This window comes from Salmo salar, chromosome ssa13 (genome assembly GCF_905237065.1).
Source record: "Salmo salar chromosome ssa13, Ssal_v3.1, whole genome shotgun sequence".
Taxonomy (NCBI): domain Eukaryota; kingdom Metazoa; phylum Chordata; class Actinopteri; order Salmoniformes; family Salmonidae; genus Salmo; species Salmo salar.
Genome location: NC_059454.1, coordinates 36356215 through 36472338, shown reverse-complemented (window position 1 = coordinate 36472338; position 116124 = coordinate 36356215). Strand labels below are relative to the sequence as shown.

Genomic DNA, 116124 nt, shown 5'->3' with positions numbered 1-116124 from the left:
ACCATATATACTGCTCAAAAAAATAAAGGGAACACTTAAACAACACATCCTAGATCTGAATGAAAGAAATAATCTTATGAAATACTTTTTTCTTTACATAGTTGAATGTGCTGACAACAAAATCACACAAAAATAATCAATGGAAATCCAATTTATCAACCCATGGAGGTCTGGATTTGGAGTCACACTCAAAATTAAAGTGGAAAACCACACTACAGGCTGATCCAACTTTGATGTAATGTCCTTAAAACAAGTAAAAAATGAGGCTCAGTAGTGTGTGTGGCCTCCACGTGCCTGTATGACCTCCCTACAACGCCTGGGCATGCTCCTGATGAGGTGGCGGATGGTCTCCTGAGGGATCTCCTTCCAGACCTGGACTAAAGCATCCGCCAACTCCTGGACAGTCTGTTGGTGGATGGAGCGAGACATGATGTCCCAGATGTGCTCAATTGGATTCAGGTCTGGGGAACGGGCGGGCCAGTCCATAGCATCAATGCCTTCCTCTTGCAGGAACTGCTGACACACTCCAGCCACATGAGGTCTAGCATTGTCTTGCATTAGGAGGAACCCAGGGCCAACCGCACCAGCATATGGTCTCACAAGGGGTCTGAGGATCTCATCTCGGTACCTAATGGCAGTCAGGCTACCTCTGGCGAGCACATGGAGGGCTGTGCGGCCCCCCAAAGAAATGCCACCCCACACCATGACTGACCCACCGCCAAAGCGGTCATGCTGGAGGATGTTGCAGGCAGCAGAACGTTCTCCACGGCGTCTCCAGACTCTGTCACGTCTGTCACGTGCTCAGTGTGAACCTGCTTTCATCTGTGAAGAGCATAGGGCGCCAGTGGCGAATTTGCCAATCTTGGTGTTCTCTGGCAAATGCCAAACGTCCTGCACGGTGTTGGGCTGTAAGCACAATCCCCACCTGTGGACGTCGGGCCCTCATACCACCCTCATGGAGTCTGTTTCTGACCGTTTGAGCAGACACATGCACATTTGTGGCCTGCTGGAGGTCATTTTGTAGGGCTCTGGCAGTGCTTCTCCTGCTCCTCCTTGCACAAAGGCGGAGGTAGCGGTCCTGCTGCTGGGTTGTTGCCCTCCTACGGCCTCCTCCACGTCTCCTGATGTACTGGCCTGTCTCTTGGTAGCGCCTCCATGCTCTGGACACTACGCTGACAGACACAGCAAACCTTCTTGCCACAGCTCGCATTGATGTGCCATCCTGGATGAGCTGCACTACCTGAGCCACTTGTGTGGGTTGTAGACTCCGTCTCATTCTACCACTAGAGTGAAAGCACCGCCAGCATTCAAAAGTGACCAAAACATCAGCCAGGAAGCATAGGAACTGAGAAGTGGTCTGTGGTCCCCACCTGTAGAACTACTCCTTTATTGGGGGTGTCTTGCTAATTGCCTATAATTTCCATCTGTTGTCTATTCCATTTGCACAACAGCATGTGAAATTTATTGTCAATCAGTGTTGCTTCCTAAGTGGACAGTTTGATTTCACAGAAGTGTGATTGACTTGGAGTTACATTGTGTTGTTTAAGTGTTCCCTTTATTTTTTGGAGCAGTGTATATTTGTGTCATTTTAGTTTCCATTTGGTTACAGTGTCATACTGTAATTTGTATGTAAAGGTCAGAGATGCTTGGCAAGCCAGGCCTCTATACCACCCAGAATACAATTACACAGTACAATTAAATTAAGTTGATCACTTTCTCAAACAGTGATGTTATATCATACAGTATTACAATTCATAGATGCGTATGCAAACAAATAGAAACAACTTAAAAATGAGATTGGTGTTGCAAGTGAACCTGACATTGGCCATATGCAGGCAGGCAGGGGCAGAAAAATCTACCACCACCCGAAGGGATGGAAATCAACCGTTCGTGTGGTGTCAGACTACTCACAATGGCTCTGACAATGAGCCCACATGCAGCGAGATATGGCATCTTTTCCTTTCTGATCAGATAGAGAACACGTTAAAAAGACTGGGCCTCTTATCAGTTCTTGTATTGTGATAGGTGATGAAAGTGTGCCTTAAATATACACAAAAGTATATTTTATCTGTGAATTGAGTTTCTAGTCACATTTTATCAGACACAGAAAAGCTTAGGGTGTTGAACATCTGTCTGTAACTCATTAGTGAAAATATTGACCATGTTTTTTGTTGTGTTAAATCCTTAATTATGTTGAACTAGAAAGTTGAAGCATCTATCAAGTCATTGCTCTGTTCCTCAATGTACTCCCTGAAAACTTCCTAGATTACAAGAACTAAAGCGAAGGTCCGGTTTCCTTTTGACATGACCTTCAAGTTCTTTAAACCTCTTACGGATCGGACCCTTTTTAAAAAAAATGTTCACCTAAAATGACATACCTATACATATATACAGTCGCGGCCAAAAGTTTTGAGAATGACACAAATATGAATTTTCACCAAGTCTGCTGCCTCAGTTTGTATGATGGCAATTTGCATATACTCCAGAATGTTATGAAGAGTGATCAGATGAATTGCAATTAATTGCAAAGTCCATATTTGCCATGCAAATGAACTGAATCCCCCAAAACATTCCACTGCATTTCAGCCCTGCCACAAAAGGACCAGCTGACATCATGTCAGTGATTCTCTCGTTAACACAGGTGTGAGTGTTGACGAGCACAAGGCTGGAGATCACTCTGTCATGCTGATTGAGTTCGAATAACAGACTGGAAGCTTCAAAAGGAGGGTGGTGCTTGGAATCATTGTTCTTCCTCTGTCAACCATGGTTACCTGCAAGGAAACACGTGCCATTATCATTGCTTAGCACAAAAAGAGCTTAATAGGAAAGGATATTGCTGCCAGTAAGATTGCACCTAAATCAACCATTTATCGGATCATCAAGAACTTCAAGGAGAGCGGTTCAATTGTTGTGAAGAAGGCTTCAGGGCGCCCAAGAAAGTCCAGCTGTCATGATTGTCGTAAGGATTGGACCAAAACACAGTGGGAACGTGTAAACTCATCTTCTTATTTTATTAAAGAAGGAAAACAAAAGAAACACGTATACAAAAAACAACAAACGACACTAAACAGTCCCGTCAGGTGCACAAACACAAAACAGGAAATAACTACCCACAAATCCCATAGAAAAAACACCCCTCTTAAATAGGACCTTCAATTAGAAGCAACGAGGAGCAGCTGCTTCCAATTGAAGGTCAGCCCAATAAACAGCACATAGAAATAGACATACTAGAACTAACATAGAAATAGACTAACAAAGAACATAGCCCAACAAACCCCGAAACACTCTAAACAAACACCCCCTGCCACACTCTGACCAAACTATAATAATAAACAACCTCTTTTACTGGTCAGGACGTGACACCAGCAAGCGCCAGGACCATCTCCTAAAGTTGATTCAGCTGCGGGATCGGGGCACCACCAGTACAGAGCTTGCTCAGGAATGGCAGCAGGCAGGTGTGAGTGCATCTGCATGCACAGTAAGGCGTAGACTTCTGGAGGATGGCCTGGTGTCAAGAAGGGCAGCAAAGAAGCCACTTCTCTTCAGAAAAAACATCAGGGACAGACTGATATTCTGCTAAAGGTACAGGGATTGGACTGCTGAGGACTGGGGTAAAGTCATTTTTTCTGATGAATCCCCTTTCCGATTGTTTGGGGCATCCAGAAAAAAGCTTGTCCGGAGAAGACAAGGTGAGCGCTACCATCAGTCCTGTGTCATGCCAACAGTAAAGCATCCTGAGACCATTCATGTGTGGGGTTGCTTCTCAGTCAAGGGAGTGGGCTGACTCACAATTTTGCCTAAGAACACAGCCATGAATAAAGAATGGTACCAACACATCCTCCGAGAGCAACTTCTCCCAACCATGCAGGAACAGTTTGATGATGAACAATGGCTTTTCCAGCATGATGGAGCACCTTGCCATAAGGCAAAAGTGATAACTAAGTTGCTCGGGGAACAAAACATCGATATTTTGGGTCCATGGCCAGGAAACTCCCCAGACCTTAATCCCATTGAGAACTTGTGGTCAATCCTCAAGAGGCAGGTGGACAAACAAAAACCCACAAATTCTGACAAACTCCAAGCATTGATTATGCAAGAATGTGCTGCCATCAGTCAGGATGTGGCCCAGAAGTTAATTGACAGCATGCCAGGGCGGATTGCAGAGGTCTTGAAATAGAAGGGTCAACACTGCAAATATTGACTCTTTGTATCAACTTCATGTAATTGTCAATAAAAGCCTTTGACACTTATGAAATGCTTGTAATTATACTTCAGTATTCCATAGTAACATCTGATATTTGTGTCATTCTCAAAACTTTTGGCCATGACTGTAGACTGTGAAAGAATGGGCGGAGCTGGTGTGATATGTTCCCCTCCTCTAACTAACCTCTTCCGTCTTGATTTCATGCTCTGAATTGTAATTAAGAGTCCCCCCATTTTTCACATTTTCACCTAAAATGACATATCCAAATCTGCATGTAGCTCAGGACCCAAATCTAACTGCCTGTAGCTCAGGACCCAAATCTAACTGCCTGTAGCTCAGGACCTGAAGCAAGGATATGTGTATTCTTGATACCATTTGAAAGGAAACACTTTGAAGTTTGTGAAAATGTGAAATTAATGTAGGAGAATATAACACATTAGATCTGATAATGGATAATACAAAGACAAAACATGCATTTATTTGTATTTTATTTGTACCATCATCTTTGAAATGCAAGAGAAAGGCCATAATGTATTATTCCAACCCAGGCACAATTTAGATTTTGGCCACTAGATGGCAGCAGTGTATGTGCAAAGTTCATAACAGTGCACTCTCCTCAAACAATAGCATGGTATTCTTTCTCTGTAATAGCTACTGTAAATTGGACAGTGCAGTTAGTGTCACGACGTCCGCCGAAGTCGGGCGGCATTTGGCGGTCGACGTCACCGGCTTTCTAGCCATCGCCGATCCACTTTTCAGTTTCCATTTGTTTTGTCTTTGTTTTCTACACACCTGGCTTCTATTCCCCAATTACATGTTCATTATTTAACCCTCTGTTTCCTCCATATTTTTGTGCGTGTTTGTTTTATTGTGAAGGCTGTATCTGACAGCTGGTATATTGTTGCCGGGTTTTGTTATTATGCCCGTTTATTTTGTGGTACCGGTATTTTTCCCGCACCATAGTATTGTGTTTATACTGGACTTGTCTTGTATTAAACACCTCGTCCACGCATCTCAGCTCTCCTGCGCCTGACTCCTTTCACCAATTACCCACAGCCTTTACAGTTAGATTAACAAGAATTTAAGCTTTCTGCCAATATCAGATATGTCTATGTCCTGGGACATTTTTTTTGTTACTTACAACCTCATGCTAATCATATTAGCCTATGTTAGCTCAACCGTCCCGAGGCGACCCACCAATCCTGTAGAGGTTAAATATAACAGAATAAAAATGTATTCTCCTCATAACAGAATATAAATATCTAAGAATTACAAGTCTTTTTGTCTTGTAATTTTTTACAAGACAATTTTACTTTGCAGTCAAGAAAAAAAACTCTAGTATTGAAGAAAGGGAGGTATGTTTTTTGCAATTGGCAGTGATCAACAGGTTTCTAACTATTTTGCATCATTGTTGCCTACTGCACCAGATTAGTTGTGGATAGTTGCGCAATAAGATCCTATTCATGTCGTCTAGCTACACAATGTCTCACGCTCATCCACGTACAGGTGAGCCGGCCCACACAGGCTACTCAACAGGAAATGGGGTGTGTTGGCACACATTGTTTGAATAGATGAACACACCACCCACATCAAGCAAAATGTGACAAACCTCACATTCATTTGAACCTTTCCCCTTATTTCCATAATTGGGTGTAGCTGATGATGATAAATGTAAAAAATGATAACAAATAACAGTACATTTGTATCAGTATATATAGTATGTAATGCATTGGGTATCTGGATATCTACAGAAAATGATATATTTCACAATTTCCGCTGCCACTACCAAAGTATGTACAACTTTGCATATAATGATAACAGTCACCAATATGAAAAGCAATACAGCAGTGTCAACTGTTGTGGTGGAGGAGGCCCAGGGAGGTCAGCTCAAATAAGTTTGTTTTCATTATCACCCTCTTGTTAACGTCATCAGTCGTTGCCGTGTTCGATGAGCGCTGGGCCAGAGGAAGGAAGTGGGAGATGCAGAGCATGTTGGAGGGGTAAAACACCAGCTATACAACTCAGAAATACGTCTGTTTAGACAAAGAGCAAGCTGCTGTGACCTACATGCCTTAACCGAACCTCTTAACACCAAGCAAAACCGCATGTGACATCTCAGCCGTAGCAGGCCTGACAGTGACAGGGTGTCGACGCCATCAGCAACCAGGGACAGGAACAGGAACCAGTACTAATGCTCATGGGTTAGTGTCATAGCAACCGTCACCAAAGAGATCAACTTCAGAAACTATGTTGTGGTGGTCGGGATAGCAATAAGCCAATAACACAGTGTTTTTCCATTAAAGTGAAGAATGCACACTCAGTTTTTGGAGGCTGGTTTTGGGTGAGTCAAAATTCTCTGAAAACTTACAGAGGATTTGTCACAGTTCGACGTTCAGTAATGAAAAAAATCCAAGGAAATAATGTTCTCGGAAAAATTAATAATGAAAGTGAATTGATCTTTCATTCAGTGAAAAACTTCTGGTGGAGGTATTATGAGACATCACACGCTGCATGACTTGCATGCATGACCACCAAGTACTGTGTAAGTACATAACAAGACAAATGTGTCTGCATTCGTCTATTAGGTTCTGAGGACTCCAGCTCCCACAAGTCATTAAGCATTTCTCAGATGGTTTCGTTTTCTGGAATTTCCAGAACCCCACATGGCCCCATGAAGTAATTCAGTGTATAAGAGAAAGACTTAGCTTTTATACCCTAAGGGCCTCTCAGGGCTGGCTGGCCATCGGGAAGTTCCAGGTTAATGACTAAACTCAGGACGTACATTGGAAGAGCCTGTAGGGCAGGAGTGACTCCCTTTCTGATTAGTACTGTACTAAAGTCACAGGTTCAGCAGAGGAGGCTAAGCAAAGAACCAATAGCTAGGTCTATGAATGTCAATTCAATGTCAAATATAATCTCTTGCCCATTTTGTCACTGAATGTTTTTATTATGAGGATTATGCCTACATTGATCAATTAAGTGACCTAGTAAAAGGCAAATAAATCCGAATCAACATTCATGAACATTGTTCACAGCAGACCATGAATATATACAATCTGCAATACAAAATAAATACAAAAGTTTATTCTTTAATAATCTTCTTCTTAATTCATTTATTATCAGGTAGTCAATCATAGGATCAAAACAATACACTATCATATAAACTGTGCTTATTGTATCATCATCATCATCATCATCATCATATTTCAGCATGATCATCATCATTATTAGCAGCATCATCAGGAGCACCATAAACATTTAAACAATCCTGCTAATGTAAACTTTTTGCATAATACCGTTTGTACTGAATAGAGCAGCTATGCCTTTAAGACCACTTCGTATCTCTGGAAATGCCTTGGCAGTACTTGTCCCAATGCCGACTGGTGCTGCCTGTTCCATCCTGTCTCTTGACGTCAGCAGAGCCTTGAGGTTTGGGAGTGCTATTACTCACTCTTTAGTTGCATTCCTCTGATGCATGTAACACACACACACACTTACCCCCTAGTTTTTCCTAGCACTGTTGGTTAATCTATTAGTCCTGGGCAACAACAGTGTTGTTACCCACATTCAGGGCCAGTTCCAGGCATAAGCAACATAAGCAGTCGCTTAGTGCCCTGGTGACTTTTTTTTAGGAACTCAGTCGGGGTCTCAACTTATTATTTAGAATAAGAATAGTAGAATAAAAAAGATGCAATTTTGAAATTTGGTTGTGCATCAGCATTTTGTCTCTTGTTATGTCAGTCACTGACAGTTACTTAATTAGCCATGTCAACTAACAATTTGTAGAATGGTAGTTAGTCTAGCCAGCTATCTAAACTTGTATTAATAATGTCCAAATACCGACCGGGCACCCAGGGCACGTGCCCAGGGGGCCCTGACCTCCAGGGGACCCCCATTGATTTTGTTAGTCATTCTCACTCAGATATCATATTAACATGGCATAAGTCATTACAAAATGTATAGAGTTGCCGGAAATCAGCTCTAAAATTACAAACATGTCTCTCCACCCCATATCAAAATTGGTGGAATAGCAGAAAACTTCTTTCTTTCTGCCCCATGGCAAAATTAGTAAAGTGCATGAAAATAAAACTTGGGGGTGCCAAATGAAACCAACCTCGGGCCAAATTCAGCGCGTTCGGGGCTGCCAGTTGGGGAACCCTGCCTTAAAGTATATCATTTATTTTTTAATCGTGATTTGATGAAACGTTGAATTTGGCATTGCTGCTATTAGCCAATAGAAACTCAAGGAATAACAACAGAAAGTATAAAAAAAAAGGAAGTTTGATCTGAAATGTCTGTCCTATATCTGAGAGATATAAAAAGATCAGGAAACTATTTGTATTTATTTTCACATGTATTTATGCATACAGTAAGATTATTATTGATGAGTACAGTTATGGAAAACAGGAAACGTGTGGGCTACACTGTACACAATGTACCCAGGTATGTGAGTCATACGTTTGTATGATGACACAAGGAAACTTGACTTGTCTGTTTATGTTGAAACTTGGGCTGTTTGCGTGTACTAAAGAGCCCCCTTGTGGCAACTTCAAAACCCTGGTCTTGCATCGCCTACAAAGTTTGTCACAGTAAATAACACAGAGATTTAATAAGACATTATTAAATGTCGATATTTTTGCCAGGTCAGCGTTATCTGTCAATGGTCAGATTTTAAATCAGAATTAGTCCACCAGTGTCATACTGCCAAAGAGTTTTATGATTAAACCAAGATAGACCACTCACTGTCTGTCGTTTCAAACGAGACTAAATCAATCACAGTGGGCAGAACAAGCAACGAGGTGGGCAGAGCCAAGAACGAGCTAGCGAGATCCTATTGTCGCGTTCTAGCAACATTTTCTTATTTCCGTTAGGGAACTCCTACTCTCTGAGGTGCGCGTGTGCAATAACTCGACTCGTTTTGTAGACTTAAAAGTTAAAGTCTACAAAACTTAGTCCACTCTGTTCGTAACAGATTCTAGTTTTGGGAACAGAAAACTGTATTGAGATCAAATGTTTCATCGATGAGATAATTAGCAGAATGGCGGCCAAAATCCATCTCGTTCCATCATCATCTCCCACTGCCGGCCACTATTTGGTAGTGAGTGGAAACGTCAAGCCGATGCTTCACATTTATACATCCGCTGAAATATCGGTCTCATTGTTCTATCTGTGATACCGCTGTATGCTGGACACTTCTTTATAGCCTACTGATTTAGCTGCTTAATGTCTGAGGAACAGAAAGGCTTATCTCACCTATCAAGATTATTGGTACATTATGGTCTTCTAGGGAGAAGCAGTAACTCAAAGAGATGTCTGATCAATCTGCCCCCTTTGTATGGCTGGCAAGGCTGAGCCTAGCTTCAATAACCATTCTTAGGTGAGACATTCTCTTCTAATGCCCTTTTCATATTGGTGATGTCAATATGATCATAATTCAATATCATACAGAAAAACGAGATTACAAGGAAAGTACAGAGACTGATTTTATTACCACAGCCTTTGTTCAGAATTCAGTCTGATAAAATAAAATCTTACAATTGACTCAGATCCAAAAACTAGAACAAATCAGCAGTACATTTTTTTTTATTAAAAAAGGAATACAATGATGGATAAAAAAAAAAAAAAAAGCCAGCTCAATGAAACCTGATCTGGAAAATGTATCCAGAGGGTGTGTCCTTGGGTAGGATTTCATACATTCTAGAGAAAAAGTACAGCTGTTGGACTCAGGAAGTAAATAGTTCTTTTTGAGTCACTAAAGTAAATTAAACGAGCAGTTGAACTAATCTCATTAAAAACCTGTTTATTCAAAACTGCAGGATGTTTATGTGGGAAAAAAGTAATAAGAACAAACTTAACAGCACAGTCCCATGCCATAACATAATATAACTGATCACCACTACAGTGTTTTATTCCATGTGCTGGTGTTTGTTGGTTGGTTTGAGACCCCAGGCTCCCTGTCCATACAGGCAGGATGGGTTTAGCTGTCAGAGGATGGGAAAATAAAGGTCAATATAAAGTATTTGTATTGCTAGCGAAGGGAGCGTAGGGTTAGCTGCTGTCTGTGTCTCCATATAGTAGGCTGAGCTGGCATTTTTGTGCGTTAATGCAGCCTCCTGTGTTCAGATGCCTGCTCTTTAATTACTATGCAACGCTCACCTGATGCATTCCCCTCCTCCTTACACATTCACTTTGTTTCTTTAGCATGAATTGCTTCTGCATTATTCATCCAATGTGGTGACAGCAAGAAGTCACTATCCCTGAATGATATATTTAATAGGTTTGACAACAATAACAAATTGTTGCGAAATCATTGGAGACTCATTTTGGAATTTGTACATCAGCGTTAGCTGGAACCACTTTTTGAAACAGGCTAAATGTGAATACAGCGTCTCAAACTAGGCCAGCCAGAACAGCTCAATACATGTGTGTGGCATTTCCATTCAAAGCACATTATCAACAAGACACTCTTGCTTAAATGTCAAGTTAGGAACGAATACGTGGTGGGAGAGAAAAGGGCCAGGAATCAATCGAGAATACATTTCAAATATGACTTATATTATTAACATGTGATGTTTTCCACTAAGACAGCAGATAGAAATCAAGCATCAGTAGAAAGCTGAACACTCTCACTAAACTCACTCACTCACTCACTCACTCACTCACTCACTCACTCACTCACTCACTCACTCACTCACTCACTCACTCACTCACTCACTCACTCACTCACTCACTCACTCACTCACTCACTCACTCACGTAGCTCTAGCCAAAAGGCCCTAAACGGGGCAGTGGTAGGGAGCTCTCTTGTGGCCTGTAAATGACCCACTGTATGCACCACTCAACCAGTGGAAGGCAGGGAGGGCAGTCTCTTTCTCAGTGGCCACCCCCTAGTCTCAGCTTACTCCTGGGTATAATACTGCCCAATCATCTCAAGGAGAAAAATTACATTTGGCTGTTTTCTTTTTACTAACGTCTCTGCAGCAAATCATTACGTTGGCACTGCAGGGTTGCCACAAATCAAGCACTGAATAACTCCTCTTGACCAATTTTTTATTTGAAGAGCTGGATTGAAATAACTATTTGGTAGAGAAAGGTGAATAGCCAATGGACATTATTTGCAAAGGCTGAAATGGAAGAACACTTATGAGTGTGCCATTTGGTAACTGAATAGAGGGTGCATGTATGTTGGTAGGGTCAACTAGTAAACCATTCAGCTCACAGAACACAGGAACAAACACACACCTTCCTTTACTGACGACTATAATGAAAAATTGTTGTTCACTCATTTGTTTTTAAATCAACACCTGTATTTGGGATGTGACACCTGAAAATGGAGGTCCTGAGAGTCCAAACTGACAGTTCATATGGGAGCTACGGTGGGTGACAAGGGAAAAGGGGCAGTCCCTTCCTCCCACACTCACGCTCTGTTAAGAAAACAAGTGAGTGAGTCTGAATCAATCAATTTGCTGAAATCCAAACAATCCACTCGCCCAGTTCACCCTGCAAAAAAACTGACAAGAGAAAGGGAGGAGCAAGAGAGGGAGGAGGGTAGAGGAGATCAGTGGAAACAGGCCCGGTAACAGATGTAAGCACCCAGGGCCAGGGCAGTGCAGAGGCACATGTTGGCCAGCAGGGGGGTCCAGGCACCCTGAGCCTCAAGGCTGTCATCTCCTGCTGCTGCTGCCTGGTCCTGGTTCAGCCCCTGTTGTGTTTCAGTCTCATGCAGCTGGTGTGGTTCCATCAGAGCTTTGGGATCTGGTTCTTTGCTTCCCACCTGGCCGCCAGGTTGATCAGCGGGGACAGTGGGAGACTGGGAGGTAGCACCATCACCACCGCCCCTCCATCGCAGTTCAGTTTCTGGTGGGGCACTACCATAGGAGAGAGAGATATTCAGGGGGGGGGGTGGACGACGACGACAGAGAGATAGGGGATATTAAATATTGCATATATGAAGTCTAGATTGCTAAAAATGTCTATTGAGCTGATCTTATTTACCTGCGAGTGTGGAAATTATTCTGCGCAACAACAATCTCTTCAGGAAAGAAGGAAGGTTCAACCGTGCCGTTGATTGGACCTTGGGGTCGGGAGTGGGGCGGGGGAGGGGTGAACTCTGGAGGAACATCCTCTTCGTTGGAGAGCTCTTTCCACGACTCCTTAACGTAAACATTTAAGAATTGATATGGGTATTATTTAAACATTCAAAGGCTTTACAGAGAAGAGAATAGCTATGACCTTTTACCGTACATTATGAGGAGAGACCTCTACATCTAGTTAGGGCTGCCCAAATCCAAACTATTCAAATAAACACTTAACCTAATTAGCCTTATTCAATTTTTCATTAGAGGACAAGTATAACAGCATTCTGTGGCCAACAAGGAGACCAAATTTGGATGTGCTTGCATGATCTACTATAACACTTTGGTTCATGGCAGCAACTAAAAGAGAAATTGAATTTACCTGCAACGATGTGTCTCCCATGATGCACTTGGCACCTTCAATAACAGCGAGGTAGGAAAATCTGAGTTGGTCAGCGGTCTGAATCAGGCCCATCCGATAGCGTCGCATCTCCAGCAGCACGTCACGAATGCGCACAGTTGATGGGTCTTTGCGCATGGACATCTGCAATCAGAAATGTCACAGACAGTTAGTTACAAAACAATAAATAATAACCTGGCATGAAGTTATGACTCTTCATAAAGCCAGAGAATGCACAACTCATTCTCAATACCACATTTTCACAATTTCCCCTTGTAGGAGGAATAAAGTTTGACATTTCTAATGGAATTCCCAGTCCAGTACTGACCAGTAAGAGGCAGGTGTCGACGAGACAGAAGGTTCCAGAGCGGCCGATGCCTGCGCTGCAGTGCACCACCACAGGCCCCTTGTCAGAGTTGAGGCACCCAGACTCCCGCACCTTAAACAGGAAGTTGAGGAAGGAGGCTGGAGATTCAGGCACCCCAAAGTCAGGCCAGGTGGTGTAGTGAAAATGTAGGATCTCTCTAGTTTCCAGAGTCTGTAAGAAGGACAAATAAACAGAATAAGCATAAAATAGAACAGAGATATCGATTGCTGTATTGCCCCATCATAACAAGTATGAACAAGTAAAAAAAAAAGAAGGTAATGTTAGAAATGACTTTGGAACGTGATAGTCCGGAGTTGCTTGTAGAAGGAAGTCATAAACCCGTTGCTTGTATACGGATGTCATAAACCCATCGAAGCTGCTTCGAAACACTTTATTAGGTACACCACCCCCATTCACAAAAATGGTCCACGTGGCCGTGGCCTATATAAAGCAGGAGGCATCGGCGTCGGGGCATTCAGTTACTGTTCACTTGAACATTAGAATGAGCAAAACAAGTGACCTAAGTGACTTTGAGCATAGTATGATCGTCAGGTCCCAGTATCTCAGAAATGTCCGGCTTCCTGGGCTTTTCACGCACGAGTATCTAGGGTTTACAGAGAATGGTGCGACAAACAAAAAAACAGCCAGTCAGCGGCAGTCCTGTGGGCGAAAACAGCTCGTTGATGAGAGGTCGAAAGAGAATCGCAAGAATCGTGCAAGCTAACAGGCGGGCCTCAAAACAGGCAAATAATGATGCAGTATGACAATAGTGTGTAGAACAGCATCTTGGAACGTACAACACATCGATTCTTGTCACAGATGGGCTATTGCAGCAGACTAACACACCGGGTTCAACTCCTATCAGCTAAAAACAAGAAGAAGCGGCTCCAGTGAGAACGCGATCACCAACACTGGACAATTTTGGGCGGGGCCTGGTCCGACGAATCCCAGTTCCCGTTGTGTCATGCTGATGACAGGGTCAGTATTTGGCATAAGCAGCATGAGTCCATGGCCCCATCCTGCCTGTGTCAACGGTACAGGCTGGTGGCGGTGGTGTAATGGTGTGGGGAATGTTGTCCTGGCACACATTAGGTGCCTTGGGGGATGGGTGTACCAAATAATGTCCACTGAGTGTATATACACAAATACCATACCCCCAAGACATGCTAACCTCTCACCATTACAATAACAGGGTATATTTTTGGGGTTAGGATATTTCTGCGTCTAACTTTCTAATTTATTCAGGATTATCCGTCATCATGATAGTGTTTAGAAACATATTCTATTCCTTTTTACAATAAAAGTCACTCAAATGACACAGTACGTTATTTGCAATTAATTTATGTTGGGAACATCTGAAACACAACCAAAACAAACAGCAAATGCATCCAACAAATTTGTCACAAGCTTGATCTAGTCATTGCGTGCTATGAATATGGGAACAAATACTTAACTTTTTACTACTTCCACACACATATACAGTACCAGTCAAAAGTTTGGACACACCTACTCATTCAAGGGTTTTCTTCATTTTTACAATTTTCTACATTGAAGAATAATAACAAAGACATCAACACTATGAAATAACACATATGGAATCATGTAGTAACCAAAAATAGTGTTCAAGAAATCAAAATATATTTTAGATTTGTCAAAGTTGCCACCCTTTGCCTTGATGACAGCTTTGCACACTCTTGGCATTCTCTCAACCAGCTTCATGAGGAAGGCTTTTCCAACAGTCTTGAAGGAGTTCCCACATATACTGAGCGCTTGTTGGCTGCTTTTTCTTCACTCTGCGGTCCAACTCATCCCAAATCACCTCAATTGTGTTGAGGTCAGGTGATTGATGGTGACTGATGTAGCACTCCATCGCTCTCCTTCTTTGTCAAATAGCCCTTACACAGCCTGGATGTGTGTTTTGGGTCATTGTCCTGTTGGAAAAAAATGATAGTCCCACTAAGCACAAACCAGATGGGATGGCATTTCGCTGCAGAATGCTGTGGTAGCCATGCTGGTTAAGTGTGCCTTGAATTCTAAATAAATCACAGACAGTATCCCCAGCAAAGCAACCCCACATCATCAAACCTCCTCCTCCATGCTTCACTGTGGGAACTACACATGCTGAAATCATCCGTTCACCTACTCTGTGTCTCACAAAAACACGAAGGTTGGAACCAAAAATCTAAAATTTGGACTCATCAGACCAAAGGACACCGGTCTAATGTCCATTGATCGTGTTTCTTGGCCCACGCAAGTCTCTTCTTATTATTGGTGTCCTTCAGTAGTGGTTTCTTTGCAGCAATTCGACCATGAAGGCCTGATTCACGCAGTCTCCTCTGAAAAGTTGATGTTGAGATGTGTGTTACTTGAACTCTGAAGTATTTATTTGGGCTGCAATCTGAGGTGCAGTTACTTCTAATCAATTTATTCTTTGCAGCATAGGTAACTTTGGGTCTTCCTTTCCTGTGGCAGTCCTCATGAGAGGCAGGTTCATCATAGCGCTTGGTTTTAGCGACTGCACTTGAAGAAACGTTCACATTTTTTGAAGTTTTCCAGATTGACTGACCTTCATGTCTTAAAGTAATGATGGACTGTCGTTTCTGTTTGCTTATTTGAGCTGTTCTTGCCATAATATGGACTTGGTCTTTTACCAAATAGGGCTATCTTCTGTATACCACCCCTACCTTGTCAAAACACAACTTAATGGCTCAAACACATTAAGAAGGAAAGAAATTGCACAAATGAACTTTTAACAAGGCACAACTGTTAATTTAAATGTATTCCAGGTGACTACCTTAAGCAGCTGGTTGAGAGAATGCCAAGAATGTGCAAAGCTGTCGTCAAGGCAAATGGTGGCTACTTTGAAGAATAAAAAAAATAAGATTTGTTTAACACTTTTTTGGTTACTACATGATTCCATATGTGTTATTTCATAGTTTTGATGTCTTCACTATTATCCTACAATGTAGAATATAGTAAAAATAAAGAAAAACCCTGGAATGAGTACTGTAGGTGTGTCTAAACTTTTGACTGGTACTGTAAGTGAATTTGTCCTAATACCTTTGCTCCCCTAAAATGGGGGGAGATCATGCACAAAAAGTGCTGTAATGTCTAAACGGTTAACCAGATATGGATGAAAATACCCTCAAATTAAAGCTGAGAGTGTGCACTTTAACCTCATAGTCATTGTTTGGTTTCAAATTCAAACGTTTGAAGTATACAGCCAAAAGAAGAAAAAAATGATTCACTGTCCCAACAATTATGGAGGGCACTGCAGATCAGTGAAAATAGCACTGTAACACAAAGTGTAACCATTTGTTCAATGTTTGTTTTTATGTATAAGTATTTAATTAAAAATCATAACAGGATGCTGTGTTGGGGTCCACTGGTTCTATGGGTGGATAAATCTGAGGAGAACAGAAGAGGGCACAAAGAGGAAGAGGAATCTTACCGACAGATTTTCCAGCTCCAGCTGACGGACAGTGTAGTAAGACTTAATGTCTTCTGAAACAAGTGTAAGCTTGAAATTTGTGTCTTCAAAGATCGCCTCCCTCTCCTCTCTAGGTGGCCAGTACTGTGCACACTTCACCTGAAAACAGAAGTGCATACATCTGATAGGGATGTTTACATTGAATATGTACAGTACCAGTCAAAAGTTTGGACACACCTACTCATTCAATGGTTTTTCTTAATTTTTTTCCTATTTTCTACATTGTAGAATAATAGTGAAGATGTCAAAACTATGAAATAACACATATGGAATCATGAAGTAACCAAAAAAGTGTTACATCTAAATATATTTGAGATTCTTCAAAGTAGCCACCCTTTGCCTTGGTGACAGCTTTACACACTCTTGGCATTCTCTCAACCAGCTTCACCTAGAATACATTTCCAACAATCTTGAGAGTTCCTACATATGCTGAGCACTTGTTGCCTGCTTTTCCTTCAGTCTGTGGTCCAACTCATCCCAAACCATCTCAATTGGGTTGAGGTGGGGTGATTGTGGAGGCCAGGTCATCTGATGCAGCACTCCATCACGCTCCTTCTTTTTCAAATAGCCCTTACACACCCTGGAGGTGTGTTGGGTCATTGTCCTGTTGATCAACAAATTAAAGTCCTGCTAACCGCAAACTAGATGGGATGGCGTATCGCTGCAGAATGCTGTGTTAGCCATGCTGGTTAAGTGTGCCTTGAATTCTAAATAAATCACTGACCGTGTCACCAGCAAAGCACCCCGACACCATCACACCTCCAAACATGCAGAGATAATCCGTTCACCTACTCTGTGTTTCACAAAGACACGGCAGTTGGAACCAAAAATATCAAATTTGGACTCATCAGACCAAAGGACAGATTTCCACCGGTCTAAATGTCCATCTTATTGGTGACCTTTAGTAGTGGATTCTTTGCAGCAATTGGACCATGAAGGCCTGATTCACGCAGTCTCCTCTGAACAGTTGATGTTGATTTGTCTGAGGGCTGCATTTCCTGAGGCTGGTAACTCTAATGAACTTATCCTCTGCAGCAGAGGTAACTCTGGTGGTCCTCATGAGAGCTAGTTTCATCGTATCGCATGATGGTTTTTGCGACTGCACTTGAAGTAACTTTCAAAGTCCTTGAAATGCATTCCAGGTGACTACCTCATGAAGCTGGTTAACAGAATGCCAAGAGTGTGCAAAGCTGTCATCAAGGCAAAGGGTGGCTACTTCGAAGAATCTCAAATATAAAATATATTTTGATTTGTTTAACACTTTTTTGGTTACATGATTCCATAGGTGTTATTTCATAGTTTTGTTGTCTTTACTAGTATTCTAAAATGTAGAAAATAGTAAAAATAAAGAAAAACCCTGGAATGAGTGGGTGTGTCCAAACTATTGACTGGTACTGTATAATATTGATATTTTGAGATAGGAAGAGGAAAGGCCCTTATGTGACCCACTTTCCATTGCCCCTCTGTCTTACTTAAACAGAGTAGCGCTCTCTAACTGGAGGCCCATAGTGGCTAATGAGGTTCAATATTCAAGGCAGATCATATGAATGAAATACTAATAATAATCATTGATATACTCACAGATCCTTTCTCAATGACACGGTTCAGCATCACCACTCCCATGGTCCCCTGCTCCCAAACCATCTCCCAGAAGTGACCACATGTGTTTGGAAGGGGTCCCTTTGGAATAAGAAGAGGGGGAGGAGGTATTGTTAGAAACAACCCAAAGTTATGCTGCAAGCATCTCTCATCCGTTCTTTTTACGTCAATCAGTAATAAATGTGACCGGCTACCCGTAGAAGGAGCATGTTGGTGAAGATTCAAATGACGTGTTACCCACTTTTGATATAGATATCATGGCATTCAAGACAGTGGCACTTTTACACAATCCTAAAATGAAACCTCAGTGAGTGTACATCTTAGAAAATATGTAAACCTCAGTGCTTCAGCATGGACATTTGGTTAAAGGACTTCATGACTATGGAATGAGCGGAATCAGACCTCCAGGACTATGACAATGGACTAGAGGGTCTTTGGGACATTATAAGAACATATATAAACCAGAGAGCATAGTCTACTGTGGGTGCGTTCGTAAATTGACTCTGAGTGCCAGAGAGCTTTGTCAGATTGTCCGTTGGTAAATTCAGAGCGTTTCGATCTCGGAGCGTTTAGAGCGCACACTGGATGCTCTGACCGAGGAGTAGGGTTGATCCTAAAGTTAGCTAGCTTGTTAGCTACTTCCAGACATAAATGAGAGAACACCTCACTATAACCATTTTAATTGCCTAGCAGAGCTGGTTAGGCTGTTGTCATGTTATCCATAGAGTTGGTGACTGTAACTGTGCTGCTGGCAACAATTGAAGTAAGCTTTTTTTGACAATGCTTACTGACACCGGCCATATTCAACGGGTATTGAGCGTTCGTAAATTCATCAGTTATTCTGCGCTCTGGCACACTCAGACAAGAGTGCTCTAAAATCGGAATAGATAGCCAGAGTGAATTTACGAACGCGCCCTATATCAATTGTATACATGTTTATAAACTGTACCCCCCCAAGCCAGGTCACACAGGATGCCCGGCTTACTTTTGAAGGGTTTGCTAGATGTTGTTTATTGTCATGTTTGGATGTTTGTTGTCACTGTGCTGTTGCTGTCTTTCTAAATTAGAAGTCGGACATTCTGAACCAAGTAAAATTGCTGTGATCTCTTGACATATAGACAACAATTTACTCTCACAACCTTCTAGCCCAGAGTACAAAAGCCAGAGAGTACAAACCTGAGTAAGAATGTAGCTTCTCTGTGCCTCGTCTACAGAAATTAGGCTGGCGTTAATGTAGTCATTCGCACCCAGTTGCAGGCGGATTCGGCTGTGGTCAACTGCAGAGAATGAAAGAACTTTGATGAAAAGAAAACCCTTTTGACTTTGCAATTTGTAATATCCTAAGGGACTTCTGTTTAGAGAGTCAGTTCTCAAGAGACATTTGTACAGTACATCCAACAGGTCTATCTGTGACTGAAACACAGCAGTGTTTATTTCCTCTCCCATGTTCTAATCCATTCAACTAAACAGGAAATACTATCTCTTTCTTCTAATCTAAATCAAAAGATAGAGTTGGAATGGGACTAAAGTAAATTGCCAAGATTTAAAATACTTCGAGTCTAGTGTATGGCTGTTTCACTTTACCTCAAACCAGGAAACAAGAACATATGGACACCCTGGTTGACATGTGACTGGTCCGTCCCATAGGGTTTAGGTTTGGTTTTTGCATCTTTGTGAAAAGAGGAAACGACAACAGCTTTGCTGTGTCGAGTTACCATGAAGGAAGATTAAAAATATATACTTTAAAAGCTTGTTCTGTTGAACTGCTTCTGAGGAATCTGACCTTGAAAGATCCATCTTTTGCCATACATGAGATGTTTCAAAGACTACAGCTTAACACGGTTCAGTCACAGTATATATCACCTAAATACAAGAACAGTGTTGATTTTGAAGAGAAAATTGTGCAGGTATCAAAAGCTGTCCTGCATAATGCATCAACTTTATTAGAAACTGTATTATTATCAAATGCCTGTTATTATTGTGTTATTGGCATGTTTTTATCTTATGTTATGCTTCTGTAGAGATTCAAGTTCCTTGGTGTCCACATCACCAACAAACTAACATGGTCCAAGCACAACAAGACAGTCGCGAAGAGCGCATGACAAAACCTATTCCCCCTCAGGAGACTGAAAAGATTTGGCGTGGGTCCTCAGATCCTCAAAAGGTTCTACAGCTGCACCATCGAGAGCATCCTGACTGGTTGCATCACTGCCTGTTATGGCAACTGCTCACCCTCCGACTGCAAGGCTCTACAGAGGGTAGTGCGTACGGCCCAGTACATCACTGGGGACAAGCTTCCTGCCATCCAGGACCTCTCTATATATTTTACTGCTGCCCTTTAATTACTTGTTAATTTTATTTCTTATTTTTTTAATTTTTATTACTGCATTGTTGGTTAGGGGCTCGTAAGTAAGCATTTCACTATATAAGGCCTACATCTGTTTTATTCGGCGCATGTGACTAATAACATTTTATTTTATTTGTATCTAGAACGAGGAATCTCAGCAGCTCAATCCTCATTCCTCTATATGGAGTCAAGAGTACAAAACTTACATGGGCTGACATCTCTGTAGCGATTCCGAGTTTTGTTTTCAGGTAATTTGGCAAGTTTGCAGGGCAGCTCACTTGATTGCTGACGGATTTCCTGAGAGCAAAAAACAACAATACATTCAAACTTAATTTCTTAACTTGGGAGAGATCTTTGTTTTGGGAGACAAATGGTTTTTCCTATGGTTGCGCTCTCACTGGTATTCTCCCAAAAGGTGCTCTGTTTATTACAACTAGTTTCAACTCTAGCTGGGTCTTAATGAGCATGTATTACTGTGCAGATTTATGGTGTGTCTGGATGTTTCTGTGTTTCTTGATGTTCAAATACCATTTCCTAAAACTACGGTCGTTCTTTACAACACAACAACAGGATACTTTGGGTATCTACTCTTAATATGCCATCTAAAGGATATTTTCCTGAACCAAATTGTAGCCTGCAGTTTCACAAATGATGCTGACACTATAATAGATAATTGTCATCCACCACATTATTCTCAAATATGACACATCTTGGACACAGTCACGTTTAGGCAATGTCTGTAATGCAGAGTATTCTAATAGTTACTAGATGTGTTAGTTAGATAAATGTGATTGCAATTGTGGTGTGCCCCTTTTTGTAGTAACATTCATGATGGCTGAACTGTAGAATGGAGTAAGTAGGGGAATCTGTCTACATTTAACTATCAATGACTCAGTCAATGACTATCAATGTAACAACATTAATCTGTTACAATGTATCAACAAGGTGCAGGTAAACGTTACAAATGTGACAACCTGCGCTACATGGCCTACTCGATTTTTACAACTGTATCATTCGAAACAGTGGGGTTTGCTAGGACAGCAGAGGAGATTTGGTCATTAAAAAAAATCGGAACAAGGTAATCTAGTTAGCTGGCTAGGGTATCAAAATTGGTACACAATAAATCTGAAATAATACTTTATAACCACGACACACGTGTAATAAAGTCGTTGTAAACCAATAATGTTACCATCTAGCCTACTAGCCACACAGAACTTGAAACTTCAAAGCCACCTTGATTTGCCAAGACGAACCTAACGTTACCTGGTAAATGGCGTTCCAACTCCCGGGTTCATCGATTTTCCGAAACTCAGCTTCCATTGCCTTGCTACAGCCGACTATTTCCCGACGACCAATTGATATCTATTTGTAAAGGTTTGGCAAATTGGACAGACGTTGTCCAACAAAGTGGACAACTCTTTCTATACTGTTCTTTATTTTAAGTAGCTACATAGATTACTGTTACTATTTTCTCTCTCGGCCTGGTTTTACCGGAAACACGCCATTACGCTCCTCCTTATCAAGACTGTCCTTGGGTGGCTCTAATCCCCGCCCTCATTTCTTGATATTGGCCAATCGAGTAACGTATTTTACGGAACTGTCAGGAACGAGGCCAACCAGTCCAGTCCAAATAACGGGGGTGAGGCCCCAAAAACCTATGGGTTAATCTTACTTGTTTTATTTTTTCAGGAATTTTCACAAACAAATAGTAACATTTTGCGTACAAGAAAAAAACACTTGTTCTAATAAACAGACCCAGCAACTAGAAAAAGCATAATACATAATAGAAAATATTCGTTTTCTTAAATAAACAAAACTAAGACTCAAAGTGGCCTCATCAGGGATCAGAGTACAAAAGTTATTATAAAGACGTAGGGCTTGTTTAGATTGAACTAATTTCAAAGATATCTTGGACAATGTAGCCTAACCTCATTAAAAAAGATTACAAACAAAGGGGTAGTTTTTAAGAAACGACTATATTTTGCATAATAATCAAATTGTTGTACATACATTATTCGTGTATGTCCTCCATTAGGAAACTAAATCTGACATTATTATAAGTTAAAGTGGGTATAATACGATCATTATAATCATTATAATGTAATTCAGTATTGAAATGCATTCCAAAAGGTTTTAGTAAGTTGACGTGAAAAAATATGTTCTGCCATTTCAATAGAGTTACAAATAACACAATGATTAAAGTCAAAGTTAAATCTCTGTCTTAAGAAATCATTACATGTGTAAATGTCATTCATTGTTTTGAGATTAACTTATTGAGCTTTAGGTGATAAAGGAAAAGAACAGTATCTGGTCCTTATTCTGACTATAGAAATCCTAATAAAATCTTGTAAAATACAGTGCATTCGGAAAGTGTTCAGACCCCTTGACTTTTTCCACATTTTGTTATGTTACAGCCGTATTCTAAAATGGATGAAATTGTTTTTCCCCCCCTAAAAAATCTACACACAATACCCCATAATGACAAAGCAAAAACAGGTTTTTAGAAATGTTTGCAAGTTCATAAAATATAAAACACTGAAATATTACATTCACATACAGTACCAGTCAAAAGGACATACCTACTCATTCAAGGGTTTTTCTTTAATTTGACTATTTTACTATTGTAGAATAATAGTGAAGACATGAAAACGATGAAATAACTAATATGCAATCATGTATGGTCCTGTGTGGCTCAGTTGGTAGAGCATGGTGTTTACAACGCCAGGGTTGTGGGTTCGATTCCCACGGGGGACCAGTACAACAACAAAAAAGGTGTGAAATATATGCATTCACTACTGTAAGTCGCTCTGGATAAGCGCGTCTGACTAAAATGTAAATGTAGTAACCCAAAAAGTTTTAAACAAATCAAAATATATTTTATATTTGAGATTCTTCAAAGTAGCCACCCTTTGCCCTGATGACATCTTTGCACACTCTTGCCATTCTCTCAACCAGCTTCACCTGGAATGCTTTTCCAACAGTCTTGAAGGAGTTACTACATATGCTGAGCACTTGTTGCCTGCTTTTCCTTCATTCTGCAGTCCAACTCATCCCAAACCATCTCAATTGAGTTGAGGTCGGGTGATTGTGGTGGCCAAGTCATCTGATGCAGCACTCCATCACTCTCCTTCTTGGTCAAATAGCCCTTACACAGCCTGGAGGTGTGTTGGGTCATTGTCCTGTTGAAAAACAAATTATAGTCCCACTAAGTGCAAACAAGATGGGATGGCGTATCATTTCAGAATGCTGTGGTAGCCATGCTGGTTAAGTGTGCCTAGAATTCTAAATAAAATCACAGACAGTGTCACCAGCAAAGCACCATCACACCACCTACTCCACACTTCACAGTGGGAACCACACATGCGGAGATCATCTGTTCACCTACTCTGCGTTTCATAAAGACACGGCGGTTGGAACCAAAAATCTCAAATTTGGACTCATCAGACCAAATTTCCACCGGTCTAATGTCCATTGTAAGTGTTTCTTGGCCCAAGCAAGTCTATTCCTCTTATTGGTGTCCTTTCGTAGTAGTTTCTTGCCAGCAATTCGACCATGAAGGCTTGATTCACACAGTCTCCTCTGAACAGTTGATGTTGAGATGTGTCTGTTATTTGAACTGTGAAGCATTTATTTTGCCTGCAATTTCTGAGGCTGGTAACTCTAATGAACTTATCCTCTGCAGCCCCTCTGGGGCTTCCTTTCATGTGGCTGTCCTCAGTTTCATCAAAAAGCCACTTTCATCAAAGAGCTTGATGGTTTTTGCAACTGCACTTAAATAAACTTTTCAAATTTCCTGACATTTTCTGGATTGGACCTTCATTGAACCTTCACATCTTAAAGTAATGATGGACTGTCGTTTCTCTTTGCTTATTTAAGCTGTTATTGCAATAATTTGGACTTGGTCTTTTACCAAATAGGGCTATCTTTTGTATACCAGCCCTACCTTGTCACAACACAACTGATTGGCTGAAATGCATTAAGAAGGAAAGAAATTCCACAAAATAACTTTTAACGAGGCACAACTGTTAATTTAAATGCATTTCAGGTGACTACCTCGTGAAGCTGGTTGAGAGAATGCCAAGAGTGTGCAAAGCTGTCATCAAGACAAAGGGTGGCTACTAACACTTTTTTGATTACTACATGATTCCATATGTGTTATCAAATCAAATTTTATTGGTCACATACACATGGTTAGCAGATGTTAATGTGAGAGTAGCGAAAGGCTTGTGCTTCTAGTTCCGACCATGCAGTAATATCTAAGAAGTAATCTAACAATTTCACAACAACTACCTTATACACACAAGTGTAAAGGAATGAATAAGAATATGTACATATAAATATATGGATGAGCGATGGCCGAACGGCATTGGAAAGATGCAGTAGATGGTATAGAGTACAGTATATACATATGAGATGAGTGATGTAGGGTATGTAAACATTATATAAAGTGGCATTGTTTAAAGTGACTAGTGATACATTTATTACATCCAATTTGTAATTATTAAAGTGGCTAGAGATTTGAGTCAGTATGTTGGCAGCAGCCACTCAATGTTAGTGATGGCAGTTTAACAGTCTGATGGCCTTGAGATAGAAGCTGTTATTTCATAGTTTTGATGTCTTCACCATTATTCTTCAATGTAGAAAATAGTAAAAATAAAGAAAAACACTTGAATGAGTACGTGTGTCCAAACTTTTGACTGGTACTGTATATATAGTAGGTATGATGTCCCAGGGACTAAATATACTCTTGTGGATGAGCACCGGTGTGCGCCAGGTTGACGATGTTGCACTTTTGGCACCTTTCATAAAAATCGAACTCTAGCGACCCTTCGCAGGCGGTCACAACAATAAACAAACAGAAATCCCCTTGCTAAATTTGTTAAAAAGGGAGAGAAAAAATGTATTGTTTTGATTCTGAGTTTTTGCGGGTTTATTTACATTGGTTTAGTGTTTACTTTCAATAGTAAAAACATGCACATTCGCATTCGAGGTCTGCTTGCACGTATGTGAGTCGTGACGTACAGTCATCGTGTTTTTGTCAAAGGCTACACTGACTGCGGATAGCTCTCCAGCTAGATTTGTTGCGGCATCCTTGAAATTCATATTTTGTTAGTAATTACTTAGAAAAACTCTTTCGCAATAGCCCACACTATTGCAGGAAAGCACACGCTACCATGGATCACATTTGGCATCCTCAACTGTGACTTGGACGTCTGCCATCATTGCATTGGAGTTAGCTAGTTAGCTTGCTAATGCTATCTAGCTAGGTGGTGGGTAGTTGTATTGCTTGATACTGTGTGTGCCATTCGTGTTCCTTATTTGGTAGTTTGTCTGTCATATTCATTCAAACCATTAACTCGTAGTTAGCTACGGTTATCTGCGACTAGTTGGCCTTGGCATAACCACCTGCTAGTTAGTTAGCTATTTGGAGTTGGAAAATGTCATAAGGTGACATCTTATTTAAAATCCTTGCATTGAGCAAATCTAATTCAACTCAAATTGGACAGATGCCAGTGTAACGTCGCTTATTTAACGAGTACAACTTCCTTCCAATTCAGCCCATACCTGGCACTAACTCGGAACCGATGCCTTGCTGGCACACGTGACCCCCCCCCCCACAAAAAAAGCGAGCCAGTCGGGGCCACGCGAAAATCTAGCAAATTATTGGCGCATGTGGGGACACTTCAGACTGAGGAGTAAATTCCACACATCCCCATGTGCTACACCAGCTTAGCCAAAGAATTGGAACGTTAGCTAGCTGTCTGAATCCAGCTGTGTTCGAATACTCATACTCAGTATGTAGTATGCTTATTGGTCATAATATGGATATAGTTAGTATACCAAGAGTTCCCGGATGTCAAACTACATTCCCCAAAATTCAAGTATTCTTAAGCAATACGGTCCGAGGAGGTGTGGTATATGGCTAATATATGACGGCTAAGGGCTGTTGCGGAGTGCCTGGACACATTTACAATAGTAATAATAGTAATAAGGCTCCTTTAGGGGTTTGTGGTATATGGCCATGGTCAATATACCACGGCTAAGGGCTGTGTCCAGGCACTCCGCGTTGCATCATGCATAAGAACAGCCCTTAGCCGTGGTATATTGACCATGGCCATATACCACAAACCCCCGAGGAGCCTTATTACTATTGTAAACTGGTTACCAATGTAATTAGAGCAGTACAACTAAATGTTTTGTCATACCCGTGGTATACTGTCTGATATACCATGGCTTTCAGCCAATCAGAATTCAGGGCTCAAACCACCCAGTTTATAAAAGTATACTTATCACTTTACAAGATCCCTGTCACGCCTAAAGATTTTACAATTGTTTAAGATGCCATTCCCTCAGGTGTTGCTTTATTATTCAGGAACGTGTCAAGACCTGATCCTCAGAACATGACCTTAACCCCCCGTCCCCGCAGGAGGGCTTTTGCCTTTTGGCAGGCCGTCATTGGAAATAAGAATGTGTTATTAACTTACTTGCCTAGTTAAATGAAGGTTAAATAAAAACATACCTATGATTAACCCTGTTGACTCATCAGTAGGAAAGATTTGTTTTTCTTTTGGTCCATTCAACAACAATAGAGCTATACAAGCCTTTTTTCAACAGGTTGTTGTATCTATACTTTATGTCATGCTTTATTGGAATGGTTTTATTGATAATATCGGTTGGGAAAAACATTTGGATGTTGCCACACATACATACTTATTAACAAAATGAAGGAAGTTTCTTTTAAAATTATTTATAAATATTATCCTGCCAACCACTATATGATTTAGTAAACCACCCTTTTTTACATTTACATTTACATAATTTAGCAGACGCTCTTATCCAGAGCGAGTTACAATTTTTTGGCATTGTATTCATGTAAGAAATCTGTGGCAAGACATCAGTAGATTTATAATTTAACACATTTATGAAGATTTACACCTATGATAGAAATAAGTTGAAACAATTTTACATAATTTTAATTTACGTAATTATTCTTTTGGCCAAAATTCTTATTTATAAATGTAAATTTACAAATAAAACACATTTTCTTACCTTACAAAATAAATGGAACTATATTTTAAAGACCATTAAATACTCTACCAACAAAAAAGCATTTAGAATTATAAATGTATGTATGTCCCTTAAGGTCCTTGTGTAATGTGATATTGTACCCCCTAGCCCAATTGTCCTTTGCATATTCTTAATATGTACTTGTGTTCCCCTATGTAAAATAATAATAATACAAAAATAAAAACAATTTCTCTAAAAAATAAATACAAACAAAATCCTAAATAAGCAGTGGATACAATTGCCGTGCTTTGAGGGCCCATAATGCAATTCTTCAGAAAATGGGCGTGCCTTCACAGCATTTTCAGGTTTGAAGAAAATCGTGCAAAATATAAGTAATTACTTTTCATATAAGTTACGTTACACATTATGTTGGCAGACAATTTGTTAGCTACGCTAGCCTTACGAACCACATAGCATATTATTACAGCAGTTGCTTGTATGCACCGGTATGTTAGCTAGCTATCTAACGTTAGTTGGCTACTAATACATCGAACTTGCCAGTATATTAACTGCAATCTAACTAACTACCCAACGTTTATTGACTTGACTATTCGTCATTCTTAGCTTAGTCAATTGGTATAGTCCATTGTGCATTCTCAATGGACATTGTTCATGAAATCGTAAAATGTCTAGCTAGTAATTTGTTATGCTGACAAGCTAGCAAGAAGTTGCAATACAACAGCATCAAATTCCGGTAGACAGGCGAAGCACAAGTACACTCAACTAAAAGGATACCGTTCTTTTACAGTATGGGTATTCAAACACAGCTCAGGTCATGGCACCAATGTGAAGGACTGGATTTGATCCCTGATCATCTGTGCGGACAAGGCAGTTATTTCTAGATTTCTTATAGGTCTAGCTAGTTATTCAATTGTTGTTCACTGTAATATATTACAGTACTGCAAAAATCACTAAAGCTGGAGACTCTTATCTCCCTCACAAGCTTTAAGCACCAGCTGTCAGAGCAGTTCACAGATCACTGCACTTGTACATAGCCCATCTGTAAATAGCCCATCCAACTACCTCATCCCCATACTGTATTTATTTATCTTTCTTTTTTGCACCCCAGTATCTCTACTTGCACATTCATCTTCTGCACATTCTACCATTCCAGTGTTTATTAATTGCTATATTGTAATTACTTTGCCACCATGGCCTATTTATTGCCTTACCTCCCTTATCCTACCTCATTTGCACATGCTGTATATAGACTATTTCTGCTGTATTATTGATTGTGTTTGTTTATTCCATGTGTAACTCTGTGTTGTATGTGTCGAACTGCTTTGCTTTATCTTGGCCAGGTCGCAATTGCAAATGAGAACTTGTTCTCAACTGGCTTACCTGGTTAAATAAAGATGAAATTAAAAAATGCATTTTGCCTGCACATTAAACAGCTGTTAACCTCAGTGGTCGAGGTCTCATGTAATGTATCATAATTTGTCATCTTTGCACTTTGCCTACAAACTGTGTTCAATCGCGCTTTTCTGTTTTTGCCAGATATTGCAGCACGTTGAGATTCTTGAAACTTGAGGCACCCTTGTCAAGTACAGTACCATGGCTCCCAAAGACATCATGACCAACTCCCATGCCAAATCCATCCTCAATGCCATGAACGCACTTCGTAAGAGCAACACACTCTGTGACATCACTTTGAGAGTGGAGAATACTGACTTTCCTGTGCACCGCATTGTCCTGGCAGCCTGCAGTGACTACTTCTGCGCCATGTTCACCAGCGAGGTAACTGTAAGCACAAGACTGGCGATAATGTAGAGGTGACTCCTCACAAAACCAGGACAAAAAAAGGTTGCCAGGAAATCTAATCCTAACAAGACTCTGATCACCAGTGTCATCAGCAATAATAACTTTCTAAATACTTTTGCTGGTGGTTCTCTTTATATGCAGAACGAGACAGGGAATAATTGATTAACTGATTCTGAGGTTGACATTACCAAAATAGTTTCTACATATGCCTTGTGCTTAGAACCCAGCTAAGATTTGTGTAGGCTGAAATTAAACTGATATTCATTTCTTGAGAAATATGTCTTTCGGTGTCTATCGGACTGCCATCTGGTTATTAATTTACTAAAAACTTGAACTAAATTGCATGGATCATATTCTCAACCATGAAAAAGCCATGAAAGTGCATAGCAGAAATAGTCCAATGCTAATTATTTCTCTGCAGCTCAGTTGACCTAGTTTCTTTCCTTTAACATTTTTAGCTCTCTAGGAATCATCAGGTGAGCATTGCTCTTTTACTATCAAAGCTGACTATAATTCACAGCTGCCTACACATGTATGACAAATAGTAAACAATTTATATTTTTTTGTGTGATGTATTCCCCTTTAGTCTCTTCTCACAGCCAGATGGATCGTGCGGAGCATCCAGGGTCTAGCGAGAGAGACTAGTACTACTAGTAATACTAGTAACTAGTCATTTAAGTTGACCTGTCTGTCTTTGCTGTTGTTCTTTTGCAGCTGTCAGAGAAAGGGAAATCCTTCGTAGACATTCAGGGGTTGACTGCGTCCACCATGGAGATCCTGCTGGACTTTGTTTACACAGAGACAGTCCTGGTCACAGTGGAGAATGTCCAGGAACTGCTTCCTGCTGCCTGTCTGCTGCAGCTCAAAGGTAAGTTGAGAAGTCAAAAAAGAATATGACAACCCCTGGACAGGGTGTGCTATATGCACTATACTTTACATCCACTGTATATACTCTGTGGAATAAAGTAGCATTTTGTTTTACTTTAATAAAATATTAACTAGGAAAGTCAGAACAAATTCTTACTTACGATGACGGCCTACCAAAAGGCCTCCTGCGGGGACGGGAGCTGGGATTAAAAATGTTTAAAAAAATATATCTATAATAGGACAAAACACACATCACAACAAGAGAGACACCTCAACACTAGATAAAGAGAGACCTAAGACAACAACATACCATGGCAGCAACACATGACAACACAGCATGATAGCAACACAACATGACAACAACATGGCAGCAGCATAAAACATTGTGCAAACATTATTGGGCACAGACAACAGCACAAAGGGCAAGAAGGTAGAGACAACAATACATCACGCAAAGCAGCCACAACTGTCAGTAAGTGTCCATGATTGAGTCTTTGAATGAAGAGATTGAGATAAAACTGTCCAGTTTGAGTGTTTGTTGCAGCTCATTTCAGTCGCTAGCTGCCATTAAAATGAAAAAAGATGAGCGATCCAGGGATGTGCATGCTTTGGGGACCTTTTGTGACGATGTGCGCTGAGAGTCGGGAAGCAAGTTCAGGGAGTGAGTGTTTTAATAAATAAACGCAACATAATACAAAACAAGAAACACGAACAACGCACAGACATGAAACAGAAACAATAACGCCTGGGGAAGGAACCAAAGGGACTGACATATATGGGGAAGGTAATCTGGGAGGTGATGGAGTCCAGGTGAGTCTGATGACGCGCAGGTGCGCGTAATGATGGTGACAGGTGTGCTCCATAACGAGCAGCCTGGTGACCTAGAGGCCGGAGAGGGAGCACATGTGACACCTTTAACAGAATGTGACTGGTGGAACAGGTGTTGTATGTGGAGAATGAGGGCTGCAGTAGATATCTCAGATAGGGGGGAGTGAGGCCTGAGAGGGTTTTATAAATAAGCATCAACCAGTGGGTCTTGCGACGGGTATACAGAGATGACCAGTTTACAGAGGAGTATAGAGTGCAGTGATGTGTCCTATAAGGAGCAGTGGTGGCAAATCTGATGGCCGAATGGTAAAGAACATCTAGCCACCCGAGAGCACCCTTACCTGCCGATCTATAAATTACATCTCCGTAATTGAACATGGGATGGTCATCTGAGTAAGGGTTAGTTTGGCAGCTGGGGTGAAAGGAGCGATTACGATAGAGGAAACCAAGTCTAGATTTAACTTTAGTCTGTAGCTTTGATATGTGCTGAGAGAAGGACAGTGTACCATCTAGCCATACTCTCAGGAGGTAGTAATCACACCGGTGGGGAGAAGGGCATTCTTCTTACCAAACCACATGACCTTAGTTTTGGAGGTGTTCAGAACAAGGTTAAGGAACGGACCCTTTTTTTTTTTCCATTTTTGCCTAAAATGACATACCCAAATCCAGAAACAGCAGGGGTTCAAACTTTAGAACCCAGTTCCTACATTTGAATATAAAATTTGATTTTAGCAAACAAAACTATGCTACATTTTATCTCTGGGACCCTCAGGATGACAAATCAGAGCAATATTACTGAATGTAAGTACATTATTTACCTTCAGAGGTGAATGTACAAACCAGTTGCCGTGATAAGTTTGTTGTTGTTGTGCACTCTCCTCAAACAATAGCGTGGCATTTTTTCACTGTAATAGCTACTGTAAATTGGACAGTGCAGTGAGATTAACAACAATTTAAGCTTTCTGCCCATATAAGACAAGTCTATGTCCTGGGAAATGTTCTTGTTACTTACAACGTCATGCTAATCACATTAGCGCATGTTAGCTCAATCATCCCGGTGAAGGGACACCGATCCCGTAGAGGATAACGACTTGGGGCAAGCCATTGTAAGTTCAGAGTCACTCGCCACAACAGTGCATGTGTGCTGGAGGTGAGCGATAGCTCGGGAGAGAGGGGGGAGTGTAGCGAGGGTACCTGTACCAGACGGGGAGACAGGTAGTAGGTGTCACACCCACTTGGGAGAAGCTTTTTTCTGGAGGCAGATTTCTGGTATAAAATTCCAGTGGATGGACTCTGAACAGTGGGAGGGGGCTTCAAAGGCCTCTCGATTTGGGTGGGGTAGGCTGTGAGAGACTCCTGTCATTGTTGGGCTCAAAGGCTTTGACTTTTGTATCTGTTCTGTCCTAGCTAGCTTGGCAGCCTTAACTAAGCGTTCAGTCCCCATAAAGTAAAATATATCATTGTATTGTACTCAATTTTTATTTTTTCTTCTTGGCTTTCAAAACAGTTGTATGACAGTTAAATCTAAATCTGCTCCTTTGTAAAAGGAAATGCATACCCATCAGCACCCCTTATCAGGTTTGTGCAATATGATTGGCTAATGTGTTGCTAATTTGATAATATCGTTGAAACATTGTTAATTTTTCTCAACAAGTTTTTAGCAAAATAAAGATGTACTAGGCAGAAATCGCTCTGCCATTTCCAGGTTGCTAAAATACACATTTCAGTTTGTGAAGAAAACAAGCAGGTACAGTGTAGAGAATCATTGTACCATCTAAACCGCTGTGAAATATATTTTCTATAACGAAAAATATTGTATTTTCAGCTGTTTGAAGCTGGTGTACAAAACCAAAAGTGAAAGACGCAAAAACAATCGTAAGAAAATAAATGACACACATAGAACATATCTACCGCTTCTTAGACTTGCTTTTGATGAGAATGACAGAAATATAACACACATTTCTATGTGAATTTTGGCAGGTTGCCCAAAAAGTTACATATTGCAGTTTTAAATACTTCAACATTATTTCACAAATTAACGTACAGCACTTCTTTGTATTCCTCAGGAGTGAAAAGAGCATGTTGTGACTTTCTGGATAGTCAGCTTGATCCCACAAACTGCCTGGGCATTCGGGACTTTGCTGAGACCCACAATTGCGTTGACCTGATGCAGGCCGCTGAGCTCTTCTCTCAGAAGCACTTCCCTGAGGTTGTTCAACATGAGGAGTTTATGCTGCTCTGCCAGAACGAGGTTGAAAAACTAGTTAAATGCGATGAAATCCAGGTAAACAAAGGTGGATTTGGTGAGGTATTATACCTGTGTTTTAACGCTCTAATTGGATAGTAATATTGTTGTTGTTACATTGTAGCCTTTGTAAATGCATATTAATGGAGTTGAATGGTTTGTGTAATAGGAAAAGTCACTGTTCCTCTTTTGTAATTACAACTCAATTTCTATGCAATTAAACTACAATTACTGAAGAACTAAGTAACAACGTGTTAATACAATGTTGTTACTAGTGTAATTAGGATGACACCTGAACACCTGAAACACCTGAAACTACAATTACTGAAGAACTAAGTAACAACGTGTTAATACAATGTTGTTACTAGTGTAATTAGGATATGACACCTGAAACCCCACCTCTTCAAGGAATACCTGGGATAGGATAAAGTAATCCTTCTAACCCCCCCCTTAAAAGATTTAGATGCACTATTGTAAAGTGGTTGTTCCACTGGATATTATAAGGTGAATGCACCAATTTGTAAGTCGCTCTGGATAAGAGCGTCTGCTAAATGACTAAAATGTAAATGTAAAATAAGAGAAACTTGATGTAAAGTGCTACCAAAGTTGGAATAGTTTACTGAATTTGTTTGTGAATTCAGAGAGCACACAGTCATGCTGCCTCAGGTGCATTTCTGATCTCCATTCAGGGTCATCTTTGAAAGCGTGGGGGACACTTTTCACAAGTCTCAAATTGGAAAGGAACGGTGCAAGTGTAGACCTGCAATAATCTCCATTAATGGGGCCCCCTGTGCAGATTTGCCTGGCTCTGAAATTATGGGGAAGACAATTTGATTTAAGTATGCTTTTGTGCTCTGAAAATTCCTGTCTTTAACCACACAGCGCATATCTTTCTTTATAAAAAAATAATTATAACTATGGGACTTGATTTATAGTTTACCTATTAATTCAAAGTATTTTGGTTTGTCATGATTTTCGAGATCAAAATGTGTGTAATATACAGTGCATTTAGAAAGTATTCAGACCCCTTGACCTTTTCCACATTTTGTTACGTTACAGCCTTATTCTAAAATGGATTAAATAATTTTCCCCCCTCATCAATCTACACACAATACCCCAGAATAACAAAGACAAAAACAGGTTTTTAGAAATGTTTGCAAATGTATAAAAAAACATAAATATTACATTAACACAAGTATTCAGACCCTTTCCTCAGTACTTTGTTGACGCACCTTTGGCAGCGATTACAGCCTCAAGTCTTCTTGGGTATGGCGCTAGAAGCTTGAAACACCTGTATTTTGGGAGTTTCTCCCATTCTTCTCTGCAGATCCTCTCAAGCTCTGTCAGGTTGGATGGGGAGCCTTGCTGCACAGCTATTTTCAGGTCTCTCCAGAGATGTTCGATCGGGTGCAAGTCCGGGCTCTGGTTGGGCCACTCAACGACATTTAGAGACTTGTCCCGAAGCCACTCCTGGGTTGTCTTGGCTGTGTGCTTAGGTTTGTTATCCTGTTGGAAGTTGAACCTTAGCCCCAGTCTGAGGTCCTGAGTGCTCTGGAGCAGGTTTACATCAAGGATCTCTCTGTACTTTGCTCCGTTCATCTTTCCCTCAATCCTGCCTAATCTCCTAGTCCCGGCCGCTGAAAAACATCCCCACAGCATGATGCTGCCACCACCATGCTTCACTGTAGGGATGGTGCCTGGTTTCCTCCAGACGTGATGCTTGGCATTCAGGCCAGAGTTCAATCTTGGTTTTGTCAGAACAGAATCTTGTTTCTCATGGTCTGAGAGTTCTTTAGATGCCTTTTGGCAAACTCCAAGAGGGCTGTCATGTGCCTTTTACTGAGGAGTGGCTTCCGTCTGGCCACTCTACTATAAAGGTGCTGCATAGATGGTTGTTATCCCATCTCCACAGAGGAACTCTGGAGCTCTGTCACAGTGATCATTGGGTTCTTGGTCACCTCCCTGAACAAGGCCATTCTCCCTCGATTGCTCAGTTTGGCCGGGCGGCCAGCTCTAGGAAGAGGCTTGGTGGTTCCAAACTTTTTCCATTTAAGAATAATGGAGGCTACTGTGTTCTTGGGGACCTTCAATGCTGAATAAATGTTTTGGTACCCTTCTCCAGATCTCTGCCTCGACACAATACTGTCTCGGAGCTCTACGGACAATTCCTTTGACCTCATGACTTGGTTTTTGCTCTGACATGCACTGTCAATTGTGGGACCTTATATACTGCAGACAGCTGTGTGTGCCTTTCAAATCATGTCCAATCAATTGAATTTACCACAGGTGGACTCCAATCAAGTTGTATAAACATCAAGGATGATCAATGGAAACAGGATGCACCTGAGCTCAATTTCGAGTCTCATAGCAAAGGGTCTGAATACTTATGTAAATAAGGTATTCGTTTTTTATTTGTAATACATTTGCAAAAATGTCTAAAACCTTTTTCACTGTCATTATGGGGTATTGTGTGTAGATTGAAGAGGGCATTTTTTTATTTCATCCATTTTAGAATAAGGCTGTAACGTAAGAAAATGTGGAAAAAGGGAAGGGGTCTGAACATTTTCTGAATGCACTGTACACTTAGTTAAATCAAAGGCACAATTTCCTGTTATTTTTGTAACTGTGCCGTAGTTGACAGTATCTACATCATAAATGAAAATCTGACTTTGACTTTCCTCTTGAAGTTGATCTCAGTTATTTGGACACAGCAAATTGGCCAGTGTTACCTAGTGTTGATTTTTCGGTCTAAAATGTATAGTGTTGATTCAGGAGTTAAATGAACTCTGTGTTAAATTAACAGTCATTGGTGTAAAATAACCCCAGTGTTGGTGTTAATAACTAGTGATGTTACATTTGATACAGGAGCTCAGAGGAGTGCGTCAAAATCGCTAAGCAGCTAACTTCCAAGCAGTGTGCCGATGCGTGCATCACTTTATCAGAAGTCAAATCAAATCATCAATGACGTCCGAAGCTTCATTTGATCATGTGCTTTTTCAAAACGTGTGTTGCGAGATCCCACTGATTTGGCTGTGGTTTCGGTGCTTTCTTAGATTCTAAGCGGCTTTCAAACACCGACCTCTACTGGACACCATACTTACATATATAGTTTTTTGTACAAAAACTTTCACCTGACCAGTAGCTTAGCAAGTAGAGTATGGAACATTCAGGGATGTTAGGGTATGAGGTCGAATCCCATTGAAGACCTACTGTTTTGAAAATTGTTTTGTGTGAAACCACACTTTCTGCATTGTTGTTCAAATTTTTATTTTACTTACTAAAAGCTTCTGTCTTAAGCATCCTAACTAATGCCATAGATTCAGTTTTTGAAAAAAAGTCAACTTGAAGGCAAAAATGGGAAGTATGATATAAGGTGCAAACCTGGTATTCCAACTGATTATAGGCTACTAAAGCTAACAACTTACCGCTGCACCACAGAGAAAAAAATGTATATCTGATCATCACATGCTGCTATTTATTGCTGACGAGCAGATGTTACTAATGAGCATTGTGAACAGATAACGAAGCGCAGAGTAATTAACAATTTCAGAAAGCCTCAGTTTCCCTTCACTGTTAATAATCAGAGTTGAACCAAAACCACGCCCATCATTATCATATTTCCCAGAATGCTCTATTTCAGGAAGATTTTTAGAGTTGTTTGTTTCAATATCTATGTTTTGCATGTACGTTGTTTTATTGATTAATTCATCTTATGCCACTTAAATATAAATAACAAATGTTTCTAAACTAATCCAATCTGTTACTTGGACTCATTGCACACGTTACTGAAATGGTTGTTAAAGTTTATATGCTTTAGGTAGTCTCAAATCTGAGTCTTCCCAATCCTGGCAGTCATTCTGAATACAGGTTGCGGGTGAATAAGAATTCCAAATGTTGGATATCCCCACTCTGGCTGGATTCCAATTGGAATTACATATCACTTTGCAAGCCAGCGCAAGTGGACTTGAAATCATGATATGGCCTGTAAACTGTGAATTTCAGGCCACTGTATTAGGGTAAAACCAGGCCCTCAGTATAAGGCCTTATGAAATACCTATTGTATTGTCACATTTTTTTATTATGAAAGCATTTTCGCTTAGGAACTCATTGGGTGAAGGCCACAGGACTGAAAATGAATGAATGCAACAACCATGTGTCTGTCACTAACAAATACGGTCTTGAAATACAATTCACTAGAAAGGCAAGGAACATTGGGAAATATGCAAATAAGGCTTTACACTAGGCAGTGTGTTAATTATAACTGAAACGTGTGGACCCTTATAGACACTGGAACAGTGTTAAATGTAATACTGTGTTGATTTAAAACTGCAGAATTTGCTGTGAAGAAATCAGTGTGATTGAGTGAATGCATGTTTGACCTTGGGTGGTTATACTCTGGGATTACCGTTTTTACAACAAGCATGTTTGGTTTTGTTGTCAGGGTGTGGTTGTCAATACATGTTTTCTCTATTTGCAGGTGGACTCAGAGGAGCCTGTATTCGAGGCAGTGTTGAATTGGGTTAAACACAATAGGAAAGAGAGGGAGACGTATTTATCGGAGATGCTGGAGCATGTGCGGATGCCTTTGCTCACTCCGCGCTATATCACAGACGTTATCGACTCAGAGGTGAGGCAGCTAGACCACACACTATCACGTGATGTAGGCAGTTTTCTTGTCTTAGCCCTCCCCATAATGGATTTGTGTTAATACATCAACAGCCAGTTTCCCGTACATAAATTAAACCCAGTCCTGGCCTAAAATCCACTTTCAATGAAGATTCTCCATTGAGCATGATTTATAGTGTGAGTCTGGGAAACAGGCCTCAAGTGTTGAACAAGGGAAGAAACTTTTGTGGTGTTTTATGTCTTATTAATGTCTGGATAAAGTACTGTATATGTTGTGACGTGTTCCAGCCCCTCATTCGATGCAGTCTTCCCTGTCGAGACCTTGTTGATGAGGCCAAGAAATTCCACCTTAGACCTGAGCTGAGGAGTGAGATGCAGGGGCCACGCACCCAAGCCAGATTAGGTACAGCACTGCCCTCCCTTTTTTGAGGTGCTTTCCTTGTCCTAATAATAGGGATACAATACAAGCTTAGTGGGAGTTGCCACCTTGTTATTGATGTGAAAAAGTGATTCACTGTTGCTCTTTCAAGGTGCCAAGGAGGTCCTGCTCGTTATTGGAGGATTCGGCAGTCAACAATCCCCTATAGATATTGTTGAGAAGTATGATCCTAAAACTCAGGAGTGGAGCTTTTTACCTGTAAGTAGCATTTTTTTATTAGACATTTTGGCTCTATTCTCTGATCATGGTTAACTTATCCCAAGCATATTTTTAAAGAACATTGCTCGGAAAAGGCGTTACGTGGCTACCGTGTCCCTCAATGACCGCGTGTATGTGATTGGCGGCTACGATGGTCGATCGCGGCTTAGCTCGGTGGAGTGCTTGGACTACACGGCCGACGAGGATGGTATCTGGTACAACGTCGCCACTATGAATGTACGGCGTGGCCTTGCCGGGGCGACAACACTCGGAGGTAAAGGATCTTCTCTGATTGACAGTCCTCATTGTCATGGGGTTTACAAAAGCAAATAGCACTGAAGAGAATGACTGTCCTCAGATGTTACAAAACCCTGTAAGTGTTATCTAAAGCAGACTTCCAAAAAGTTGTTGGAACATTTCCTACCATATCTTTTCTCACTTTTGTGCCCACAGATATGATCTATGTTGCTGGAGGCTTTGACGGTAGTCGCCGTCACACCAGCATGGAACGATATGACCCCAATATTGACCAGTGGAGTATGCTGGGGGACATGCAGACAGCCAGGGAAGGGGCTGGCCTGGTGGTGGCTAGTGGACTCATATACTGTCTAGGTGGGTATTCAAGATGTTTTATTTAAGTTTGTAATGGTGTTGATGTATAAATATTTAAAATACCACCTGTTTTTCCCCTGACCTTAGTAAGGATGTATGTCATTTGTTGCAGGTGGGTACGACGGATTGAACATCCTCAATTCAGTGGAACGGTATGACCCTCACACAGGACACTGGACTAATGTTACCCCCATGGCTACCAAACGCTCAGGTCAGTACTCCAGAGTATGACAATATAATAGTATCAGGGCTGTATATAGATTATATACAGTATGGCTCTCTCTACATATGGCTATGGTTAGTATGTCTGAAGGGCCTATAATCTTTGTTGTAGGGGCCAGTGTAGCCTTGCTCAACGACCACATCTATGTGGTGGGAGGCTTCGATGGAACAGCGCATCTTGACTCGGTGGAGTTTTACAACATTAGGACAGACTATTGGACCACGGTAGCCAGTATGACCACTCCCCGCTGCTACGTAGGAGCTACCGTCCTCCGGGGACGACTCTACGCCATAGCTGGGTAAGCCTAAACATCCCAATCCTTCTCCGGCTTTAATATATTTAAAATATCCAATATTTTAAAGGAGTGGAAATTCACTGTCCTTTCGTATGTTTATTGCTTTTAATGACAGACAGATGAGAAACAAATGGGGGAGACAGGTGAAGAGGAGATACAGAGTCAAGGGAGGACACAGGGATTGAACCCCGGTCTCCGGCTGAGAGTTGTACATGTGCATAGAGCCAGGAGTGTTACCATCCGACCACGACTCTGTACCCAACTTCAGTATTGACAGAGATATAGATGCATTTTGGTTGGGATTATTCATATAAATTATGTATGACAACTCTTTTAATTGCTTTATATTATTCTTACTTAGATAACATTGTAATATCTGAATCATAAAAGCAACCTCCCCTTATGGTCCAGTCTTCGATTATGAGGATGTGACTGAACACAGCCATATGATGTTGTTCATTCTCCCCTGTGCTCTTTTGTCCTCTCTCCAGGTATGATGGAAACTCCCTTCTGAGCAGTATCGAGTGTTACGACCCAGTGATTGACAACTGGGAGGTGGTCACCTCCATGGCCACACAGCGCTGCGATGCAGGAGTATGTGTCCTGCGAGAGAAGTGAGATTTACCTCAGAAAAGTCAGATGAAGCGGAGGAGGGCAGGCAGCTAGTCCTGAACCTGAATTTGATATTTACTTGCCACTACTATGGAGCGACACAGGGATCATTCACTTGCAGGCCAGTGTGCTATATGCCCTCCCCGAAGTCTCTTGATGGATTGTTTATCAGACTCTCTCATCTGAGTTTGGTTACTTCTGTGGGAAAACTCTTGGTATTCAATGGATAAGGGACAGGGGGTGTATAACAGAGATGAGTTATTTCAGTCTCCTCATCAACAGTTGTGGCATCCAAGAAGACATCCATCCCAACCCACTCGATTGCATGACACTCTTTTAGTGGTTCCCATTGTAGTGGTTACCTGTGAGGTACATTTTTGACTCGTCTTTTAAAGTGCAATATATTTCTCTACTTCTGTTATGGGCCATGGAGCAGAAGAAACACAAGAGAATCCAGTTTGCTGCTGCTAGATGCCTTATGCCCCTGTGGCCCACATTGAACCTAACAACCACGATGCCTCATTAGGACTGTGATGATTGTTGTCATACCATCAAGTATGATGATTATTTAGCTTTTGCCAGGTTATCAATTAGAAAACCCTTTGTAGATTTTGTAATTATGTATAAAGTGCTTTTAGAAACAAAATCACTTCTTGAATAATTGGTATTTACCTGACACAGTCATTATTTTCAATGTATAAAAGACATTTTGAAATGAATTACATTTTAGGGAAAGCGTTTCATAATTGCACATGATTCCTTGCTCTTTTGCTGTTCTGTCATCTTGTAAAAATCACTTTGTCCCCGGCGACAGACTGAAGAACACTGCTAATAAAGCAAAAATGTTTTGTTTTTTTATGTGTGTATGGTGCATGCATTTGTCCACAGTGGATTTGTTTCGACAAGAAAAAAACTTGACTGCTATTCTCCAGGGCAAGTGCAAAATACTGACTAGTCTTTTGTTGTTACATGAAAAGTGAATAAACATTGTGATAATTTAGCGCTTTTATATTTGTATTCGTTATTAAGGCTATTCAGAATGTTATGCTGATGTGTACTGTGGTGACCTTTAGTACAAGCCTAGTGATTTTGTCAAGGGGTTCGGACCTCTTGGTATCATGGCTAAGGTGTTGGACTGACAGTCACACTCGCAGGGACCTGGGTTTGAGTCCCGGTTGGGCTAATCCCTGAACTGACCAGTCAGAAGTGGGATGACACTACTGTGGGGCTATCAGGGGTGTGGATGGATGTTTGGGGGGGCAGGGATGTGTTTCCCATAAGAGAGGGTGGTCTTGTGATCCTTGATAAGAGCTTTATGGCAGACTGCCCCAATGCGAGAGCCTGGTTCAGTTCCAACTGGGCTACCCCCCAAATTCACAACAATATCTACATGTAGATGGAGTATGAACCAAATCACATATACTGTATATGTAAATGTTTGTTTGTGTTGTTCAAACATCAATACTGTAGTCGGTTTATCAAATAAGGGGGTCATCTTGTGATCCTTGATAAGAGCAGACTGCCCCAAGGCCAGAGCCTGGTTCAGTTCCAACCTGGCTACCTCCCAAAATCACAACAATATCTACATGTAGATGGAGTATGAACCAAATCACATATTTTAGGTTACATGTAAATCCATTTTTGAAATGTCATCATACCTACACCGTCACCACTGGGATCCAATGACAATTCGACTAGAGTGCTCAGGTATTTTAGTAGTGTGCAGGGCGGTGTGTTCAAAGTGCAGCGCAGACCCAGTCTACATTCCTGTGTTGGCGGAGACCTTTGTCGACGGAGCTGTAGCAAAACTTTTTGCGCCTTTACTGTATGCTAACAATTAATTTTCAAAACCTTGTTTACGCGTCTTCAATCATCTGAATCTTGACAGGAGGAAATGGTATGCCCGCACTTTACATAACTATTTCATTTTTCTCTTTTCGCATTGAAATCCTAAATACGTTAGTACATTTTTCCCCATTTTCAGTGTTATTATTAATATTTGCCAACCTCAAAGGCAAATGTAATGTTCATGCGGTCTGAAAATGTGGACCATCATTTACTCGACGATTTCAGATGTTTCATTTGAAAAAAGTTTTTATTGACTTATGCATATAGCCTCCGCCATGCGTAGGGCCCTACCCCTATCAATTGAATGTATCCATTAGTATGAAAGTTGATACTTTGTTAGTACGTTCTTACAACAATGTAATACAAAAAAAAGTAGCCTACAGTATGAAGATAGGCAGAAGCTGCTTCTCTAATAGAATTCCCAATCACACTTGTAGGCGATGTCATGGCGAATTCGGCTAGCTAAACTCATGCGCAGAAATACGTAATCTTGCCAAACGGTCGTCTCGCACCGAACTGCGCATGTGCGGGCCGCACTCCTTCGATATATATAGTTGTTTTTTAGGAAAATGAAAACGTGTGACTTTCACGATGTTGGCCCCCCCAGTTGAAATCGTCTAGAACCGCCACTGGTAATAACATGTTCAACTACTTAAGACATTGTCTCGAATCTAGGTTGTGCCTTTAGATTTTTTGAAAATTAATAACTAAGGAATCATTTTTCACTTCTCTCTCTCATTGACTTCTCAAACCCCGGCTTGGCCTGCTTTGTCTGTTTCGCATGCGTTCCCGGAAGTCTTGCGCTGTTGCGCCTCTGGGTTTAGAAACTGTGGTAATACAGTATGCGTGGGAATGTATACTGTTTGTGTCTGAAAGAGTGGAATCCAATGAATCTGTTGAGCCTGTGTGAGGAAGCGGAAAGTGGTATGGTGTGGGCAAAGATGGTGGATAAATGAAGATAGTTCACTCAGGCCTTTTACCATTTAAAAAAAGGGTCAGTTCCGGTCTACTTTACTGGGTGTCCTAAAGACACCAATGCAATAGCAGCTGAGTCTGGTCTACTTAGTTCATTGATCCACAACAACAAAAAACAGCGAGTTGTCTTCCGTCTCTGGTAGGGGGCAGACACAGCCGATTGAGTCATATGCTTGACAAACTTTCATGAGGTTTTCAACTTTCAAATGACAAATACATCTGTTAAAATATTAGCTTACTTTACCTGTATTTAGGCAGGAGTCTAGGAAAGTAATGTACTGTGATACAGTAACTTCTTATATCAGTTGTGTACATAAACGAAACATGTAGTCTAGTACATAGCCTATGGGCCTATGCATGATACCTTGTACTTTTTAAAGAATCAGCCATTAAAAAGTATAGCAAGCATGCCAAGCCCCTTTCACATCATCATACAATAAGTTACGTTGTATTCCTGATTTAGGAGTTATATTTGTCTTTGTGACTTACTGTGTTATTACACAGCATTTTAGTTTTACATTTTTACAGATGCCATTTCCTTTTCAAATGTCAGTTTATTACCACCTTGTGAGAACCTAGAATTCCCTACCCCTGAGATCCAGTGCCAAGACTACGAATCTGGACCTGCTGAAACATGTGTCTGGCAGTCTGCCTAAAATATATTCTTTAAACATTTAGGTACAGTTTCCAAGAGTCAGATTAGGCCTAGTTCTGGACAAAAAAAGCACCCTGATTTCAAGTCCAGGACTAGGGTCAATCTGTGTCCGGGAAACTGACTATCAAAGGAATAAATCATTTTTATTTGACCAGATTTAAGTTCAGAATCTTTGGGGATAATTATTTAGTGACATAGTTACTTTAAATTTGGAGCTACCATATTGCTCTCTACTTTTGGCATTACCTTGAAATACTTGAACCACGTGGTAATGGATATATCTTGACTTTTTCTATATCCAGTTTTGCTTTTCTATCAACTTTTCATTCGGCCTCTTCAGTTTTGACTGTGCTTACTGAGGTGTAAACAATCAGCCAAAGCAGAAAAGATAACATACACAAATGTTGTTATTAGTAAATCCTAGATGTCATCATAGTTAAATTCCTTGTGTGTTAATATAGTCCGATTTACAGTATCTGTGTGTCAGATGGGCTTTGCTGTTTATGTATTTTCCACTTCAGACAGACGGTTTGAGGAACAGGAAGTAGTCATGCTGTTGTTTTTTGCCAACAGAGAGAGTGTATCTCCATCCACGTGGGTCAGGCGGGAGTTCAGACTGGCAATGCATGCTGGGAACTCTTCTGCTTGGAACACGGTGTGGGGCCTGACGGGGTGTTCAATGAAGAGGACCAGGGGCCTAATTCACGGACTGACCCCTTCAACACCTTTTTCAACACAGGAAGTTCTGGCCGCCATGTTCCCAGGGCCATATTTGTGGACCTGGAGCCAACGGTGGTTGGTAAGCAATGTCATTTGTAACATTTTGTTTCTCTCCACCCATCATTCATGTTTGTGTGTGTGATTGCACATGTGTAGTGTGAATGCATATCCATCCTCATGGGCCAGGCAGGAGCGCTAATTGGGAATGCATGCGGGGACCTGTGCTGGATAGAGCATGGTATCCAAGAGACAAGACCATTGTTGGTGGCGGTGATGACGCCTTTTACACTTTCTTCAATGAGCGTGGCTCAGGAAAGCTTGTACAATGGGTGGTATTTGTGGACCTAGCCAGCTGTAATTGGTAAGTGGTGGTGTAGAATATTGATACAAAGAAGAAGAGATGATAAAATAATTAAATGTTGAATAAATGAGGGGTTTATTAGTGATACACATCCCAAACTTTCACAACAATAACAACTGGGCCAACAACAAAACGATGAATGTATAAAGAAAGCCCACACACAGGATATGCTGCTCCAAAGTACACACAAGTATCCCTTGCCAAGTAATAATGAATAAAATGCAAGGTTACTTCTAATGAGCTGCAGTATGTCTGTTAAGTAGTGTGCATTAATCAAAACACTTACACTACTGTAGCAGTTCTAGAAGTGTTACTACTGCACATGAATAAATACAAAAAATTCTGATTGTTAAAATTGTGAATCTGCATTACACTGTGGGTGGATGTAAGTACAGCTTTATAGGCTACATAATATCAATGCACAGGACTGCCAACCAAGAGCAAATCAACAATTAATTGATACTACTGTGTGGTAATTTAGGTGGCATTTCCAGTTGATGTCCTATATTTGTTGATGAGTGATTGTTTTCCCTCCAGATGAGGTCAGGACGGGAATATACAGGCAGCTCTACCATCCTGAGCAGCTCATCTCTGGAAAGGAGGATGCAGCCAATAACTACGCCCGTGGACACTACACTGTGGGTAAGGAGATCATTGACGGGGTTCTGGAGCGTGTCCGTAAAATGGTAAGTATCACATTAAGACCAGATCTTGGTCATACAGTCAAAGGAAGGATTTGAGTCATAATGTAGTAATAATATAGGCTAAGGCCAATATATATGTGCATCACTGGTGTTGAGTTGGTCAATTGGTTTTCTCCCTAGACTGACCAGTGCACAGGGCTACAAGGATTCCTCATCTTCCACAGCTTCGGAGGAGGCACTGGCTCTGGCTTCACCTCTCTGCTGATGGAGCGCCTGTCTGTTGACTACGGTAAGAAGTCCAAGCTGGAATTTGCCATCTACCCAGCTCCCCAAGTGTCCACAGCTGTGGTAGAGCCATATAATTCCATTCTGACCACCCACACCACCCTGGATCACTCTGACTGTGCCTTCATGGTGGACAATGAGGCCATCTACGACATCTGTCGCCGCAACCTTGATGTTGAGCGTCCATCCTACACCAACCTCAACAGATTGATCGGTCAGATCGTTTCCTCCATCACTGCCTCCCTACGCTTTGATGGTGCCTTGAATGTTGACCTCACAGAGTTCCAGACCAATTTAGTCCCATTCCCCCGCATTCATTTCCCCCTGGTCACCTACGCGCCCATTATCTCCGCTGAGAAGGCCTACCATGAGCAGCTGACCATCTCTGAGATCACCACTGCCTGCTTCGAGCCAGCCAATCAGATGGTCAAGTGTGACCCTCGGCATGGCATGTACATAGCCTGCTGTATGCTGTACCGTGGAGATGTGGTGCCCAAAGATGTGAATGCTGCCATTCAAAATATCAAGACCAAACGTTCCATCCAGTTTGTGGATTGGTGCCCCACCGGTTTCAAGGTAAGTAACATGATTGCCTCCTGTATATGGTTTATATTGCGATTTGAGATGAACACCATATTTATTTCGCGGCCTAAGGGGTCATTTGTTTATTTTATTTCTATCTAATCAGGTTGGGATCAACTATCAGCCCCCAACTGCCGTACCTGGAGGTGATCTAGCTAAAGTCCAGAGGGCTGTGTGCATGCTGAGCAACACCACTGCCATTGCTGAAGCCTGGGCCCGTTTGGACCACAAGTTTGACCTCATGTATGCCAAACGTGCCTTTGTGCACTGGTATGTAGGTGAGGGCATGGAGGAGGGAGAGTTCTCTGAGGCCAGAGAAGACCTGGCTTGTCTGGAGAAGGATTATGAAGAGCTGGGCAGAACAAGCACAGAATCTGATGATGATGCGGGTGAGGAATATTAAGAACCAAATAACCATGATGTCCAATCTGTCTATTAAAAATGTCATATTCTGTCTTTGTATTCTTTCTTCTTGTAACAATATACTGTTGTATCTGCCTGCCCTGAACGAAAACATCTGAAGTTGTATAAACCGTATGTACAGCCAGATGCACTTTTTTTGTGGTTTATTAACACCTTGTTAATCGGTAAGTTCCAAAGTGCCATGTTTTGCAATTGCAATAGTTTTCAGCTTCTGAATAAAATCGGTCTTGAGTACAACATTGAACAAGATATTTTTTCTCTCTGCATATTACTTTGAAATTGATGATGATTAGAATGTTACAGCTAGGGCCAAACTCAACCAGGAGTAGATTGGAGAACCTTACCCACGTTCTGTTGTCATGTTCTGTTTCAGTAATAATGTATTGAGCATTTATATTTAGTTTACTAACAGTATATTATGAGTCTATAGATGTATAAATATTTTATAATTATGTAATAAACAGTTGTAACCCATTGCATTCCGTGAGCTGATGACTGTTGCTACTGGGCTATGGTCTCTGGATCATTATTGTGGAGCGCATCGATATAATTTGTGACTAGCCTCAAACTGTGTTACATATCAAAAGTCATCAATGCTCGTCCCCTGCAAAGCAGATACATCCAATCAAAATACTCCCATCGGGGCTATTTAAAGAACAAGATCCGGCAGCGGTGAAGGTGTCACCTGAAAATATCCCTCCGCGATAATAAACAGTAGCCAGTGAGGATACAATGAAAAGCATTTTCAAGAATGAATACACTGAAATCCTAATATTTTACCAATCAACATGGTGCACAATTACGTATATTCAACTTGTCAATAAGACGATGTTTTGTCAGACGAACAATATTTGACACTATAATGAAGATGCTGGTTTGGATGTAGCATAGGCTTCAAATGCACTGTGTGCTACAGCACTTCACGGAGGACATCAGTCGGGTGCATTCAATCTTGTGACTTAATAATAGGCCTCTACATAGCCTATATATGTTTCATTACAATTTAGTTTAAAAAAAATGTATTAGGGTCTGACTAAAGAAAGTAGTAATTTATGCGTCGTTTATACTCCATCTTTTCCAACATAATTCTGTGTAAATTACACTAAATTCAACACGACAATGGTGTGTCAAAACAAACGGGTAGTTGTATATTTACATATTCATGTATGTATGTGATTAACAATTGAAATATAGGAAAATATTTAGGAATCATTTTATAAATATATTGGTGCAATCGACAATAATCACAATCCATGTAATAAAAGCCTATAATCTATATTGATTTACAATATTTAAGATGCAAGTAGGATTGATGTCTAAGATCAGAGAATGAGTTTGCAAACATAAGAGGTTTTAGAAAAATTATATGGTATCTACTTTTTTAGGCGGACGTAGTCACTGCCTTAGAACATTCGTTTCACTGTGTGTGTATGTGTGTTTGGCTGAGCTGCCTCGTATTGTTGATCCCGATTGACTTCGAGAGACCCTGACATTAGAAAATTAGAAGGATATACCTCCGGACAGACCATAAGATAAGGTGACACACTGTTGTGATCAGGCTACCTGTGTTGTCTGAGCTCTAAGATTGGACTAAGACCATGACCCAGCCTCGGCCGGACGAGTTCAAGCCGCCTCAGGAGTGCCCAGTCTTCGAACCAAGCTGGGAGGAATTTGCCGATCCTTTTGCTTATATAAATAAGATCCGTCCAATTGCAGAAAAAACGGGTATTTGTAAGGTCCGCCCGCCTCCGGTAAGTGTGGTCGAGCTGCTGAATGGTTTAACAGATTCTTTAAAACCATTTTAACAAGACTGACAACCACAAACACGGGGGGTTAAAGGGACCTTTTCAACATGGCGGATGAAGGTTCTGCTGATTCTTTTGTATCATTAAAATGTTTTATATAGCTAGCTAACTTCATAATCAAGCTAGTTTTAATAGCTAACGTTAGCTACCTGACCAACTGAATTAACGTTAGTGGCATTGTGTAACTGCAGCAGGCAACGTTATTGAAAATAACTTGCTAACGTAACCTGCTTAGACAATGTTGACTGCTTCTTCAATCACTGAAATCGTCGTGCTAGCTAGCTAACGTTAGCTGACTAACAAATCGTGAGATTATCCTTTCGTTAACGACAGATGTCAAACTAGCTAGTGCGATGACCGACAGTGAAGTCTGTCAGTTCAGTGTAAAAAGACAAGTTAGCCAACGTTAGTAGTAACAGCTAACGTTAGCTAGTTAACGTTACTTAAAACAAACAGCATTCAATAAACAAAAAAGCTAGCTATGTCAATTGAATTTACGTGGAGACTTACAGCTGGGTTCATTAGCTAGCAGCTTGCTACCAAGACTGATCAGCGTAGTTTTGTCATCAGGCGAGAAAACAATACACACGCATACACCATTTGTCTTTGGCAGAAGATACCGACCATACCCTTATGCTTGTTTACACTGAGCTGCATTGGGATCTGAACGCAATCATGGCTACATTAATACACTGTGGAGCCAGCATGAAATATGGGTCGGAAAACTTACCTCAATGCAGGGATGGGATATGCCACTGTACTCCAAATTGTACCTATAACCACACTGCCCCATTGAGAAGATTGAAATACTGTTTTTCTCCCCCCCAGAAAAATGCCCTTTTTGTCTTCATGCTAGTTAACGGCAGCCATTATGGAATGGCATATGGAGTTGATTGGCTGACATTGCCATTCCAGAATGGCTACTGCTAGCTAGCATGCGATGAGGACGAAAATAGCAGTTTTCTAAGAAAACTATCAGTATTTCAATCTTCTAGTCGATGTATCAGTGTGGATAAAGGTACAATTTGGAGTACAGTGGAATATCCCATCCCTGCATTGAGGTACATTTTCTGACCCATATCTCACGCTGTCTCCACAGTGTCTTAATTTAACCCCAGTGCAGCTCGGTGTAAACAAGCGTAACAGTAGGGTCGGTATCTTCTGGCAACTTTTGTCTTTAATTGATTAGCTTGGTAGATCAAAAATAATAGGCAACCTTTTGACATGGTCTGACTGTAGTCACTGGTAGGGTTTCAACATTTCTGTGAACTTTCAATACATTTCCAGGTTTTTCAATAAATTCCCAGATTTTGTGAAAATCAGGGAATTTATTGAAAGTTCCTGGAATTTTGCAACCCTAGTCACTGGTAATGCCAAAGAGCTGTAACTTTACAGAGACGGGTAATGTTGGTTGATTAGTTACTATGAATGTTGTTTTTAATGTCATTCAGACAAACTTCGAACTTCCCACAACTAAGGATCACCTGTATTTATTAGTCTCCAGTTTGGTGTAGCCTAAACTTATTTATAACTGTGACCTTTTTGGAAACTGAAATGAAAAGGGCCCCAGAACCCCAAAAAATGGAATCCATAAATGAATAATAGGCATCAATCATATAATGTATATATTATTAGATAGGAGTTTATTAGTCACATGCACAGGATTGCAGATGTAATCCTAGGGTACACTGATTCTTATGCGCCGAGCTCCAACAGTACAGGTAAAGAAAAAAGACAAGTATTGGTTATAACTATCCATCAATATTGGATGTAGTCTAAAATTAGTGATAAGTAATTTCATAGATGGATGTAAATATCCTGGTGCAATGGAATGTTCACTCAGTAGGCCTGACTGTTTCTTGGCTGTTGAATTCCATCTGGCCATTTTGTTGGTCTTTAGGTGATGTTAGTTAGGCTAATGGGTTTAAGATAAGGAATCAATCGTGCTGTATGCTCTACAATGCTCATGTTGTAACCCTAAAATAACTAGCACATTGTATTGAGAAAAATGTACAGTTGAAGTCAGAAGTTTACATACACTTAGGTTGGAGTCATTAAAACTCGTTTTTCAACCACTCCACAAATTTCTTGTTAACAAACTATAGTTTTGGCAAGTCGGTTAGGACATCTACTTTGTGCATGACACAAGTCATTTTTACAACAATTGTTTACAGACATTATTTCACTTATAGTTCACTGCATCACAATTCCAGTGGGTCGGAAGTTTACATACACTAAGTTTACTGTGCCTTTAAACAGCTTGGAAAATTCCAGAAAATTATGTAATTGTTTTAGAAGCTTCTGATAGGCTAATTGACATCATTTGAGTCAATTGGAGGTGTACCTGTGGATGTATTTCAAGGCCTACCTTTAAACTCAGTGCCTCTTTGCTTGACATCATGGGAAAATCAAAAGAAATCAGCCAAGACCTCAGAAAAAAATTGTAGCCCTCCACAAGTCTGGTTCATCCTTGGGAGCAACTTCCAAACGCCTGAATGTACCAGGTTCATCTGTACAAACAATAGTACGCAAGTATAAACACTATGGGCCCACGTAGCCGTCATACCGCTCAGGAAGGAGACGCGTTCTGTCTCCTAGAGATTATCGTAGATTGGTGCGAAAAGTGCCAGAACAACAGCAAAGGACCCTGTGAAGATGTTGGTGGAAACCGGTACAAAAGTATCTATATCCACAGTAAAACGAGTCCTTTATCTACATAAACCTGAAAGGCCGCTCAGCAAGGAAGAAGCCACTGCTCCAAAACTGCCATAAAAAAAGCCAGACTACGGTTTGCAACTGCACATGAGGACAAAGATTGTACTTTTTGGAGAAATGTCCGATGTCCGATGAAACAAAAATAGAACTGTTTGGCCATAATGACCATCGTTATGTTTGGAGGAAAAAGAGGGAAGCTTGCAAGCCAAAGAACACCATCCCAACCGTGAAGCACAGGGGTGACAGCATCATGTTGTGGGGGTGCTTTGCTGCAGGAGGGACTGGTGAACTTCACAAAATAGATGGCATCATGAGGAAGTAAAAATATGTGGATATATTGAAGCAACATTTCAAGACATCAGTCAGGAAGTTAAAGCTTGTTCGCAAATGGGTCTTGCAAATGGACAATGACCCTAAGCATACTTCCAAAGTTGTGGCAAAATGGCTTAAACCTGTTAGGGACAGACGTTCCGCTAGCGGAATGCCTCACCAATATCCAATGGTAAAGCGTGGCGCGAAATACAAATACCTTAATAATGCTATAACTTCAATTTCTCAAACATATGACTATTTTACACCATTTTAAAGACAAGACTCTCGTTAATCTAACTACATTGTCCAATTTCAAAAAGGCTTTACAGCAAAAGCAAAACATTTAGATTATGTCAGGAGAGTACCCTGCCAAAAATAATCACACAGCCATTTTCAAAGCAAGCATATATGTCACATAAACCCAAACCACAGCTAAATGCAGCACTAACCTTTGATCTTCATCAGATGACACTCCTAGGACATTATGTTATACAATACATGCATGTTTTGTTCAATCAAGTTCATATTTATATCAAAAAACAGCTTTTTACATTAGCATGTGATGTTCAGAACTAGCACACCCACCGCAAACTTCCGGTGAATTTACTAAATTACTCACGATAAACGTTTACAAAAAACATAACAATTATTTTAAGAATTATAGATACAGAACTCCTTTATGCAATCGCGGTGTCCGATTTTAAAATAGCTTTTCGGCGAAAGCACATTTTGCAATATTCTGAGTAGATAGCTCGGCCATCACAGGCTAGCTAATTTGACACCCACCAAGTTTGTGCTCACTAAACTCAGAATTACTATAAGAAAAATTAGATTACCTTTGCTGTTCTTCGTCAGAATGCACGCCCAGGACTTCTACTTCAACAACAAATGTTGTTTTGGTTCGAAATAATCCATAGTTAAATTGAAATAGCTCCGTTTTGTTCGTGCGTTGAGGTCACTATCCGAAGGGTGACGCGCAGGCGCATTTCGTGACAAAAATTTTTTAAAATATTCCATTACCGTACTTCGAAGCATGTCAAACGCTGTTTAAAATCAATTTTTATGCTATTTTTCTCGTATATATTCATTCAAAGACTAAAAGAAAAACATGGAGTCGTCTCGTGGATGCGCATCTCCAGTGTCATTGTTCCCTGCCTGACCACTCACAAAAACTCCTGCTGTTTTTCGCCCAGAGACTGCAGAGACGTCATTCCACTTTCTGGCGCCTTCTGAGAGCCAATGGAAGCCTTAGAAATGTCACGTTACAGCAGAGATGCTGTATTTTTGATAGAGATACCCCAGAAGGACAACAAATTATTAGACAGGGCACTTCCTGTATGGAATCTTCTCAGGTTTTGGCCTGCCATATGAGTTCTGTTATACTCACAGACACCATTCAAACAGTTTTAGAAACTTTAGAGTGTTTGCTATCCAAATCTACTAATTATATGCATATTCTAGTTTCTGGGCAGGAGTAGTAACCAGATTAAATCGGGTACATTTTTTTACCCGGCCGTGAAAATACTGCCCCCTATCCCAAACAGGTTAAGGACAACAAATTCAAGTTATTGGAGTGGCCATCAAAGCTCTGACCTCAATCCTATAGAACATTTGTGGGCAGAACTGAAAAAGCGTGTGCGAGCAAGGAGGCCTACAAACCTGACTTGGTTACACCAGCTCTGTCAGGAGGAATGGGCCAAAATTCACCCAACTTATTGTGGGGAGCTTGTGAAAGGCTACCTGAAACGTTTGACCCAAGTTAAACAATTTAAAGGCAATGCTACCAAATACTAATTGAGTATGTAAACTTCTGACCCACTGGGAATGTGATGAAAGAAATAAAAGCTGAAATAAATCATTCTCTACTATAATTCTGACATTTCACATTCTTAAAATAAAGTGGTGATCCTAACTGACCTAAGACAGGGAATTTTTACTAGGATTAAATGTCAGCAATTGTGAAAAACTGTGTTTAAATGTATTTGGCTAAGGTGTATGTAAACTTCCGACTTCCAACTGTAACTCCATGACCACGGTAGACCAATAGACAGACTTAGAGTTGTAGGCTAAACATCTGTTACTGACAGGTGTCCCATACATGGCAATGACTGGTTTATTGTATGATGTCTCCATACTGCTGGGTGTTATGTGGTACTTTGAAAAATCTTTTCAGCTGTGCGATAGACCTATTTATTATGTGTCATATTTAAGTCGTTCTAATAATAATATTTTGTTGTATCCTCATAGGACTGGCAGCCTCCATTTGCATGTGATGTTGACAGACTGCACTTCACTCCTCGGATACAGAGGCTAAATGAACTGGAGGTAAGGAGCAATTTTCCCTCAACGTTTTCAACACTGAGCAAATTTCAGGTCTGCTGAGCGCAAACTTGAACATTGTGAAAATTCAGTGCAACTTCCAGCGTGCATTTACTATGAACACTGAGGCTGTACTAGCTTTAAGTTACAGTTTCAGACAGTGGTCAAGTAGGCTACTGTGGCTAGTTGATCATGATGTAGGCCTACCAAAATGCATCCCATAACATTTTACCATGGAAATAGCTGTTCTATCATTCAGCCTACAGTAGCAGCCAACTTGTGTTCAATGTAGGCCTACATTCCATGAGACTTTTGAAAAAAAAACATGCAGGGCTTGACATTAACCTGTTTATCCACTTTTCCTTCAGACAAGGTGACTGGAAATGTTGTTGTGGTGTTATTCCCATACCATTATTACAGAGAAATACAACACTGCGCCTTTTAAGTAAAAAAAAGCTTTTCACCTGCTTTGTTTTTCAAAGTTGTCTAGAAATGTACAGGTTTTGTGCTCTTGTAGGAAGCAATCACTCCCCCATTGCTGACTACAAATTATCTATAACTGGGCTAATAACTCACTAACTAGCAAATGATATGAGCAAATGTGCACAGGTGGTTACATGCAGCTCTCACTTTGATCTCAAAACAAGCGCATTTACCTGGGGCGGCAGGTAGCCTAGTGGTTAGAGCGTTGGGTCAGTAACCAAAAAGTTGCTAGATCGAATCCCTGAACTGACAAGGTAAAAATCTGTCGTTCTGCCCCTGAACAAGGCATAACCCACTGTTCCTAGGCCATCATTATAAATAAGAATTTGTTCTTAACTAGTTAAATTAAAAATACTCACGACCCCTCATGCTGTAAACACAGTCCAGATCAAAGTGAATTGCACAGATCCATATATGGCAATGGTCTATTTGCATATAGGACTACTGCAGCTCTGATTGGTTATGTGTAGAGTACTGGCTGTGTAGAGTCTTGCATGTCAATGCAATAGAATCCTAATCCGATGCGTTCTGCCTACAACAAAATCTCCTGCATAGTTAGTTTTGCATACTAAGTCTTGCTCAGTTTGTTTTATTTCGGTATGTTGCATTGAATGTGGCTAATATTGCGTTGATTTGATCAGTGTTAACTAAGGGGGAAAAGTTAAATCCCAGGCTTCTCTGTGCGGGCTGATATTTCTCTTGCGCAGCAGTCCCAGGGAGCTGCAGGCCCACACACTCGCGCTGGTTAGAGGGAAAATTGGTAAGAAAGTCACTTTGCATGATGTGTAGCCTAGATTTTAGTTTAATGTACAATACCCTTGAAGATGTGCACCACTTTGACACCTTGGCCTATAAAGGGGAATTAAACTGATTGGTCAGGGTCCCTGTCAATGCAGTTGTCTAGTTGACGTCGCACTGAAGGTTTTCTATTGTGCCTATTGCCAACCATTTATTAATCACCCCCTTCAGAAGCTTTGGTGAAAGGAAAGTCCGAGGTTGTTTGCGCAGGGGCCGGTCAGCAGAAACATTTTATTTTCAGTACACCATTTTTTTTTATTGCATCACATAGCTGAGCCAGGACACTTATCACCGCCATGATTCTCTAAATAAAAATTCCTACAGTGACTAATATATCGCCCCTTGTTTCCCTTTCCTAGGCACAGACCAGAGTTAAGCTTAACTTCTTGGACCAGATTGCAAAGTTCTGGGAGTTGCAGGGGTGTTCCCTGAAGATTCCTCATGTGGAAAGGAAGATATTGGACCTGTATCAACTCAACAAGGTTGGGTGTTTAGTAGTGATAGATTTGATACCAGAGCTCCAAGGCATGGGTCAAAATCACTAAGCAGTTTTCTTCAAAGCAGTGTGCCGATTATCATTTTCAGAATCATGTGATCAATGACGTCTGAAGCTTTGTTTCATCAAACAACTACCTAATTGGCTTGGCAACGGTTTCGGTAGAAGACAAAAAGGTTACCCTGCCCACACGCTATGACATGTGGGACGTTATATGTGTAAACATTTGGCTGCTCTAAATTCTTTTGACCAGCAGGTACCACTAGTGTACGCTGTGTTGATCCTTGAGTAATGAAACCATTTTTGACACAATTGGCTGGAAAGCCTCAATGTTTCAAGAAGCTTTGTTTCTCCATCACTAGTGTCGTGTCTTTGGGCATCATTAAAACTGAAGACTTATTTTTATCAAATAACTCTCTGTAATTATTATTACGCGACAAACTGATTAATCGTGTAACTGTAATTAACTAGGAGGTCGGGGCACCAAGGAAAATATTCAGATTACACAGTTATAATTTTCCTAATATAACTGTCAGATATAATATCTGATCGATTATTACCTCGCGTCAGTCTCGTTCCAAACGTCGTAAATTGTTGTTATCTGCACGAACCCAGTCTTCACTAAGTCATCCATACATCAATTGTCTTAAAATCATTTATTTACTAAACTAAGTAATTCACAGAAAGCATACAAAACAGTAGGTATCGTTACAAATCAATGGTAGAGGAATGTGCCCTAGTGGGCTAAACCGGCATGGCGGCTTGTTAAAGGGTGATAAGGGTCAGCTGAGAAGACACTACAGAGTTGATAAATATTAACAATTGATATGCTAATCCTTTGCACATGAACGCTCACTCATTCGGAAACAATTGCAATCAATATATATATTTACGCTCAGTGTGCCGTCGTGATCTTTGGTGGAGAGTTTCATCCTCTCTCTCTCTCTCTCTCGGTTAGAATGGATCATTCAAAGCGACATTCATTAACGTCATTATAGAATGGCTCTTTCGTCGGTCTTCGCGTTCAATGATACCGAATTTCTAGCTGCAGACTAGTAATTAATATCAAAGACTTGTTATTATTCTGTCGGTATCGATAGTCTAAAAGTTTAACCTCTCTGGGCTAGGCGGGACGAATTCGTCCCACCTACGTAACAGCCACTTGCAGCCTGTGGCGCGATTTTCAAAACCTTAAAAATCCTATTACTTCAATTTCTCAAACATATGACTATTTTACAGCTATTTAAAGACGAGACTCTCGTTAATCTAACCACACTGTCCGATTTCAAAAAGGCTTTACAACGAAAGCAAAACATTAGATTATGTCAGCAGAGTACCAAGCCATAAATAATCAGACACCCATTTTTCAAGCCAGCATATAATGTCACCAAAACCCAGAAGACAGCTAAATGCAGCACTCACCTTTGATGATCTTCATCAGATGACAACCCTAGGACATTATGTTATACAATACATGCATGTTTTGTTCAATCAAGTTCATATTTATATCAAAAACCAGCTTTTTACATTAGCATGTGACTTTCAGAACTAGCATACCCCCCGCAAACTTCCGGGGAATTTACTAACAGTTTGCTAAATTACTCACGATAAACGTTCACAAAAAGCATAACAATTATTTTAAGAATTATAGATACATTACTCCTCTATGCACTCGATATGTCCGATTTTTAAAATAGCTTTTCGGATGAAGCACATTTTGCAATATTCTAAGTACATAGCCCGGCATCACAGGGCTAGTTATTTAGACACCCACGCAGTTCAGCCTTCACCAAAATCACATTTCCTATAAGAAAAATGTTCTTACCTTTCTTGTTCTTCGTCAGAATGCAGTCCCAGGACTTCTTCTTCAATAACAAATGTAGGTTTGGTCCCAAATAATCCATCATTATATCCAAACAGCGACGTTTTGTTCGTGAGTTCTAGACACTATCAGAATGGTAATCCACGGTCACGAGCATAGCGCATGGCGTGACAAAAAATGTCTAAATATTCCATTACCGTACTTCGAAGCATGTCAACCGCTGTTTAAAACCAATTTTTATGCCATTTATCTCGTAGAAAGCGATAATATTCCGACCGGGAATCTGCAATAAACTAAACAGCCGAATTAAAATACTCCACGGGGGCTAATCGCGCACGCGCCTCACTCCATTGTCACCTAATGGGACACTTGAATAAGATGATAATCTGTTTCAGCCTGAGGCTGCCTCGTCAACCTTCATGATTTTCCCGCGTCCTGAGAGCCTATTGGAGCCCTGGGAATTGTCACGTTACAGCTAAGATCCTTACTTTTCAATAAACAGATGCAAGACGCACGACTCCTTGTCAGACAGGCCACTTCCTGCATGAAACCTTGTCAGGTTTTTGCCTGCCATAGGAGTTCTGTTATACTCACAGACACCATTCAAACAGTTTTAGAAACTTTAGGGTGTTTTCTATCCAAACCTGAACAATAATATGCATATTCTAGCTTCTGAGTTGGTGTAGGAGGCAGTTAAAAATGGGCACATATTTTTTCCAAAATTCTCAATACTGCCCCCTAGCCCAAACAGGTTAACCACGTGGTATGGTTAAAGTTCAGTAGAGGAATGCATGGTCAAACCTTAGCCCTCTTTTCTCGAGGTAAGCTGGTCTAAAGAAAGAAACCCTGGGTGGGGGTTCATATACTGAATGTAGAAAAGGCTGTCACATGACGCCCTGTCCTGTCTGTGTCCCTGGGGGCGTGCCGGTGACTTAGTTAAGCTTTGAACAGAAATACAATTCTGTCACATTAACATCAGTACATAGCATCTCAACATATTCCAAATAGGTTTATCCTTATTCATTCAGTTGATACAACCATTTAGATGTAAGTCCCATAGCTGAGGCTATTATATAAACATTATTATGGTAATATGGCAATATTGTCTCTGAGTTTCACAACATTGTACCAAACAGACCAGTTCGTAGCTGGATTCTTCACCGATCTTTTATACCTTCTCCAGAACATAAATGTCGTTCGGTTCCCCCGTCCTGTGAGGTGGAAGAATTCCTTTGTCTCTGTATGAAACCTCACTCTGTCTCAAAACTGGGGCCATGAGGCAGGACATTCCCTTTGGAATTTACGACCGCCTTCTGACCACAGCAGCCTGGGTGTAGGAGACAGAGGGAGATGGTGCAGAAGTAGGGGGATGGTAGAGGGTGAGGGGGGTCAACTGTGCTCGCTGTACTCAAAGAGGGCAACGTCATGACACTAGTGTTTAGCGTTGTTTCAAACTATTATACATTTATTCCATCTTAGATAGCATTGCACAGAATCCACTGACTCTACCTAACTTTTATACATTTTATTTCAGAATGTTGCAGATGAGGGCGGATTTGATATTGTGTGTCGCGATAGACGTTGGACGGCGATTGCGCTTAAGATGGGCTTTGCTCCTGGCAAGGCTGTTGGCTCTCACTTACGGTCACACTATGAGAGACTTCTCTACCCCTACAACCTCTTCCAGAGTGGAGCCAACCTCCTGGTAAGTTGGACAGATGCCCCAACACCAATTATTTTCCAATCGTTTCGTTATGAACATAAGCATTATATTTTTACGTTCCATTCCACTGTTTCCGACCAGCAAAATAAAGTTCTGAACCAATTCAAACCCCCAAAAAGTAACGGTTTATATCGTTCTTCTTTACATTTCACTCAACTTTAAATTAGTTGACCAATGGATAGAGCAGCTTTCTATGGAGCGGGCAAGCTATGTACATGCATTGGACAGACAAGTGTAGTGTGCGACATGCAACTAAAATTTTGCGGGTGAGGAGAGTGCTGGACATGACATGCTGGCCATCTTGTTGTTATGGCTTGCATTAGGCCAATCTGAATTAGGCCCACAGAATTATATCTACTGACGAGCGACTTCTATGAAGGAACTTTGAATGTCTTTGAACTTCAGAGAGTTGGCTTAACTAACGTTGGACCAGAGCTAGCCCTTGGTCATGACTCTCGGTTCCAATACATTACACATAATGCTGCCTAGAGGTTTCAAGAGCTAGACCAGAGCTAGCTAACAAGCTTGTGTGTGCAGAGCGGCAACAAATTCAAAATACGTCTTACCTTTTTGTAGTTAATACATCCATTGTGAAACAGGAAGACTATAGTATCCTTAACTAGCATTGATTTCTGAATCACACCTCAAATTTCAGTAGCTGCAGTAGACTATGCATGCTTCAGAGGGAGGGGAAGGTAGCCTATACACACACACACACACACACACACACTGCCAAACATTTTCAGCTGGCAGGCAGACACTGAAAAAAGTTTGAGTTGCGTTTTTTTGTGGGACTGTGGGGGGGGGGAAAGGACCAGAACATTATTAACTGGTTCCCATGCTTTTAAAATAATGTTTCTGTTCCAGAACAGTATAGACCACTTTCGTTCTCAGTTCTGGTTCTGTTCCTCAAAAAATGTAATTATTTTCTGGTTTTCGGTTCTGTTCCCTGAATAGGTTCCAACCCCTGCCTAACACTCATGGTTAATCTGTCTGTCTATTCACATTGCACTCAGAGCTTTATGAATCAGCTAATGCTTTATTAAGCGCTTGGTTGGCTCATCTGTAGGCAAGTTGAGCACTGTTCAACCATAGTTTTACTGCTGTTATGCGGGAAGTATGTTTGTCTAATGTCTAGTGAGGATCGTTTTCAATATTGAATACATTTATTGAACACTGTAGAGAAAGCGTACAGAGTGAACATAGATTGGGTCGTTGTTGTTAACTTTGGAAGCTCTCTCTTGCTTTAGGCACCAGAGCTTGCATCCAAGCTGATGCGTTTAGTGTCTGCTCCTGAACTTGACACGGTATGTCTGCCTCATGGTTATTATCTAAGAATTAACAGATAGCACATTTTTGGTTACACAGAAATGTTAGACTGCAATACAACCATTCATTGTTTAAAATGGTCTCATAGTGCTTTGTCTGTGCACCGCTGCCATAGTCTGGGTGTCCTTGCTGCCATAGATGTGTGCCATGTCTTTTGATTTGTTGTTGGTTGTACGTTTATTCTACATTTTGTAATGGATTATCTATGTATTGTATAACATTACATTGTATATGCCTGCAGTTTGTCCAGGAGCCAACCCTGCCAGTTGACACGAGTGACAAGGAGTGTAAACCCCCTGACTTGACCGAGAGGCAGCACTTTGTTGAGCCAACTGAGTCCTGCTGCAACAGCGCCCACAGAGCAAAGCGGATGAGAGCTGAGGTGGATGCCCTTGTCGTACAGAGCCACACACACTTGTCAGAAGAACTCCTCTTAAAACCAGTAATTCAGATTGCACAGCTACCCTGTAACCATCTACTTTACTCTATCCCCTTCAAATCCTTAAGTCACAAAATGGAGGAGTTGCATAAGAAAGCCAATTTGAATGTAATTTGCCTAAAGCCTTATGGGTGTTCTCAATTATTCATGAATGCATTGGCACATTTCTCTCTATTGCATATAAACTTTGTAAGATCATTAGTGGTATTTACTGTAGTTAACTAGAACTCTATTTCTCCACCCACAGTCAGGTTGTGTGAAGACAGAACCAGGAACTGAACCCTGTGAAAACAACAGACCAAATCTGAGGAGGAGGATGGGCTCTTTTGTTGCCAAGCCCGAGCCAGGTCAGTACTAACAAGGCTTTACTTTAAACACAGAAGGGTTGACACAATATGTGTGATCGGTGCCAATATCTATACACTTGTATACTACTCAATCCATGTATTGGGCCATGCATTTTAAGAGTGAATATTGGAAGTTAATGTATGATGTTCAGGCTAGGGTATAAGATACACCATGGGTAATTCATTAGTTAAATCCTCTGATGTTCCTCATTATGCTCATCATATGTAATTTTTCTTTACATAAAAAGACATTCCCATTCTAGTGAAACAAGAACCCATCGAGCCGGTGAGCGAGGCAGACAAAAACAAGTCTCGATATAAGAAAAAAACAAGTATTGATGCCCCACCTCCTGCAGTGAGTGTAGTAAGTGTGGCTTTAATCCATTCTTTTGAGAGAGAATACTCTGAAATTGATTATCAACAGTATAACGTATTTACACCAGAACACATTTGACATGTTTTTGTGTAACATGCACTACCGGTCAAAAGTTTTAGAATACCTACTCATTCAAGGGTTTTTCTTTATTTTTACTATTTTCTACATTGTAGAATAGTAGTGAAGACATCAAAACTATGAAATAACACATATGGAATCATGTACTAACCAAAAAAAGTGTTAAACAAATCAAAATATATTTTACAAGTTAGATTCTTCAAAGTAGCCACCCTTTGCCTTGATGACAGCTTTGCACACTCTTTACATTGTCTCAACCAGCTTCATGAGGTAGTCACCTGGAATGCATTTCAATTAACAGGTGTGCCTTGATAAAAGTTAATTTGTGGAATTTCTTTCCTTAATGCGTTTGAGCCAATCAGTTGTGTTGTGACAAGGTAGGGGGGTATACAGAAGATAGCCCTATTTGGTGAAAGACCAAGTCCATATTATGGTCCCACTGTAGCTCAGTTGGTAGAGCATGGCGCTTGCAACGCCAGGGTTGTGGGTTCGATTCCTACGGGGGGGGCAGTATTTAAAAATGTAATAAAATGTATGCACTCTACTGTAAGTCGCTCTGGATAAGAGCGTCTGCTAAATGACTCAAATGTAAAATGTAAGAACAGCTCAAATAAGCAAAGAGAAATGACAGTCCATCATTACTTTAAGACATGAAGGTCAGTCAATACGGAACATTTCAAGAACTTTGAACATTTCTTCAAGTGCAGTCGCAAAAACCATCAAGCGCTATGATGAAACTGGCCCTCAAGAGGACCGCCACAGGAATGGAAGACCCAGAGTTGCCTCTGCTGCAGAGGATAAATTGGAGTTACCAGCCTCAGAAATTGCAGGCCAAATAAATGCTTCACAGAGTTCAAGTAACAGACATATCTCAACATCAACTGTTTAGAGGCGACTGTGAATCAGGCCTTCATGGTCGAATTGCTACAAAGAAACCACTACTAAAGGACACCAATAAGAAGAGACTTGCTTGGGCCAAGAAACACGAGCAATGAACATTAGACCGGTGGAATTTTGTCCTTTGGTCTGGAGTCCAAGTTGGAGATTTTTGGTTCCAACCGCTGTGTCTTTGAGACGTGGTGTGGGTGAATGGATGATCTCTGCATGTGTATTTTCCACCGTAAAGCATGGAGGAGGAGGTGTTATGGTGTGGGAGTACTTTGCTGGTGACACTGTCTGTGATTTATTTAGAATTCAAGGCACACTTAACCAGCATGGCTACCACAGCATTCTGCAGCGACATACCATCCCATCTGGTTTGCACTTAGTGGGACAATCATTTGTTTTTCAACAGGACAATGACTCAACACACCTCCAGGCTGTGTAAGGGCTATTTGACCAAGAAGGAGAGATATAGAGTGCTGCATCAGATGACCTGTCCTCCACAATCACCTGACCTCAACCAAATTGAGATGGTTTGAGACGAGTAGGACCGCAGAGCGAAGGAAAAGCAGCCAACAAGTCCTTAGCATATGTGGGAAATCCTTCAAGACTGTTGGAAAAGCATTCCAGGTGAAGCTGGTTGAGAGAATGCCAAGAGTGTGCAAAGCTGTTACCAAGGCAAACAGTGATTATTTTGAAGAATCTCAAATATAAAAGATTTTGATTTGTTTAACACTTTTTTGGGTCACTACATGGTTCCATATGTGTTATTTCATAGTTTGTCTTCACTATTATTCTACAATGTAGAAAATAATATAAAAATTAAGAAAAACCCTTGGATGAGTAGGTGTTCTAAAACTTTTGACCGGTAGTGTATAGGAAGTTGAAAAAATGTGATTATGTGAACAAAAGTTGAATTGTACTCCCTTTGGTTATTCATTAGTTTTATATTAAACAACTTTCTTCCCCCCTCTTCTGTAGGTGGACCTGTATATGTGTCTGGTGTGTGGCAGCGGGAGTGACGAGGATCGTCTTCTGTTGTGTGATGGCTGTGACGCTAGTTACCACACCTTCTGTCTCATACCCCCTCTACACGACATCCCCAAAGGAGACTGGAGGTGCCCCAAGTGCCTGGCTCAAGTGAGTAGTGATGTCTAGTCACCTCATCACACCAATAACCACATTCAAATGGAAGAGGCAAGTGGAAGGGGGAGAAGGTAAGGAACTTGTCTGTTGGCCTTGCATTAAAGACCAAAATTGGTTAAAGAAAATTGTGATAAATAAAAAAAGAAAACCAGTTTAATTTAAGAACCAAAAAATAGTGCCATATAGATTAGAGGTCGACCGATTAATCGGAATGGCCGATTTCAAGTTTTCATAACAATCGGAAATTGGTATTTTTGGACGCCGATTTGGCCGATTTATATATATTTTTTTTTTTTATTTTTTTTTTTAGACCTTTATTTAACTAGGCAAGTCAGTTAAGAATACATTCTCATTTTCAATGACGGCCTAGGAACGGTGGGTTAACTGCCTTGTTCAGGGGCAGAACGACAGATTTTTACCTTGTCAGCTCAGGGATTCAATCTTGCAACCTTACGGTTAACTAGTCCAACGCTCTAACCACCTGCTTTACATTGCACTCCACGAGGTTACGCGAATGCAGTAAGAAGCTAAGGTAAGTTGCTAGCTAGCATTAAACTTATCTTATAAAAAACAATCAGTCAATCATAATCACTAGTTAACTACACATGGTTGATGATATTACTAGTTTATCTAGCCTGTCCTGCGTTGCATATAATCGCTTAGGTACACGTTGCTCCAACCATAAACATCAATGCCTTTCTTAAAATCGTTGCGAACTGTGAAGACTATTTCTTCCTAACAAAGACAGCCGACTTCGCCAAACGGGGATGATTTAACAAAAGCGCATTTGCGAAAAAAGCACAATCGTTGCACGACTGTACCTAACCATAAGCCTTTCTTAAAATCAATACACAGAAGTATATATTTTTAAACCTGCATATTTAGCTAAATGAAATCCAGATTAGCAGGCAATATTAACCAGGTGAAATTGTCATTTTGCGTTCATTGCACGCAGTCAGGGTATATGCAACACTTTGGGTAATTTGTCAGAATTTTACATAATTATGACATAACACTGAAGATTGTGCAATGTAACAGGAATAACGTTATGTTTTCGAGATGATAGTTTCCGGATTCGACCATATTAATGACCTAAAGCTCGTGTTTCTGTGTGTTATTATGTTATAATTAAGTCTATGATTTGATAGAGCAGTCTGACTGAGCGATGGTAGGCAGCAGCACGCTCGTAAGCATTCATTCAAAATAGCACTTTCGTGCGTTTTGCCAGCAGCCCTTCGCAATGCATTGTGCTGTTTGACTTCAAGCCTATCAACTCCCAAGATTAGGCTGGTGTAACCGATGTGAAATGGCTAGCTAGTTAGCCGGGTGCACGCTAATAGCGTTTCAAACGTCACTCGCTCTGAGACTTGGAGTAGTTTTTTCCCTTCCTCTACATGGGTAACGCTGCTTCGAGGGTGGCTGTTGTCGATGTGTTCCTGGTTCGAACCCAGGTAGGAGCGAGGAGAGGGACGGAAGCTATACTGTTACACTGGCAATACTAAAGTGCCTATAAGAACATCCAATAGTCAAAGGTATATGAAATACAAATCGTATAGAGAGAAATAGTCCTATAATTCCTATAATAACTACAACGCAAAATATTATTTATTTGAGGCTAAATTGATTTTATTGATGTATTATATTAAGTTAAAATAAGTGTTTATTCAGTATTGTTGTAATTGTCATTATTACAAATAAATAAATAAATAAAATCGGCCGAATAATCGGTATCGGCTTTTTTGGGCCTCCAATAATCGGTATCGGCGTTGAAAAATCATAATCGGTCGATCTCTAATATAGATTGTGTCAACTTTGTTTTTCAATATAAATTATTATACAAAATTCTTGCAACCAATAGAATGTTATATACAATAGGGGATACAAACATCCCAGCGCTGCAGATTTTGCTGCGAAGAGACAGAATCATTAAATAATTTGTTTTGGTACTGTCCATATTAGAGGTCGACCGATTCTGATTTTTCAACGCCGATACCGATTATTGGAGGCCATAAAAAGCCGATGCCGATTTTATTTATTTATTTGTAATAATGACAATTACAACAATACTGAATGAACACTTATTTTAACTTAATATAATACATCAATAAAATCAATTTAGCCTCAAATAAGGAAACATGTTCAATTTTATGTAAATAATGCAAAAACAAAGTGTTGGAGAAGAAAGTAAAAGTGCAATATGTGCCATGTAAAAAAAGCTAACGTTTAAATTCCTTGCTCAGAACATGAGAACATATGAAAGCTGGTGGTTCCTTTTAACATGAGTCTTCAATATTCCCAAGTAAGATGTTTTGCGTTGTAGTTATTATAGGAATTATAGGACTATTTCTCTATAGGATTTGTATTTCATATACCTTTGACTATTGGATGTTCTTGCTGTGAAGCGACGCTCCCATCCAACCTGACAGAGCTTGAGAGGATCTGCAGAGAAGAATGGGAAGAACTCCCCAAATACAGGTGTGTCAAGCTTGTAGCATCATACTCAAGACTCAAGGCTGTAATCGCTGCCAAAGGTGCTTCAACAAAGTACTGAGTAAAGGGCCTGAATACTTACGTAAATGTAATATTTCATAATTTTCCAAATAAATGTGCACAAATTTCAACGCAAAAACAGATTTTGTCATGATGGGATATTGTGTGTAGATTGAGGTGGGGGGGGGACAAACTTTCGGAATGCACTGTATATATATTCTATATTTACAAAAAACATGTATGGGGGATTGGAAATTATGCAGACTATTACATTGATGGAAGCCACAATCTATCTGCAATAATAAAGCTGATCTACCCCCTAAAAAATGTATAGAAGATCAAATAAATAACCACTTTCACAGTTCAGAGTCTGTACTGGCTCCTGTGAGGGTATAATATGAATGTGCTCAGCGCTGTTACTTCTACAGAGTACCAGAGTTGTTAGTGTTACCGATATGTGTTAGCTATAGACCTTTTCAACTGTCAATAACACATTCTATATGCACACGCAACCAAGAGGTTCCCATATAAACAGCCAGCGCTGAAGCATGCCATAATTGTACAAAATGACAAGATCATTGTTCTTGATCCTACCAAAAAACAGAACAAACAGACTTGTTACTACCAGATCCAGTAAACAAAATAATCAGGCATTTATTTCATGTTTATTATCCATTTGCTCTGGTGGTGGTGTTGGCTACATTTGGCAAGCACAGCAAATAACCACAGAACTAGTGTGATGTGAAGGTAGAGAAAGATCAGCTTACCTTGTTAACCAGCTAGTTATATGAATTTCTCACAACAGCCAACTATATAACTAAATGTAGCTAGCATACGAGTCCAATGATTAATGGACACATTGTTTACATCAGAAGTTAGCTAGCAGCAGCAATTACCCCACTATCAGCCTCTTTCCCCTCTCACTAATCTGTCTCCTAGCTCTTCGTTTGCTTCGTCTCCAAAACGCAACTATATTTTACCCAGGTGTATTGCCCACTTAGTTTCAATTAAGATACATACTGTAATTTTATTGAACCCCTTGTTTGTTCTAGGCATGTATTCAGACTTCACATTACGCGACCTTGCTAGTGGTTTGTTTACGTGTAGTAAAGCTAAACTATAATACAAATGCTAGCGCTGACATCTTGTGGTGATAATGTTGAACTGCATATTAATTACACCAGGATGATGCATTACATTTTTTTAATTTGACCTTTATTTAACCTGGCAAGTCAGTTAAGAACAAATTCTTATTTTCGATGACGGCTTAGGAACAGTGGGTTAACTGCCTTGTTCAGGGGCAGAACGACAGATTTTTACCTTGTCAGCTCGTGGATTTTAACTTGCAACCTTTCGGTTACTAGTCCAACGCTCTAACCACTAGGCTACCTGTCGCCCCATGAAGCACACAAATTGCAACTTTATTTCAAGCAAGCTGTATTTTAATTCAACCAAATGAACCTTAAAATGTAACTTTCTGCACACCCTCATGATAGTGATATTTGCGAGTAATGTCTCTCTCCTGTGTATGTTATCCTTATGGCCTACCTTCATTACAAGGGTAGGGCTCGCACTAATCCATTTCATCACGGCATATACAGTAGCAGTAGAAATCAAATCTGGTAACCTTCAACATGGTTAGATGAAAAATAAAAACCCACACACTGATCTTGCCAGTATGAATAAATTATCAAATTATTCCCACATACAATTTCTCAGATGTGAGTGCTTTTCTAATAGTATCATTTAAAATGGAGAAAGCGTCTCAACAAAATGTAAACAATGGGTGAGGGTTTGCTCATCCTGTTTCAGTATAGGAATGAGAAGTCACATGTACATTAGACATACCCACGAGGCCAATATTAATCCCATCATATGTCTGCATTGGGCATGCATACAATAAATAATCTCATCTGCTGTAACCAAAAGTGTAGAGCATGGATAGTGGAGGCAAGAGAGAAGGGTCACTTTTATATGAGCTGCAAATTAGCCATGTAATGTATGAGTTTCATCCTCATATGGCTGCCCGGTGCCGGGACGTAAACCCTAATTAAATTATACTTGAAGCTAGTATGCCAACCACAGGAGGAGGAGGACAGAATGGAGCAAATTGGCCCAAAATTGCAGGAGATCCTCCCGCAGCTGAGATGCTTACGGTATTAAAATATAGATACATTTATGATAGACAGGAAGAGACACCTCTTCGAGTCTCAGGGGGATCACATCACAGTTGCTACTCGAACTCACCTTCAGCTCACCTCTGCTACAGTCACACCCTTTTCACCTCCTACACCACCGACAGTACAACGCAGCCGCCAACTGTGTGATCTGGGCCAATGTAGCAGAATTAAATACCCCCCAAATGTATTCTGTGGGTTGACTCAGTTCACACAGTCTGCTCTGCTGGCTGCTGAGGTTGAAGCAGCTGAGGGGTGAGTGTGTAGCACAGCTAGTTGACAGGTGAGTGCTAGGCTCTTTCTCAGTTCATCCTTCCTAGATTGCTCTCATCGCCTCCTGCTCAAAACCCATTGGAGTAGAAGGTACCTTCACCTCCAATACAATTGTGATAAAATACAGGTGAGGAGATATGATGCGAGTAATCAAGGAAAGACAAAGTGAGACAAAGCCCTAGTAGGCATAGTGTGGTGATGTCACCTGCTCTGAGACCTAACGTACTGTTATTCTATACCAGTGTTTCCCAACCAGGGTTAATAGGACTCCTGGGGGGGGGGGCTTGGCCTATCCGCAGGGGGTATATGAGAAGACTCCTGAGACCATAGGCTTACTGGACAAATTTATATGAGGGAGTACTTTGAGGGTACTTCAGGGGTACTCCGGGCAGAGCAAAATGTACTTGGTGGTACAGAAACCAAAAAAGGTTGGGAACCACTGCTCTAGCCCGACCAAGATCATGGTTTTGGTAGGATAATGGATGTTGCTTTGTGGGTATGAAGTGCTGTTATGGACAGGGGTTGCGTCCTATGTCAGCCATACAGGGATTGTTACACCCACGCCAGTGATCAAGGACATCAGTTGCAAATCTGTGCAATATCATCAGACAAAGTGAGAGAGACTAAGTGACAACGAAATAAAACCGTCAAACGGAATGTTTAATCTCTGTATCTCTGATCTCTGTATCTGAGGTTAGGAAACATGGAAATTTAGACTACGACTTTCTTTGTTATTCTCAAGTGATATAAAATTTGATATTTCGTTGCAATTGTGTTTTTGTATTATCATAGTTCTCTCTTTGGGACTGGAAATCTGTTCATTAGCTAGCTAGCTTAGCTTAGTTAGGTAGCTAATGTTGTTTTTAGCAGATCAAGCTAACTTTTGTGTCATTAAAAAATATATATATATTTGATGGCTGTCTACCCTATGTAGGATAGACCGCCATGATAAACAACTTAACCGTGTGCTATACATCATCCTAGCGTCACCACCTCCTGCTGCTAACCTTACTATCCATGCAGCCACAACGTAACAGCTGTTGTTTACAAATGCAAGTTATTTGCATTCCAGTGTTCACTTCCACTCCTCCTCAAAAAGCCATTGAAAAGCTCTATGCGGAGTACCGAATGCGTTTGTCTGTGAAAAGAAAACTGTTATTAAGGTGTGATTTCTACCCTTTTTTTCTTCTTCTTTTGAACAGGAGTGCAGCAAACCTCAGGAGGCATTTGGCTTTGAGCAAGCATACAGGGACTACTCTTTGCGGGCTTTTGGAGAAATGGCAGACTCCTTCAAATCTGATTACTTCAACATGCCAGTTCATGTAAGTAGAATGTGTCTAATCATTAAGGAAGGTCTAACAATTTTGACCTGTTGTAATTGATTCACAACTGTCATGTAATGGCATTTAAAAAATGTGTATTGTTTGTTTCAGATGGTTCCCACAGAGTTGGTGGAAAAAGAGTTCTGGCGCTTGGTGAGCACCATCGAAGAGGACGTCACAGTGGAGTACGGAGCAGATATAGCCTCCAAGGAGTTTGGGAGCGGGTTCCCCATCAAGAATGGAAGATTTAAGGTTTCAGAAAAGGATGAGGTAGGCAGCTGTATTCAAATTAATGGGTAACCAAACCAATTCAGTGTATCACACACTAGACTCACGATATAATGGCAAAACGTGTCTTTCAATTTTAATGTCTTGCCAATGTACCATTTTGAATCGGAATAAAAATAGATTTAAAAAATGGCTAAACTCTTTCTCATGATCTCTTACAGAAGTACCTGAAGTGTGGCTGGAACCTGAACAACATGGCGATGATGGACCCGTCAGTGTTGACTCATGTCACAGCAGACATCTGTGGGATGACGCTACCTTGGCTCTATGTAGGCATGTGCTTCTCCTCCTTCTGCTGGCACATCGAGGACCACTGGAGCTACTCCATCAACTACCTGCACTGGTACTGATGTTGACCAACCACTCTTTATTTAGGGATGTTGAAATGAAGTAATTAGTAACATGGTACAAAGTGCCATTTTGCTTATGATCAGTAATTCTTTTTATTTTTCCACATTTTCTATATGGAGTCAGGACAATATTTTCAAGCTATTAATATCACCTTGGATACCTTATTTGCGTGATGTTCCCGACTCAAGCTCTGTTTGTTTTTGAAAGGGGGGAACCGAAGACATGGTATGGAGCACCTGGCTTTGCTGCAGAACAGCTGGAGGCTGTGATGAAGAAACTAGCTCCAGAGCTGTTTCAGATTCAGCCAGATCTCCTCCACCAGCTGGTCACCATCATGAACCCCAACACCCTCATGTCCTACGGGGTTCCGGTAAGTGTCTTTCTCAATGTAACTAGACTTACACCCACGTATTTCCATAGAATACTATGTCATTTCAGTAACAGAGAAATCAGTCTGAAAGCGATATTTTCTGTGTCCCCAGATTTACAGAACCAATCAGTGTGCTGGTGAGTTTGTCATTACTTTCCCCAGAGCCTATCACAGTGGTTTCAACCAAGGTTTTAACTTCGCTGAGGCTGTCAACTTCTGCACTGTGGACTGGGTAAGATACTCATTGGCTTCCTCATTGATATTATATTGCAGGGGTTAGTTTATGTTAAGTCGACTGTTTACTAATATAGTCTCTCTCTGGTTAATCTCAGATGGCATTAGGCCGCCAATGCGTTGACCACTACAGACTGCTGCATCGGTACTGTGTTTTCTCCCACGACGAGATGATCTGCAAGATGGCCTCCAAGGCCAACAGTCTGGATGTGGTCCTGGCGTCGGCTGTCCAGAAGGATATGAAGGATATGATCAGAGAGGAACAGGACCTACGAGATAAAGTCCGCAAGATGGTAAAGTGCCCCGACAACCGACAGATATATGTGAAAATACATTGATTTTTCACTTTTCAAATCAATTAATCAAAATATTATTTTTTTCTTCTAAAAAATAAGCAATTCTTAGAGTAATATTATATCATTGCTTTATATTTCTGTATTTTTCAGGTCATAATATATCACAATATATTATTTTGATAGGCAGAGCAACGAGACCTAAACAGGTCATTTTGATGTATGCATTTTTAGAGGCTTATCAAACACTAATGAGATATTGTTCACTCCAATTAAGGAGAACAGCTGTCTGGTTCCCCCGTCTCTCGGGTCTTCGTTTATAACATGATTGTGTTTGTGTCTTTCTACCCAAGGGGGTGTTGCATTGTGAGCAGGCGGAATACGATCTCCTGCAGGATGATGAGCGACAGTGTGCCAAATGTAGGACCACCTGTTTCCTGTCTGCCATCACCTGCCCCTGCAGCCCCGGCCAGCTGGTCTGTCTCCACCACATCCAGGACCTCTGCTCCTGCCCCCTCACCAACTACACACTGAAGTGAGTCATGTCTCATGTCTTGTCCTCCGACGCATCAAGTCTATCCACAGCACACCAGTTTGGCTTTAATCTCCACCAATTTTTTTCTCCCTTTTCCACACTGAAGTGAGTCCCGGGGTGCATTCAACAGGGCACAATGTTGTCGAACGTTCAAACAAAAATACTCTATATAAATAAAAATATGTGGACACACCTTCAAATTAGTGGATTCAGCTATTTCAGCCACACCTGTTGCTAACAGGTGTATAAAATCGAGCACACAGCCATGCAATCTCCATAGTAAACATTGACAGTAGAATGGCCTTACTGAATGAAGACTGACTTTCAACATGGCACCATCATAGGATGCCACCTTTCCAACAAGTCAGTTTGTCTGCAGAGTGCTGATGCATGTAGAAATCATCTGTCCTCTGTTGCAACACTCACTACAGAGTTCCAAACTGCCTCTGGAAGCAACGTCAGCACAGTAACTGTTTATCGGGAGCTGCCGCACACAAGCCTAAGATCACCATGGGCAATGCCAAGCGTCTGCAGGAGTGGTGTAAAGCTCCACCACATTGGACTCTGGAGCAGTGGAAACAAGTTCTCTGAAGTGATGAATCACACTTCAACATCTGGCAGTCCGACGGACGAATCTGGGTTTGGCAGATGCCAGGAGAACACTACCTGTCCCGAATGCATAGTGCCAACTAATGTTTGGTGGAGGGATAATGGTCTGGGGCTGTTTTTCATGGTTCAGGCTAGGCCACTTAGTTCCAGTGAAGGGAAATCTTAACGCTACACCATACAATGACATTCTAGAAGATTTTGTGCTTCCACCTTTGTGGTAACAGTTTGGGGAAGGCCCTTTCCTGTTTTAGCATGACAATGCCCCTGTGCACAAAGCGAGGTCCATACAGAAATGGTTTGTCGAGATCGGTGTGGAAGAACTTGACTGGCCTGCACAGAGTCCTGACCTCAACGGCATCGAACACCTTTGGGATGAGTTGGTATGCTGACTACGAGCCTAATTGCCCAAGTCCCCACAGCAATGTTCCAAAATCTAGTGGAAAGCCTTCCCTGAAGAGTGGAGGCTGTTATAGCAGAAAAGGGGGGACCAACTCCATATTAATTCAAATGAGATGTTCGACGAACAGATGTCCACATACATTTGTTCATGTAGTGTAAGTTGTGTAGAACAAACATGCCTCTTTGACATGTAGAATAAGGAGTCACATCGGCTCCTTTAATTACATTTCTATAGTCCTGGTGTCCTCAGATGGCTCACCTGCTCTGGCTTTGACCTCTACTGATATTATTCCCTTTTCCACTTGCAGTTATAGATTTACACTGGATGATCTGTACCCCATGATGAATGTGGTGAAGCAGCGAGCTGAGTCCTACGACGAGTGGGCATCCCGCGTGACAGAGACTCTGGAGGCTAAGCTGGACAAGAAAAAAAGTGAGAGACAAATTCAGCTTGTCTATATTCTTCTCTCCATTAAAAGTACTTTGAAATCCAGAAATTAGCCATAATCTGGGTTTGGAAAACCGCCCCTTAGAGTTAAACTGTATTCACACTGAACAAAAATATAAACGCAACGTGCAACAATTTCTAAGATTTTACCGAGTTACAGTTCATATAAGGAAATCAGTCAATTGACATGAATTCATTAGGCCCTAATCTATGGATTTCACATGACTGGGAATACGGATATGCATCGGTTGGTCGCAGATCATTTACAAAAAAAGCTAGGACCAGTCAGTATCTGGTGTGACCACCATTTGCCTCATGCAGCGCGACTCGCCCCCTTTGAAAATAGTTAATCAGGCTGTTGATTGTGGCCTGTGGAATGTTGTCCCACTCCTCTTCAATGGCTGTGTGAAGTTGCTGGACATTGGTGGGAACGGGAACACTCTGTTGTACACGTTGATCCAGAGCATCCCAAACATGTTCAATGGGTGACATGTCTGGTGAGTATGCAGGCCATGGAAGAACTGGGACATTTTCAGCTTCCAGGAATTGTGTACAGATCCTTGCGACATGGAGCCGTGCATTATCATGCTGAACCATTTTTATTTTTTATTTAACCTTTATTTAAATTGAACAAATTCTTATGTACAATGACGGCCTACCCCGCCCAAACCCGGACGACGCTGGGCCAATTGTGCGCCGCCCTATGGGACTCCCAATGACAGCTGGATGTGATACAGAGGTGATGGCGGCAGATGAATGGCACGACAATGGACCTCAGGATCTCATCACGTTATCTGTGTGCATTCAAATTGCCATCGATAAAATGCAAATGTATTCGTTGTCCGTAGCTTATGTCTGCCCATACCATAACCCCACCGCCACCATGGGGCACTCTGTTCACAACGTTGACATCAGCAAACTGTTTGTCCCACACCTCTGCTATCTGCCCGGTACAGTTGAAACCGGGATTCATCCGTGACGAGCACAATTCTCCAGTGTACCAGTGGCCATCGAAAGTTAGTATTTGCCCACTGACGTCGTTTACGATGCCGAACTGCAGTCAGGTCAAGACCCTGGTGAGGACGACGAGCACCCACTGCCAAATTCTCTAAAATTACGTTGGAGGCGCCTTATAGTAGAGAAATGAACCTTCAATTCTCTGGCAACATCTCTGGTGGACATTCTTGCAGTCAGCATGCCAATTGCACGCTCCCTCAACTTGAGACATCTGTTGCATTGTGTTGTGTGACAAAACTGCACATTTTAGAGTGACATGTTATTGTCCCAGCACAAGGTGCATCTGTTAATGATCATGCTGTTTAATCAGCTTATTGACATGCCACACCTTTCAGGTGGATGGATTATCTTGGCAGATGAGAAATGCTCACTAACAAGGATGTAAACTAATTAATTTGTGCACAACATTTGAGAGAAGCTTTTTGTGTGGATGGAACATTTCTGGGATCTTATATTTCAGCTCATGAAACATGGGACCAACACTCTACATGTTATGTTTATATTTTTGTTCCATATAGTTGTGAATCAGGCCTCTCATAACCTATTGGTTGAAATGTTGACCTTCTCTCCCCAGGCTTGTCAGTCTTCCGCTCCCTCATTAACGAATCAGAGTCCAAGATGTTCCCTGACAATGACCTCTTGCGTCAGCTCCGTTTAGTCACACAGGATGCAGAGAAGTGCTTCTCAGTGGCCCAGCAGCTACTCAACGGCAAAAGGCAGACTAGGTACCACTAACACAGTCCGCCGTCAGATGTAACAAGAGTATCATCACTGGATCATTTCCCTCCCCTGCCCACACATGATCAACTGTGTCTTAATATTCAATTCCTCAACCAACCAACTGTTTATTTCAATTTCACTTGCAATTTCACTTGCAGTTTGATAAAAGGGTTTGCATGATGCAGTTTGATTCAATTGTTATGATAATTCTCTCTCAGGTATCGGTGTGGTGGGGGGAAGACCCAGAGCCAGCTGACCGTGCAGGAGCTGAGGTCATTTGTCAGGCAACTTTACAACATCCCTTGCAGCCTTCCTCAAGCCCCCAAATTAAAGGTCCAATAGATACTACATGCCATGCAATGAGGAAGTTCAATATCTAAATGCCATGATGTTGCAGCCATTAGAAAATGTCATTGAAATTGATTAGACCTAACTAAGATGACTGGGGAACTGTGTTTAGCGCGATTGGTCAGAGATGGAATGCAAATTTCGGTCAATTTTCCTGCCGATTTTAACCGACCTTCATTAACCGGTTAACAAACTGTAAAAATAAATCCGAACAGTAAAATGACATGACACAGAAAATGTTATGCATGCATACAAGGAACAGACATTTGGCTCACAGCCACAACTATTGTAATGAAGCAGCTAATAAAACACAATTTCCAAACTTTCACCAGAATGTAAAACACAGTTCTAAACAGCAGACCTGATGTGAGTGGTTCCATATGTGACGGAGATGAACATCTCTGTTAGATTCCCCCTCTTCCATGTTTCTAACAGCAACAACTATGATGGGTTGCTAATATGACTGGGATTTGTATTTATTTATTTTATTTCACCTTTATTTAACCAGGTAGGCTAGTTGAGAACAAGTTCTTATTTGCAACTGCGACCTGGCCAAGATAAAGCATAGCAGTTAGACACATACAACACAGAGTTACACATGGAATGAACAAAACATACAGTCAATAATACAGTAGAACAAATAAAACAAAAAGTCAATATACAGTGAGTGCAAATTAGGTAAAATAACGGAATTAAGGCAATAAATAGGCCATGGTGGCAAAGTAATTACAATATGGCAATTAAACACTGGAATGGTAGATGTGCAAAAGATGGATGTGCAAGTAGAGATACCGGGGTGCAAAAGGAGCAGAATAAATAAATACAGTATGGGGATGCGGTAGATAGATGGGCTGTGTATACAGATGGGCTATGAACAGGTGCAGTGATCTGTGAGCTGCTCTGACAGCTGGTGCTTAAAGCTAGTGAGGGAGATGGTGGTGCCTTTGGATGGTGCCTTTGGCTTCTGGACAACGAAAGAAAATTGACATGGAAACCAATGGAACAGGAGAGAAATGCTGATTTCAGTAGCATATGAGGAAGTCTTCATAAAATAAATTACCCATTTCTATGGTTGGATTTTGGCTAGGCTCCTTTGAAGCAAGGTGAGACATGCCTCATAAGAGGAAGTAAAACATTCAGGTTTCAATAAATTAAGTATATTTTTCCAAATTGCATACAGCCTCCAGCTCGGATAGCAAAGTGGTTGGTGATGCGCTAATAGCCTGCCTAACGTTGCCTAATCCTATGCACTTGAATGGGAAAGCTGGGACCCTCTTTTTAATCGTGGCTATCAAAACTCTGTTTTTAACACGTGATTGTGTTTAGAATTGTTCCGCAATGACTGGGCTTTTCACTCCAGCAGAAACTAGCTGTTTGAGGAGCAGTTGCAGCTCTCGCACTGTTCGACAGGTGATATTCCACTCAAACTAGGGTCTGTATGCTGTGCGAGTGTGATAAATAAAATGCATGACGACTAACAAAAACATACATGCGCCAATTTAATTCCATTCCATTATTCAAATTAACCTATAGACCGATGTGCATGACCGATCAAATGTTAACATCCCTAACCAGAAAGTATTCCTCTCAAGGTAAAAGCATAAACCCATCTGAATCCTCAATCATTGTAGAATCGTATTCATAATGATATGAATGACGTTTATTTTCTTAGGATCTCTTGAATTGCATCGAAGACTTCCAGCAGCACAGTGAGAAAGTTCTGATGGATGAGGCCAGCGGCACAGCGGTGATCCAGAGTCTTCTAGACGTTAGCTTTGACTTTGATGTGGAGCTGCCTGAACTTCCGATACTACGGGAAAGGCTGGAGCAAGCCCGTTGGCTGGAGGGTGTGCAGCAGACCAGCGCCCAGCCATCCACCCTCACCCTGGAGACCATGCGGAGGCTGATAGACCAGGGTGTGGGCCTGACCCCTCACCCCTCCGTGGAGAAGGCCATGGCTCATCTGCAGGAGCTGCTCACGGTGTCTGAACATTGGGAGGAAAAGACCAGCATCCTCCTCAAGGCCAGGTGAGGGCCACGCGCACCGAGGATTTCTCGTTTACATCTGTAATCTTAATCTGTAAACCAGGTATTTCAGGGTTGTTTTTTTTAGGAATCCGATGTCAAAGAAGACAGGTCAAAATTTTAGATGAGTGGATTTTAAAAATAGGTTTAAGGTCATCTTCTGGGCTTTGTTATTCTGGATCATTTAGACCTGAATTTACAATAATTGTGTCCTCACTCAGAGATTCAACTCTGGGTCTTGAATTTGAACTTTCTCGACTCTTAGCCAAAATGAGCCATGTGGTTATGGCACTTATATTAAAGCTAGTGAGGTTTCTCTTTAACGAATGTACAAACATACTGGATTACTGATTTGTACATTAGCAGAACTACAGTATGTCAGTGTCCCTGATTTTGCTTCATTTTAATTCCAGCTAGTGCAAAATGCTGCTGCTAGAATATTCAACAAGATCTACAAAAAGTGAGCATGCATATCTAGTTCTGCTTTCATCCCATTTGGTACCCAGTGCTTTTTAGTAATCACTGTCACCGGCGTTTTTCAAACAGCTTTTTTTTAATGGCATGGCTCTCCAAGGAATGTGCATCTATTCTGTGCGCGCCACATATCCACGGTTTAACAGTCTTTTTCAGTCCAGTTTTAATTGTCTGCATCTTTCTAGAGCTAGAGTTCATTCAAATGTTCTGTCATTTTAGAGCTTAGTATAGTGAGAAGTGCTGTTCTTTTTATCTCAAGGAAGGATGGATAGTTTTTGTTTCTTTATGATTTTATCGGTATGTTGAACATTTTCTTTATTATAGAGTTGTGCATAGCCCATACCACGGTAACTGTATATGTAACCAATGGTTTGAAAGTGTAAAAGTGTATCATGGTTGCAAGGGGTCAGTATAGATGCCTATGTAAAGCTACTAACACTAAACAATCCATCAGTTGTCAGAGGAAAACGTTGCATGGTTCACAACCATCACAACAGTGATGTCTGCTTACATCAGAAAGATCTTGAATTGACCTTTATGAAACATGGAGTGAATAGCAACAAATATTGAACAATAAGGGAAATGAAATGTCTTAGGAATTGTCTGTTTTTTTTTCATGATAGTACATTCATATTTTTATGATTGATACACACCTGAGACCATTTCTCCATAGTCCATACAGATGGATAAATCTGATATGTATGCTTCCTGTCAGTCGGATAACTGGGCCCCCTTGTGCTGGTGACTGACCAGTCTTTTGACCTAACTGTTTTCTTCTCCACCAGGCCCCCCCCATCTATAGAAGTCCTCTCTGAAGCAGCTGAGAAGGTGGTGGGTATACCTGCTTACCTCCCCAACTGTATGATGCTGAAGGACTCCATCAGTAGGGCCAGGGAGTGGCTTCAGGAAGCAGAGGCATTTCAGGTACGGAAGAATAAAACACCACGTTTTCACAATTTATGGTTTTATACATGATTTTTATAGAAACAATGCTCCCAGGTTGACATGTAAAGGAAATATGTGGAACCATTATGTTTAGAAAACTTGAATTCTGTGTGCTTTTATAGGATGGAGATTCCATTCCATTGTTTGACGAGCTCTCTGATATGGTTATACGAGGACAAGCCATCCCAGTCCAGCTGGACTCTCTAAAACATCTAGAGTTTCTGGTAGCAGAGCTGCAGGCCTGGAAGGAGTCTGCTGCTAAAACTTTCCTCATCAAAAACTCTCACTTCACTCTGCTTGAGGTAATTGTCTAATGGCTGTAATGCACCACCTATGAATTGTCCATGAGTGATGTACAGTATAAAGCAGTTTAATTCCCAGAAATGCATTCACCAGAATTCATCATTTTGTTCTTGTCCACAGGTTCTGTGTCCAAGATTTGAGGTTGGAGCAGGGTCTCCGAAAAGGAAGTCGAAAAAAGCTAAAGACTGCAGTAAGAAGAAGATGGTGAAGCTAGACTGTCTCAGTGATGTGGAAAAAGCTCTCTTAGAGACCAAGGACACTACCTCAGCTGTAAGTACACCTGCAATGGCCATGTATTCAGTTTGAGACATCTTTTATTTTTCAACTCAATTCAAAGTGCGGACCTTCGCTTTCTCTACTTCTTTCTAGTACTGGATATGTATTGTATCTCAATTCATGTTGGACATGAACTTACATTCAAATTCTATAAATTGAAATGTTTTGACATTTATTTACCAGCTGGCAACTCTCGGGGAAGTGCGGTTACGGGAGATGTGGGCCCTCTCCTCCCTCCGGGCAGCTAACGAGTCCAAGCTCCTCCCTACGGCAGACTGCATGGACCTGAAGGTGTGTGTGTGTCAGAATCCCCCCATGGGAGCCATGTTACAGTGTGAGCTCTGCCGGGACGCCTTCCACAGCGTGTGTGTGAGGGCTCCCTCAGACTCCCGTTCAACCCAGGCCTGGCTGTGTCCAGACTGCCGACGCTCGGAGAAGCCCCCCCTGGACAAGGTCCTGCCCTTGCTGGCGTCGCTGCAGCGTATTCAGGTGCGTCTACCGGAAGGCGATGCGCTTCACTATTTGGTTGAGAGAACAGTCAGCTGGCAACACCGTGCGCGACAGGTCTCGGCCTCCTGTGGCCTTCCAGACCTGGAGGAGAACTTTACAACTTCACCATCTCCGGTTGGAAAGGTCAGTCACACCCCTTCTCTGAAATGTAGTTATCTATCCATTTTAAAGTCATATAATTCAGAATTAAGAGACAGTTATGTTAATGACCAGATTAGTAATGAATTTGATATTTATTTTTTATATATAAACAGCCACCATGTTTGACTCCAGAGTGGAACAGGACAAGTCATGATCAGATGGTCTTCTACACTGAGCAACGATGCATTCCTCTGCAGGGTCAGTTCTGTGTTATAAAGCATTGTTGTAGAATCATTTGTAATTCTTATCACCAGCTGGACTTCTTGATAACATCATTATATTGATTAGCACTCTACTGATGACTACTGATTATTTAACCAGCTACAGTAGGTGATTGAGAACATTTCTCCTTTACAATAACCTGATGTGTGCTGTGCTGCTGCAGGTCTGAGTGTGGAGCTGGAGGAGCTGATGGTGGAAGGGCTCCTGCTGCAGGTGTCTCTGCCAGAGATCACACAGCTCTACCATGTGTTACTGAACGGGCTGGGAACGCATCACACTCACGGACGCACGTCACAGCAAGAGGACGACCCCTCGGGCTGTGACAAACGCAAGCAGTGCAACTCTCAGGGAAGAAGCTCTCCACAAAAAGAGGTGTGTGTGTGTGTGAGCACGCTAGCTATCAAGTACTGTAACTGAGGACTTGGTGGACTGTATATTCTTTAGGTTTTACTTTGTTTGCTCTCGTGTGCTGATAAGGGCACAGATGACAAGACGGAGGAGTGCGGTCTAGGTGGTTTAATGACGCTGAAGATTCACAGTACGGGCACGGAACAGCACAGTGTATGTAGCATGGATGGGCCAAGGCACTTAGTGGTATGGCAACTTGCATTAAGGAAGTGTGTATGTGGTCTGCAAGTAAAGAGAGAAATAAAGATGCGATATTGAATGACAGATGTAGAGTGTATACATAATACAATCTCTAGTTCACGATACTACACTGCTCAAAAAAATAAAGGGAACACATAAATAACACATCCTAGATCTGAATGAATGAAATAATCTTATTAAATACTTTTTTCTTTACATAGTTGAATGTGCTGACAACAAAATCACACAAAAATAATCAATGGAAATCCAATTTATCAACGCATGGAGATCTGGATTTGGAGTCACACTCAAAATTAAAGTGGAAAACCACACTACAGGCTGATCCAACTTTGATGTAATGTCCTTAAAACAAGTCAAAATGAGGCTCAGAAGTGTGTGTGGCCTCCACGTGCCTGTATGACCTCCCTACAACGCCTGGGCATGCTCCTGACAAGGTGGCGGATGGTCTCCTGAGGGATCTCCTCCCAGACCTGGACTAAAGCATCCGCCAACTCCTGGACAGTCTGTGGTGCAACGTGGCGTTGGTGGATGGAGCAAGACATGATGTCCCAGATGTGCTCAATTGGATTCAGGTCTGGGGAACGGGCGGGCCAGTCCATAGCATCAATGCCTTCCTCTTTCAGGAACTGCTGACACACTCCAGCCACATGAGGTCTAGCATTGTCTTGCATTAGGAGGAACCCAGGGCCAACCACACCAGCATATGGTCTCACAAGGGGTCTGAGGATCTCATCTCGGTACCTAATGGCAGTCAGGCTACCTCTGGCGAGCACATGGAGGGCTGTGCGGCCCCCCAAAGAAATGCCACCCCACACCATGACTGACCCACCGCCAAACCGGTCATGCTGGAGGATGTTGCAGGCAGCAGAACGTTCTCCACGGCGTCTCCAGACTCTGTCACGTCTGTCACATGTGCTTAGTGTGAACCTGCTTTCATCTGTGAAGAGCACAGGGCGCCAGTGGCGAATTTGCCAATCTTGGTGTTCTCTGGCAAATGCCAAACGTCCTGCACGGTGTTGGGCTGTAAGCACAACCCCACCTGTGGATGTCAGGCCCTCATACCACCCTCATGGAGTCTGTTTCTGACCGTTTGAGCAGACACATGCACATTTGTGGCCTGCTGGAGGTCATTTTGCAGGGCTCTGGCAGTGCTCCTCCTTGCACAGAGGCGGAGGTAGCGGTCCTGCTGCCGGGTTGTTGCCCTCCTACGGCCTCCTCCACGTCTCCTGATGTACTGGCCTGTCTCCTGGTAGCGCCTCCATGCTCTGGACACTACGCTGACAGACACAGCAAACCTTCTTGCCACAGCTCGCATTGCTGTGCCATCCTGGATGAGCTGCACTACCTGAGCCACTTGTGTGGGTTGTAGACTCCGTCTCATGCTACCACTAGAGTGAAAGCACCGCCAGCATTCAAAAGTGACCAAAACATCAGCCAGGAAGCATAGGAACTGAGAAGTGGTCTGTGGTTACCACCTGCAGAACCACTCCTTTATTGGGGGTGTCTTGCTAATTGCCTATAATTTCCACCTGTTGTCTATTCCATTTGCACAACAGCATGTGAAATGTATTGTCAATCAGTGTTGCTTCCTAAGTGGACAGTTTGATTTCACAGAAGTGTGATTGACTTGGAGTTACATTGTGTTGTTTAAGTGTTCCCTTTATTTTTTTTGAGCAGTATATAAACAATATGCATGTAATAATGCTATACAAGGCAATACAGAGCCATGCAACATGACCCCACTAATTAGAGATCAAAGGGGTGCCGCTGTTCTACAAAGCATAGCACCGTACTCTTCAGTACAGGGCTACAACTGCACAATGGACTTGAAATACCTCAACAAGGTTCACAATGAAAGATACCCACATTAAAATCAAATCCAATGTTATTGGTCACATACACATATTTAGCAGATGTTATTGCAGGTGAAATGCTTGTGGTCCTATCTCCAACAGTGGAGTCGTATCTAACAATTCACAACAATACACACATCTAAAAGTAAAATAATGTAAGAAATGTATAAATATTAGGATGAGCAATGTCGGAGTGGCATTGACTAGAATACTGTGTGTGTGTACACTACCGTCAAAACGTTGGGGTCACTTAGAAATGTCCTTGTTTTTGAAAGAAAAACACTTTTTTTTTGTCCATTAAAATAACATCAAATTGATCAGAAATACAGTGTAGACCTTGTTAATGTTGTAAATAAGAAGTCCATTCAGTGTTGGAATATCTACAAAGGTGTACAGAGGCCCATTATCAGCAACCATCACTCCTCTATTCCAATGGCACATTGTGTTAGCTAATCCAAGTTTATCATTTTAAAAGGCTAATTGATCATTAGAAAAACCTTTTGCAATTATGTTAGCACCGGTGAAAACTGTTCTGATTTAAAGAAGCAATAAAACTGGCCTTCTTTAGACTAGTTGAGTATCTGGAGCATCAGCATTTGAGGGTTCGATTACAGGCTCAAAATGGCCAGAAACAAAGCACTTTCTTCTGAAACTCATCAATCTATTCTTGTTCTGAGAAATTAAGGCTATTCCATGTGAGAAATGGCCAAGAAACTGAAGATCTTGTACAACGCTGTGTAATACTCCCTTCACAGAACAGAGAACTGGCTCTAACCAGAATCGAAAGAGGAGTGGGAGGCCCCGGTGCACAACTGAGCAAGAGGACAACTACATTAGAGCGTCTGTTTCTCAAACTAGACGCCTCAAGTCCTCAACTGGCAGCTTCATTAAGTAGTACCCGCAAAACACCAGTCTCAACGTCAACAGTGAAGAGGCGACTCCGGGATGCTGGCCTAGAGTTGGAGGTGTGCGTGGCCACACAGCCATAGGTGAACAAGGAGTACAGAAAGGGGCTGAGCACGCACCTTTGTGGGGCCCCTGTGTTGAGGATCAGCGTAGTGGAGATGTTGTTTCCGACCTTCACCACCTGGGGGCAGCCTGTCAGGAAGTCCAGGACCCAGTTGCACAGGGCAGATTCAGACCCAGGGCCCCAAGCTTAATGATGAGCTTGGAGGGTACTATGGTGTTGAAGGCTGAGCTATGGTCAATGAACAACGTACTTACATAGGTATTCCTCTTGTCCAGATGGGATAGGACAGTGTGCAGTGCAATGGTGATTGCATCATCTGTGGATCTATTGGGGCGGTATGCAAACTGGAGTGGGTCTAGGGTATCAGGTAAGATGGAGGTGACATGATCCTTAACTAGCCTCTCAAAGCACTTCATGATGACAGAAGTGAGTGCTACGGTGCGATAGTAATTTACTTCAGTTACCATTTCTTGGGTACAGGAACCATAGTGGACATCTTGAAGCAAGTGGAGACAGCAGACTGGGATAAGGAGAGATTGAATATGTCTTTAAACACTCCAGCCAGCTGGTCTGCGCATGCTCAGAGGACGCGGCTAGGTATGCCATCTGGGCCGGCAGCCTTGCGAGGGTTAACACTCTTAAATGTCTTACTCACATCGGCCACAGAGAACGAGAGCCCACAGTCTTTGGGAGCAGGCCGCGTCAGTGGCACTGTGTTATCCTTAAAGCGGACGACTGTGTTTAGCTAATCCAGGAGCAAGACTTCCGTCTCTGCGACGTGGCTGGTTTTCCCTTTGTAATCTGTGGTTGTTTGTAGACCCTGCCACATACGTCTCGGGTCTGAGCTGTTGAATTGCGGCTCCATGTTTTGCCTGTTTGATTGCCTTATGGAGGGAATAATTACACTGTTTATATTTGTGCATATTCCCAGTCACCTTGCCGTGGTTAAGTGGTGGTTCATGCTTTCTGTTTTGCGCGAATGCTGCTATCTATCTGCGTTTTATGGTTTGGGTAGGTGTTAGTCAGTGGGAACAACATCCCCTATACACTTCCTGATGAACTCAGTCACCGTGTCCGTGTATACGTCAATGTTATTCTCAGAGGCAACCCGGAACATGTCCCCGTGATCAAAACAATCTTGAACCATGGATTCCGATTGGTCAGACCAGCGTTGAATAGACCTTAGCACGGGTACTTCCTATTTTGACTTTCTGCATATAGGAAGGTAGGTGCAAAATCGAGTCGATCTGATTTGCCGAAGGGAGAGTGGTGGAGGGCCTTGAAGCCATCCCAGAAGGGGGAGTAACAATGGTCGAAAGATTTTGTAGCACGAGTACTACAGGCAATGTGTTGATGGAATTTCGGTAGGGTGTTTTCTCAAGTTTGGTTTGTTTTAAATCCCCACCTACAATAAGTGCGGCCTCAGGATATGTGGTTTCCAGTTTTCACAAAGTCCAGTGTAGTTCCTTGACGGCTGTCCTGGTATCGGCTTGAGAGGAATATACACAGCTCTTACTATAACCAAAGAGAATTATCGCGGGAGTTAATACGGTCGACATTTGAGATATTCTAGATTGGGTGAACAAAAGGACTTGAGTTCCTGTACGTTATCACAATCACACCATGTGTAGTTAATCATGAAACATACACCACCGCCTGCCTTCTTCCCAGACAGTTCTTTATTCCTGCCTGCGCAATGTACTGAGAACCCAGCTGGCTGTATGGACGGGGATAGTATATCTGGAGAGAGCCATGATTCTGTGAAACAGAGTATGTTACAGTTCCTGATGTCTCTCTGGAAGGAGATCCTCGCCCTAAGCTCGTCTACTTTATTGTCCAAGGACTGAACATTAGCGAGTAAAATACTCTGAAGTAGTGGATGGACTCGAAGTCCACTCCGAATACCTCTTCTCTGCCGGCGGCATCTTGGAGCAGCCTCTGGAATAAGTTCAATTGCCCTCCGCCTTTCTTCTTCCCAGAGAGTTCTTTATTCATATCTGCACTGTGTACTGAGAACCCAGTTGGCTGAATGGACGGGGACAGTATATCCAGAGAGAGCCATGATTCCGTCCCTGATGTCTCTCTGAAAGGAGATCCTTGCCCAGTGCTCGTCTACTTTTTTGTCCAGGGACTGAACATTATCGAGTAATATACTCGGAAGTGGTGGTGGATGGTGTGCACGCCTCCTGAGTCGGAAAATAAGTCCACTCAGAATACCTCTCCTCCTCCGGTGGCATCCTGGAGCAGCATCAGGAATAAATTAAACTGCCTTGCGAGGTACGAACAAAGGATCCAAATTCGGGAAAAGTCGTGTTCCTGGTTGTAATGCTGGTGAGTTACCGCCGCTATGATATCCAAGAGTTATTTCCGGCTGTATGTAATAAAAAAAAAACGTTCTGGGCTAATAATGTAAGAAATAACACAAAAAAAACTAAATACTGAAAAGTTGCTTAGGAGCTAGAAGCAGAGCTTCCATGTCTGTCGGTGCCATCTTCTATACATCTATACAGGGTATGTAAAAAGGAACTGGGGGACATTACACAATACAAATTCTAGGCTAAATGTCAGAAATAATATGATCGGAGAGACGGAGCTAGCAAGCTGCGTTACAGTTGCTAGCTCTTGATGGCTCGCAATAGAAATGCCTAATTAGCATATCCATAAAATGACAATATTGTCCCCAAGTGCGTCTTTAGACAAACACCTGAAGGATATTAAATATGTACTTGCATATCAACAAGGATGCACACTGGCCTTGGCTAACACAATGAAAGCTAACTAGTGGAAAACCACAGGATGGCTGGAACTTTCTCTCACTTGACTTCTCTGAGCTGGAATTGCCCAGCGTGTTTTTCTCCATTTCACTGGTGGGCGGAGCTACAGCTCTGATATGACTAACTTCTATCTATTCGACTATGATGACTACCATTTCTCCACAGCCTTTCGTACAAATACATTCAATTCAATGGTATGTTTTTTTTATGATTGGTCTATAAAAGCATTTGGTTTATCACTGTTACCGTTTCATCACTGATGAAAATAAGAAATCCAGTTTACTTTAAGATGTTACGTTTTCTATCTCTTCAGGATGGCCTGAAAAAGGAAGTAGTTAACGGAGCAGAGAAGAAGGCCAAGCGACGCCTGGAGAGGGAGGCTCTGGAGACAGAGCGCAGGGACAAGGCTAAGAAGCTCCAAAACAAGAGACAGAAAATGAACAAGGAGAAGAACCTGGAACGCAGGGCAGCCTCGACCTCCTCATCTCCTCGTTCCGACTTCTCCCAGTCAGACGACTCTGAAGAGGAGATGGCCATGTGTCCAGCAGAGGGATGCCAGCAGCCAGAAGGAGATGAGGTAAAATAAATCACTCACTGATAATAAGAAAATATGAAATAAGATAAGCAATATTTTATTAATTGCGAAAACCTGATTGACTGACTGCTAGTGTTGGAGTTCAAATAAAGGACAGAGGGACAGAATGCCTAGCAGTTTGTTTGTAGTAGAAATTGTAAAATTGACTGAATGTTCAGTTCCTTGTCTGGCTTATGTCACTTGAGTTTTCTTTATTTGGTGTTTTTGACTTATTTCAGGTGGACTGGGTCCAGTGTGACGGCAGCTGTAACCAGTGGTTCCACCAGGTCTGTGTGGGTGTGACAGCCGAGTTGGCTGAGAAAGAGGACTATGTGTGTGTCAGCTGTACAATAAGCGATGGCCGCTGAGGATTTGAGGAGAGAATGGATGGCGTTTTGGAAGGAAAGCTGGAAGTCTGACGGTTTTCGGCCTACTCCGTTAGCAACTTGGCCACACAAGTCAGGATGTCACAGACCTAGCCCTCCTTGTCCTCATCCCCTTTGTGACAACGGTGCTATCTCCTCCTCTTTATTGGGTTGTTGTCCAGAACGATACTGTTTGTTACTTTTTTTGTATTTTTTACATCTTTTTCTTTCCTCCTTTGAACTGTTTGTGGTTGTGACATGATGTGGAGTCAGTGCTGCATGGGTTTCCATATAATGGATGGTGCAAAGGAGTCAAACAATAAGGCACTCTGTAAAGATCCAAGGGTATATTACAGTATATTGAACTTCCTTGCATGCAAAACCAGAGACAGATGGTGTTGGTTAAGGTCCCCTCCTTCCCCATAATAAATCATGTGATAGAGAGAACTGTATTTTTTGGGAAACCCAGTGCTTAGTACTTGCATCAAACTTCTCTGACTTATATCATTTTTGGTAGACTAAGTTTATTTATCTGAGCAATAATGTTTGTCTCAATTGAATTCAATGGATTGGTCTCCTCTGAACTACGTGTTGATGCTTCAGCAATGGTTTGATGTACAGAACAGGAAGCGTATCGACTGGGGTAAGTTACAGTTGTAGACTAGCAATTTAGCAGACAGAAGGAACTGGATCAACTGCCACATACGTGCCTTTGGAAAGTATTCAGACCTTTTGACTTCAACATTTTGCTACAATATAGCCTTATTCTAAAATGGGTTAAATAAATACAAATCCTCAAATCTACACACAATACCCCATAATGACAAAGCAAAAACCTGTTTTGGGAAGTTTTAGCAAATGTATTAAAAATGCACAAGTATTCAGACCCTTTGCTATGAGACTTGAAACTGAGCTCAGGTGCATCCTGTTTCCATTGATCATCCTTGATTTTTCTACAACTTGATTGGAGTCCACCTGTGGTAAATTCAATTGATTGGACATGATTTGGAAAGGCACACACCTGTCTAAGGTTCCACAGTTGACAGTGCATGTCAGAGCAAAAACCAAACCATGAGGTCGAAGGAATTGTCCGTAGAGCTCCGAGACAGGATTGTGGCGGCGCAGATCTGGGGAAGGGTACCAAAGAATGTATGCAGCATTTGAAGGTCCCCAAGAACACAGTGGCCTCCATCATTCTTAAATGGAAGAAGTTTGGAACCACCAAGACTCTACCTAGAGCTGGCCGCCCGGCCAAAATAAGCAAGTGGGGGAGAAGGATCTTGGTTAGGGAGGTGACCAGTTGTTACCTGATGGTCACTCTGACAGAGCTCCTCTGTGGTGATGGGAGAAGCTTCCAGAATGACAACCATCTTTAAAGCACTCCACCAAATCAGACCTTTTATGGTAGAGTGACCAGATGGAAGCCACTCCTCAGTAAAAGGCACATGACAGCCCGCTTGGAGTTTGTTAAAAGGCACTTAAAAACTCTGACCATGAGAAACAAGATTCTCTGGTCTAATGAAACCAAGTTTAACCCTTTGGCCTGAATGCCAAGCGTCACATCTGGAGGAAACCTGGCAGTATCCCTACGGTGAAGCATGGTGGTGGCAGCATCATGCTGTGGGGATGGTTTTCACCGGCAGGGACTGGGGGACTAGTCAGGATTGAGGGAAAGATGAACGGAGCAAAGTACAGAGATCCTTGATGAAAACCTGCTCCAGAGTGCTCAGGAGCTCAGACTGGGGCTAAGGTTCAATGCAGGAGAGGCTTCGGGACAAGTCTCTGATTGTCCTTGAGTGGCCCGGACTTGAACCCGATCTAACATCTCTGGAGAGACCTGAAAATAGCTGTGCAGAAACGCTCCCCATCCAACCTGACAGCTCTTGAGAGGACCTGCAGAGAAGAATGGGAGAAACTCCCCAAATACAGGTGTGTCAGGCTTGTAGCGTCATACCCAAGGCGGCTCGAGGCTGTAATTGCTGCCAAAGGTGCTTCAACAAAGTACTGAGTAAAGGGTCTGAATACTTATATAAATGTGATATTTCAGTTTTTCTATTTAATAAATTAGCAAAAATGGATAAAATCCAGATTTTTCTTTGTCATTGATGAAGTATTGTGTGTAGAATTTTTATTTATTATATATATATTTTTTTATAAGGCTAACAAAACATGGAAAAAGTCAAGGGGTCTGAATACTTTCCGAAGGCTCTTTATATACAGAAGTATGTGGACGGCTTCAAATTAGTGGATTAGGCTATTTCAGCCACACCCGTTCCTGACAGCTATATAAAATCGAGCACACAGCCATGCAATTTCCATAGACAAACTTTGGCAGTCGAATGGCCTTAGTGAAGAGCTCAGTGACTTTCAACGTGCCACCTTTCCAACAAGTCAGTATGTAAAATGTCTACCCTGCTAGAGCTGCCCCGGTCAACTGTAAGTGCTGTTCTTGTGAAGTGGAAACATCTAGGAACAACAACGGATCAGCCGCAAAGTGGTAGACCACACAAGCTCACAGAAAGGTACCGCTGAAGCGCATAGTATGTCAAAATTGTCGGTACTCGGTTGCGACATTCGCGACAGGGTTCAAAACTGCCTCTGGAAGCAACGTCAGCACACAATAACTGTTGGTTGGGAGCTTCATGAAATGGGTCTCCATGGCCGAGCAGCCACACACAAACCTAAGATCACCATGCACTATGCTAAGCGTCAGCTGGAGTGGTGTGAAGCTCTCTGCCATTGGACTCTGGAGCAGTGGAAACACATTCTCTGGAGTGATGAATCACGCTTCACCATCTGGCAGTCTGACTGACAAATCTGGGTTTGGCGGATGCCTGGAGAACGCTACCAATCCCGAATGCATAGTGCCAACTGTCAATTTTGGTGGAGGAGGAATAATGGTCTAGGGTTGTTTTTCATGGTTCGTGCTAGGCCCCTTAGTTCCAGTGAAGGAAAATCTTAACACTATAGCATACAATGACATTCTGGACAATTCTGTGCTTTCAACTTTGTGGCAACAGTTTGGGGAAGGTCATTTCCTGTTTCAGCATGACAATGCACCCATGCACAAAGCGAGGTCCATACTGAAATGGTTTGTCGAGATCGTGTGGAAGAACTTGACTGGCCTGCACAGAGCCCTGACCTCAACCCCATCGAACACCTTTTGGATGAATTGGTACACTAACTACGAACCAGGCTTAATCGGCCGACATCAGTGCCCGATCTCACTAATGCTCTTGTGGCTGAATGGAAGCAAGTCCCCACAGCAATGTTCCAACATCCTAGTGGAAAGCCTTCCCAGAAGAGTGGAGGCTGTTATAGCAGCAAGGGGGGGACCAACTCCATGTTAATGCCCATGATTTTGGAATGAGATGTTTGACGAGCAGTTGTCCATACTTTTGGTCATGTGGTGTATGTGCTTGGGTGGGTTACTTTGGGAAGGAATGGAGAGAGGTAGTTTGAGACATTGCAGTTTATATTGTGGAATAAAAACATTTTCTCCTAATATCAAAGGAACGGTTTTCATCTTTTAATTTGGTCCACTAGATGTCGTAATATCAACACTAGTGTGTCGTCCCACTATCCTATAAGCAGGTTTATTGCGTGATGAATGCATAAGGATTATTGGTGTTTAGTCAAAAGAACCTTGAATTAAATGGCCACAATAGGCTACAAAAGTATAATTCTCTCTTGATGACATTATGCACAAACTTATAATAGCCCCATACAGAATATAAATGATTTAATAGCTATCAATTTGCAACTTGTGTTGTCTAATGGCTCCAGTCCAGCTCCAGTGCGCTGATCTTAAATTGGGCATTGAGCTAAACAGTTATTCGAGAGGCGGCCCAGGCAGTCCTCCAGATAGTTTGGACAAGGAGAGGGTACTGACCTATTTCAATTGCACCGAAAGACCATTTCAAAGAGAGACTGGAGAGGTCAATGAACCTGAGATTAGTGTTCCAATAGAACTATTATTATCAAAGGACTTTTGGAGACCGGACGTACCAATTACACACCGGTTTGCGTAACAGGACATTTTTGTGGGAAATAATGTGGAAAGTGCAGAATCAACGCTCTGTGGACAGCGAGGAGGACTCCGATATTGACAAACTGTTAGCCGCTCTGACACCCGCCGAGGTGGAAGAGCTGCAGTGCGAACTGACCGTTATTGACCCGGATCCAGCTGTGCCAGTCGGGCTCCGGCAGAGGAACCAGACAGACAAGCAGCCGTCAATAAAATACAATAGGGGGGCGATGCTTGGCTACTGTGAGCGCGAAACCAAGAAACTCATTCAAAGGGAGCTGTCCTTTGAGGTATGATGCCAATGTCATTAGTTTTGTGTGAAGGACAGCTTGTAACCAATAAAAAATACAATAGTTGTTTTTGCTGGTTGACTTCTGAAATGGTGTTATTACAGTAGGAATAGTGTATCCTAGATGTATGAACAGCTGTCAATTGAGTACTTTAAGTTGGCCTACCAATTTGACACCTTATTCAAGTGCCCAAGTATATCAGGACCCTCATGCTGTCAACCCTGGATTCCAGACATGGTGTAGTGATTGCAGGATTCAAGACCAGGGATGATGAATACTTTTGTGGGCAATATTTCACCCACTAACTTCAAATATAACTGCTGTTAGTGTCTCTATTGGAAATAAATCAGTAATTGTTAGGAGTTTGACAGAAATAGGAATACAGACGTACAGTGGGGTCCCAAAATGAATGACACCCTTGCTAAAAATTAGCAAAAATGACTATAAAATACTTAATTGAAATACTGAGCTGCATTGTACGCAACCCCCAAAAATGGGGGAATTATATTTTATACTAATTAAATTGCTTAGAGAAGAACATTTTGTTTAACAAGAAATATTTCATTTTTCTCAAAAAGGTAGGGGTCAAAATTATTGACATCCCTGTTTTCAATACCTCACCTTGTGAAGGTAACTGCACTGAGCCTTTTGCTAAAATGAGTTTGAGAACACATTGGGAGGGATCTTAGGCCATTCCTCCATACAGAATCCTTCCAGATTATTGGCCAAGCACACCAGTGGTGGGTTTGGTGTCAAAATGAGAGTGCATAAGCAGAAAAGAACCCCATACCTAATGTAAAATATGGTGGTGGGTCTTTGATGTCATGGGGCTATTTGGAATCCACTGGTCCTTGTTAAGGTCAACAGCATCATGAACTTTGCCCAGTACCAGGACATTTTTGCCAAAAACCTGGTTGCCTCTGCCAGGACACAGAAATTTGTCCGCAAGTAGATCCTCCAGCAAGACAATAACCCAAGCACACATCAAAATCCTCAGAAATTGTTAGCCATTGCAAAATGTTGATTTTTGTGGCCAGTTATCAGTCTCAGAACTTGAACACCATTGAAAATATGTGGTTTGAATTGAAGAGCGCAGTCTATAAGTGCAGACTAATGATATCAAGGATCTGGAAGGATTCTGTATGGAGGAATGGTCTAAAATCCCTCCCAACTCATAAAACATTTTTTAAAGGCTCAGTGCCGTTATCCTCGCAAGGTGAAAGGTATTGAAAACAGTCATTTTGAACCCTACCTTTTTTTATGAGAAAAAAATGACTTGTTAAACAGAATCTTTCTCTGAGCAATTGTATTGGTATAAAATATAAATATGAGATATTACACACGTCTCAGATCTTGACTGTGACAATACCAGTGTCCTATTTTGTACATTAAGTTGATTTTTTTCAGATGATACAATAATATCCTAATGATTAATAAAGAGAAGCTTAGACAGTGAGCTTATCTTTAGAGACCCAGAGTATGTTGACACTCAGCTTTTAGATAAAGGCTCCAACAGGTTGCAAGTAAGGAATCATGAGCTATGTTGAAACAGCTGCGTGTACAGAGACTATAGAGAAGTCTTGTGAACAGGCAAAATGTCACCTACACACTGGGGCATCATAGGTCTGAGGAGTTGCTAGGCAGCCCCATTTTTTTTAAATCGTAAACAAATGAGCCCCTGAGCCATAAAGAGAACATGTATAAATAGCAGGATATATGATTCACATTGTATTCAAATGTCAACCAATTATGTAGCAGTAGTATAGTTATCAATACTTAATTTCCATCCCACAAAGCTGTACTTGGCCATCTGTAGGGTGTTGGCTGTAGATATTTTGTATGTCATCTTGTTTTCACAAAGCCCCTTGAGATCTGGAGAAGGTTTGATGAACAAGGTAAAATACAGGCTCATGGAATAAAGAGTCTGGTTAATGCTGGCATGCTGGTTCCAATTCTAAGACAAATGAAATTCCAGAGCAGAACGCTCTGACCCATACTGCCTTTTAAGGAAACATCTGCCAGAGTTACTTACACAGTGGCTCGCAGATCCCTACCGACGCATCGCCCTGTAGGGGATGAAAAAACCCTGTTTGCTATATGCAAGATATACAGTTTTACAGAGGGTGCTCGTAGGGGCAATGTTCCATAGGTTTTACATAGGCTGTTTCCTGACTTATTGACATTCCAGAAGCATTCACAAAATATTTTTTTAAATATATAAAAATGAATATACAGTACATTGTGTATTAAATTTAATCTAATACTGCATTTCATACTTGTATGATTCATGCAACTATCTTTTCTTAAATACTTCATACTTAAGGAGCCAACAGCTGACAGAGTGAAATGGGAACGCCTGAAGAAGATGGGGAAGAGCTGTGATAGTTTCTTCTACTTCAAGTCAGATGACCCGGATGACCAGGATGTCATGGACCTAAACTTCTCTGCTGTGGAGACCACTAAGGAGGACATATCCAAGGACAAAGAAGTCCTATCCAAGGACAAAGAGGAAAAACCAGAGAGCAAGAACTTGAAGGGTGAGGGAGGGAGTAGAGAGGAAAATGAGGAAAGACCACATAGTAGGTTAGGAGGAGATAAAGACAGTGAAAAAAAGGAAGATTGGATTGTTGAAAATAGCAGTGAACTACAGGTTGAAGTAAAAGACAAAAAGGATAAGTGTAGTAACAAAACACTTCACCTTATCTCAAAATTGCAAACAAAAAAAGAGGATTTGAAAGAAAAGGAGAAAAAAAACAGAACAAAGACAGACTCTAAAACCAAGGACCTGATTTCAAAGCTTCGAGGGCAAGCTGAGAAAGACGATAGTAAGGAGAAAGATAAAGAGAAATCTCAAAAAATGAAGGATAGCAAGATAAGAGGAATGTTCTCTAAAGTAGAGGAAAAGCAAAAAGAACTCAGAGGTACTGAGATGAAGAAAAAGAGGAATAATGAGAAGGACAAAGAGAGAGAAAACACCCAATCACACAGGAAACGAAGTAGTGTCCAGGATAAGACACAGAAAGACAGTGAAAAGGAGACAGAAAGGAATCCTAATAAATACAGTGAAGTCAACAATGTAATCCTAGAGAACAGCAGTAGGGATGAACGCCTGGCTGGTGAAGTCAAGGAGCTCATGTTTGATGAGCTCCTTGAGCAGGTCAGAAAAGATGACCCTTTAATGACGGAGCTCAATGTCAACAACTCAGATGTCATCAAGACCCACACTCTCATCCAATTTGCAGAAGCACAACAACACAACACACGTCAAGACGTTTGCTTTAGCCAACACCCGGGCTGATGACCATGTGGCTTATGCCATTGCCGGCACTGTGCGGAACAACACGTCTCTGACCAGCGTAATCCTTGACTCCAACTACCTCACTGGCAAGGGAATTTTGGCCATGGTACACGCCTTAGAGAAAAATATAACCGTCACTGAACTGCGCTTCCACAACCAGCGGCACATCTGTGGAGGCAAGACAGAGATGGAGATGGCCAATGCGTTGAGAAACAACACCAGGTTGATGAAGCTGGGCTACGGCTTTGAGCTGGCCGGCCCAAGGATGACCATGACCGACATCCTGAGTCGGAACATGGACTTGCAACGTCGACTGGAGGAGAAGAAACAGGTGCAGCTGCAAGCCCATTCATCCCAGCAGCCTCAACCATTCCAGTCATCATGCCAGACACCGCAACCACAGACCAACACAAAAAAGAACACCTTGCCTTTGGGGAAGTTATCTCAACCTCAACCCAAGTCTGTTGGTGAGACTAAGAGGACAGGAAACCTTCTGAAAACATCTCCTATTTTGTCCCCTCCTAAACCCTCACCTGAACCCTTCTACAAGGTGAGCGGCAAAGCTGGGGACATGGCGAGCCCCAAGGCTGTGGGTAAGCTGAACCCTAAGGCTTGGGGTGGTAGATCTGGACCAGGGTCTACATCACCTCCTCCTAAGGCTGGGGATGCTGGATCTCGTCCTAGGTCTCCACCACCTCCACCTCAGGCTCCTAAGGCTGGCCGATCTGGACCAGCAGCACACCCACCTCCTCCCCCTGTCCCAGTGTTGGAGGGCCTAAGGAAAGCTCTTATGCCTGCCTCACAGAAATGCTGGCTTTATATATATACTGCTCAAAAAAATAAAGGGAACACTTAAACAACACATCCTAGATCTGAATGAAAGAAATAATCTTATTAAATACTTTTTTCTTTACATAGTTGAATGTGCTGACAACAAAATCACACAAAAATAATCAATGGAAATCCAATTTATCAACCCATGGAGGTCTGGATTTGGAGTCACACTCAAAATTAAAGTGGAAAACCACACTACAGGCTGATCCAACTTTGATGTAATGTCCTTAAAACAAGTCAAAATGAGGCTCAGTAGTGTGTGTGGCCTCCACGTGCCTGTATGACCTCCCTACAACGCCTGGGCATGCTCCTGATGAAGTGGCGGATGGTCTCCTGAGGGATCTCCTCCCAGACCTGGACTAAAGCATCCGCCAACTCCTGGACAGTCTGTGGTGCAACGTGGCGTTGGTAGATGAAGCGAGACATGATGTCCCAGATGTGCTCAATTGGATTCAGGTCTGGGGAACGGGCGGGCCAGTCCATAGCATCAATGCCTTCCTCTTGCAGGAACTGCTGACACACTCCAGCCACATGAGGTCTAGCATTGTCTTGCATTAGGAGGAACCCAGGGCCAACCGCACCAGCATATGGTCTCACAAGGGGTCGAGGATCTCATCTCGGTACCTAATGGCAGTCAGGCTACCTCTGGCGAGCACATGGAGGGCTGTGCGGCCCCCCAAAGAAATGCCATCCCACACCATGACTGACCCACCGCCAAACCAGTCATGCTGGAGGATGTTGCAGACAGCAGAACGTTCTCCACAGCGTCTCCCGACTCTGTCACGTCTGTCACGTGCTCAGTGTGAACCTGCTTTCATCTGTGAAGAGCACAGGGCGCCAGTGGCGAATTTGCCAATCTTGGTGTTCTCTGGCAAATGCCAAACGTCCTGCACGGTGTTGGGCTGTAAGCACAACCCCCACCTGTGGACGTCGGGCCCTCATACCACCCTCATGGAGTCTGTTTCTGACCGTTTGAGCAGACACATGCACATTTGTGGCCTGCTTGAGGTCATTTTGCAGGGCTCTGGCAGTGCTTCTCCTGCTCCTCCTTGCACAAAGGCGGAGGTAGCGGTCCTGCTGCTGGGTTGTTGCCCTCCTACGGCCTCCTCCACGTCTCCTGATGTACTGGCCTGTCTCCTGGTAGCGCCTCCCTGCTCTGGACACTACGCTGACAGACACAGCAAACCTTCTTTCCACAGCTCGCATTAATGTGCCATCCTGGATGAGCTGCACTACCTGAGCCACTTGTGTGGGTTGTAGACTCCGTCTCATGCTACCACTAGAGTGAAAGCACCGCCAGCATTCAAAAGTGACCAAAACATCAGCCAGGAAGCATAGGAACTGAGAAGTGGTCTGTGGTCCCTACCTGCAGAACCACTCCTTTATTGGGGGTGTCTTGCTAATTGCCTATAATTTCCATCTGTTGTCTATTCCATTTGCACAACAGCATGTGAAATTTATTGTCAATCAGTGTTGCTTCCTAAGTGGACAGTTTGATTTCACAGAAGTGTGATTGACTTGGAGTTACATTGTGTTGTTTAAGTGTTCCCTTTAATTTTTTGAGCTGTGTATAAAGCCAGCATTTCCCTTGAATTTACAGCCAGGAAGAATATAGGTGAATAAATCTAATCTAAATCTTTTACCCTCTTGCTGGTTGATGTTCCGAAGCTTCTTCAGGAACGGGCAGGGGATCACAGGAAGAAGAGGTTGGACTTGATACAGAAACAGAACTGCATTTGTCTTACAGTAGTACCTGGGGCGAAGCCTTGCTTCTGTTGTTGCTGCTGAGATATGGAGAGATATCTAATGCAGTGGGTACTGTGAGTCAGAAGGTGGTGTTGGTGAAACCACCTTAGGCTACACTGCCTGTTGACTTCCGTCTCCCTCAGTTGAATCTCTCCCTCCTTTTCTCCTTAGATGTTCATATTTGGTCATTGCATTGAAGACACAGTATGATGTAAGAATAATTCCTTTGTTCTTTTGAATTACTGGATGATGGTCAGTTGGATGTTCTGCTCTTTCATGTGAGGCTTTGTCCAGCAAAGAGGTGGGGAGAATGGGGGAGTTGCACAGCGGAAACAGAAAAGTTCAAAGGGGAGAACAACTGGAAGGAAAGGCTTACACATTGCAAGTCATCATATTTTTTGTATTTTTAGACAGTTAAGTAGCCATAAGAGGAAAGAACAAAGACATTTTTTTAATGTTTTTTTTAAGACAATTTTCCAGTGTCACGATTAAAGGATATTATATACTGAACAAAACTATAAACGCAACATGCAACAATTTACTTTAATTGTATTTTTTTTTAGCCCTTTTTCTCCTTAATTTCGTGATATCCAATTGGAAGTTACAGTCTTGTCCCATCGCTGCAACTCCCCTATGGTCTCAGGAGAGGACAGGTGTTGAGAGAGTTGTGTGACAAAACTGCACATTTTAGAGTGTCCTTTTATTGTCCCCAGCACAAGGTGCACCTGTGTAATTATCATGCTGTTTAATCAGCTTCTTGATATGCCACATCTGTCAGGTGGATGGATTATCTTGGCAAATGAGAAAGGCTCACTAACAGTGATATAAACTAATTTCTGGACAACGTTTGAGAGAAATATGCTTTTTGTGCATATGGAAAAATTTCTGGGATCTTTTATTTCAGCTCATGAAACATTAGACCAACACTTTACATGTTGCGTTTATATTTTTGTTCAGTATAGCTAAATAAAACATTTAACCAAACACATAACTAGTATGCAACACACAACTCGTATCTAAAGTGTGCATAGGTTCTTAATCTGGTCAATGTGTAATATAATAGCAGTCAATCGCTATTAGTTGTCTATAGGGTTGGCAGTTGCTTACAACATGAAAGTATGAGGGTCTTCCCTATAGCTGGCAGGAGACCCCTTGACCTTTACAAACATTTCACTGTGATAGATTGTGTCCTGAGAGGGAGGGGAATATATTTTGAGAATGCTTTTGAAAATGTTGTGTTGTTTAGAATTGACTCATGAGGGGTACATACTGTATCACACAGATGTTTTATGACATGAAAATATACCAAGACAAGTAAAGATTTTTAACTACTAGTAGAGGACAGTACAGCACTGAGGTTGACATGTCAGGCCACAGGTGTTACCTGATGTATTCAAGTGCAAATTCTGAAATGTATTTACAGAACCAAACAAAACACATTCATATGTCTGGTTTCGAGAGTGCATCTAATAGCTAATAACCAGGTCATTTAATTCCTCCAGATTAACAATTATGGGATGTTTCGTCTGTCTTCGATGTCTCCGTCTGCCTCATAGGCTTTTGATTTAACAAAAGTAGCACTTGTCTGTAGCACTTCCTTCCTGAAACATTGCAATCAGTTTATTTTTTCACTTCCTGTAATACAGCAAAAACAGCCCTAAGCCGCTGCAAGTGATGCTGCTGGGTAGAGACTGATATGGTGACAGTAGGATCATTTGAGAGAAAAAGGGATCTGTGGTGAAATAAGATTTAAAAAAAATTAAAACATGAAAATCTATCTGATGATTCTCGTTTACTTGCCAGGTGAGTTTAACACAGACCATTTTTGTTGTTGATTTTCTTTGTGAAAGAGACTCCTGCATAGTGCAAATTGTATAGAATAAACTTCTGCCAAACAATTCCACAAAGTTTTTGTTCATTTCACGTTTCAGCTATTATTTGTTATTATGATAAAGAATAACATTGTTTTCTCTTTTATCAAGTTTTAAGCTGTTATGCAAAAAGGAGCAAAATTGGAGAGCATGGAAGTGAAGGTGGATCTTTAGACATTAAGTGTTCATATCCAGATGGATATCAATATAAGGCCAAATATTTGTGTCGCCACCCTTGTTCCTACAGTGACATTCTCATCAGAAGTGTGAAAGTGGACACATTTGTCACAGTAGGAAGATTTTCTATGTATGACAACGTCCATGGACATACTTTCATTGCCACCATCAAAAACCTGAAATTACAGGACTCTGGACTTTACTATTGTGGACTTGATCAGTGGGGAAGAGATGTTTTAACAAAAGTAGATGTCTCTGTGAGTAAAGGTATGCATATTGTTTTGCTTTGATCCCCTTTGATTGTCTTTGAATGCACAAAAATCATACTCGGTCTACCCTCTACTATTTCTACCCACAGCTCCATTGGTCACTTCACTGTTTACACCTGATAGGAAGGACACCACTGAAACAAACAGATATGTGTACCCAGAGGTCCCCACATTTACGCAGGTTGATATAACTTTAAATAGCTTAAAGAATAAGCTCCTATTGTACAATTATTTTATTTTCTAATAAATCTTTCATTTATCTTCTGCATGCTTTTGTTTTGTCACTTTAATGGTGCCATGCAAAAAGTTACCTGTTGCAGATTGGGATGTCACGCCAACATCCTCATCGATTCTGATTGACAGCACAGGTAATTTAGCTTTAAGCTACTCTATTTTGTTCTAAAAACACTGGAAAACTGGTTTGATTGAGAGTTTGTTGAATTATTCTCTTTCTTTCCTTTAGGTTTTGTAAGTGTCCATGTTGTTGTGGGAGCTGTCGGACTGTTGATGTGTTGCACTGTGGTTGCACTTTGTGTATTCTTCAGAAAACGATCAATGTCGTGCTTACTGAGTAAGACCAAGTTCCCTTTCTTTGATATCGTACCTACATATAATGCAGTTACGATAATATTATTTGTTTATGATATGTTGAAGCCTCTAATTTGTGTCCCTCAGCATTTCCAGCATCTAAAGTATCAGATCCTGTAGCCATTGCACAGGTGAATTGGATCTTTGTTTATGCTTTATCATAGTTTGAATAAGATTTTGCATGTGCTCATCAGACAGCCTTCATTCTGCACCAACTCGGTCAACAAATAAACTCTACCCAATCCTCTGTTCTCTTCCTCTCTCTCAGGGTGAAGAGGACACTTGTCATGTGTATGATGAGATAATTATGTAAAGCTCCAACATTCTTCCCCAGGAAGACAGTGACTTGTACTGCACCGCACATTTAGGAGAACCCCAACTGAAAATAGACGACAATGCTCTCTACTCCCTCCTGACACTCTTTAGTTTATAGAGAGCATTAGTGTACATATGTACAGTATCTAGAAGCTTTGGGTTGGCAATAAATATTGCTATTGTGTGTGTGTGTGTGTGTGTGTGTGTGTGTGTGTGTGTGTGTGTGTGTGTGTGTGTGTGTGTGTGTGTGTGTGTGTGTGTGTGTGTGTGTGTTTGACTTGAAGTTGAAGACCCTTGCTGTTTCCTTGCATCTGTTTGACTGTTTCCTCTGATATGTTTGAAAAAGTAGAGCTGGCTTATTTCTGGGAATTCAAGTGGAATGTATGCTTTCTAATTGCATACCAGACTACAGTATTCTGCATGCCCACATTATCCAAACAGATTTTGTATGGCAGTAGGCCTACTTTATAGCTTTTGTCAGTCCTCAGTTTATAATGCGAAGACCGTGGAAATAAAATTGTAATCTCTTATTTAATAACATTTGCACTTTCAGTGAGTGCATGGTTGCCATGATACTCAGATGATCCATTATGGTTTTATGGACTACAACATCAGGCCGCCTTGAAACTACAGTAGCTAGTGTGCACCGTCCGTTGCCATTTATGGTGGGAGAGGTTAGCTAGCTAGGGATTGACGTTCGCGGAGGTTCATTGAAGTCAGCTACTCCAGTGAGGTGGCGGGGAGACAAAACACGGTGAGTAACGATTATCTCTGGTCATAGCAACAGTTTGGGGATAATCAATACTCGAACATGTATATAGGTCGTGAAAATGTTAGAAACGTGTCGGATGGCCAAGTAGGACAGCTAACGTCCAGGCCGGATGGAACGTCTAAGGGAGGCTAACGTTAGCGAAGCAGCTAGCTAACACAACAAGCCGAAGGGAGTTGTCTGTACCTAGTTAACACCAGTGGTTCACACGCCTTAGTTAGCTAGCTAGCCATGTTGGCTAGTTGGACATTAATTGACTAACTATTAAGAATTTAGCCAGGCACTACCCGGTTGGCTCACCTAACTACATAACGTTAGTTGTTAGCTATAACTTTGAATCGGACCGGAGGGGACGTTAGCTTAACTAGCAAACTTCGCCAGCTAACTTGACTGGCTAGGTACAGCTGATCCCTTCCTCTTAGTTTTAACGTTACATTGAAACGTTATTTTGTCGAAGTGATGTCAGACACATAGTTGCAAGTTATCTGTTTCCTATTAGCTAGCTAGTTAGCCAACTAGTCAGGGGTTCCCAAACTCGGTGCACGTTCTGGTTTCTGACCTAAGTACAGTAGTAACGTTACACAGCTGATTCAAATAATCAACGAATCATCAAGTTTTGATTATTTGAATCCGCATTGTAGTGTTGGGGCAAAAATCTAAACGTGGGGTCCCGAGGACCGCCGAGTTTGGGGAAACGCTGATCTAGATGGATAGATTGAGGGGCGGCAGATGGTGGTTAGAGCGTTGGCCCAGTTACTGAAAGGTTGCTGAATCGAATCCCCGAGCTGACAAGGTAAAATCTGTCGTTCTGCCCCAGATAAGGCAGTTAACCCACTGTTCCCCGGTGGGCCGTCATTGTAAATAAGAATTTGTTCTTAACTGACTTGCCTAGTATAAATAAAGGTTGCATTTAGCAAACTAGTTATGTAAGCAAGGGTGGCTAGTGTTGTCTTTTGAGAATTAAGATTTGACACGTGATTTGACATTCAGGAGCGCACACCCATGTGCAATAAAAGCAATTTCTCATCAGGTGTTCCTTTTGTATGCATTCAAGTCAGGATTTTTACACCATATCTGTCAAGTTTAAGACTGAGTGTAGCCCAATATGTACTCTTAAAGGAGCCTAACTGTACCGGTCCAACTAAGGTCCTTGCATGTTATTTTCAGAGCCAAATTACTCCAGCTAAACGTGAATCGATTCTCAAATGCAAAATACACACTTACTGTACACTGTTTTAACCGGCTTCATTACGATTGGATCAGACAGTATTTTTAATTGGCAACACTTCTGGTGGCCCCCTTCTGTTATGCACAGGTGATTTGACCTAGATGGGAGTCTGGGGAAGGTACTTGTGCTATTTTAAAGCAAATTTCCTGCAATTCTATGTATTTTGACATGGCTTGGGCCTATGAACATGTTAGATGAATTCAGAATGCTTTGAACATTAAATAAACACTCAAAATTCAATGACTTTGAAATGTAAAGTATGCTCATATTTTTTCCCAACTTTTCTTTAGGTCGTTTGACAATTTATTCAGACAGTACATACATCTTTTGTCTTGCCCATTCACCCTCTGAATGGCAGACGTACACAATCCGTCTCAAGGCTTAAAAATCCTTCCTTAACCTGTCTCCTCCCCTTAATCTACACCAATTGAAGTGGATTTAATAAGTGACATCAATAAGGGATCATAGCTTTCACCTGGATTCACCTGGTCAGTCTGTCATGGAAAGAGCAGGAGTTCCTAATGTTTTGTACATTCAGTGTACAAGTACAGTAGTTCAACTAGCTAGTAATTCATTACATTTTCCAGTAGCTTGGTGGTAGTTGAACTAAATTAAAATCTAGGTCGTGTTTTCAGTAGTTAATTACTTTTATGCTGTGTAGCTAGGCTAACTACTGGAACTACACAACTTTTTTTTTATTTTCTTTTTCGGCATCGGACTTGTCTAATTCTCACTTGAAACTGTTTTGGGGTTTAATTAATAGGCTAAATTCCGTTAATCCGTTAAACATTCTGTTAACATATGACCCCAAAGTGATTTGTTCTTGCAATTTGTATTCTGACAATACAGATTTACTGATGATACATTTTCACAATCTAGTTTGGATGAACTACTTCATCAAAGTAACTTTAGTTATGTAAACTATATTTTTCTTACGGGTAGCTTTAGTCTAGCGTAACTTCTTCCAATGTGAAGTAATTGGTAGCTTGGTAAACTCCATTTTCAGAGAAGCTTCCCCAACACAGCACGGTAGCATGCACACAATAATGTGATTATTGTGGATAGTCCGGTTAGGTAATATTCCTGTTTACATGGACACATCTGAAGTCAGGCTACTGATGGGACTTTTGATCAATGCAGAAAATACCCAATGAAAATAAACGTTCTACCACTGACTTATTTTTGCGAAGACTTTTTGATTCTGAGTTCTGACATAAAGTTTGTATGTGAAAAATATTTCATGCATACTTTCAGTTTTTCAGAACTCACTTCACTCGCGCATAAGAGGGATGCTTGCGCTACCACACACTGGCAAATGCGCAAATCAAATATCCCGCTGGAGCGATGATGAAGCTGTTTACATGTCCTAGTCATTTGAAAGATGGCTCAGAAAACCAGGTGTTTTAATTCGGCGTATGCTTACCTCGATTACGACATTATGCCAATTAAGATAATCAGAGTAAGGTGTTTACGTGACTAATGCCATATGCATTATGCATTCTGTCATAATCAGTTTAATATTGAATTATTAGTTTGCATGTAAACGTACTCACCGATGAGTAGATGATTTAGGCTAATGTACACCTACCGTTTGGCAATGTGTGTCACACTCCCAACTCTCAAAGTGCAGCCCTGAGATTATTCACAAAAAGTGAAATGCAATTTATATATTTCTTCTGTCTTTTCCCTAGTTTTGTGGGGATTCTTTGGAGTAGCCTAGCTCCTTTGGCTCCCAACACAGCATCCACACCTGCCCACAGACGTCAGTGTGTCCTGGGAACTGCTAGCCTTCCCTCACTAGATGTAGTGGGGAGTTGTCGCTTCCAGCCTTGCGCACAGTAGGTTATGTCCTTAGAGTGGGTGTTTTTTTTTCTATAAAACGAGTTTCAGTGCAGAAACTAGGCTATTCTATGCTGACTGGGAACGCACCACTCAGAGCATTAGTAAAAAATAAAATAACATGTAGGCTTATGTTAAGAGAATACTGGGTCTGAACCGTCACTGACTTATAACATATCTAGAGGCTAGTGTGCTCACTGTGCTGGTGTGCAGTGGGCATGGTGGATGTGCCAAGTTCCTGTCAACATGGAAACACTCACCATATCAGCTGTGTTTTGCAGGATACTAACATTGGGATTGACCATGTGAAGTTCTACAGGCATTTACAGTGATCTGCTAAAGTATTGGGGACAGGGACACTTTGTTGTTATTTTGGCACTGTTCTTCAGCACTTTAGCACTTTGTATTTGAAATGGTACAATGACTATGAGGTTAAATTGCAGACTATCCGCTTTAAAGGAGGAGATGAATATTTTACAACCAAATCTCTATTTTTGGTGTAAATGGAATGTTATACTGTAGAAGGGTCCAGACACCTTTTTTGTGATTACATGTTTTAGAGAAACTTACCCCAAACACCAAATCAGTTCCTCATCCTCATTGTATAGTATGGGGGCCCTGAAGAAACATGAACAAAATATAAAAACATACGCAAAAAACGTCCTTTTAGAAACGGCAAAGCTCTTAGTATAGTGATGCAGGTCTTTAGATGTTGTACACATGAAGTTGTCATTCCGAACTTTATCCACAATGTTATATTCCCTTTTGCACGATTCGAGCCGTCTCGAGCGGTTCCATTTACTGTGTAGCCTGCTGCTACAGGTAACTGCCAAAATAAAGGAAACCTCAACATATAGTGCCTTAATAGGGCGTTGGGCCGCCAGAACAGCTTCAATGTGCCTTGGCATAGATTCTACAAGTGTCTGGAACTTCCTGTGTGGAAGCACCCCATGCTTTTAATATACTTTGTATCCCTCATTTACTCAAGTGTTTCCTTTATTTTGTCAGTTACCTGTAAAATGGACGGAGGGGTATTGCTCGAGTCGCAACAAAATGGAATATAACGTTGCGGATAAAGTTTGGATTGACACAATTTCATGTGTACAACATCTAAAGACTTGCATCACTATACTGAGAGCTTTGCTGTTTCTAAAAGGATGTATTTGGGTGTTTTTGGAGCTTTTGTTCATGTCATTTTAGGGGCCACTATACTACACAACGAGGATGAGGAAGTGAGTTCAAAAACGTGAAATCACAATACAATTGTCTGGACCCTTCTGGACATGCCATTGACATAGAAAGTAGAGATTTGGTTGTAAAAAATAACTTCTCCTTTAATTTGATGGTATTTTCATCCCTATCGGGTGAAAAGTTTGAGAAATTACAGCACTTTTTGTACATGGTCCCCACATTTTAGGGGAAAGTATTGGGACAAATTCACATACACTGAGTGTACAAAACATTAGGAACACCTGCTCTTTCCATGACAAAATCCCTTATTGAAGTCACCTGTTAAATCCACTTCAATCAGTGTAGATGAAGGGGAGGAGACAGGTTAAAGTTAGATGCACAAATATCATATCCCCAAGATATGCAAACCTCTTACCATTACAATAAAAGGGGAGGCTAGCATTTTTTGGGGGGTATGATATTTGTATATCTAACTTTCTCACTCATCCTTATTCACGATTCATTCAGGATTATCCGTGATCATGGTAGCGTCCACATTAATGTAGATATGTTTAGAAACCTATTCTATTCTTATTTAAAATAAAAGTGACTCCAAAATGACACTACATTATTTATCATTCGTTTCTATTGGGCACTAAATAATCTGAAACACAACCTAAACAAACAGCAAATGCATCCAACAAATGTGTAGAGTCACAAGCTTGATGTAATCATTCCGTTCTATGAATATGGGACCAAATACTTAACTTTTTACTACTTTAATACACATATAAGTGATTTTATCCCAATACTTTTAGTCCCTGCATTTTAGGGGACGTACAATTTCTAAACAGTTCACCTGATATGGATGAAAATACCTTCAAATTAAAGCTGACAGTGTGCACTTTAACCTCATAGTCCATTGTATCATTTCAAATCCGAAGTGCTGGAGTACAGAGCCAAAACATCAACAAATGTGTGACTGTCCCAATACTCTTTTTGAGCTCACTGTATTTGCTTAAGCGCTACTCCAGATGTGTCACCTGTAATCAGTCAACTAAAGGCCATTGCCACATCAGATTAGTGTAATGTCTTTCTGAAACCTTTGTGACACACATTTTGTTTCGTATTCTTATTGCATCTGTAGGTTTAACTTCTGCTTTCTAAAAATGGGCTAAGATCAGAAACAAACACAGAAGTGTCCTTTCTTGGTCTGGTCATTATTTAAGCAGAGCAATGGTCATTCTCTTACTATGATCTCTGTTCTGTTGTCTATATGCATATAATTTTCACAGAGGAAGGGGTGTATTGCAATGGTCTGAGGATTTGAATGGACCTTTGTAACATCCCACATACTGCCCAGCTCTCCGTTGTAGGCCTGTCATGCTGCTGCCGCTTGGAATTTGTTAGGTTTGCATAGCTAGATAATGATAGTGTGTTTGGATTGTTTCTCTGCACAGCAGATAAAATGTATTTTCTCATGGAGGAGTTTTCGCCTATGCCTGGTAGTAATTCCTATTGGACATAAAGAGACATTGGTTTATTGGAGGAAAAGATGCAATGACAACACGTTAAAGTGATCCCACTTGTTTCCAACGTGGTCCCGTTGGAATACAGACAAAACAAAACAATAACAAAGGTATCATGGGGATAATATTCTGTAGAGAAAAGTGTCTCTTGGCAGGTGCCTCACGTTTCCATGGCTGGCTCCAAGACAGAACAGGAAACAGTTACTGGATGGCTTTGTAATATCAACAGTCATAAAAACCTGACTGACTGATGAGCTTTTTTATAATGTTGTGCTAATTTAACAAGCCTTACTTCTCACCTTGCCAAGCTGATAGAGGTGGCGACGCCTCACCCCACATGGCCTTCTCCTGTGCATGCTAATTAGATGAAGCTATTTGTGGCACCATGGCTATTGCCTACAGTCTCCATAGAGACTGAGCAGTTTGACAATTAGCATCAGTTCACTGTCACTCAAGTGTCATAGGGTGTCATTTTATAAGGGGGACATACATCTCTGGGTTATCTTGGCTCTATTTGTTTACTTCTTTTGAAAAGAAGGCCTTGTCATGTCGACGGATGTCCCTGGATAGTGAGTCAGAAAGAGATATATCCTTCTTTTGGCAGAGTGGAGTTTCACTTTCTGTATATGTATTGTCAAAGGGGGTTACCGCAACAAGGCAGTTATGTTTAGGATTGGCTGTGTATAACTAAAGTAGTTAGATAATGGACGAGCCAAGGGAACCGCCCACAGTGTGGCGTCTAGAGCTGATGAAAACTGGAGGGAATTATTGGGTTCTCCTCATCTGTGGCCGGCAATGTGTAAAATTATATAAATGGTGACGTAAGTAGCCCTAACCAATGTTCTCTCTCTTGTCTCATCTCTTGCAGACTTTTGTGCCGTCGAGTGAAGTAACCCCACCATGCGTGAATACAAGCTAGTGGTGTTAGGCTCAGGAGGTGTAGGCAAATCTGCACTGGTTAGTAGTACCGCCATGCTTAGGTTTCTGTTATGAGTCATTCTGGGTGCGTTGAGTGCAGGGCTTTAAAGTGCGACCATTCTGGTCGCATATGCCCTAAAATATTTTGCTGTGTGACTTGGAATGTACATTTGGGAGCACCAGTGCACCTAGAACAAAAAAATCAGCCAGGTAATAATTGTTGTAATGATTAAGCTTCACGTAGCGCTGTTTCCGAGTGCCCTAGAGAAAAAACAGCTTGTCTGTAGCCCAAACTGTTAAAGTTGTGACCATATTACCGGCACTACGTTTTTTCTCCCTTCTATTGGCGCTGCAGCTGGATGCATCTCCATTGGCGGGTCATATTTTCCATTCATCAACCATGTCGCGGGCCGTTAACAACTTGTTCAGTCATGTTACCGCATTATGCAGCTCAATAGGAAACTGTGTTTTTCACAATGTTAGCTCACCTAATATTCCACAAATTAACTTGTCATTTCAATGACAGGTATTTGTATCAACATTTTAACTTTTAGAATAAACAGATTAATTTCCAGGGTACAACATGTGCTTCAAAAATATTGACAAGTCATATAGGCCCAATAAAGGCTGTATCTAAATCAATTGGAGCACCAGAAAATAAGATTTTTTAATTGATTTAGATACAGCCTTTATTGGGCCTATATGACTTGTCAATATTTTTGAAACGCATGTTGTGCTACCAATGAAAATGTTTAGAGCCCTGATTGAGTGGCTGTTTTTTGATTTGGAGAATGTATGTGTCACTCTCTACATTCATGTTCTCCTCCCCTTTGCCTTTTCTCTTCCAGACTGTCCAATTTGTACAGGGTATTTTTGTGGAAAAATATGACCCCACAATAGAAGACTCCTACAGAAAGGTATGCTGCCCTATAGTTACCAAGTTTTCAAGTGCTACCACTGATGTCAAAATGTTACTCAACTTTACTCCCTCTCTCCCACAGCAAGTTGAAGTGGATGGGCAGCAGTGCATGCTTGAAATCCTTGACACAGCTGGAACAGTAGGTAGAACGTGTCCATGTTAGCCATGGTGACAGATTGTACGTTAACAGTAAATATGACCAGCGTGTCATGGAGTCTTTCCTCTGCTGTTCTACAGGAGCAGTTCACGGCGATGAGGGACTTGTACATGAAGAACGGTCAAGGCTTCGCTCTTGTATACTCCATCACGGCACAGTCCACGTTTAATGATCTACAGGACCTTCGGGAACAGATCCTGAGAGTAAAGGACACTGAGGACGTGAGTATTGTAGCTTATCAGGGCTCAGTCACTGTCATTGACGTGCTTCCAACACTTGGGCCTTGTCGTCAATGCATTTATTACAGCTGTTGTGAAATCTATGATACGTTTATGATTTATATGCAATTTTAATGGTGTTCTCAATTAAGGAGTCTGTTGGCTCTTATCTTGTAATCCTACTGCTCTGAGAGCCATAGGTTCTCTCAATAGGGTATTCTCTGTGCTGGAAGAGCATAGCAATAACGAAATAGAAATGTCATGAGAGATGTTTGCAGGTTTCAGTTTAGCTCTTATTTCTACCACATGCAGAGTTAGTACATTATTGATTTGTTGTCACATTATGGAGACTTATATAGCCTTTATTTTTTCTTTGGAAAGTAACAGGGTAAAGGGCTATAGTCTCTCATTGTCTTCTGTCTATTTCTCGTTATTTTGTATCAGGTCCCCATGATCCTGGTGGGCAACAAGTGTGACCTGGAGGATGAGCGTGTGGTGGGCAAGGAGCAGGGTCAGAACCTGGCCAGACAGTGGAACAACTGTGCCTTTCTAGAGTCCTCAGCTAAATCAAAGATCAACGTTAATGAGGTAAGCCCCACCGCTTTCACTTCCAGTCACCCGAACTGAATGAATGTATGTTACGTTGATGAGAATTGCAATAAGAATATACATCTCGTCAAGTAAACAAGTGTGATTATCTGGAGCTTATAACAGATGCATCTCTAACTACTGGCTCCTTTTGTCTGCTTTAGATTTTCTATGACCTGGTCAGACAGATCAATAGGAAAACACCGATAGAAAAGAAGAAGGAAAAGAAGTCAAATTGCACACTGCTCTGAAGCTCCCCCTTACAGCAGCTCTGAGCCAGGTGAGTGGGCTAAGATGGGATCCAATGGGTGATATGGCATCTGTCTAATTTTATCATCATCCCATGAGTATGGCACCAGCTAATGTACTTGCATTGATATATTTGTTTTCTATCAGAATAAACTGAAAAAAGGAATGAAAAAAGTACCTGTGGACTAACATGTCCTCTGTCTCTACCTGTAGGAAGCTGCAATACAATACTGGTGCCCAGTTGGAACGTTTCAGCATTTCAAGCCCTTTCAACAACGAATGGAGATGTTTGACAATAGCAGAAAAGTAATTCTCTACTTCACCACTCTAATAATGGAGGATTCTTCATGGATACTCTTTGCTTCGTAATGGTTAAGAAATGCAGACCTTTTTCTCTCTTTTTCATTTTGTCAATGGGACAGCCTTGTGATGAAAAGTTTTCCCTTTCCCCTGTTTTATAAATTACAATTTAAAACAAAAAAGACTACCAAGCAATTTATTGTGGATTTGGACAATTAGGTTGTTTGATTTCCGTTCTTTGGCTCATTTCAAATGACAAAATGTTTGCAAAAGAAATCATGGTAATTATTGGCCTTTTTCATTACCTTACCCATCTGCACTAATTGTGTCAACAGTAATGCATCAACTTCCATGTTTTCTTTCTCCTATTACTTTTAAGAAGTTGTCAAATAACATATTTACTAAGTGACTTTGTTTTATATGGGAAGCTGCAAGGCTTTCATCTTTCCCATAATATATTCTAATTCTTGTTTTGTTTTTTTGAATAATGAAGCTGTGGAAAATGTGTGTTTATAGAATTTGGGAAATGAGGAGACTTGATTTCTGTCTTGAGGTTGAAAATATGTTGTACTAAACCAACTCTGTTGTGTCTTGTTACCTTGTCGCAAATGATTTTCCAGCTTTTATCAATGATAAAACAATTGTACATTTTCATTATCTTTTGTCAATGCATTTTATTTTCTGTATACATGATGATAATCAATAGTTGTGAAGAATGTTTGCCTGTTGCAAATCTCTAGTGTTTTGCGGGAACATTAAATAATTGTTGGCATATAGAATGAGACAGCTCGATTTTCTGAAATACAGCCATGTCGCATCGTTACTGATGCGCCAACTGCTGCCTCCAATCGTCACAGTTCCTCTGTCTAATTCAGGCCCATTATTTCAAGCCTGATTTTAGTTTCCTTTTTTTAATTATTTAATTTCAAATGATTTAAAAGCCGAAAGCTTATCCTAGAAAATGACCGACGCAGCAGCCAAGCTCGAGATGTTCACGTGCAGGAATTGGAGAAATGCAACAGCAGTGGCTCTTCATGAGACGTGGCCACAGCAAAAGGCCAACTACTTGGCTTATCCGGAACCACCCAAGGAGGCGCAGGGTGTGTGCCAGGCTTGCTGAGCGGAAAGGCAGACAGGTCACTGTTATTGTTCCGCAACGGCAACAGGGTTCGCCTTACGCGGCCATGTCACGTGAATGTCAGACCTAGCTGACAACTCAACTCCATGGTGAAGGAAGTTACTGATGAACTCAACCAATGGAGTTGAGCAGAGACCAGGCTTTATGGAATTCAGCTCCGACTACATCAATTTGCCCAAGCTCAATACTTAAAAAATGTTTAATTATGAAACTCTTACCTTGTACCTATGTTTGTCCTCTGTGGTTGAATGCCTTTGTTAGCAGAAATCCGTACTTTTTCAATAAACGTTAATCAAATACCCCCCCCAAAACAAACGACCCGCTGCCGTGGGTTGCTCAGCTGAGCACTCTTATTCTCGTTTCAAAAGCAGCTAAATCTGTGGGAAGCTGCAAAGGAAATGGTGAGGAAGGGTGTTTTACCTGGCCATTGTGCCCAGGTTAATGAGGCCACATTGTTGACAAAAAAGGCCGCCAAAGAAGTAAATTAATCCAATCAGCCGAATAATAATTCAGAATAGTTCACTTTTTTTCTACATATATTTCATATTAAACTGTGATTATATTTTCTCATAATAGTAAAAACAAGTTTAACGTTTTAATAGGACATCAAAATTGACGGAGCAATTCCCATACCAGCCTGTGATGCAACCAGTCAGGATGCTCTTGATTGTGCAGCGGTAGTATTTGAAGAGGACCAGGGGCGGCATGCCAAATTTCTTCAGCTACCTTAGGAAGTAGAGACGCTGCTGTCCCCTCTTGGCGAGTGGTGGTGGTGTTGGTCCATGACAAGTTCTGGTGATGTGGACTCCGAGGAATTTGTGACTCTGCTGCAGTCCCGTTGATGTGGAATGGGGCATGTTCCCTCCTCTGCTTTTTGAAATCAACTATCAACTCCTTGGTTTTCTGCCGTTGAGGGAGAGGTTGTCATGATTCTACAATGCCAGTTCACTTACCCCCTCGCTATAGGCTGACTCGTTGGTTAACAGGCCTACAACCGTTGTGTCATCAGCAAACTTGATGATGGGTTTGGTGTCGTGCAAAGCCACACAGTCGTGGGTGAATAGGGAGTAGAGGACTGAGGACACACCCCTGGGGGGACCCTGTGTTAAGAGTGTTCACAAACCTCAGCCTGTGGTCTGCCCGTTCAGGATCCAGTTGCAGAGGGAGGTGTCCAGACTCAGGGCTCTGAGCTTGGTGGCAACAATAGTGTTGAATGCTGAACTGTAGTCAATGAACAGCATTCTCACATAGGTGTTCTTCTTGTCCAGATGTGTGAATACTGATGGTAATTACATCTTCCGTGGAGCTGTAGGCAAATTGGAGTGGGTCCAGTGTGCCTGGCATGCTGGCCTTGACCAGCCTCTCGAATCACTTCATGATGACCAAGGTGAGAGCAATGCGGCAATAGTCATGTCAACTTGTTTTTCTTGGGCACTGGGACAATGGTGGGCTCCTTAACGCAGGTGGGGACTACAGCCTGGGACAGATTGAAGATGTCCAAGAAGACACCCACCAGCTGGTCAGCACACACTCTGAGGAAGCAGCCAGAGATAACATCCCTCTTTGTGAGTATTCATTTTTTTTAGAGAGTTCCTTGTGTCAGCCTCAGGGAGTGAAAGCACCTGGTCATCCAGAGCATTTCTGGATGGCTCAGTATTGTCTGCCTCAAAGCAAGCTTAGAATGTGTTAAGCATGTCTGGGAGGGAGGTTTCAGTAGGCACAGCTGGATTTGCCTTTACATCATTCAGCAGATGCTCTTATCCTGAGCAATTTACAGTAGGGAGTGCATTTATTTTTGTACTGGTCCCCGTGGGAATCGAACCCACAATCCTGGCATTGCAAGTTCCATGCTCTACCAACTGAGCCACACGGGACTTTGAAGTCTGGAATAGTCTGTAGTCCTTGCCACGTGACGCAAGTCTCAGTTGTCGAACATCAATTGAAGTTTGATTCCCTAACAGAGTTGCGGGGCTTGTAGCTGCTTGCCTTGTATGCGTTGCGCGCCACAGAATCATCGGGATTGATTCTGCTGACATTAAATGCTGCAGTACGGGCTTTCAACGTTGTACAGATATCTCCGTTTATCCAAGGTTTTTGGTTGGGGTGTGTCCTGATTGTTACATCAAGACATTTTCTAATGAAGCCTGTGACTGACGATGTATATTCCTCAATGTTGATGGATTAGTCCTGGGTGGATGAATCTTTAAACATTTTCCAATCAGTATTCTCAAAACAATCCTGCAGCATTAAGTCTGTCTCCTCTTTAGCGCTTCACTATTCTCTGTGTTGCTTTTTGTAGGCGGGAAGTAGGAACAGAGAGATGTGATCTGATTGGCCGTAGTGGGGTGGGGGATGGCTTTATACGCATCACAGATGTTGGTGTACACACGGTCAAGCATACTGGGTCCTCTTCTGGGTCAGGATACATGTTGGGAAAATGTGTTTAAGACGGGCTTGGTTAAAGTCACCCGTGACAATAAAGACTGCTTCCAGGTGAGAGGATTATTGCTGGCTAATGATCTTGTAAAGTTCACTGAGTGCCACCTTGATGTTTGCCTGTAGCGGTATGTACACAGTTATGATAATAACACATTTATTCCCTCTGCATATAGTGGGTTCTGCATTTTAGCATCAAGAAACTCCAGGCTGGGCAAACAGCAGTTGCAATGTTTTTAACTTTGATACACCAGGAATTGTTTGAGAAAACATACCTCACCCTGATTTACCAGAATAGCAGAATTGAGTGTACGTAAGCCACGTCTCAGTAAAAAGAGACACAGCATTCCCTGATGTCCCTCTGCGATTGAAGCCTTGCTCTGAGTTCAAAGTTTATTAATCACCCACAGACTGGTTTATAATAATAGATTATTCCACCCTGAAGAGTTTGTGTGCATTGTTTCACGCGATAGGATTGTAATAGTGACTTTGATTGAAATTAAGTTGCAGCAATGAGACTCTTTAATTAGATTTAATTTGAACAGAAAAATTACACATTTCTTTAATAAAAAAACAAGTGCTGCTGATAATACTGCCATGTTGTCGAAGCAGAGGACATGTACAGCATCAGATACTTGGGCTACATACACTGAGTGCACAAAACATTAGGAACACTTACTCTTTCCTTGACATAGACTGACTAGGTGAATCCAAGTGAAAGCTAAGATCCCTTATTGATGTCACCTGTTAAATCCACTTAAATCAATGTAGATTAATTGGGGGAGACAGGTTAAAGAAGGATTTTTAAGCCTTGAAACAATTGAGACATGGATTGTGTATGTGTGCCATTCAGAGGGTGAATGAGAAAGCCACCTCTGCCCTCTGCCTGGGGCCTCCAAATCACTAAGTCCGCCCCTGCCAGGAGGCAGGAGGCATGGGCTCCCAAGTGGTGCAGTGGTCTAATGCACTACAGTCCCTGGTTTGAATCCAGGCTGTATCACATCCGGACGTGATTGGGAGTCCCATAGGGCGGCGCACAATTGGCCCAGCGTCGTCCGGGTTAGGCCGGGGTAGGCCGTCATTGTAAATAAGAATTTGTTCTTAACAGACTTGTCTAGTTAAATAAAGGTTACATTTAAAAATATATATGATTACATAGGGGCTTGCTTTTAGACAGGTTTGATAGGCCTATGGGTGTCACACCATCATAGTATGCCTTTCTTGGTATTTAATAGGTCGTCTATTAAGACATGTTTCCAGTACAGTATCTTTGTGGAACATGGATCATGTAGGCCTTCAGAGAGGAAACAAATTAGGCCTACTCGTATGAAGCAAAGTACTGAATGCACTTGTAAAATGACATTTTAACATCTGCTATGTTAGGTTTCCCCAACTGGTGGCGCGCTGGTGATTTCATTTCGCCACCCAAGTGTTTTGAGACCCCCCCCCCTACCAAATTTATATATATTTTTTTCAATGACCATTGTTGGACATAAAAGACAGTAAAAACACCAGGAA

The 116124-nt window shown here is 41.5% G+C and overlaps 6 protein-coding genes and 1 non-coding gene across 18 annotated transcripts; 6 read left to right on the top strand and 1 right to left on the bottom strand.

Moving 5' to 3' along the window:
• Positions 1–9674: 9674 nt before the first annotated feature.
• On the bottom strand, positions 9675–22026 carry ptpn1 (protein tyrosine phosphatase non-receptor type 1). Its single transcript, XM_014136214.2, has 9 exons — positions 21745–22026; positions 20688–20778; positions 19311–19411; positions 18117–18215; positions 16497–16634; positions 13007–13216; positions 12661–12822; positions 12199–12356; positions 9675–12071 (listed from the first exon to the last, which is right to left on the bottom strand). Exons 1-9 carry the CDS (start codon positions 21799–21801, stop codon positions 11762–11764), a joined length of 1326 nt encoding a protein of 441 aa, XP_013991689.1. The 5' UTR covers positions 21802–22026; the 3' UTR covers positions 9675–11761.
• A 1134-nt stretch (positions 22027–23160) lies between these two features.
• Positions 23161–23236, top strand: trnav-uac (transfer RNA valine (anticodon UAC)). Its single transcript has one exon. It is a non-coding gene; the product is annotated as a tRNA-Val (tRNA).
• Positions 23237–25473: 2237 nt separating this feature from the next.
• LOC106567202 (kelch-like protein 12) lies at positions 25474–41255 on the top strand. Of its 6 annotated transcripts, XR_001320016.2 has the most exons (14): positions 25475–25751; positions 29047–29286; positions 29769–29786; positions 30025–30178; positions 33072–33289; positions 37728–37877; positions 38165–38279; positions 38407–38513; positions 38592–38787; positions 38967–39125; positions 39238–39336; positions 39460–39646; positions 39759–39962; positions 40135–41255. XR_001320016.2 is itself a non-coding variant. In XM_014136215.2 (13 exons), exons 2-13 carry the CDS (start codon positions 29104–29106, stop codon positions 40259–40261), a joined length of 1713 nt encoding a protein of 570 aa, XP_013991690.1. In that variant the 5' UTR covers positions 25474–25751; positions 29047–29103; the 3' UTR covers positions 40262–41255. The 6 variants fall into 6 exon arrangements, 5 of the variants coding, with proteins under 5 accessions (XP_013991690.1, XP_013991693.1, XP_013991692.1 ...); XM_014136215.2 differs by lacking the exon at positions 39759–39962 and having other exon boundaries at positions 25474–25751; XM_014136218.2 differs by having other exon boundaries at positions 39759–41255.
• Positions 41256–41936: 681 nt separating this feature from the next.
• Positions 41937–47227, top strand: tuba5 (tubulin alpha 5). 2 transcript variants are annotated; one of them, XM_014136219.2, is made up of 5 exons: positions 41937–42152; positions 44307–44532; positions 45352–45500; positions 45639–46319; positions 46432–47227. In XM_014136219.2, the coding sequence occupies exons 1-5, from the start codon at positions 42150–42152 to the stop codon at positions 46726–46728; spliced, it is 1356 nt and encodes a 451-aa protein (XP_013991694.1). In that variant the 5' UTR covers positions 41937–42149; the 3' UTR covers positions 46729–47227. The 2 variants fall into 2 exon arrangements, with proteins under 2 accessions (XP_013991694.1, XP_013991695.1); XM_014136220.2 differs by lacking the exon at positions 41937–42152 and adding an exon at positions 42632–42735 and having other exon boundaries at positions 45352–45456.
• A 920-nt stretch (positions 47228–48147) lies between these two features.
• Positions 48148–88185, top strand: LOC106567205 (lysine-specific demethylase 5B-B-like). 4 transcript variants are annotated; one of them, XM_014136222.2, is made up of 28 exons: positions 48148–48499; positions 53828–53905; positions 55540–55662; positions 59033–59203; positions 60472–60528; positions 60792–60992; positions 61237–61336; positions 61600–61700; positions 63654–63812; positions 69961–70080; positions 70192–70350; positions 70530–70711; positions 70927–71089; positions 71202–71321; positions 71422–71616; positions 71970–72151; positions 73468–73592; positions 75199–75349; positions 75563–75677; positions 77365–77720; positions 78977–79115; positions 79259–79438; positions 79560–79709; positions 79899–80348; positions 80480–80564; positions 80752–80960; positions 87108–87371; positions 87608–88185. In XM_014136222.2, the coding sequence occupies exons 1-28, from the start codon at positions 48347–48349 to the stop codon at positions 87734–87736; spliced, it is 4617 nt and encodes a 1538-aa protein (XP_013991697.1). In that variant the 5' UTR covers positions 48148–48346; the 3' UTR covers positions 87737–88185. The 4 variants fall into 4 exon arrangements, with proteins under 4 accessions (XP_013991697.1, XP_013991699.1, XP_013991698.1 ...); XM_014136224.2 differs by having other exon boundaries at positions 48149–48499; positions 60792–60932; XM_014136223.2 differs by having other exon boundaries at positions 48149–48499; positions 60792–60932; positions 61585–61700.
• Positions 88186–90645: 2460 nt separating this feature from the next.
• Positions 90646–96210, top strand: LOC106567342 (leiomodin-1-like). Its single transcript, XM_014136476.2, has 2 exons — positions 90646–92050; positions 94374–96210. Exon 2 carries the CDS (start codon positions 95242–95244, stop codon positions 96202–96204), a length of 963 nt encoding a protein of 320 aa, XP_013991951.2. The 5' UTR covers positions 90646–92050; positions 94374–95241; the 3' UTR covers positions 96205–96210.
• A 5531-nt stretch (positions 96211–101741) lies between these two features.
• Positions 101742–111689, top strand: LOC106567206 (ras-related protein O-Krev). 3 transcript variants are annotated; one of them, XM_014136226.2, is made up of 9 exons: positions 101757–101902; positions 104837–104983; positions 108552–108640; positions 109450–109518; positions 109603–109659; positions 109758–109898; positions 110340–110483; positions 110648–110763; positions 110946–111689. In XM_014136226.2, the coding sequence occupies exons 3-8, from the start codon at positions 108584–108586 to the stop codon at positions 110732–110734; spliced, it is 555 nt and encodes a 184-aa protein (XP_013991701.1). In that variant the 5' UTR covers positions 101757–101902; positions 104837–104983; positions 108552–108583; the 3' UTR covers positions 110735–110763; positions 110946–111689. The 3 variants fall into 3 exon arrangements, with proteins under 3 accessions (XP_013991700.1, XP_013991701.1, XP_013991703.1); XM_014136225.2 differs by lacking the exon at positions 104837–104983 and having other exon boundaries at positions 101742–101902; XM_014136228.2 differs by lacking the exons at positions 104837–104983; positions 108552–108640 and having other exon boundaries at positions 101796–101902.
• The last annotated feature ends 4435 nt before the right edge of the window (positions 111690–116124 follow it).

What these genes read in the sequence shown, in the direction of transcription:
- ptpn1 (XM_014136214.2), bottom strand. Translation starts at nt 21,801, where the DNA reads ATGGAAGCTGAGTTTCGGAAAATCGATGAACCCGGGAGTTGGAACGCC. An exon ending in GTTGGAACGCCATTTACCAG is followed by an intron (nt 20,779 to 21,744) that starts GTAACGTTAGGT and finishes TTTTGCTCTCAG; the next exon opens with GAAATCCGTCAGCAATCAAG. An exon ending in TGGGAGACACATCGTTGCAG is followed by an intron (nt 12,357 to 12,660) that starts GTAAATTCAATT and finishes GTTTACGTTAAG; the next exon opens with GAGTCGTGGAAAGAGCTCTC.
- LOC106567202 (XM_014136215.2), top strand. Translation starts at nt 29,104, where the DNA reads ATGGCTCCCAAAGACATCATGACCAACTCCCATGCCAAATCCATCCTC. An exon ending in AGGAGTGGAGCTTTTTACCT is followed by an intron (nt 38,514 to 38,591) that starts GTAAGTAGCATT and finishes ATATTTTTAAAG; the next exon opens with AACATTGCTCGGAAAAGGCG. An exon ending in CGGGGCGACAACACTCGGAG is followed by an intron (nt 38,788 to 38,966) that starts GTAAAGGATCTT and finishes TTGTGCCCACAG; the next exon opens with ATATGATCTATGTTGCTGGA.
- tuba5 (XM_014136219.2), top strand. An exon ending in CCTGGAGCCAACGGTGGTTG is followed by an intron (nt 44,533 to 45,351) that starts GTAAGCAATGTC and finishes TTTTCCCTCCAG; the next exon opens with ATGAGGTCAGGACGGGAATA. An exon ending in TGGAGCGTGTCCGTAAAATG is followed by an intron (nt 45,501 to 45,638) that starts GTAAGTATCACA and finishes TTTTCTCCCTAG; the next exon opens with ACTGACCAGTGCACAGGGCT.
- LOC106567205 (XM_014136221.2), top strand. Translation starts at nt 48,347, where the DNA reads ATGACCCAGCCTCGGCCGGACGAGTTCAAGCCGCCTCAGGAGTGCCCA. An exon ending in TGTTGCCAAGCCCGAGCCAG is followed by an intron (nt 61,337 to 61,584) that starts GTCAGTACTAAC and finishes TTACATAAAAAG; the next exon opens with ACATTCCCATTCTAGTGAAA. An exon ending in GAGATAAAGTCCGCAAGATG is followed by an intron (nt 71,617 to 71,969) that starts GTAAAGTGCCCC and finishes TTTCTACCCAAG; the next exon opens with GGGGTGTTGCATTGTGAGCA.
- LOC106567342 (XM_014136476.2), top strand. Translation starts at nt 95,242, where the DNA reads ATGTCAACAACTCAGATGTCATCAAGACCCACACTCTCATCCAATTTG.
- LOC106567206 (XM_014136225.2), top strand. Translation starts at nt 108,584, where the DNA reads ATGCGTGAATACAAGCTAGTGGTGTTAGGCTCAGGAGGTGTAGGCAAA. An exon ending in GTGTAGGCAAATCTGCACTG is followed by an intron (nt 108,641 to 109,449) that starts GTTAGTAGTACC and finishes TTTCTCTTCCAG; the next exon opens with ACTGTCCAATTTGTACAGGG. An exon ending in CAAAGATCAACGTTAATGAG is followed by an intron (nt 110,484 to 110,647) that starts GTAAGCCCCACC and finishes TGTCTGCTTTAG; the next exon opens with ATTTTCTATGACCTGGTCAG.